Source organism: Neospora caninum, chromosome IX, assembly GCF_000208865.1.
Source record: "Neospora caninum Liverpool complete genome, chromosome IX".
In the NCBI taxonomy this organism is placed as follows: Eukaryota; Apicomplexa; class Conoidasida; order Eucoccidiorida; family Sarcocystidae; genus Neospora; species Neospora caninum.
In genome coordinates, this window is record NC_018390.1 from 3,634,451 (window position 1) to 3,753,625 (window position 119,175).

The following is a 119,175-nucleotide window of genomic DNA, read 5'->3' on the forward strand; positions in this document are numbered from 1 at the left end:
TGCTTCGGCACCCTGGCTTTGTCGCGTTTTTCTCAGCGTGCGAGTTTCCTCGCGATCGCCGTCATACCCGTTCTCTTCGGCAGTTCCGCCTGCGCTCCTCACAGCCTCCGCACCACCTCCGCCGCTCGCCGTCAGAGATGTGACTCTCGAGACGTGCGGCGCGAAGGCGGCGACCTGTGCGCGTCTGAGACTTCTGGCGGAGGAGGCAGAAACGCGAAACGACGGCGACAACGGCCGCGGGTCTAACGCCCCGGCGGAAGTGTTCGAAGCCCCAAAGTAAGAAACAGTCCAAAGTTTTCTCAAAGGCACGTGTCACGGATCCCCCAAAACCTACAGAAAACATATATATATATATATATATATATATATAGGTTGGAATATGCGGAGGCTTTTATTTCCACTTCAGCTGTGTCGATGGCACCGTCTCGCGCTTTAAGCAGCAGCGTGAAAGCGCACACTTAGATACAAGAGGGTCGCCTTAATTCATTCCCCGTGTGTCTGCATATATACATATATGCATCTATGTATATGTATGTAGACATGTAGGTCTACATAGATACAGATAGATGTAGATCGATCGAGATAGAATTACAGATCATTGTAGGTATATAGGTGTATGTAGATATACACACCTGTAGTTGCCGATGTTCAGACATAACGTGAGTGATCACTAAAACCCGCGCATGTGCACATCGCTTCGGACGGCTGCGTGCATACAGCTGGTGATGGCGATGAGTGCCGCTCCCTCTCTGGGGGTCTCCCGTTCTGCGGCTTGACAGGTCTTCACAGTTTTTTGCGTGTTTCCTGAAATCGAGAAGAAGCGATGATCCGAGGATGATTCGAATGATTGCGAGGATGCACACGTTTCGTTCCTGCGGCAGTAACTCGCCATCTCGAAATCCAGCGGATGCAGAGGGAGTCCAGGTTTTTCTTCTGGACTTTTTTACCACCGCCCCTGCCGCCCTCGTTTTTTTCGTCGCCTTCTCTTTCCGTTTCCCGCACTGTCCCTGTCTCCCCAAACCCTTCTGCGCATGCTCTCCGTCGTCTCTCATCTCCCTCGCGTTTTTCTGCTCACTGCCACGATGTCTTCCCGTTCAGCGTTCTTGCCTTCCCCTACGGCACCGCCGAATGGCTGATTCAGGAACAAGGGAAGAAAGAAGAGTTTCAAGTTCTCATCGAGACGCTCGAAACACGTGCACCTGTGCGTTTGAGGCGAAGGAAGCGAACGGAGACTGTTTTGGCGCGGGCGCGTTACGACTAGCGAACGAAGAGACACATGCGCGCCCACTGTCTCTGGTCTCTCGAGATTCGTCACCCCGCAGCGCGGCTCCTCGCCACCTGATTCCGCTTTTTCACTAGGCGCGTTCTTCGCTCCACAGAGGACTGCTGTCCGTCGCGTCTTCATGCTGACTCACAGAGAGGACAGCGAGACAGAAACAGCCACCCGTACTCGCGATATCTCACTGCATGCACATAAATATGTTTGTATGCTTTTAGGCCGCATATATATATATATATATATATATCTAAATATGTATTCGTTTGTGGAATACGTGTGGAGAGAGAGGGAGCGAGGGATGTCTCTTTGTGCGTGGCCTTTGGCCTGCAGGGTTCACAGCTGGATGAGGCGGCAAGAAAACTTCAAGAACTCATCATGCATTTGGTCCTTCCCGAGGAAATCGTTCTGCCTGTTGTCCACGGGTTTGGAGCTCGCTCGCGCCTCGTGGTCCGCTCCTCTGCGAATGTCGAGGATTTGAAAGGTAAATCGTAGTGTGTCCAATTTCTCTTCCCGTGATTCTGTCGCGCTTGTCTCTCTTTTTTCTCGCTTCGCTCTTTATTCTGATCTCCTCGGCTGACGTTGGTGTCCCTTCTCTGCTTCTTCGGTTTCCTCTCGCTTCCCACGTTTCTCGTTGTTCTCGATACGCACCTTTTGTCTTTGTTCTTTTGGGTTTTCTGTCTTTGGTTTTCGGTATTTTGTCCCGGCTTTTCTTTTTGTCTTTGATTTTTCCTCGTTTCGTGCCCGTTTTCTCTAGGCATGTCGGCGGCGGGGCTATATGAGTCCGTGGCGAACGTCTCAGTGGCCGATGTAGCCGCCTTCCAGTCGGCTGTCGTGACGGTCTGGGCGTCTCTCTACTCTCGCCGCGCAATCCTCGCGAGACGAGCTGCCGGCGTTCCTCAGGTGCGTCGCATTCTCTCCTCGTTAGCGCGTTTCTCTTCTCGCGGAAACGCATCTCGTGCATTCTGCATGGCTCCAAACTTCGCCTGCAGACAGGTGTCGTTTTCGCCTTGTCCCTCGTGCCCCGCGCTGGGCTGTCGGGCCTCATCCCACGTTCTCTCTTTCTCTTCTCCAGCCGAGTCCACCAGTGTCGACGACGTGGCCTTTGTTTCTGAGCGCAACAGCCAACGAGGCAGAAGCCAGCTTTTTTCAGTCGGAGGCGCCGCCGAAAATCGCCTCCATGTCGAAAGCTGAAAGCAAACGGTTTCGCAGTTTGTCGCTCTTCGGCCAGGCCTCCCTACGTTTTTCGAGCATGCAGAGCGCTTAGGATCTTACGGGAGATCCAAACGCGCACTGCGGCCACGTGATCGCTCACGCCGAAATCTTGTCGATAAACTGCAAAGAGTGGGGATGGCATCCAGGGGGAGAGAGGGGTGTTTTTGGAGGTCCAGAAGCTGAAAGTGGAGTGTGTCCTTGTTGTTGTTTCGACAGCACCACGCGTGCATGGCCGTTTTGATCCAGGAGTTAGTCAGCCCAGAACTGAGTTTCATTCTTCACACGGTCAATCCGCTGGAGAAGGACATGCATCACCTCTACGCCGAAATTGCGCCTGGCCTCGGAGAGACGGTCGCCGGAGCCGGCACGCGAGGGTCTCCCTATCGCATGCTCGTGGACAAAACGACAGGTGGGAACGCACGCCAAGCCGGAGGAAAAAAACACGAGGGAGTATCACAAAACGGCAACTGTTTCCTCGCGCGAATGAACGCCGCGGGAAGCTGACGACCTCTCCTGCCAGCACCGTTGAACTCTCACCTGCACTTTGATATCTGGAGACACATGCGTCGTTGTACACTTTCTTTTGCAGGCACATGCATGCATACGATACTCATATATATATATATATATATATATATGCGTGAGGTTTTATATGCATGCGTCACAAAATGGTCATACGTGCGTATGCGTGCTTTCTAGGTCAGAAGACGATATTACATGCATACTCTGCATCTCCAGGGACATCTGTATACCTATATCTGTATATGAATAAGTAGATGCAAATGCTTGTGGTTGTAAATGGGGAGTATGTGTCTCTGGTCACGTGCATCCTCACGGGTATATATATCTCTGAGCACGCCTTCACACATATATGCACATCTATGCCCATGGTACGGCGTGTGACGTGTGTGATTTAGAGGAGAAAGAGTGTCGGGTCTTTTGATCGTTTTTTGTCGTTGTCCCCCTTTTTTTTCCAGGCGAAGTGACGATGCTCTCCTTCTGTAACTATAGCACGTCCCTCGTCCCTGCGATGCCAAAGAACCGAAGCTTCACCACCCGTAAGGCCGGTTCGTTGTCCAAGATAGGCAGGGACATTCCCGTTGCCTCGTAACTCACCCGTGCCTCTATTTGAGTATCTGGCTTGGCGTCTTCTTGGCAGGAATGTCGTGGGGTTTTCTTTCCTGTGCATATCAATATTTTTCTCTCTACCCGCCTCGCGTTTTCTTCTCTCTATACGGAGACAAAACTCTGTGCGCAGATTTCTTTGTAGAAGACCTGTGTTTTGCACCCGTGTGTCTCCTTTTTCTGCCTACACGTGCGCGGTTCTTTCTGGCGAGACGCGTAACACTGCCGTGCTCTCGGACAGCTGTAGAAACCACTGTACCAATGGTGTGGGCGTGTGAACATCACTGTGTGCCGCCCTGGCAAAGTTCGCGCGGGCAAAAGGCAAACGCGATCTGAACAGGAACAGACACGCCTCTTCGTGCTCTCTCCTGCGTCCAGTGGCAACCGACCCAGGATGTGCCTGGGGCCTCTTCGACAAATCCGGGAAACTCCCGACGGCTGCCTGTCCAGCAGCAACCGCCCTTTTTCAGTTGCGCCGTTTTGGAGCAGACATCTTTCGTTCGTTTCCGCCGTGCCTTACAACCTCTTCACCGTGTGGTTTGTGTTGCGACTGCGCGTTTGCCTTTTCGTCTCTCTGTGCTCGCGTCTCCGTTCCCGCGGTTTGTGTTCCTTCCTTGCATGCGCGCGTGTCTGAGGGTCGTGTTTCCCCGCCTCTTCTTTCCTGGGACTTTCAGTGCGCGACGGGAAAGGCATGCACCAGGCGACTCCTCTCCTCACCCCCTCAAGCCTCGTCAAATCGCGCGTCATGGATTACACCCTGGAACCGATGACACAAGACCTCGGATACAGAGTCCACATTGCACACAGACTCGCTGGCATCGCTGTAACGCTTGAGGCCGAGCTCGACGGTCCACAGGTATGCAACGAGCAATCAAATCTCTTACAAGTATACTCAAACGTCTCTCTATAGGGAGAGATAGATGTCGGCGTTTGTAGGTGGATATATTACATATATACACAGATCGATAGATGGAGAGATACATAGCTATAGATACATAGAGCTCTAGGTAGATAGGGACCATGGAGGTCTCGTGTTGTATTCATCCTGGAAGAGGCGGTGCCGAGCTTCAAATCGGATTCCTAACAATGTAGGCAAAACCAAAGCCCACACGTCGACTTACATGCACGTGTTTCATATATATTTATATATATGTATATATATATATATATATGTGAATACGTTAATGTGCATATGTCTCTGAATCTGTTCGTGTCGATTCGTGTGCGTATTTGTTGTTTCGCTGCTGCCACGAGTGCATCCCTTTCAACATTTAAAAACGCGGTCCGTTCGTTGAGTGCACCAGGAGTGCTGTGGAGAATACGTTTTTCCGTTTTTCTTTGCTGTATTCCTTTTTGTGGGAAACGGCGAAAGTGCAGCCCCAGCCGTAACGGGTCGAGTCTTTGTGTTTTCCGCTGAAACGCATGCTGGTTACGAAGGACGTGTTGTGTTTGCATGCGCATGCAGGACGTGGAAGGCGTGATTTCAGGTGACGCAATCTGGGTTGTGCAGTCTCGGCCGCAACCTTCCTCTGACTAAAGGGTGAGGCTCGTGCAGTGAAGGAGAAACGACGGCCACATTCACACGACAGCGGGAAGTGCGTCCAGTTTCCCGCGCAGGAACATCGCTGACCCATTCCGCCAAATCGAAGGCAGAGGGTGGAGCTGCGCGTCGCGATCTAGACAGCTGTTTACTTGTATGGCCCATTCACGTGTGCGGCACTGCGAAGCTAGAGAACCCGCGCATGCTTATTACACGTAAACTTAAAATTTTCCACAGATTTGTGCATATCTAGAGGTGTGTATATACATCAAGAGATACATATTAATGTATATCCACACTGGTAGCCACGAAATGGGACGCGTTGTGTTAGTCATAACGCGAACGGACGTTTCTTTCCGGTCTCCGTTTCAAGGGTTACAGTTTCCGGTTGTTCTCGGCGGCATCCGCCTGCTGCCAGAAGAAGCCCGACTGTTTTTTTGTTCCTATCGTGACTTTCCTCTTCGACGCCAATCCCGAGCCCAGCCCCTCCCGCATGCACAAACATGGCACGCCGGTATCCGCACAGGCGTATCTCTCTTCGTAGACATCTAAATGCATAATACATATATATACACGTATTTATATGTATGTATATATATATATATATTGATACTCACGTACCACATCATCTCAAAGATGATTTATCAGACTATACATGTAGATAGGTGTCCACCTAGATACTTCCCTGTTGCCTTTGACACTTACGAACGGGGACTCTTCCAGTAGAGGAGAGAGCGAGGTCGCGTCGGAGTCGAGAAAAACGCCGGGTGTGTGCCTCTCTGTCCAGTCCTCTACTCGCGTCTCCGCTCCACGGGTTTCGTTTTCCGCAGTGAACCGTAACTCCCGAGCACCGGCAGTCCACGTTTTCTGTGGCGTTTCGGCGGCGGCAACTCAGAGCTGAGGCCTGTGCCTCTGTTGGCGGTTGCACGTCGGAAGAGAGCGCTGTCTATAGCAGATATGAGTTCCGCAGCTGCTTCCTCACCGCCTCTCTTTGTCTAGCCGCCCAAACACTGCGTGCATCTTGCCCCGCCAGTCAACTTGTTCGCGCCCCTCGGGAAAAGCACTCGCTCCTCGAATACCCCGTCCTGTTCGGACGGGGTTTTCAAACTCCCGCACCACCACCGATCATTTGCAACAAAAGCGGACGCGCGCACTGATGCTCTGTTTAGACAACTGAGCCTCTGCCGAGTACGAGAGGGCCGTAACGCGAGCTCATGTTGGGTTGCTGATCTGCCCGCCCCCTTGGTGGAAAGCCTGTCCTGGCACTGGCTCTCAAGGGACCACCGCTGCTCGCAAAGAGATCTTAAGCACGAAAACGCAGCTGAGGATTCTGAGAAGCTGCATGTTCATTCTCTCGGGCGCCATGTATACACATCTACGACTACAGGCTCGCCCCAAATCTGAGAGACCATCTAGCAGAGCCGCTTCGGACCGTCGACCATAATGCTTTCGCGGGTGTATTTGCTTCAATATGTGTACCCACAGACAAATCTCATCCCACTGTGACATCCGCGTGAGCGTCTTTCGTTTCCCCCACAACTTGTACGATTTCGGTGATAGGAACCAGGCACTCATTTCTGGTTCCTATCACCGACGGCAACACGCACGGCCCTGGCAGCCAGAACGGAAGTCGTCGCTCGTGCTCAGATGAAGTTTATCGTGGGCGGATTCGATGCCAAAAGAATAAATTTGCTGCCACTGTAACTTTTGCTTTTCGTGCACGATTTGCCGTCCCCTCTGCTGGCACTTCGAACCCCCCACCGCAGCATCCCAGTGCGGCTGCGTCTGCACTATGTCAGTGTTTCGAAACAGATGTTTCTCCGGTGTAAGACATTCGCACTCTCTCCGGTCATCAAGGAACTACTACGCGCACCGTGGATACGTGAGTCCTTCCCGTCGACCTTGATATACCTGGCCATTTCCTGTCGTTTCTTCGGATGCCCCCCTTCTGAGGCTCCCAAGCCGCACCCTTCTACACGCTCGAGTTCACCAAAACTCCTAAAACGTTATAGGCCCGTTTTCCAATTCAGGTGTCGGGAGCAATTCGACGGTCGTTTTCACCAGATCTTTGACAAACTTGTCCATAATTTCTTTGGTATATGCTGCAGTAGCAGTTACGCGGATGCGTGGGCGCATCAGTGGACACGCGGGGTGCATCGCCGCTGCAACAGCCCATCCTTTAGACAAGAGCGATCGCGTGACGCCGCACAAACGATATGGGTCGTTCGGGAACACGACGGGGATGACAGTTGTGCAATCCGCTCCTTCGACTTCGTACTTCCTGTCTGCCGGGTAGTCAGTTGGCCAGTTTCCATTCCCTGTTCTCAGGGCGCGCCGCAGATATAGCGCGTTTTCTTGCGCCTTCGCGATTCTCCACCTCTGTTTGCCTTGCATAAGCTCAAAAGCCTTTTTCGCGCCTCCAGCTGAGTAGGCCGTGAGCGGGGCGGAGAAGACGCTTCCTGGAGCATGAAATTCAAGGAATTCAATCAAATCTCTGTCTCCCGTGATGAAGCCGCCGATGCCGCCGATCGACTTGCTGAACGTCCCCGCAATAACGTCGACTGCCCCTGGCATATTGAAGTGCTCCTCGAGTCCGCGACCAGTTTTTCCGAGCACCCCGAGGCCGTGTGCCTCGTCGACCAGAATGCGGCAGTTGTACTGGTCGGCCAGGCGGCGCACGATCGGCAGGTCGGCGATGTCGCCGTCCATCGAGTACACCGACTCGATGATGATCCAGCAGTTCTGGTACTTTCTGCGCATGCTGCCGAGAATCTGTGCCAGGTGCTGCCAGTTGTTGTGGCGAAAAGTCACCTCTTTGGCTCCAGACAACTTCATCCCTACCCGCAAACTCGTGTGTAGTCGAGCATCACCAACAATGAGGTCGCCTTTCTTCGCCACTGCACAGATGCTACTCATCGTCGCCAAGAATCCAGTCGCACAAAGCAACGCATCTTCGCGGCCAAAGAAACGTCCAACAATTTGCTCTAGTTCACGAAGAATAGTGGTGTTTCCCCCGACCATCCGCGCTCCGTGGTTCCCTGTTGACCACAAACGCGCGGCTGCGAGTGCTGCCTCTTGGACCTGAAGACGAAAAACTCCCACAGCACACCAATGCGTTTCGTATTGATGAGCGGACCCGTCCATAAGCATGGAACAAACAAGGAAACCAATGTACGCCTTACGCAGATACTGTGGCAAGACACACACACACACACAAAACCACATGCAAACAGGAATGCGGTGCTGGTGGCACAGACCTCGCCCCCCTCCGTTCCAACACACTTACCAGAGGCTCTCGCATGAAGTCGAGGTAGCTGTAGGAGCTCATGGGGTAGGCACTGAGACCCTCGCAGGTGATGTATTGGTTTCTCACATCGCTGATTTGAAAGCCAAATGGCCAGAGCTCTTTTGACTTCATGTGGCGCTTGATGTCGAGGTAGGTCTGGACTTCCTTTTCTCCTTTGCGATTCTCGAGCCTTAGCAGGACTTTCTGCAGCTGGTAGAACATATGCCTGTGGCCCTCCGCAGTACGCTTTAGTTTCAGTGCTTGCCAGTAGAACCAACAGCGAATGTGTAGCTTCGAGAACCACTTGGCAAGCAGGTCCTTCAAAGTTCCTTCATGTGCCGCCGTTAAAATCTGTGCAAAAACTTGGCTCTTCCCTGACGCCTGTTTCGCTGCCTTTACGAGAGCGCCTTCCACGTCTTTCACTGCTACATAACTGGACACCCGAGGCACTGGGAGGAGCTCCATGACAATCCAGCTCCACCTGAGTGAACCGGAGCTCACGTCATCGGCAAAGAACGCCAAGAGAACACCCAGCAGAGACGCGGATAGAAAGGCACAATAAAAAAAGTCAACATTCTTCGTCCACTCGCCGTTTCGACTTCCCCCCAACCCCATGGGGTCACTGTCAAAGACAAAAACGCTTCCAAACATCGCGGCGTTCTGACACATATCAAATCTGTATTAAATGCCTTCTCGAACAGAAGATCTGTAGCTGCTCAAGATGGTGGCGAGAACAAGGTGTAACTAGAGGCTCATCCGACTGGGAAAAAACGGCTGATAAAGAGTAGAAGAGGCAACGGCTGAAAGCCCCTACGCGGAAACCAACGGACATATTCCTGTATTCCCTTCTAAAACCAGGTCGAAGACGATTCAGCTCCCTGTCGGAAATTTGCTGTTCGCCTCTCCCCCGCGTCCAAGAAGCTTCTTTGTAGTCCTCTTTCAAACTTCCCCACACAGAAGATGAACAACGGAGCGGACCTATGCGTTGTGTCACGGACTCACTGCATCAGCCTACCGTCCTGGGCAGGAACGACAGACCAAAAGAGGTCCGGTCGGGAGACCGTGCGTCTTCAAAAATGCGCTAAAAGACAAAGACCTCTACAAAAAGGATCGCCACGTTTCTAAACGTTTCTGGAAAGACGTCGTAGTGCTTTGTCTGTGAACCGGTTTGTTACGGTGCTGTAGAAACCAACACGGCAACACACACGCGGTGAGAAAAAAAAAAACCGTCTCACTCCAGTCTCTCGTGTACTGCTGCGGTTGCAAGGAACCACGATCTAGAAACATCTGCAGTCGATCCGCACCACACAAATTGTTGATTCTGTTTCTAATTCGAGAAATGCACGAGCCCGTTTGTAGCGCTTCATGTGAGAGCGACTTCAACGCTAATCAATCGACAGGACACACACCATTTTGCGTCGAGCGCGATTTTTCAGAAACGGAACCTCTCAAGTAAATAGGCAAGCTGCTCGAATCAACGGCGTTATTCGCTTAGGCCCCGTCTTTCCTCCCCCTGTGAACGTGCTCAGCAGTCGCTCATGTGTATACACACCCAAACTGGTTGCACAGTAAGAGTGCGAACCAGAAACCAAGTACCTGAACGGAGAACCAGTGGTGCGGTGGTCCTCGCTGACGGAGACCGGAGAAACACCAACAGTGTCAGCCAACGACCGTACGGGAGAGTTGGCGCAGCAGACCCCGCGCAGGGGCGGTTTTACCACGAGGTTTTCACTGGACCGGCAGCGACCCTGTTGTGACCGAAGTGGGTGCATCGCCCAGCCGTGCTTCGTCGCCGGTTGGTTGCTTTATTTCCCTTGTCGTGTTTTCACGGTTTAGACCGCAAAGTGCGTTCGCGATGGCAAGAATATGACACCAACGAGCAGCGGGCCATCTCCGGACAGCACATATTAAGTCGGTCGGAAAATCCTTTTCCGCAACAGCGTTCAGGTGTATATGGCCGACACAAGGAAGTTTCTCTTGTTTCGGTTGAGGCTGTGTACTCGCCCTGCCAGAACACCCCGTTATCCGTCCACTGGTTTTATGGACGGGCGCCCGACCATAAATGCGTACACACGTGACCCCTCCGTCAAAGAATTCCCGTGTCGCCTGGTGCTTTTCCACCTGAGTGTCGCTTCGGATGCCATGCCGGGGGAAAACTCTACAGTTGAGGTGCGTGTGTAGTAGGTCAAGAGACGCGTGAAGGTTCTGTCGACACGGTGCTTGTTTGTACTCGTGTGTTTTTCAAGAGCCGGTGATGCGGTGCGTGTAAGCCAGTCGGTGCTCTCGCCGCTGCAACTGTGTCTTGCTGTCGGTGTAGGGTCACCATGCGGAGGCCCCTGCGATTTCGTCTTGAAAAGAGATGCGCCGTTTATGTTAGTGCAAGTTTCGGTCTTTGGCGGCGGCGAAAAATGCACCCTCGCCTCCAAATGCATGCATACAATTATTTTCCGACGGAACGAAACAGGCGTGGAATCGAAAAAAGTCAAGCACGTTTTAGGGAGGGTTCTCCCCAACAACACTCACAAGAGGACACACGAGTGTCAGTCCACTTCTCCACTGGACAGGAAGAGTGGAGAGATGGGGATAACAAAACCAGGCGTTTCGGCCCCTGCAGCGCAGGAAACTGTCTTTGGACTATGAAGAAAACGTCTCACCCGGAACACCCGTTTACATCCTCGTCTCCTGTTTCACAGACACCTCCTGCCGAAACTAAAGACCGTACCATCCACAGTATATGTGTATATATACGTGAAGACACCTGGATGGATGCGTAATCACACAAGCGTATGTGCATCCCGTGCACATTTGCACGTGTACACATATACATTTATCTAGAGAACACGGACATCATCTAATGGGAGGTAGAAGCCTCGTCGCCGCCAGAAGAAGACAGTGCTGGTCTTCTCCCGCCAAATTTTTTCCTCCGGAAAAAATCCCGTTCTCCCCGTCGCTCTCTCCTGTGTGCAGTCCACCCCGGCTTCCTACACGCCAGCCTCCGCGTTTAAGACGCATGCAAAAGACGTCTGAAGACGTCTCCAGTGTGCAAAACTATACATAAATATATATGCACACCCCCCAAAGGACGCAGATGTGTTTTCCTGGGCTCATCGGAGTGTGTCAGTAGGCGGGCACTCGACAGTGGTTTCGACGAGGCTTTTCACGAATTCGTCCATCATTTTTTGGGTGTATGCCGCGGTGGCAGTGACGCGGATTCGGGGGCGGGCCAAGGGGCAAGCAGGGTAGGCTGCAGCCGCAACCATCCAACCGCGCTTGAGCATGGCCTGGGTGACGCGGAAAACGCGGTCGCCGTCGTTGGGGAAAACAACGGGGATGACTGTCGTGCACGCCATCCCCTCCAGCTCGTACTTTCGTTCTGCGGGGTAGTCTTTCGGCCACAGACCCATGCCGGTTTGCAGTGCGTGTCTGAGGTACTTTGCGTTCTCCTGGGCCTTCGCAATGCGCCAGCTCTGCTCGCCTTGCATAAGCTCAAAGGCCATCATGGCACCGCCTGCGGAGTAAGCAGTGAGCGGCGCGGAGAAGACGCTGCCGGGGGCGTGGAAGTCGAGAAACTCGACGAGGTCTTTGTCGCCGGTGATGTAGCCGCCGATGCCACCAATCGACTTGCTGAAGGTTCCGACAATCACATCCGCCGCGCCGGGCATATTGAAGTGCTCCTCGAGTCCGCGACCAGTTTTTCCGAGCACCCCGAGACCGTGTGCCTCGTCGAGGAGAATGCGGCAGTTGTACTGGTCGGCCAGGCGGCGCACGATCGGCAGATCGGCGATGTCGCCGTCCATCGAGTACACCGACTCGATGATGATCCAGCAGTTCTGGTACTTTCTGCGGTGCTTCGCCAGCGTCTGCTGCAGATGGTGCCAGTTGTTGTGGCGAAAAGTCAACTCCTTGGCGCCAGACAGCTTCATCCCGGACCGTAAGCTTGCGTGCACGCGGCTGTCGCCCACCAGCAAATCGCCCTCCTTCGCCACAGCGCAGATCGAACTCATCGTCGCCAGGAAGCCCGTCGCACACAACAGCGAGTCTTCGCGGCCGAAGAAACGGCCGACCATCTTCTCCAAGTCACGCAAAATGCGCATGTTCCCCCCCAACATTCGGGCTCCGTGATTCCCGGTCGACCACGTTCGGCCCGCCGCCAACGCAGCTTCTTGAACCTGCACCAGCAGACAGCGCGCACCACAAGACAAGAGCCAAAGTGAGACAGAGCGTCTTACAGCACAAGCAACAGGCCTCCTACACCCACATTTTTAGTCCCTTCTTCGTGTCGGCAGAGAGGTAAGCACTCGCACATACACAGGAGTGCAGACAGTTTCTCTATCCATCACAAACGTGCACCTACAACAACTACTACAAAAAGATATATACATACGTGTTTTAGATGTGAAGATTCAACGTTTTTGTGAATGGCTAGGCGGAACTCACGAGAGGCTCTCTGACGAAGTCGAGGTAGCTGTAGGAACTCATCGGGTAGGCGCGAACGCCTTCACAAACGATTTGTGTGTCTTTGACGTTGGAGACTTCGTAGGCAAAGGGCCAAAGGTCTTTGGATTTCATGTAACGTTTGGCGTCGTTGTAGGACTCCATTTCTGTCTCGTCGGGTCTGATTTCGAGGTTGAGCTGGACTTTCTGCATTTGGTAGAAGAATTGGCGCCGGCTCTTGGCGGTGTACTTGATCATCAACGCTCGCCAGTAGAACGCGAGGCGCTGTAAGGCGCGCTCCGACCACTTGGAAAGGAGAACCATGACGGTTCCATCGTGGAGGGCGGCGAGGAACTCCTCGAGGACGCGTTTGCTCCCCGCTTTGTGCTTGGCCGCCTTGGCGAGCGCGCTCTCGACGTCTTTGTAGACGACGTGGGAGGAGAAGGGAGTGATCGGCAGCAGCTGAGTGGCGATCCAGCTCCACCGGAGGGATCCCGAACTCACTTCGTCGTTGAAGAACGCCAGGAGGATTCCCAACACAGACGCGGAGAGGAATGCGCATTGAAAGAAGTCCAGATTAGAGGCCCATTCCACACCTGCGCCCAGAAACGGGGTTCCGCCCCGCGCAAAGTACGCTGCACTGGAAGCCATGTTCGACAGACTCGCGTCAGCCCGAACGGAAGGCAATCGGTGAAACCCAGAAGCGTGGCCACGAGAAGAAACGGGGCGTCCGGGATCTGGCGCTCCCAGCAAAAAAAGGCGACGCACGCTATCGCTGTTGTGGTGCCTTTCGTCCAGGCTGGGTCCAGGTGGGGTGTGTACGGACACCCCGCGGAGAGATGCAAAGACGATGCGGCGAGGCTTCCGGACTGTTAGAAATCCGCGAAGCGCGTGTGCGGCTCTGGTACGAGGCACTTTCCGAGGCGACTTGCCATGCGAATTAAACTAGTGGACCGGAAAAAGTGAGCGGACGCAGCCGGAATCCGCGCACGGTTGGTGTGCGGAGAACCCGGACGAGCACGAAAAATCAGACTGGAGAAACGGGAGTTGAGAAGGAGAAAAAAAGAAGGATGACGCCAACCACACGAAACGCAAAAACCGCGGGCACAGGCTGGAGAACAGATTACGGACACGCTGCGTTCGGCGAGCAGGTCACACAACACCAGGAAGGTTCGCACGAGGACAGAGGCATCGATGACACCAGACGCAACGAAATTTTCCCAGTTCAGGACAGTCGAAAACGAAACACTAAGACGAGGAGGAAGTCAGGTCAGCACGAAGCTGAGATCTCCTGCACACTGCTGTCGACGTGGAACTTTCCCGTGGCGATTAGGCACCGCGAACGTTGCGAGGTCGGACAAATGATGCGAACAATTTCTTAGTAGACGAATACGGAATCTGCACACGCATTTTGTGCATGTTGCTAGAAACAAGGATTTGTGTCCCACTCGCAATTCTTTGTCTCGAGCACGACGGGAATAATTCCTGGAGTGTGTATATACGTGGAGGCCGCAGGTCTCAGTCCGTTCTTCTCAGTTCAGAGAGAGAACACCAGGGGTACGAACGCATCTGCCTGGCAGTTTTGCGGTTTCTCAGCAACGGGGCGAAAAAGATGCGTGGTGACAACGGCAGAAAGTGTGCAAGCTTTTGAAAATTCCGGCGGGCAGCGGGGGGGAACAGTATCGAAGAAACGCCGGTGTCTTCAAGGGGACAGGCGATTTAAACTGCACAGACGCTTTTTCGGTCAGCGCGCACCGCGTTTCTGCGAGTTAAAAAAAAGGGACTGAAAGCTACAGGGGGAAGAATACGGAAAACATACTCACGGAAGTCACCCCGCAGAAACGTCCAAATGGCACCGCTTCGAAGATCCTGCGTTTTCGATGCAGTGTGTACGAAGTTGGCCTGGGTACAAACGTACAGATGTGTTGAAAAAGAAACTGTACAGAAAAATTAACTCAGAGCTTTCAGGGGGGTACACGTAGATGCCCACACGCAACCGCGCACAGCTGGACAGAAGATGACCACCGCTGTTTACAATGTCTGCCATCCGTTTGTGTGTCGCGAGATAGTAGACGTTCGTCAGGCGAGAGTTCCTCCGTCACGCGCTCGATCGCGCGCGAGAGGGTCTGTGTATACTACACAGTCTGTCGGAACGAGCAGGAAGAGGATGGTGAGGCAAGGGGAAAAGTAAGGCGCACATAATGGGGAGGTCTGGGCGTCTTTCTACAATCAGGAAGAGAAGTGGGAGTGACTCTTAGGACGTTTTGGCTGAAGGGAAATCACCGCTGCAACACGACACCTTCGATTGGCTGTGCGACCTGGAAGGGGAGGCTGTGCGCGTAGGGGAAAAGCTGGCGGGCAGCGGTGCGCTTGTGGGAAAATCGAGATTGAAGGTTTTAAGAAAAGGAGCGAATTCTTCGATTCGCGCGATTCTTGTACTCAAATGCGCAGGACACACCTGTTTCTGGGGATCTCCGCACAGAAACCGACAGCGATCTGGTCACCAGGCATTCTTTGCCCAGCAGCACCAGTCGCGGTGCACAGCAAGGAACTGTGTGGTCGGGTCTCTGGCCAGCGCATCTTTTAGAGCTCAAGGTAGAAAAAAGGGGGAAACCAGGTGGGCACAAGGATGTACCGCTTTTTATGCCCGTGAGGCCTTCGCGTGAGAGCTGCGGGAACACAGAAAGCTCCACGCCATTCACTCTACGGGGGTGTTAGTCACATAGCTCCGAAAAAGCAAGGGCCAGGCCACGAATCTTTCTGCAGCTTTGTCTGAATCCGCGCGAGGGCGTTAGGTTACAACGAAGCCAAATGCCACCAGCGAGAGGTGGAGAGAATCAAACGACCGGGTACGGTCCCTTTGGAGTTGTGGAAGTACACGGGGAGAGGGTGATGAGGCAGCGGTGGTCCAAACAACAAACGCGGGGGAACGTTTCCTTTTTTTGAGGCCAAGACACGAACGGGAAAAAAGATCGGATGCAGGAAGGGAGGAAACTAAAAGCAACAACACAGATTTACACAGGTATACCTGCGCATGCATATTTACACAGGTATACCTGCACTTGCAGAAGAATGTTTCCGTCGACCCACATGAACCGTTTCGTTTAGAGCGTGAGGACAAATGTCTACAGATGTCGGTACGAAGATAAGAACACAGGATCATATCAAGAGTGAGCCTGAAGACACGTGCGGATCTAGTTCCTGGAAGACAGGTGCGGAAAACGCGTTGACGAGAGGTTTTTTTTGGTTTAATCGACGAGGTTTAAACACGGTAGTTTGTTTCGAACAGGAAATGAGGGACCGAGAGACACACATCTTCCAAGGTTTGCAGAGATGAGGCACAGAAGGGAAAGGGTTTTCCCAACGGTAGGGAGAACAACTCGCAGGCGATACTTTTGTTTTGATCGGTAAGTCTGCGCATTCGTTTTGTCAGGTGTTTCGATGTGCATGATAACCCTCGGTTTCGGATGCTATTGTAAAGGCCAGGTTGTATGATGGAAGATCTGCATCCGATTTGACGGAAGTTCGGATTTCGCTGCTCTGCGCGTGACAGAGAGGATCTAGCGCGTGTCAGGGGGCGACTGCAACCCAGGACTCCTCCGCAGCGAAGATGATGTTTATGTCTCGCGTCTTTCCTGCGAGGGGACGGAGAACGAAAACGACTCTTTCACAGGACACATGAAAAGACCGAAAGAGTAGTGCGCACACGGAAAGAGAAAACCCCTTCGAGTTCTTGCCCCCCACAAGTGAAAAGAAAGGCCAACAGAATACAGAACAAAACGACTGTGCTGCCGATCGTTCACCCAGCACAAGCGACGCTCCTTCCAGCCGAGACTATGAGAGAAACCAGGACAGGCAGAGAAAGCAACTGAAAGGTAAGGGAGGTTCTTCGTTTCCTTGAAGATACACGAGGCTTCTAGCTGAGACTCGTGCGCCCCACGCCCACAATTCTCTCCCTCTGTCTCGGTCGACAGCTGTCTTATCTTATTTTCTACCTCGATTTCCGAAGAAGAATTCCACACGCATTCTAGTTAGAACTTCAGAAGACAAAATTATAGGAGGCAACGTAGGCGTGGGGCCTCACTGGAAGACTACACACTCGGGTTCCGCCGAGGAACGTTCAGCTCTCTGCTCTACCTCTCACCTTCTCCGGGCGAGCACAGAAGGGAAAAGCGTGGTTGCGTTCAGTTAGAGAGATGCAGTGGAGGCGATGGGTTGCTCATATTGCTCTGGAACGGAGTCTATCATGACGGCCTAGAGCTGCTGTTTTCCTTCTCGGTGTCGCCCGAGACCACCAGCCTCGGGAAAAACCCTGCGCACCACCGGAGCTTCTGGAAAAGAGACTTGCTGCTCGACCTATGGGCACAGAGAAAAACACACCTTCTGCGTGTGTCTTTTCCCTCCTCGGTCCTGGGGAGTCCCGTGCAAACTAGAAGCTCAGAGTCGCGCGGGATGTCTTGCTCATCCGAAAGAAAACAGCCCCTTGGGAAGACGATAAATCTGCTGACGAAAAGCATCGAGAGACAACACCGCAGCCTCAAGCTCGGAAACGTGACGGGAGCTCCTCAAAAATCTAGCTTTTGTCTGCTGTCGTCTCCCTAGACCCCTGTCCGTTTCGGTGTGTGCCCTACGCAAAACAGACGCAAAAGGCAGTTGGTACAAAATACACGTTGAGGCACATGGGGGAAAACAGGAAATGAGCGACACGCCACACCAGGAGCAGTGAAGATTCGAGTGTTTCGTTCGGCTCACCCCCTGCAGATCAGCGACCTAGTACACACAAGACGCGGCAAATGAAGAAAAGAAGTGGACCGCTCTCGATGTGAAAATACACAACCGGCTCGGGGAGGCAAATGTGAACAGGAAGGACTGGGCTCCGTCTTTGGTGACCTAACTATGACTGTGGCGATCGTCTGCATCTGTATCCTAGGTTCCGTACGTTGGGCGCCGGTTCCTGCATCAGTCTCCGTTTTTGAAAAACGAGCACCCGTCTACCTCTTCTCGTTTCCTTGTGGCTCTTTGCTGCCTTTTGAAGATTGACATAACGCTCTGTTGGACTCGATCGTCCTCTTGGAGACGTTCCCAGCCACGCATATGGGGCGGGATCCACCAGTCCCATGTAGTTCTAAACCACCTTCCGCATCATTTAAGATCGTCAAATAACACGACCACTGGACGTTAAATGGCATGACACTTGTCTAAACGCCGTGTCATCTGACGTTCTCAGGGATCATCGTATCGTGTGCAGATCTCTCCACATCCATATCCACACATAAACGGGGTTCCATCTCCTCGACGACTGCTGCCAGCTTCGTCATCTGGAGGATTCTAGCTTGCTAGGTCAACGCTAGAAAAGCGGACCTGCCTAAGTTGATAGCGCGGACACGGTGGGACCAACTCGACAAGGGAGGCGCCACCCCAACATGCATTCCTATCTCACTGCTGATAACTGGAGGAACGGGCATGTATATATATAAATATATATGTGTATATATGCGTACATATATACAATTAGATACGTAGGACATCAGTGCTCTTCGGTAAATTTAAGAAAACAAGTTACACCGGGTGCGCTTCCGTCTGTCTCCGGGAAGACCGCCTCCGGCTTTATGCGTGCTTACCTAAGCACACATCTGCTCTAAGAGTGGGAAAAGCAAAGCTGTCTTCTTGGCATCGGAAAGAAAAGTGTGTTTTCCGAGTGTGAATGGGAAGCAGACGGTGGTTCTGTTTAGAAAACGCAGTCGCTGCATCCGTGTGAGGAAACCCAACTTTCCAGAAAAGCTCTATTTCTGGCCAGCGACACTGACAAACGCTTCTTCATGCGCGGAGATACCCTAGAGCCTCCAATTCCCTGATCGATTAATTGATCGACATGCAACCTTATACGAGTTACTCATGATGCAAACGCATATGTAAATATGCATTTGTTTATTCCCATCAACACAAATATATGTGCAGATCCGTAGGCCTACGCGCAAGCACGAGCATGTGCAGGGTATAAAACCGTTGCCCATTTTGTCTCCAATTTCAAAGGCCGCAAAAAGCGTAACACTGTCGGAAACAGTCGAGTCTTTTGGCTCTACAGCCGCTCCATTCTTTTGGTAGATCTTCGTCCCCCCAAATCTACTAACGAGGGACGAGAACGAGTCGAAGAAACTGCCCTCCGTGCAGACCGTTTTCCTCGTTCCAGGTTTTTGTGCGAAAAATCCGTTCCTCTCTACTTTTCTTCGCCGTCTTCCTGCACGTTGTCTCTGTGTTATCCTCCCAGCCTCTCTCTTTTCTTTTTCCTTCACGTTCCCCGGCCTTTGTATCCTCGCTGTTCCCCGTTCGGCTCCTCTCTCGGGATACTTTTGCTGCTTTTCCCCCGCGCATGCACGTGAAAACTTTTCAGATCCACTCAGGCTGCAGCCATATCCTCTTCGCGTCACTTACAGAGACCTGCACCGACAAGAAAGCACAACACAAAGCAACATACAGCCCGTGACAACGCACACACAGATGTGTAGGCTTACACAGGGATACACAGGTACACGATTCTTTACACTGAGACACCGATGCACGGAGACCGCATTAGTTATAAGCTGTTGCTGGGGAGTGCGTACTACGAGTTGGACTGCTGATATAGATCGTCACTGCTGCACAGTTCTGCCTTGATGTCTTTCCGCGTGCGTCAGGGATGTGGAGACGTGAGCAAACCGTACCAAAACTTTGGCATCCCTGCGCATGCGCTCGTCGATCGTTGTGAAGGCGCCTCTCGCGCAACTCATCGACGACGACGTCTCCCGCTGAGGTTCGCTGCGCCGCTCGAATCGCCTCGTCGGACACAAGGCGCATACAACTAAATCCACTGCTCAGAACGGAGCAAATGACACAACAAAAAGACCGGCTGTACATACACACGAGCTGCCCCACATACACACGACCTGCCGAAAGTCAGAAATCTGTTCTCAACGAAGCTTCTCCACAAACGCTTTTATACAATTTCACTTGGTGAGCATACATATACCCGTAAATATATATATATATATATATATATATATCCATGCAAAGAGGGGGAGATAGATGAAGCGATAAAAATCGGTTTTGTTGCCAAACACGTATCTAAGAGAATAGATGATACACACACGTGTATTCCGTCACATGTGCATAACGTTATAGGTGTATGTAGACACAGGCTTCCGTAGGAACGAATTGTGCTTTTCTTCGCTCGGGATCCAGCTCGCCAGCACGGGCGACGAAATCTGGGGGAAAGGCGCCTTCTGAAGCCTTCCGGTTTCCTGTTGTTCGCTTACCGGGAAACGGTCCACTCGTTGCAGCGTCCATACAGAGGGGAAACGTGACGCGTGCTCTCGCCCGATTGCCATCCTCTCGCTCCACTGTGTGGACGCGAAAGAATTGCGTTCTCGTTGTCTTCAGTGCGTTCGGCCTTCCATCCAAATCGGGAGAAACGCCGGGGTCCGCAACAGACCCCGCGGTGTCTGTACATCTGGATTTGGAACACAGGCGTCCTGACTCACTGCACTGTTGCCTGCGCCGGCTAACTGCCGCCTTGCGCTCCCGAATCCACTGAAGACCGCCAGCGCGACGGTTGAAGGCAAGTTCCGCACCAGGAGCGAAGAGAGGCACGACGGCGGATGAAGCAGGAGAGATCGAGAACCTACGAGGCCGTTTGCGAATGTACGAGACCTTCCAGTCGTCACTTCCACTCGAATCGAGCCAAGATGTCCTTTTCCGCGAAGGACGTGGACTCCCGATACACTCGGAGGCCGAAGCACGCGCAGCACAGGAACCGAGAGAAGCAGTGCCCGTCTGACCTGGCGGGTTCCGCGAGATAGGCTGGGCATATCTGCGTTCTGGAGAGAAAGCGCCACGTGCTTCGTGTTTCTGTTTCAAAAGACATGTCGCCAAAGAGCTTCCTTCGCAGCGCTTCTCTCTGCCTCCGCATCGACTCCACAGTTCTACCACGCCGCCGCCAGGAAGTGTCCATCCGCCGGACCACGTTTCCGCGAGGCCTGGGCCAAAGCGGGCGCGGCTGCTGCGTTTGTCTTCGGGGTTAAAGCGACAAAATGGCGAAAGCGTATTCCTCGAGGTCCCTGCCAAAACGGCGCGAACGAGCAAAGACGGCGGCTGTCGGGGAAAAGGCGCAAAACTGTTCGCTTCACCTGAACCTCGCGTCCCCGTCGTCTTTGCTCTGTCCCTCGCCCCCTCGGATTTCCCGGCGCAGCTTGCAGTCTCGACGGCGTGCGACGCAGGGCGGCACGCGAGAGAAGGCGACGAACCGGCAGACGAGACGCGAACCTGGAAGCCTTCACTCTCCTCGTCGCTCACAGACTGCCCAGTTCTCGCGGTCACCTCAAGAGGCGTCGGTCCCCGAACACAGAGAACCAGTTCCAGATCTCGAGAGCTCTTTCGCGCTCCTGGACCTTCGCGTGCCCGAGATGCGTCCGCCGTCCTGGCCTCGCCCGACAACTCCCACAGACCGCCTCGTTTCCCTTCAAGGCCACGTCCAGCTGTTCTTCCCGACTGGAGACAGCAGACACCCCGAACTTGTGCGCCCAGCTGTGAGTTCGTCCGGGAATCCCCGGTATCGGCGTCTCCGCCTCTTTCACGTTCTGGCGCGGCCAAGCGTCGCGCGTGCGAAGCTTCAGCGACGCTCGCCCCTCCGCTCGCTTCGCCCAGAGAGAACAGATCGACCGTCGCTTCCAACCAGACAACCGCGCCCTTGCTGCACGAGAAGCGGAGGGGCCGGGGCACCAGACTCGCGAGAGCCTCGGCGACGAGCAGCCGTGACATGTCCGATCCAGCGAGGCCTGCGCCGAGCGCCAGCTTGCCGGAGGAGTCGTAGAACGGCGAGAAGACGCAACTCGACCGCAGAGACCGCCCTTCGCGAGGGGGAGGGTCGCGCCCCTCCACGGGAAGTAGCGCCGCGAGGCCAGTCGACGCAATCACGCTCTGGTGCATGTACGCCTCCAAGGCGATTTCCCAGTTCGGACACGCCAGAGACACGGCGAAGGGAAAGGAGAGCGAAGAGAGCGAGATGGCGAGAGAAGACGCCGCGCGCGTCTCGGTGGTGACTCGAGAATGCCCACTCGGAGCGCCGTGCGCTTCCCAGGCTCTCGGCAGACGCCCGGCGAGGCGACTGTCTCCCTGCAGACCTTCGGGGCACGTGAAGTCGCGGAGAAAGGAAGCGCGGGAGAGAAGACCCAGCAGACGCGAGTGCGGGAGGAGGTCGGGGGGGCTAATGAACAGGGACGGAGACGCCAGCAGAGCCGTCGCGGCAATCGCTTGGAGCCGACTCGACACCAGAACGTTGCGCCACACGCAGAAAGAGCGGGGGAGACTCGCAGCGAGAGAGGCCGGGGACGCGCCGGCCTTCCGAGCTCGGACATACATCCGCGCGAGAGAAGACAGCGACAAAGCACCCGTGCGAGAAACTGGAGCGAGAGCAGCTGAAGAGTCCTTTCTCTCTGATGGCAAGTGGGATGCGCGCCGCTGTTTGCTCCGGAAACGCGACAGCGCGAAAAACAAGAGACTGCGTTCGCGAAGAAAGGCCTCGCGACAGAGCATGCGGATGAGGCACGACCAGGCGGGAGGCCGGAGTTCCAGGGTCCGTGTGAGCGGTTCGGTTGCTGTCTCGCTCTCGTCGCCTCGGTTCAACAGACTTCTCCACGACGACTCGTCCTCCGCTCCCCACACACCGGGCTCTTCGCGTTCTCCATTCTCCGCCAACAGCCCGCCGAAGCTCGCCTCTCGCTCTCTTCTCTTTTGCTGGCCGCCGAGCAAGAAGGAAAAGCAGGCGGGGGAGAGAGATCTCTTCCTCGCCCTCGCGGCGTCGTCTTTTGAGGCCCAGGTGCTCGCCCGGATCGTTAGTTGGGCTCGAACGGGTGCGGCCGCCGAAGGGAGACAAAGTGACGCACCAGGCCTCCGTCGAACAGAAACCGCCAACTGCGACGACTCCCGCTTCACCGCGAGACTGCCTTCCTGACCATCATGGACACCAGAAGAGGCAGGGCGGGGAGACGAGAGGAAGGAGGGTGCCGGTGGCGACGGGCCAGCGAAAAGCGACTCCTTCCCGTTCGAGGTCGGCGCAGTCTTCGACGCAGACTTGCTCGCATTGAGAGAGGAGAAAGAAAAGAGAGAAAGGCGCGGACGCTTCGCCGCTGGCTTTCCCAAGACGGTGCCGTCCTGGATCGGACTGTCGGGCACTGTGGTGGCGCCGAGTCGTTTCCGAGCACTCTCTGCCTCTTCGTCGTGAGATTCGCCCTCCCTCTTTGCTCTCTGCGTCGCTCTCGCGCGACCTCGCTCTCTCTCCAGGACCGCCAGAACCAGCACATCGGAGAGAGACGTCGAAGGGAGAAGGGGGAGACGAGTCGGCCGATCGCAGTCAGTTTCGCGGTCGTCGCCGTCGCTTGGGCCACTCGCCGCTTTTGTCTTCGGGCAGGAAGCCTGGTTCTTGGCCTTCGCGTTCCAACTCTTCTCGCCGCTTCCAGGAGACCGCCCCGGACCCGCCCGTCCACCCTTCTTCCTGGTTGCCGCTCGTCTTTCCACGAAACGGAACAGCCGCTCCTCCTCGTCCTCGAAAGAGGCGAGAGAGAAGAGACTCTCCACAGGCCGCGAGGCAGCGAGAGCCCCCGAAGCGCTCTGAGAAGAGGCCTTGGGGCCTCGGACGAGCGGCGAAAACGGAAACGAATGCGGAAGCGCGAGGACCGGTCGCATGCTCCGCATCGCCTGTCGACACGTCCCTGCGCGACAAGGAATTTCACTGTGAAGAAGTCGCCACAGTTCGCTATTCAACAACGTGGGAACCGACGAGGACAAGTCCTGTTTCGTTGCTCCGCTCGCCCTCGCGCGTCTTGATAAGGTGCGGTCCAGGAGGGAGAACGCCGCAGCCGGCGGGCTTCCTGGGTCTTCCCTCTCCCCAAAAAGGCGCGAAAACGATCGTTTCTGCGTCGCGGGGCGTGGGAACCTTTTCTCCAGACGACGCGGCAAAAAGGCTTCGAGCCGGAGACCAAGCGGACCATCTTGAAGGCTGCATTTCTTCGTTTCTTCTCCAGATTCGACCGACATATCGGAGTCTCGCCTCTGAAGCGCTGGGGGGGGTGGGATTGGGGTGCCCGGATCTGCAGCCTGGCCGCGAATCTTGGCTCCGGCGTCAGCATCTCCGAGCACCAGGTTAGGAGAGCAGCCGGAGTCTAACCTTCTGCCTGGCTGCTGCGAAAGTGCGTCCCTTTCCGGTCTCTCTTCTTCGTCTTCTAGGTGGCTAAGGAGACAATCAGCTGCTGCCAGTTGGCGTTCGATGGAGTCCGTGGGCAACACATGCTGGAGGGCGAGAGAGAACTGGAGGGACGTTTCGGGCATGCTCAGCTGGACGTCGAGAGGAAGGACTCGGACCAGTCGATTGTCTTCTGCTTCTCTCTGTTTCTTGAGAAGAAGGCTTGGAGACAGAAATACCTTTCTCTCGGGACCAACATTCGCCTTCGTTCTCCCTCCCTCGTTTGTCGCGTCTCCTTGCTCTCCTTCCTCGGGACTGGTGCGCCTTCCTGCTGGCGAGGCGAGTGCAGAGTTTTGCGCTTCGTCCTGGCCTCTCTTCTGTCTGAGACCAAACAGGGTGTCTCTTCGCATAAGAGGCAGGAGACGGAGCTCCCACGCTCTCCGTCCCCAGTTGGTCGCGAGAGCGAGCTCTGTTCGTTTCCTCAGACTCGGTGGGGCAAGAATTCTGAAGACGTGGAGCATTTCTTCTTCTTTCTCTCTCTCCTCTTCCCGGGTCTTCTCTGTCAAGTTGCGGCGCGTCCCATCTCCGTCTCGCCCGCCCGTCTCCTCGCGCTGCGCAATCTTGTCCCAGAGACCATGGTACGCTGCAAAGACGACCTCGGCGACGCAAGCTGCGATTTCGTGCTCATCTTCGCGACTGTACGGACACCGGAGGAGGCCCTGGACTTCGACTTTGCGCCCGCGGGCATTCAGCGTTTGGCACAGTGGCAAGGTCCGCAGAAAGATCATTCTTGTCGACTTCTTCTTTGCATGCAGCAGAGGGAAAATCGCTCGACGAAAGGCTCCGTCTCGCAGGGGAATGGTGAGGGAGAGCGGGGGGAGAATGGCAGCCGCTGCAGCTTGGACGGTCTGCCTCTGGTCGGAGAGGTAGTCCCAAATGAGGAGTTGAACCGCCTGCGGAAACGCGTCGCTTCTGGGCTGGGACTTTCGCTCGCTTTCCGTCACGGCGCCGGCCTGCGTGTAGCTCTCCAGCAGACGAAGGAGAAGCACAAACGCTGCCTGCCGCACGCGAAAGTCGCTATCGTCAAGCGAGAGCAGCAGCCAACCCACAGGCAGCGGCAACTGGGAGATCTCCGCCTGAAGCTCCTGGCCTGCCACGGTGTGGCGGGCCCGATGTGCGCTCTCGCCCTCGCCAGCTAGCACCCCTGCGACCGCCAGGCGCAAAGAAGACGCCGAGACTCTGGTTGGCGAGGTCCCAAGAAGCTTCTGATACGCCGTCTTTGCCGCCAGGGTCGCCCTCTCGGTTGCCGCAGCCAGGTCGGTGTGGAGGAGAATCCGAAGACGAGCGAGCGGGCTCGAAGTCGTGGGAGGAAACGACGGCCGCTGCAGAGAGGCGAGCGCCATCTCTTGCGACATGTACGGCACCAGAGAGGTCAGAGCAGCAAGGGCCGCGAGGCGGCCAACGGTGGAGCCGTCCGCTGAGGAGACGAGACAGAGGAACGAATCGGCAGGCACGGCGAAGTCAGAGAGGACGGAAAGAACACGGGCACAACGTGCGAACGCCTGCGACAGGTCTGCGCCCTCATAGCCCCGAGCTGGAACCTGTGCGCTCCCTTTGCTTCTCGAGCCCCACTGGTGAGACGCTTTTTTTGAAGCGTCGCGGGAAAGGAGCGAACGCGGCGGCGGGCTCCTGGCTGCTCCGCCATGTGCAAAGCACCGGATCTGCGTGTAACGTCAGCCCGGGAGGCGTCCTCGACCAGACACAGCGAGGCGTTCTTACCTGTCATGTGCGCCAGAAGAACGAGACAGCATCGGACGACAGTGGAGGCGCCTTCGCACGCTTCTAATTCTGCCTCTGTCCAGCGCACACCGCCTGCTTCAACGACACCCGGAAAACTTCCTCGTCCGCAGCCACTTCCTTCGCGCTTCGGAAAACTCTTTCCCTGCTTCGCTTGGGCCGCGATCTCCTCCCTCGCCCGACTCGCCACATCGAGCACGACCGCCGGACTCTTTGCTGCCTCAGACGCCAGCCGTTTTCTGTTTCGTCTCCCCGACTTGTTTTGCGTGAGAAGCGCCGCGAGCGTCGCGGGACCTGTGCAGACAGCGCCCACTGCAGCGAGCTCCGCCACGAGAGATAAACACCGTGCAGCTGCACACCGATCCGCGACTTCGGCTGAGGTCAGTAAATCCCCCGCAATCAGATGAAGCAGGGAGACGCGGACACTCATGAAGAGGCAGTCCAAACCGGGAGGCGGAAGCGAACCGCCTGAGAAAGACACAGGGGACAGAGTCTGCATCCCGGAGGAACCCAGAGTGTCGGTTGAAGAGCGGCTAGCGCAGCGAGAAGGCGATGAAGCTGCTGAAAGAAATGCTCCACGTCCAAGCCACTGGAGAAGAGTCTTTTTTGAGTGACGGAGGAGAGCATTCAAAGCCTCTACACTTTGAAGTTGGTGAGCAGGTCTGTCGTCCAGGAGACTCGGCATCAGCTGCTGCATGAGGGCAACATGCGCAATGAGACGAGGAACGACCGGAACAGGTGCTTGGCCGCTCTCTGTCGCACCATCGGCGCCTCTACATTCTTCCCCCTCGTTGGTTCCGCCGTCTGCCATGTTCTCTTCAGACAGAGCTCCTTCTGCGCCGTTTTCCTCCTGCTGCCGGCCGGTCCCCAACAGGGTCCGGTGAGCTCGGATTCCAGCGTTCGGTGGAAAGGCCTCGCCCCTTGTGCCTCCAGTGGCGTGGGAAGGAGACGCTGAGCCGAGAGGTAAACGCGTGCCAGCGTCAATGAGGGTGCCATCGAGAGCGCTCTCATTGACGCCCGAGGTCAGGAAATAGACGAGGCCTCCCCCTGGCATTCGCGCATGCGACAGCGGATAGCCCGCCGAGCCAGGGGGAGCAGCAAACGCAGGGAGCGCCTGATGCACGCGGCCTCCAGAGGAGACACCGACGGAAGCAGTCCACCTCAACGAGCTGGCTGTCGCCGCCAATCCGGAGACGCCGGTGGCCAGGGAAAAACTGGGGGGAACAAAGGCCACGGGAGTAGCGACAAGTGAAGATGTGGAGGGAGTCAACTCCGAGGGGAAGACAAACCCAGTCGTAAGGCCCTCAGATTTACTTTTCTGCCCCAGAAGCGCGGCATCAAGATGCACGCCAGGCCACGTAGGGACAGCGCCCGGGACTGGCCCTCCACCCACCTGGGCAGGCGGGGGCAAAATGAGAGGACCAGGCTCATGAGGCACTGTCTTTCGCAGTTCACGGATATCGACATATTGGTGAGGACGGCGAGACAACAGGTCGGGGCGAGAGACAGTTTGTTTCTGTGCTCGGCCGGGTTCCGGCAACGAAAGGACCTTGATTCCGGACGCAGTTACCGAACCTCGAGTTCGGTTCCCGGTCGTTGGAAACGCACTCGCCTCAGAGTTGCCTGGCGCCGTGGCAGAACTGCCTCCGCGAGAAACACTTTCTCCCCGTGACGGCTGGCCCTGCGGAGACGCGTGACAACGAGCGGCAGAAGCGGGCGCGGCTACCTGCGGGACTGGGAGAATCTGGGGGAACCCTGGGCCTGGTGGAGCGCTAGAAGGCACCTGGTCGCGAGAAGACTCTGGAGGAGCGCCCGGTGCAGTGGACGAAGCAGACTGTGCCTCCTGCCCCGCCATATGTCTGAGTTTTATGAACCGCGCTGCACACGTCGTCGCGTCGTGACAAAACGCCTCGCCGCATCCAACTGGCACGCGTGCGTGACTTCAAAAAGTGGCCGCTATGCGAATGAAGAATTCAACAGAAACACACGAAAGCAAACCAGTCATCTCCAGGGCACGGACTCGCCGCTGGAGGGGCCAGGTCGCTCTGACATCTCAGTCCTTGGGTGCGACAGGCGGCGCGTAGAGGATGAGACAGATTCGCTGTTGTGAAAGCGGAGCGACCCACTCTCCCAATCAGCCTGCATCGCCGTCGGGTGTACCGACAGCCGCAGGGAGCGAACTGCGCGCGTTCTTCGCACCCCCCGCTACGGCTCGCTTCGGGCGGATTCTCTGTCCCGTCCGCTGGCCACCCTTCGGCTTGGAGTTTTGTGTGGTGAAGGCGGCCAGCAGAAAAAATATAGGGCATTACCGAAGTCGTCCAAGCGCTAGCTCGACGCACGAATTCCTCCGTCTGTTGCAACCGAACGGGTGAACTGACGAGACAACATGCAAAGCCCCGCCTTTTGGCAGGCACGAACGGCCTGGCACGAAACAAACGAGGACCGCTCTTGCGCTCTGTTCATCTTAGCGGGAAGCCACGTTGCAAGCACCCGATACAAGAGAAAGACTTTCGCAGCAATACATGTGAAATTGACTCTTTCCTCGGCCCCTCTCCACAGCAGAAGGCCCGGTTTCTTCGCACTCGTCTCGCGTTGATGATTGGAAGGTGTGACGTCCCAAATGGCGACGATACGGCCTCGACATCAACTGATTCAAATACAGCTCTTTGATAGGCAAAAGGTTCCCTGATGTATACCGTTCTGAGACGGCGTGGAGTCCGCAGAATGTGGATAGCAATACTAGACAAACCCTACCTCGTTTGAGTGCGGCCGCCTTAACGGGCTCGGCATTCAAACGGCCTTGTTCCCCGCTCTGTAGAATATTTTACTTGCGCCGATAGAAAACACTTTACATATATATATATATGGAAAGGGACAGTGGTTAGCTGCTACGAAGCGTGGAACAACAGCCTTTCCTGAGCCCAGGGGCTGTTGATGCATGCAGGAGCTGGCCGCATGCGAGGATGATCTGGGAATGAACTGGGTAACCATGGACTCGGTGACAACAGGGAACAACTTCTGTCGCTCCTTGGTACAAGGTACACCAACGGGAGCGATGGTGAGTGGCTCGGTGAATTTCGTCTCTTGTTGTAAGGCTGGTTCATCGACAAAACTTTTGGATGGGTCTCCATAGCATTGGGTCATCGGTAGATGCCGGTTTTTCAGCTTCGGCGAGTCCCCCAACGCTTCTAAATACTACGCCTGCGGAACCGACTCCATGCTACTGCCCCCACAAAAGGTACTTTTTCCCAGGATGCATCTGCGGCAGTTCGGGGTGAATTTGCTTTTTCCGTGCACACCATACTAATGGTATATGCGTGCGTATGGTGTAACAGCTGGGCGGCTACCGTTGACACCAGTAAAGTCACAGATACGCTCCGTAACAGCATCCGGAGCTCACGATTTGTGCCTCACGAATCTCAAGATTTCATATGGCATTGGATCCAAGTGTTGACGTGTTTGCCGCACATCCGAAAACGAGTCCTGAACTCTTGAGAGGAGAGGAAGGGCGCTGAAATGTGACCACAATTTACTGGCCGTTCCCCGTTAACGGGGCGAGCAGCAGCTTAACTTCGCAGGAGAGTCCAAGGCAGTCCCACTAGAAAAAAAAACCACCGGTCAGATACGAAAGAGACTGAACCTGCGGTTTTGTGTATACGGGATTCGAGCCAATCCGCTACTGTTGCCAGCTGGTGGGACGCTGGCCGATTGTATGTACGTCGTTGCAGCACGCCCTCCAGAGGGACGCTCCAGAGAGGGAGGTGGGAATTGCACTGAGTCCTATGAATTGGACTGATTGACCGTTCTATGCGGAGCCCATTATCAAAGGGGTATTGCCCATGAAGCGATTATGTGACCCAGAACATCACCTGCCCTCTCAGCAGCAGAAAGAAGAACCCCAACAGAGCCAAATCCACGCCAAGCAGTTGTTAGGTTTCATCCAATCAAGTAGAAGTAATGTGCATCGAACTAGCGTCACCTGAGACACGGAAAATAGTAAACCCCAACAGATGTCGTCGGTTTTGGTTTTAGTCGGAGCCCCGGTACTTGTGTGAATCAAGACAGCAAATTTTGCATACGCATCTCATCAAGCGGAGTCTTCTGCGGCGGTAGCGACGTTCGTTGGTGGCGATGCGATATGATGCCATCTCAGCTTTACTGTGAAATATGTATTGATGTGGGAAGTCGGCCTGTATATCACACAAGAATCATGCTGAAGCGTATGCGAGTAGAGCATACGCGGTTATATGACACCGGCGAGCTACCTTTTAGAAGCCCAGTGCAACGTCGGCACTTGCGTCGTTCATGTACCAGTTCGAGAAGCAGGGTCACTGTGCGACCTTATGACGGTACCCGTACGCGTGAGAAACGTCGGTCACGACCGAATGAGACTTGTGTTGATAGAATCTTTTCCACGCTCGACTAAGCCTCTTTTGACTCTTCGTTGCAGGACTCTGCTAGGAAGCACTGAGCCAAGTGAGCTGGTGAAGAGTGACTGGTGAAGGAAAAATCAAAACGTTTCGTTAGCTCATGCGACGACAATCTCGATAAAGAAAAACGTAACGAATATTTCTGTTCTTGTATTGCATAGCAGATTGAGATCCCAGCAGCCGATCGCACGATTGATGACATGCGTTCGCCCCTCCAACAGGTTTTCTTAACTGGGTCTAAGGCAAAGCTCTCAGCTAATCAAACAAAAACAAGCACATCATGGCATTATGAACGGGCATCGACTCCTATAACCGGTACGGAGTGGAGTGCCTATTGGAATCGACACTCTGTGGAGTCTTGGTCATTTGTTCTCTTGTGAATGACCTGTATTTCAAGTACTTGATCCAGTTGTTTAGGTCAACGGTATCTACACTCGTAATCTAGCAGCTTCTAAACTCCACACTCACTTACGACGAGTCCTGCAGACGCTACAAGATTACAATTTTTTGACAGTACGCGACTTATCTCCAAACTCCAGTATCCTCTTCTTCCACTGTACGCACCCACACGCCTTCCTGGTGTTCCAAAAGCAAACGTGAGTGACTCTGCCGTTTGCCAAACATGAAGAATAACTTACGAGAGTTCACAAGAGAATATAGGAGGGGATAGACATCATGTTAGTTCTTTGAATTGGCTCCCATCATTCCAATTCTGACTCGGTCAACCGGTAACACATATGCAGATCCTCCGTATGAAAATCTACGGTGCCAGGTCTCACCTGCCATAGTCTAGGCACAGTCTCTGTGGTTTGGAGCTCAGTTTTCTACAACGAATTCGTTTGGATGCTTTCGACAGCATGGTTGGCTCAAAAGCCTTGCGTTTCGAATCGGGCGCTACATGCAGTGTGGACGCAGGGCGAGGTTGTGCATGCACAGAGAAAAAGTGTCTGCCGTCGCGTTTGTTCTCAACTTCTCGTTCAAATCAACTAGCGATCTGAGTTGTGTGACTTGAGTATGTTATCAATTCAAACTATGTCTTGGGCAATCGCACATCTTCGTGTCGAACTTGTGTGGACGAACCAACTCCATAGTCTGACCGTTTTTTAACGGCGGCCGACAGTCATCGCGGAAGAACATAGTATCTGAAAACAGGATAAAAGCCATGAGCAAGGAATCTGCTCAGAAGACACCGCAACGTTGAGCAGCAATCTGACTAGACAGGGGATATGAAATTTGGATTATCTCCTGCATTGTCCTCAGTCACTAGAACAAGTTGACTTAGGCGTCAACCTATTCCTCGGATACAGTACTATCCTTTCAAGGTTTTCATTCAACAGAGGGAGCAACCCTGTTTTATCCACCCACAGGTTGAACACCTGGACCTGCTACTCTCGTCTGGTCGTTCTTCATGTGCCGTCGTGTCAAATACATCAAACTTTATCAGCCTGCTATAAAGGCCCGCACCTGTGGTGCACGTAACTCGCTGTAGCAGAGCAAAGTTTTGGTTAGAATCCAGGCTCCGATCGAATAGTTCGAATCTACAAAGAGTTGGTAACAAATAATGGAGGCGCCACCAGAATTTCTGGATGGCGACAACTTGATGGACAACGTCTGCTCGGCTACCCCTGATGTTGACGTTGCATTGCCGGAGAAAAGCGTCAGCATCGGTGAAGAAAGCACACAGGCGCCGTTACGGAGTCGAACGCTAGAGTGGATGTGGCCTCAGGGGAACGAGGAAGCGTCACCTGATCTTTCCACGTCAGAGACCGCTTATCTAGAAGAGACTGTTATGCCATCCCTACTTCCAGTACGTTTATGACGCTCTCCCAGACAAGTGCCGGAATACCCACGCATCTCTTCGTCCTCTTCAGCGGCTTCAACTGCACTGGTCCGTTGTTGTTGTAACGCTATGCCGAACAACTGTTTCTGACCTATGTTGGAAGCCCACAGCGAGAGAGAGAGAGAACGGTATACGAGCTGCTGCTCAGGTGATGTGAGCACGTTTTTAAAACACGGGTCACATGGCACAGAAAAAGCAACCCTTGCAAGCGAGCCTCCTTAGCACTTTGCATCTCTACACGGCGTGAGTAGACTCCACAACCAGCGGCGTGTGGCGACAATGAACGCATCAGAGTTACACTTGCACAGAGGCGTTCCATGCACGTCGCGAAAAGCAGGTTGTGCCTTCGCTTGTGTTGTCCTTCGGTTCATTTCAGGCTCTAGAGCAGGTAAGTCCTGTTCCAGCTTCTACTGCACACGAGGTGCTCAGGAGTTACTTACTCGACAACGACGTGCACCCAACGACGGGGGTGCACACGCTTTCTGTTCTACAGATTGGAGAAGCTGTCAATCGTGCTGGATGGTCGTATCTCTTCGGGGAAGGATTGCCAAGAAACATTGACTTGCGTTTTTTCTGTGCTTCGGGGACGCTGCAGCTTGTCGTGGACGCGTACAAGCAACACGTCCTGGTTCGTGCCGCCGCTAAGCAACGCTTGCTAGATGCACAAGTCGCAGCAGCTGCTGGAGAGCCTCCGGAAAAGCTTCAGCTCCCTCCAGCAAACGAGCCAGGAGACTGTCAAAGTGACGATGTCTCCAAGCAGGCTTCTTCCGAGCAAGAAGTCAGTCCGAAGACAGAGTTGCGAGGGGGGAACGGGGCATGAGCCGGATACCTGCACAGAACGGTTCAGAGACAAACTTGTCGTAAAGAGCAGAATATGCACATGGATGGAAATACACATATATATATATATATGAATATATATACGGAGGGGGAACGAGAAGCCCGCACCTTTTTCTTCTCGAGATGGTGCTCTGAACTATTGCCAGCTGCAATGTCTGCTCCTGGTGCAGAACGTATCACAGGCTAGCATTATGGGCGGAGTGGACTCTACAGCCATGCCATTCAATCCTCTCTTGAAACTTGCATCCTATCTGAAAACAAGAGTGGCAGCGTCAGCCCAGCGACATGAGGAGGAACTGTCCAGCAGCTACGACATCTGAAAGAGTACGTCTGTGGGACTCCCGGCCGTGGTGGCATGCGCAATATAAACGCGCTGCGAGGAAGAACCGGAGGGACCACCGATCCTTCGTCGAATTTTGCGGAAAACTTATAGTCGAGTGGCCCAGGTACTATGAAGAAGCTGTGAAAGACGAAAAAGGCAACAAATTGTTGCTGAGGTTTTGACAGGTGAACAGGTGCGCGTCACGAGGACTGCACGTATGGGGTTGCCGCGCGGTTTTGGGGGCCAGAGGCTTACCATGCGCCAGATGGGTCCACCTCGTCATACTGCGGCATTTTCGGATGCTGCTCAGAGTGAAAGAAACAAACATGTACGCCCACGTACATGTACATGCAGTGGGGAGAAAGAGAGATGCAGTGCCTAGATAGGTACGTAATGTATATGTGAGGGCCAGGTGGCAAAGTCTTCTTCAGACCGTCATCCCGCTTTCCATTGCGGATCTCCCGCTCTTTCGCTCCCTCGAGACACTGAAGAACTCACACTTGTTTGAAACTGGACAACGAACGAACGCTACCTCGGGCCCAAGCCGTTGCAAATGGGGACCGTGCACAACAGAACAGAAGCGGAGGCACATGACAGCTGGCATACGCTAAAGAATTTGAAAAGTGGACGCGACCTATGGTAAAAGCGGTCGTACCTTACTGGAAAGCCTGTGGAACAAATCCGCCTCTTTCCAGGCTTAAAGACCACGAGGGTGCACGCTTCTACTAAACAAATGATTCCACCAGCATTGAGCAGCTGCATTCTCTGTCAGTCAGAGGCGCCGCGTCGCGCCCCGTGTGAACCCTCTCGAGAAAAACAGTAGAACTTCTTTTTGCGGCTTTCCGCATCCGCTATCGCGGTGTTTCGCGCTACGTGAGGCCCAAGTGTGAATAAGGCCACGTTGTCTTTCCCTTATATGTCAAAGGTCGTCTCGTCACCCGAGCCGAGACCCCTTGAGGCGACTACGCCTTCTTTGCTTCTTAGATCAGCCAACCCTTCCTCTGTCTCGCCGCACACACTGCTGTTCGTAGATCACATCTCGTTGCGGCCAGGCAACACACTCCACATACTGTGGTGACTGCATGAGCGAAAAAGTGTTTCGACCTGCATGCGCCAACGCGAGTCTCGAGCTTTTCTGTGGAGTTGTGCGCGGCGCAGGGGAGAAACCCATCTTCTGAAATAACTTGAAGGGATAACGCTTACATTTCCCTTATCTTTGGGGCTTGTCGCGCAGCCCATTTTCGTAACCTTTCTTGTTACCAGGCTTCCGAACAAGACCCTGCATGCGCCGCGCCCTGAGATTGCACCAGGGGGACAACGTTTTTTGCGGCTTTCCGCATCCGCTATCGCGGTGTTTCGCGCTACGTGAGGCTCAAGTGTGAATAAGGCCACGTTGTCTTTCCCGTCACCTCCGGGCTTTTCGCTCCTCGACTTCTCTTTCGACCGGAAACACTACACTTTGGAATCTGCTGGCCGCTGGGACCGCCGTGGAATGCATCGTCGCCAACGAAAGTTCACTTTGGTGTCCTTTTGACGGCGTCGGGGTTTTCTGGAGCGATTTCTCCATTTTTGGGATTTTGCGTCCTCCTCCGTCCACGCAGGGATTCACAGACGTCGCCTCCTCAGGGGGTGATGGGGTTTTGTTCTTCCGGTCCCGCGCGCGTACGGCAGGGTGCCGTGTTTGGATCACAACACTCGTCCGGACCTCGTATCCTCTGGATGGCTTCACCTTTCTCGTCTGTCGCCTCCCCGTTTCCTTCTGGAGAACCCGCTTCATTGGGAAAGGCCCTCGCAGCACGCAGTCGGTACAGAAAGTGAACCGGAGCGACCCTTTGTTGAAAGAACGCCATCGACACACCTGCGCCTCTCTGGGGAAAAGAGAGGCACACAGGCACAGTTTTTTCTAACAACTAGAGAGTGGCTTGGCCCCATGGACTCGAGTGGTGACCCCACCAGCGCCTCTGGCGCATCTGACGCGTTGCCCAGTTCTACGGGCAAAACAAATCCGACGCGTGAGGACGAGCAAACGACTCCTCTTTGCTCCTCTTCAAAGAAGAGAACATCCAACAGTGTACCCCCGTCTTCGCCCTCTTCGTCTCCCCCCAGTTCCTCCTCGTCTTCCCTCTCTCCCTCTTCTCCTCCCTCTTCTCCTCCCTCTCCTCTTCCGTCTTCTCCTCCCGCGTCTTCTGCCTCCGCTTCTTCTTCCTCTTCGGTCTCGTCTGCTCCGCATGCGTCGTCTCTTCGCTCCTCGTCCGCTCGCCCGACTTCGGTGGCCTCGGCCTTGCCGCATCCAAGCCAGTTGAGCGTTCTGAGGGCTGAGGCAGTTTGTAAGCATTTGGTGAAGTCCCGGAAGGCGAAGCTTCGTGACAGGAAGACGGCACGGAAGAGTGCAAAGCGCTTTCCAAATGCAAACAAAGTCTGGGCAGATCTAAGCTTTGATTTAGATGACGACGGCACTCGATGCGACATCTGCGGAAACTACGACTCTCTTCCAGTAAGTCCGAAGACGCCTCCTCTCGCATCGAGAGGCGCTTCCAGCGCGAACACCCGACCCTGTTTTGCATGCGCGTCGTGCGGACCACCCAGCGAGTCCCCTGAATCGTCTCTGATGTTCTTTGCTCTGGGCTTCTTCGGCCCTCGGAACTGGCGTTGCTGCGTTGGAGAGAGGCGATGTCTCCAGAGAAAAAGTGAAGAGAATACGCGCAAACAGCCGGCGCGAACACTGCCCATATACTCGGAAGCGAGAGAAGGGAGACAAATAACCCGCAAGGATCCACGCGTTCGTTTTCGCCTGCAGGGACACGACGAGATCCTCTTGTGCGACGGTTGCGACGTGGCAGTCCATCAAACGTGCTATTACGTGGAAACTGTCCCGAAAGCAGACTGGTACTGCCAGTACTGCGAAGACAGAAACCAAGCGCAGGCGAATGTGACGAAACTCCGGCGACTCGCCAAGTCCTCTGGAAAGACCGACAAGCAAGTCGAAGGTGAGAGACCGGCCCACGATAGCTTGCACCCGAATACGGTTTCCCTCTTCAGTCAGCCTCTCACAAGACGACAGCGGAACTCGCAAAAGGATCACGGAACACACCTAACCATCTCACACACATATGAGCATATTTATACATACATACATTCATACATATATATATATATATATATACATACATACATACTTACATACATACATACATAGATATGGATATACCACAGTATGTTAGTCGCGTTTTAGGTCGCAGGTGTGCATTCATGAAAAGGCGGTGTGTTGTTTCGGTTTGAATTTTTTTGAATCATCGGGTAAAAAGCGACCCGCGCCGTGTGGCATCGGGTTTGGATGCTGGGTCTGCTGTTTCCATGTCAGCAACTTTTCGAACGGAACTGGATCGAATGGCCAGCGCGAAAGAGCCGTTTTGCGTCTTGCCGAAACGCTGCCCTCTATGTCCTCGGAGCTTCGGTGCCCACGTTCGTTGTGGCGAAGGTGAGAGAATGCAACTATCTTTCCCCGTCCTGGAGACGCGTTGCACTCTCTGTCGACTTCTTGCCTGGGTCCCCTGTCCAGGCCTTCCGCGTTTCCTTGATCTCTCCTTTATCTCTCAAACGTTCTCCATCCGTCATCTCTCTCTGTCTCCACCTCTCCTGTTTACGGCCCGTTTTCTCTCCGTTCTTTCTCTCCCCCTCGCTGCTCTCTCCTCTCTCTTCTGTTTCCTCCTTGTGCCCTCAAAAAGTCGATCCCGCTCTGGGCTTGTTTGTCCCTTCTCCATCCACCGCCTTCTTTTCCTCGCCGGCGCGTGTGTGTCTCTCCTCGGGCTTTCCAGATTTCCGCATGTGGGTGCACGTGAACTGCGCGGTCTGGGTCCCCGAGACGTGGATCGTCGGCGTCGACTACGCAGGAGGTCTCGAAGACATTCCCGCGTGGCGCTGCGAGACCATCTGCGACATTTGCGGAGTGGACGAAGGCGCCGTGATCAAATGCTCCGTCGGCAACTGCCCTGCCGCCTTCCACCCCATCTGCGCAATCATTGCTGGCTACGGCATGAATCTCACAGGTGGGTGAACATGCCCTAGCGCCTCTCGTGGCTATCCCTTTACTCGCGTCGCTCTCGACATTCTACGACAGATAAAGATGGATATGCATACGGACATACTTACAGATACATTTATACATATATGTATATATATATATATGCGTATTGCTGAGCCAACAAATATATCTATCTATCTATCTATCTATCTATCTATCTATCTATCTATCTATCTATATCTATCTATCTATCTATCTATCTATAGATATATATATGTCTACACGCCAGTGTCTGTGCTGATCTATCTGCCTATACACCTCGCTCGTTCGTGTTTTCGTTTCCAGGGCAGATTGACTACGAGAGGAAGAACGACACGACATTCCATGCCTTCTGTTTGCGCCATCGAGGCTACACCTTCCGAGAGTCCGTCGATGCGGAAGAACCCGTGGAGTACCTCTTTAAGCACCCAGATGCTGATCACCCCTTCCTTCGGGCGACGAATCTCGTCCGCCGAAATCGAGACATTATCTTTGTAAGCTGAGGAGGATTCGGTTCGGAGGGAGCCTGCGGCGTCTCTCGCGTGGAGATTGACAGAAAGATACGCAGACAAGGGGAAGAGGAGACACAGAGACACCGAAAAAAGCAAGGTAGACAGAGCAGCGATGAAGACGCAAGGAGAGCGGCAGACCGCAACAAGAACCTGATACACACAAACCGAGAGAGAAGAAGCGTGTGGCGGCAGGTTTCGTCGGGTTGGAACTGGTTCTAGAATGGAGGCGCCATGTCCCTTGCCTTTTCGGCTGTTTGTTTTCGCCCTCTGCTCTCCTCGCCAACATTGCATGGAAAAACAATGCGTTAATTCATATGGCGTCGAGCTGTGTGCTTTCTGAATGGATCCGACCGTTTCTCTGCACGGGGGAGACTCAGAGTGTCTTCAAACGCATGTCAAATCTACGCTCATGCATATCGTGTGCGACGAGTGTATGAACGAGATCGAAACTATATTCAAAAAAGTGTCAAAAAATAGATAAGAATGCCGCGAATTTAAACGGAAATGCAGGTCAAGATCCAGGGAATGCCTTCGAAACGGTTTCTCGGATTGCTTTTTTCGACTGGTCTTTTTCATCTGAAATTCAGTTTGCCAAGCAATGCCACGCAGAGAACTCGACGTGGGGCGTGCGCCTCGGCGCCTACCTGATTAAGGTAAGAGGAGGAACGAGAAGAGAAAGCAAATGAGAAAAGGAGATCCAGAGACAGGCAGAGAGCACCACGTTAGGTACAGTTGCCTCGCGCGGCCAGAAGGGGGGGGTGGATCAGCTACTTATATCTTACTGCCGGATTGGTTCAACGCGTATACTAAACCAACGGTTTAAATGACGACAGTTTCCAAGCAAGCATGAATACCGGTAGGATATTAAATGTCCATGCTGTTACTTGTATTTAGCAGTCCATCGGGGTGGTTTCCGCTTACTGAACTTCTCTCGTTGAATCGTCTGAGCCTGTACCGTGGCTTTTTGGCTCTGTCAATAGAAGAAAAACTGTACAGATGTTTCCAGATTCTACCGGGTCCATTTAAGTAGCACCCAGCCTGTTGAACAGCACTGTGAGGCTGCAATGGAACCGAAGAAAAGGAACAGATCAGCAGCCGTACATTTATGCCTGTACATATATATATATATATATTTACCAACGTTTGTGACTGTATGCATCTATCTGTCTAGGTAGAGACGTGCAAGAACATGTGAACACAGATCGCCGATTCCCGTGCCTCCAGATTTCATTGCCAGGGTTCTTTTCTTTCTTTGCCAGGAACTGAATGAAAATATCGTTGCGCTCCGAGCTCTCTGGAAGCGCATCGAAGACCTCAGTGCCCCTCGTTCACTACCCTGTTCTGCCTCCTCCAGTGTCCCTCCAGAAAGCAAAGCGGCCTCTGTTGTGTTGGGGAATCTTGGCGAAGAAGCGAATGCAGAGGGGGATGCCCAGATGCAGGATGGGTCTACGAAATGAGCTGTCGCCCCGTACGCTCACGGCGGAGAGTCATATATTTCATATTTTGAGGCGGCGAACGGGAATGCTCGAAAGAGACACACCAACGATGAAGCTGAGAAACGGGTGCTTCCGCTTTCCAGCTGACTCTATCTGCGTCGTACACACGTTTCTTGAAGAGCTTTGAGGCTCTGCAGCCGCGTCCTCCGTGCGCCTTCACTGCATTGGAAACAAACAGATCGACTGAGTAAACCTCAACACAACGCGTCAGAGAAAGAGACCGATATTTCTGCGGCACTGATCCGTTTGCGGACAAGACAAGGACCAACAAAATCGAGTAGCACTGGAGACCAGCAGAGAAGGCGGGGGAGACACGCCGGTTGGTACACGCGTCTACGCAAGCAGGACAGAGGCACAGGTTTTGCGAGCTTTGTCTCTTTTCGCTTTTCTTCACGAGCTCTGAAAAAGACAGAAGAAGCACCAGTCGGCTGCTGGAGCGTAAGCCTTTGCTTAGGAAGAATCTTGGAGAGGAGGCAGACCAGGATGGCGCTGATTTAGACGTGCTGATCTTTACAACCACGAAGACTAATAATTGAAAAGCGAGGAGGGCCGTTTATTTTCCTCTGTGTGCTTGGCAGCTCACAAGGACCACAGACAGAAACACGCATGCACGAGTTTACCGATTCACCGCAGTATCTGGAGATCTGCGAGTTTACGAGTGCCCATTTTTATGTCACTGGTGGTATCGAAAACCCGCCATGGCAATTCCGCGCGAGCTCCGGGAATGTTGCCGTGCACTTTAGCACCACAAAATGCGTGTGCGCTTGTAAATGCGTGGATCATCATGGTTTCCTCTCAGAAATCTGCGCGTCCGTGTAGACACTCGTGTTTTGACGTGTATGTTTCGACGCAGCTGCCTTTCTTGGAACACTGCCACAGGCACTGTAATATATATTAATACTGGAAGTTTCAGGCATTGCCCACCGGATGTTCATCTAACCACTCTGCGCGGTTTCACGAACATGCTTCGGGTCTGTCTCAAGAAATATTGTTCCTTCGAGACAAACGCAACGCAAGGGACGTATGTTTGTCATGCGTCCTTTCTCGCAGAAAAACTTTTTACGATCTTCGCAAAAAAAAAACGCGTCCACAAACAGAGAGACAGTCACGCAGGACAGCCGTTCGAGGCGACGACATATACTATAAATTTTATTGACATACATAGCTATATACGTACATGAGGACCGCTCAGATATGCATTGTCTTCTGGATCAAGGTGCTATTGCCACAGATAATAATGACATATATCTCTGTCCGTCCTCAAATACAGATACCCGCATATCTATGTATCTGCGAATCAAAGGATAGACATGCATCAGCACGGTTCTACTTTCTGTGAGACGCCTCTTTCTTTTCGCATCAGCCTTGTGAGTCCGATGTACCATTGCTATCTAATATGTAAATATATAAATGTGGGCATCTTTTCCCCTCTCTGTGCGTCTGTAAATATGTACAGTTGTATGTGTAGAACCGCGAAGAACCCGCCTCCTAGCCATTCTCCTCAAAGAAACAGCGGTGCTGCCACTGCCAGGACAACATATATGTTGAAGAACGTGGCGAAACTGTGGGCAGCGCCCCCGTAATCACGCGGCACGGCCTGATGCTCGCTATTCAAACGCAGCTCACTGAGACAGAAGCCTGTGCCTGAGGCTATTGTGCGAACGCACTTGACTCTTGTTGGATCCTCCGTTTTGTCTAGTATTTTCACGCCACGGTTTGCTGCCTCGGCAGCCTTGATTCACTTGAAAGCGGATCGTTTCTCTCTGGCAGAGAGAGTAATCGTTTGCGCGCTTACACACGCGGTAAGAAAGACAGGCAAGCTGGGGAGAGGCTCCACTTTTCGGGAGGTGCTTTTGGAGAAGGGGTTGAAAGGAAAGCCCAACAAAAGAAAAAATCCCGTTCCACCTTCTATGCACGTTCCGACGGAACCGATAAGTACACCAGCGACAGAAGAAGCGGAGGAGAAGAGAGACGCATACGACAAGAAGCAGACTACATGTATATGCATACACACATTTACGACGTTTATTAGTTGAGTATACATGCACCCACACCTATAGACAGACACACACAGATGGATATCTGTTCAGTCTTATATATAAATAGATATTGCGGCGCATACAATTCGGCGTCTTTCTCTTTCAGTATTTGCATATATATGCAAAGGTGAGAATAACGGTGTGTCTGCATATAGTGATATGCAAATACTTATGTATGCACATATTTGAGTTTGTGTAGAACTGGGTACCCAAAAAATTAATTGCGTCGTTTAAAACAGGTAAAGGGTTCTGCTGAGTTCAAGCTCGTGGACGGGAGGAGGACTTCCTCTGCTCGGATCTCGGGGGTGGAACGCCGAAAGTCTTCATCGCTGCGATGAAATTTGTTTTTTCATCAGCACTCGCTAGTTTGATCGGAATGCAGCTCTCGGATTTTAATAAGTGGACTCCAACAACACTGCAACAAAACCAAGCAGGGATCGGCAAACGTACGTTGAGAAAAAGAAGATGGAAGTTGGTAGCTTTCATCGTCGAGAATGCAGGGTGGTGTTTCCGACAAAAAGGAGTGGAGATCTGGTATTTAGCGATGACCGTGGGGAGGATCTTTCTTATCGACTTCTTTTCTTTAACTCTTCCCTCACATGACTTTAAAAAGCAACACATCTTTTCAACAGCCATATACCAAGATACTTTCAGCATTTGTTGTGCTTGTTGGGTACCGCGGAGGACTGGCAGAGACTGAAACGATCATCCGCCTATTCATCTCTGGAACTTCGTTCGCTCCTCTAACCTGGTCTCGTTCGATAGGTTCGCTTTCGTCTCTATGCGTTTCAGCTGCGTCGGAGTTGAGAGGAGATTTTTAATTCCGCTGAAACCTATGATTCGTGCTTTTTCCTGAATAAGAAACGATCAGCAGCACGGAAGGGAATTGTCGCGGGTGTTGCGAACGTGGAAGCCCTCCTGCACAAAACGGGGTTTTATACCATCTGCGTCCATACAACAGCCACAGCAATTTGAGTTCTTCACCAGACGCCACCCTGTGCATTCTCTTTCACCGGAAGGCACACCACAGCTCTACTCCAACACGTGTCCTTCGTCTTGCCAGTTTCTACACCAAGCGGAGAATAAAATTGTCAGAGAAGGCAGCAAGAAAGATCGGCGGCCCCTTCTTGTATCTCTTCTCTTCCTGAAAGCAAGCCGAATCTTTTCTCACCTCGCATTTGATGGTAATCTTTTGCTCCATGGTATCAATGAGCATTACGCATTCCAGGTCAGATCCATCCTACAGAAGACGAACAAGGGGGCGGGCAGGAGGAAACTGTGAACTGAAGAGGTACCTCTCCTCCAAGCAGCTGGTGCATCTTTAAACTTTTGGATTCACCGCTCACGGGTGGAGAAAAAGAAGGTTTGAATACATGGACAGCAGATGTGTCAGTAGATATATATATATATATATATATGTGCATGTATGTATCCGCTGGTTCGTGTTGCATTTCTATACCTATACATATGTACATGTGTAAAAATCGACCGGAGGACGAACGTCACATGGTGTTTTTCTTTTTCAGTACCAGTGTGTAGGCCCTCCTTTTACACAACGGTTTTGAGATGTTTACGGGTAATGCTGTTTCGAGGGGAATTCGATTCTCCATTCTTAATGCTGCACGATTCTCTCTATCCGCACCTGAAGAACAACTGCCATCTTCAACCCCGTCGCCGCCCGGACAAGGAAATCTTTGATGGCCGCGTCGCTGCCCTAAAGGAAACACACGGACGGCTTTTTAGGGTTCAGAATTGAGGAAAGGCGACTATTGTCTTCCAAGATGAAACCGCCAACGCGCCGCTTTTCGTTTTGAGAAGAGAAGGAATACGCCAAAAACGGAATGTCGTAGGTCTATACGACACGAGCGGATCCAACAGGGTAGCAGCTGAAAGGGCCGTCTCCTTCAGGGTTTTCGTCGATCAAGGGCTTTTGAGAGATTTCTTTTTCGGCTAGCTACGTCAATCCCCTTGAATATCGCGTTGTTGTACAGCTTTGCAGGGGGAAACGGGATGCGTGTCTGTGAAGCCGTTCCCCAGAAGCTCGTGAGCATTTTGAACTGCAGGAAATAAACCTGTTTTGGTGTGGATTCGTAATTTAACTGCATCGTGAGAGTGCTCGGCGGCGACTGCCTGTCTACGTTTTTTCTGCCCAGTGGACAGAAAGTGTGCTTATTGATGGATAAGGAAGGCGTTATTTTCAGGCGGAAATCTAGCAACTGAAGGGGCCTGAATGACCTACGTAATGGTGCATTCTGGTTTCAGGTGAAGAGAAAACAAACGAGAGGGAACAGTGAAGAGAAGCTAACTGATCACGGAAAGACTGGGGGGAACTCAGTGCGACCTCGTGTCCTGGACACACAACGTGACGAAACAGGTATGACCGAGGAAACGCAGGAAAACATTGCTTCCTAAAAGGGGACTAAACAAAGAGCCATCAAATTTCGTCGTCCAACAAACCTGCTTCTTGGTTTGTCTCTCCCGTTAAAGCACACATAGCCTACATTGGGATTTTCTCGTGAGGACTAATGGACTGCCTTTGCGTTTGTCCGTCATTGTAATGCGCACGCACACAAAGTTACATTTGGATGCGCTGATATATGTATACCTGACAGTATGTGTAATAATATGCATTGCCGTAAGCATATGCTCGGACTTGCTGTTTTCATGCGTTGACAGGGAAAACCTTTGTCGGAAAGGCAGTTCGACACTTAATATCAGGCCCATTTCAACGGCACACAAACGAAGAATTTCCACAAGAAACAACAGCAGGCTGGCAAACACGTGCGCAATAATTATACCTTTAGAGTTAGTCCTTCATTTGTAGCCCCCTTTTCCTTACCATGCAAACGCCATATACATATATATGCATATATGCATATATATTACCTACGCAAGTAGATGTTGGAGTACAAAAATATGTTGGTCTCCATATGCGCAATATGCAAATGCATGTATCGCTGTGTGCCACACAAAAGACGAAGGTTTCTTTGTGCATGTGCTCATGAATGCAAGCATGTACGGCTCCGCGAAGCGAAACAACACTCGGTTTCGTTAATGAGGGAATTTTTTTTGCGTTTGTTCTTAATTTGTCTTTTTGTAGGTTTCTGATTCGTTTTGGCTTTGTGCGTGTGTGGGCCTGACGGCACCGTCACCTACCGGCTCGAACTTCTCGACAGAGCAGCAAGCATTTCCCATCTTTGAAGCAGCCCGACAAAATACAACGTTCAGTTCAGTTCTCGGTATCCCCCCAAAAGTGAACGAAGATCCGCGCTGGGACCGACGGCCGAAGAGCAAAAGCGAGAGTTGAAGGGGGAAAGGAAACCAAAGTCTAAAAGCAAGGATGACACCAATCGGCAACTTGCTTGTCAACGATGGGGGTCAAGCACACTGTGTGAGGCGGGTGTATCGAAAACAACCAGGATCCTGCCTTCGGTTGTGTCTGTCAGCGGTAGCACACCCTGAGGGCTGGAGGACCGGAGAACGAAGGAAACGAGAGGGTGATTTGCTCACATGCGCGACGCTTTCGTCCTTCTTTGGGGAGCGAAAGAGGGAGGCACATACAAGCAGCACGATGTTGGTGGCGTTTCGAGGAGAAACAAGAAGTACTTCGCGAGGACCCCAAAGCGCTATCCGTGTGCCGCTGAAAAATGCACGCAACAGCTTTTGACATGCCCTCTCGGGACTTTCCCACGTTTCTAGATGTGCTCACGTCTTCTGCGTTTCCGTTTCACTCCTGGCATCGTTAGCCCGAGCTTGTGAGTCAAACCTCGTTTTTCTAGAGGACTGAGCTGCTGCTCGGCCCCACAACCCCGCAAGTCAGGCGGGGAGACCAACACAGACACAGCGTGATACAATGGAGAGCACACCGCGAATGGATTCTAACTGACATTACGCCGGAAAGAGAGACGTTTGTGGATTCCGTGAGTCTACAGCTCTCGCACGCAAAGCCATCGCTTTGGCTGTTTCCTCCTGAAAAACCGAGAAGCCCCCTGGATGAACAGGTGTGTAACCACGCCGAATGACGAAGACAGCCATAACACTCACCTTGGCGTCGATACTATGTAGGCTTCGGCAGAAAAAACAATGACGTGAATTGGGATGTCTCCGCAATCAGGCAAATAGAATAAAAATGCTCCCAGGGGATCTGTTCTTCAAAACCAAACAGAAAACGGTGGGCCTTTTACACTCCGGTACAGTGACAACGGAGAAGCGAAACAACACTGACGACCCTGCGCTAACTTCGAGGAACAGAAAACACGAAAACGTGTCAGTTTTCTTTAACGCGAAAGAACGTGAATAGGTGCGAGAGTATCGCTAAGCGTCCTTAAGAGACATTTCTTCCTCTTTGGCAGAAACCAGCTGCGCCTCCCGAACGAGCAAAGAGGTTAAATTCTTTGCTTTTATGAGATGGGGTTGCTTTCTGATGACTGAATTGCCAGGAGGGGGTGTATAGGCTACGTAGGATAAGACAAACTTGAAAACATACAAGACGTGAGAATGCGCATACTATTCTTGTGACTCTCGACGCCGCCACGAATCTCTAACTTGTGCACGCGTATAGAATTTCGGGGGTTTGGTAGTAAAACCCCATGTGCTGTACTTTTCTATACATACACATTTTTCCACAAAGCTAGTACTCGCCTTTATAGACAACGTGCTTTGAAAAGTACGGAGCAGTTAGTGTCTGGTTCGAAGGCAAACGATCATCACGATCGGTACAAAGATCAGCGTGTGCCACGGTGTATTTTTCGTACCATGCTTTCCCTGCCGTGTCCAAAAGAAGCATACTTGCATGTGTAAAGCCTTTCTCCGACATCTACACGAAACATACAGAAGGATAGCAGCTAGTCTAGGACACGTTGGATAAGGCTTTCTCTGACGTGTTTCGTTTCCGCATTCATATCCAGAGGCACGAGGGTTAGAGAGGTCGTTTGTCTTGTCGCGTTCAGCTTGAGATACGCGGTATATAGCAGCAGCTTGTTTTTTTGAGGTTTTTTAACATCTTCAGGGCACGTAAGGAAAGAGGGAAGGTGTACCTTTTCGCATCTGTTCATTTGTTTGTTGAACCCAAGAAATCCATCTACAAATTTTTGTTTGCTTTTGGTGTCAGACGCCAGAAATGGGGAATATCCTCGAGACTTGTTGCCAAGGCGACGATGAGCTTTCTGCGGCAATCATCGAACGTTTGAGCCACGGAGTGGAGATAACACGCCAAGCACTGCACGGCATGATCGACGCAGCGTGTGCGTTTTTTTCTCTCGTAGCCGGAAACACGGGACCCCAGGATGCCACAAAAAATATCGAGACAGGAACGCAGAAGGAAAAAGAAGGGACAGAAAGGGAGACCGAACAGGCAACATGACGAACCTTACAGGAGTGATTGAAATAAAAAGGGCACGAAAAAGGCGGGAGCGTGAGCAACGTTAGAAACCGTTTTCTTGTGTATGAGTGAATGAGCCGAGATTCGCAGGAAGACAGTTTCTGTAATGTGGCGTGCTTAGTCAGGTTTGCAATTTTCCACGAAAACAGGCGGCTGTTCAGTGGAAGAAGAACGGGGCGGCGTCTTGAACAACAAGCGAGACGCAAAAGTTAAAAACTTCATGCGTATTGTTTGCAGCCTTGTGCATTTGGTTTTCTGTTCCGGAATAGGCTCGCTTCTCTCTAGCACGCCGGCTCCTCTGCCACCAGCGGAAGGATGATTTTATTTTCCCTGATAACAGCGAGAATGCAGGATGCGCCGAAATGAATTGTGGAATACACACGTGAACAAGACACCTTCGGAAGCAAGGAATATCGAAGAGAAAACGAAAAACTCAAGAGAGCGAAAAAGAAACTAGACTATGCTTGCCCAGCTGAGCCGTGTGGAGGTGTCCCCATGGGGTATGTGGACCGTGTTGTTTTTTTTATACAGCAGCGCACGAACGCCTCTCGTGTTGTGCAAACGAATTTTTTCTGGTTCTGTCTTGTCGCGTTGCTCGTCTCATGTGGTGGGACCTTGGGTAACATTCGAAGCGACAGGTTTATCCTCTCGTGTTCCGACTCAGCCGTGTGAGGTCGTTCATGGCGATTCGATCCCATACTGGGAAGCTGTGGGCTGCAAGGACAGCCCAAAAAGAACTAAATGAGGTGTGCAAGAAAGAGACCGGCAAAGCGATTCACACACATTCACGAAGTTCTCTCATCGTCCGTCTGCTGATTCAGAATTGAGTTCTTGCAGCGATCGGGGCATCAACAGACGATTCTATCGATCCTCACAACACCGCTTGCCTACAGATTCCCCTCGTGATTCACTGTACTCGCGTACGCTAACGAGCACGAATTGACACTGCAATATCTACGCGCTGCTATATATTTGCAATACGAATCACGAATGTGTTCAGTCTGTTCGTACACACTTCCGGAATTCGCATTGCAGAACGCGGGCCCACCCAGAAACTCCGAGAACTTGCGCATTTCGTACGAGTAAAAAATTGTTCGGCACAAATATAGGGACTAAGATCACGTCGTGGTTCCACATTCTGGATTCTTGTTCCAGATACAGGAATACTTATGTTTGATCAATTCTGTGTTTGGACAACCTCGCGTGAGCAATAGCGACTTCTCCTTCAAGCGCAACGTCCCGTTCTGACGATACGTGACACACAACTGCCGACCGGGAGTGCCTCTCACACGGATCCCAACCAGTATTCACCTCTCTCTATATATAAATATATATTGATATGGATTCGTGTAGAGCGACAACGGGAAACAATGCACATATATATGCACAAGTAGAACACCTAGAAATTTGGCGGCATGTATACACGCAAGTAGGCATCTCGGCATGACACAGAGCTGCATATACAATGCCACGCATCTACAGGCATGGATGCACTCGGGGTAGCTAGATATGCCACGAGAGGGCGAGAGGCGTATCGCTATCGTTGGGTGACGTCTTGCACATTTCAGTGACACACGAGACAAACGTAAATATCTTTTCTTTGTCCAAGCTGAATCGTCGGTTTGGTCGCTTGTTGAGCCGAGCGGACCACCCAACCCCAGTCCAGCGGCCAGCAGCAACAAGACTGGCTCAGACTGCACCAACTGCGGCCTTTCACCCAAGATTGACCACAGACATACGCATGCATGCGGAGCCAGATCCACAGGCATACCTGAAGTCCGCAGCATTTGTAGTATCTGCAGATGCATGACCATGTATAAATCGCTACATACGTCGATGGGCGCAGAGACAACATAGTGTCTCTGCTTCCCTGAACTCGACGGAGGTGTCACATTCGACGCGAGCTCTCTGCGTTCACCTTCGCGCCTCTTCACGCACATGCATGCACAGCTGAGCTCCGTCTCCGTCTCTCGTTTCCCGACCTCTCAGGCGCTTGTTTCTTCATCTGTCAAGCCCAGATAATTGGCTGCGAGCATCAACTCCAAGGCAATGTCGCTTTCGACCTGGAATGCGCCGTTGTGCCCGCCTTCGCGGTTCCACTGTCTCCGGAAGTGGAGGTAATCGACCACCTTTTGCAGCACCCTATGTCGGATCGAAGGAAATCGGAGCTCTCGAGTTTTGCCCTCTTTGTAGAGCGCCGCACCGTCTCCCCCAGCGGCCAACATGCGCCGGAACATCGCACACTCTTCCGCGACCTCCCGCTCGACGGCAATCGGCGTGCCTTCACTCCCTATCAACTTCACAGTGCATGCAGCCTTCTCACTGCTACACTGAGGACGGCTCGCAGAGCACGAAGACAACTTTTCAGAGGAAGAAGAGGACGAAGAGGAGGAAGAGGACGATGAAGTAGAGGAGGAAGACGGAGAAGAAGGATTTCGGGCTGAGATCTCTCTTTTTTCTTGCGCGTGGCTAGTGTGGGGCGTGTCTGAAGATGCACTACCCCTCACTGTCTCACGATTCTCAGGAGAGCCGACGGATGGCCTTTGCTGCCCATTTTCCGCGGAACGTTCTGGATCAGCGGATCCGTCTGCGTGCGCCATCGTATCGTAAATAGAAAGGTGACTATTCTGAGACTTCTGTATCAGATGTGGAACGGAGCACTCCGCGGTTGCTCTTTCCCTTTAAACGCGTAAGTCCTTCCCATACACAGGACATATGATCCAACAGCGGAGACGTGTTCCTCCGCTGTGCTTCTGAGACGCTCTACACACACGACAATCACAAAGGCCTGCGAAAAAGAAACAAACGACTTCCTTCTTGCCTCAACAGCAAGCGACAGAGAACGCTGGAGGAAAACCTGACGGGGAAGATACCGCTTCGTTGCGATGAAGGAGGAGGGAAGACGTGAAGATGCAAACCTTGATCTCCTTACTTTCTACGTCGGTGGACATTCTCAAAAAGGTTGGCTATTTGACAAGGGGCGAGCACGCTTATGCTGTTGGGGTTGCTGCTCTGTTGATTCACGCCCTCGGCAACCAGTGAAAGAATTAAACGGCAGAGGAAAAAGGAAAGAGGAAAACGAAGAGGAAGAAAAGAAAAGAAAAGAAAAAAAGGAGGAGAGGTAAGGAAAACGTGTGCAGGCACAGACAGGTCGAGGAAAAGAAAGACAACTCGTTGTTTTTCAAGGCCGCTGGTCACGGAGCCCCGGAACTGTCCCCCAGGTTTTCTTCCAGTGACCTCAACAGACACAAAAAGACTGAAAAGTGAGAGTCTTCCACAGCAAAGGAGAAACGAGGTCACTTTTACGAAAATTTGGGAAAGGAAGTCGTAAAAAAAAACACAGCTGCCGAGCGCTTATCTCGTAAACAAGGCAGCGGCCGCAGATGCAGGGCCTTTTGAATAGAAGATCCCCGTCACTACGAAAAGTTGGAGGCTTGGGATCTCTGAGAGAGGATGAGGAGAAGAAACTTGACAAGAAGCAGTTTCCCAACGTGCCTTTACTTTACTTAGAGACAAAGAAGAGAGAGAATCGAAAAGAGAGCGGAAAGTCAGAAATGCATTCTTTTCACGCCGTTTCTGCATGTTGCGCACGACTTTTCCCTCCTCCCTTGCACACTAACCGCCAGGGTTGATTCAAGAAGATACATCGACAACTCCGGCCATAGTAAAGTACGAAGAAAGGCATTTTCTTTATGAGGTGCCCAATAAAGTGAAGCAAGAGCTACGGCAACATTAAATTCTGAGCAGGTGAGATGTCTGTAAAATCATTTCTTCGTCCAGAAGTCCACCACCACTTTTGATAGCTGCTTGGCCGGCAGAAGAGGTGTTCGCATGTTAGCCGAACCAGCGGTTCAATAGATTTTGAGCGTTATTCAGTGGCCTTGATCTTCTGGATCCGCACTGGTTTCTTCCTGAGTTTCCCAATGGAACCGCACGCCTTCGCTGCGCTCTTAAAATTTTCGTTCTGTCCGTTCACTCTTTTGCGCGACCAACCAAACTTCTCACGACGGAAATCGCAAGTCTGCCCGTTCCAGTGTGCAGTTCCTGCATGCGTGAACTCGAGTCGCCTCCCTCGGCTTCGAGGCGGAAAAGCCTTTCTTCACTTTTTGTGAAGAATTTCTTTGGTCACAAAACATCGCATTTCTGTGCAGAGTACGCCACGCGTAAAGGTCGCTTTATTCCCTGACGGTTGATTCGCGAAAACCGGCTGCGGGCTGACTCTGGCGCTGTTCCTTCTGCAAAATGAGTGACATCAAATATGAGCGCATTTTCTGCGCCGAACAAATCAATGTTCCTCCGGAGCTGCCTCCTTTGCTGAAAGAGTTCTCCAAGCAAGTGGGTTGTTGATTCACTGAATAATTTCCACTCCAAACTCAGGCTCCGGCGGAATAGCATCAAACAGCATGTGCATGCCATTGAAAAGGAGCGTACCTCGTCCGCCGACCATTGGCCTCTCAACGCGCAAATGTTTGGTTCCACAGTAGAGTGCTTTTGGAGGTTAAAATTCGAGTTTCACGCAACTTGTCACCTTTAAAAGGATCGAGGCGCATTACAGGGAAGAGCCGCTAGTGTCACAGAGTACCTACGTCACAGGTTTGATTGCAGTGCAGGCCCCTGCGAGCACTTCCTGCTGATACGATTTTGTGCACATTCGGTGCTCTCCTGAATCAAAAGTGTATAGGCAAACGTCTCTCAGATAGACCACTGGCGGAGAAGGCGCTGGAGCTGCTCAGCCGCTTGTGCACGAGACAGTGGCTCGAAAGCTTTTTCGCATGAGGACGCGTGAGCGGGAATGCGTTGCATCCTATTCAATTCTGATAAGAGCAACACGCTTCCGGACACTTCCAGCCAACAACAGAACGCAATTTGGTGGGGGCAGATACGGTGAGGTAGTGTTATCTCCATGCGAGAAAGAACCGACTGTATGGGAGTCTGTGTTGTGTAGCTCATTCGAGAGGATCCCACATGCGGTCTCACAGGTAAGCCTTTCCGTTTTCAAACACCCTTTTGCTTGAAACAGCCGAAAAAGGGGATAAACCAAAGAGGACACTCATACTTTGAGCGGCGCGCTGCCCAACGGTGAAAACGAAGCCGACGTGCCTGTCCCGAGGCAACGATCCAATTTGCAGCGCCAGAGATCCTTCCGCAAAACAAGAGACCGCCTTCACAACTGTGACAGTCTTGTACCGCTGACCAGCTGTTTCGATCCCATTTTGGTTGGGACACAAAAGTGCTTGCGTGTAAAACAGTCGGCCGGGTCCTTCACGTGCGAGAACAAAAGAGAACGCGTGTTGCGTGGGCGATGGAAAACGTTTTGCGAGCACAAATCCCTCTGGAACGACGGGCTAGAGAGGACCCACGAGCTCAAGTTGTGCAACGTCTCCATGCGGCGCAGATCGACTGGAGGCGGAACAAAAAATGTACGAGTGGTCATACGCTTTCTTCAAACGAAAGCTGGAAGAAGGTAAAACTCTTCTCAGGAGCGAATGACGGGTCACTGAAGTGAGAACTGCACTTCCGTCGCAGTCTAAAACACGTCCGTAGCGAAGCGGGGGCACGATATACTTGTAGAAGCTGTCTTTCCACTTCCAAAGCATATCTTGCCCTCCCTGCCTCTCAAACGCCAACTGCAGTATGTAGGTATATCTTCACAAAAGAGCAGAAAATGTGACTCGACATATACGGCCACAAGGATGTCAATGGTCATGTCTCAACAGTTTGTTACGCAGAGGAGACAATGACACGGAATAGGCTATACTTTAGACTGTGGTTCTGCTCGAGCCCCACGATGTAGCTTCGTTTCTGCCAGTATTACAGAGCATGTACTCACACTGCTATATATATATATATATATATATATATATATGCATGTTTGCTCGCATGCATTCATTAAAAAGTCATAAATATATATCCGCTAATACGTAATCCGTTTTCTTCGACGTGTCTGCGCCGACGACGCCTTTCTAAAAAAATACCTGCCGTTTGTCGCTTTCGGCTGGTCACGTCGTTCTGCTGGTCCCTGTTGGCAGGCAAACCCAATGTGCCAGTACCGCCTCAAGAGTTTCTGGAAAACTAGCGCATCCGGAAGTCCTTTCCTTTTTCGGTCCACTGCCCAAAGGTCTGTGTCTTAATACCTTTCCCGAGTCCGTGTTTGGATGTCCAACGGCGCGAGTAAAAGGCAGCCAAGGAGGTAGCGAACGTGTAGACAAAAACGCGATGGGTCGCTCAGACACCTGATTTATTCTGGAGCAACAGCACGACGGATGCGAAAACGAAACGGTTCCACGTCACGGTTTTTCTGGGATTGAGACGGCAGCGGGGAGAGAGCAAGGGGGCTGGGGGATAAACGCTCGCGCTGCAGTCCCTTGTGTCACCACCTGTTCCCTGCATTTGCCAGTTAGAGAAACCCCAGTCATACACTCAAACGTTTGTGTTCCTACCTATATATAAACATCTGGAAGTAGCTGCGTAGAGCTTCTTCGGCTTTTTTGGGCATTTTGGTTTCTTCTACGATAACTCACGACACGTGAATATTTTCGCGCATGCGTTGTGTGTATGTGACTGTCAAAGCGCGGAGGATTATTTGGGCCTGCAAGCATTCTGAGCGATACGGAGGCGCGGCTTCATACTGTAGAGACGGTTCTGAACTTCTGTGGAAAGGACTTGAAACTGCATACTGTTACGGAATGATAGACACGAGTTCAGTCGTCTCGATCAAGTGTCGCTTTGTGCCAATGACTCACGGGGAGGTACCTGTCACTCGTGACCAGTAGCATGTTTCCTCCAACAAGAGCTCCGGACCCGCAGAAATGCGATGACACACGGTGTGTTGTTGAAACCCCAAGAGAACGTCTACGGATGACTAGATGAGACGCCACGAAAACGCGCACCTGAAAGAAAAATTTCGGAAATTGTTTGGTCCCTTAGTTCCCCCAACTTCGTTTACTAGCTGAAAAGCACGTAGCTTCCCTTTACAGACACCACAACAGCTTATCCTCGCTTAGGGCAACTACACTCTCTCATATATAGAAGGACGAGAGAAAGAGGAAGAAAGAGGAAGAGCGGAAGACAGAGAGATATGGATAAAGACTGCCACTGGCAGCCGTACATATTTATAGACAGATGAACATATTCATCGAAATGAACACTGGAAAAAAATACAGAAAAAGTTGTGCAATTGCACCGGCACGGCAAACCGGTGCTCGATCTCCCTCCTGCGCCGTGGAAACTCCACGAAGCGCCGCTGCGCAACTGGACGAGGCCGAGTACTGCTGACGACCATAAAGGCGGGTGACTTCTTAACCAAGAAACGAAAACGGAAAAAGCTACAGTACCTCGTACCTTTTCACAGAGAACAGATGCCCATACGCACTGCAGCAACTTGAAGGAACACACCTTTTTAGAATACTGGGGCTGGTTTACCAGCATTTCAGACAGCAGAAAAAGCACCAGTCGTTGCAGATCCACATTTGTGACTCTATCTGATCGATACACTTGCGCGTGTATCTCCACAGATACGTTTCTACCACCGGTAGTCAAGAATTTCTGGAGTCTCGCAGGATCACGTGCTTCCACATGCTCCCGCAGTTGAGGAACTCTTGGCATCTTCTTTGCTGTACTCGGCCTTCATACGCGCCACTAAACGAGGATCTGGCATCAATTGCCTCCATTCCATGTCTCGCGGCCACGGGGCGTAATCCTGGTCAAAAACCCATCGGCACGTAACATACAGAAGCGACTTTGAGCTGCAACACATACCAATACGCTACTCTCCAGAGCACGCGAATTTGCTACAAAAAGATACATCAAAGTATACATGCATATATATATATATATATGATGCTAACAGATACATTTCCTCCGCTGTTGAGAGTTTAGGGCAAATTCTTTCTTCGCGAATATAAACAGCGGGGTTGTGTACGGGTAAGCGTGGTGGCCCAGATGATCGCGAACAAAAGTGGGGCGACTGGGGTAGTTGTTTGTTTGCGTGTGTTCTGAGCAAGAAAAACTGCTGGCCAGAGACGTCATGAAAGGAGGGGATCTCGACATCGTTCCTATCTGCCTTTGAACCTACCTTCATTTGCAGCGGGGGTTGTCGAAGCGCCAGCATCTGTTCCTCTTGTACTTTTTTGTATTCCTCCTTAGCCTTGGCGATGACGGACGGAGGAAACTTGAGAGTATCGCCTGATAACAAAAGGCACTACCGTATACATGTACCGCAAAATTCAAATGTGCCGAAGAGAGCTGGCCCACACAAAGCGCCTAAGTACGCGGAAGATAAGCACCAGTTGCCGGACGTTATGTTTGGGTTGACTCTGGCGTCGGAGAAAACAGAAAAAATCGATGCGTACGGCCAACGTCTTCTTAAGATTCTCGGTATGAGGTCGATATAGATGTTGAGATACGAAGACACTGCATGCAGAACTGGCTCTGGGGATCTCGTCTCACAGTGCAGAGTTTCATGCTACGAAAGCGGCACAGAATAAAAACAGAGCGGGAACGAACACGACGAAAAAGAATCATTTGCAAACGGCTCTGGTCCACGCGTCCTCAACCGACTACGAAAGGCGAGGCGACAAGAGACGTTCCTAGGTTCTCGAAACGCAGTGATTCCGCACGCATAAAAATGCATGACGATGGGGCCAAACCCTGTTGCTCAACTGCACTACGGATGCATCTATACACATTTATTTATAATGCAGGTATAGGCGTATACATGCACACACGTCATGATCGCTGTATATATTTATACCTTTATGCCTCTCTGTCTCTCTCTCTCTCTCTCTCTCTATATATATATATATATATGTATGTATGTATGTATGTATGTATGTATGTATGTATGTATGTATGTATGTATGTATGAATCTACGAGTCGGGCGGAAAGAACTGGCGGCGTTTAGCGGCAGTGTCAGCGCACCTGTACAGGACAGCTGTTCCTTCAGCACTTCCGATTCGGTGGCGGCAAGGACATCCTCGACTTCGCGTCTGGTGCGTTTGACACAGTGCGCCCAGAAGGCGCTACAGGAGACGGTGCAGTACGAGCTGCGAAGTTCCTTGACCATGATTTTTGACGCCCTGAAGACACGCAGTCGAGAGGAAAGCCACTGGACAGAGGCGCTGCACGACGGCCTCGCGACAAGTGCGTTTTCCGCCCCGTTGGGGGGACAGCGATGCCCCTTGCCACACACACGCACGCACACGCACGCACACGCACAGAACGCTCGTGAGCTATTGACCGTGAATGCCCAGGAACGGGTGTCCGTGGGTATATGCGTCATGCGCCCTCGAAACGCGTAGGGCTCGCGGAAGAAAGAACTTCACTTCCCCGTCGATCCGCACCGAAATATTTCTGTATCAAGAGTAAAACGGATGGATTTTCCGTGCGCGCATCTGAGGAAAGAAACCAGTAACCAGGCGGCCTCGCTGAGACGCGTGCATGCGGCTGGCATCTGACCTGCAGAATCGGAAGCTGAACAGTCCCGGTTCGAGCGCGAATTTCCCTTTGATCGGTTTGAATCTTGCCGAGGGGACCCGCGCCTTTGGACTCGGCTCGGGTTCCTTGGGCGGCACCTCTTTTTTCTTGAAAAAGATGCTGTACGGCTGCGGCGCAGTCGTGGCCTCTGTGTCGGGCGGCTTCTCCTGTTCGATCCACTTGACGACTGAGTTTTGGAACCCGAAAACGACCCCTAAATCAGTCAAGACCTGCGGAGATCGTCGCACCCACACGTGATAGCTTCGCTTTTCAGCAATAACCACGCGCGCGTCTCCGTGAGAAACAACACAGCCTTTTCCGAATGAAACGCCCTTGCAAGAGAGACCGTTTTCAACCGCCCCGCACTCGACCCCGAAACGTTCGCTCCTGTCGAAGACCAACCGCCGAGCCTCAAGACACACCAGAAAGGAGTTAGCAGCACGTTCTAAAGGGAGCGCGCCTTCGCTACGTGGTCTCGCGTCCTTCCCACATTTCCGCTTACCACCACTTCTCGCAGGCCGCACGCGACGTCCACGATCCTTCTTCCTTTCCAAACAGGATGGGTCACCACCGTGGGCTCGCAGACTGCCCGCAGTTTCGTCAACCGCCTGTACGGCGGCTTTGCCGCCGGCGCTGCACTCTTTGGTGCTGTCGGCTTTACTGCCTGCATCTTCAAAAAGGGATTCACCGCCGCGCCCCGGACGCCGGACCCCTGCGGCATGCGATTTCGAGCAAACGCGAAGACACACTGATGTGAACTCAAGTGCATCCAATACGTTCAAAACACACGCGCCGAAACACCTAAATGGCGACGTCGGCCCTTTGGTAGATGTGAAACTAAGGCAACGGAAGCTATTTAAAATATAGGGCGTGTTTCTTCCACGCGCGCACATACTCCTACATATATATATATATATATAATAGTATATGGAGAGAACCAGGCACATGTCACCATAAATAGGAATAACGCGTTTTCCTCGTTCGTTTTGTTACCTCGTAAGTGTTGTTCCTTCATTGCCCCCACCCCAAATATCGCCTTCCCTTGACTGCCATGCTGCTTGACACATTCTCGGCACACTCTGCTCCCTATAACCACAAATACATCTGTACACAAATACGCAAATTGTACATACAAATATATATACGAATGCGAACGTATATGCTCTATACAGGTAACTGTCTATATATACATATATATAACGGTATATGCGCCGTCTGCATGTGCGAATACGTGTGTTTTGTGCCGTATGCGTGCAGAGTCGTGTTCCATGTTTCTTCCAAAACGTAATTTCGTACCACTCCTGCGGCAGCAGTTTGTCCACCGGCACTGGCGGAAGGATCTGTAAGCAGGTGAACTCCCCAGGTGTACACGCAGCCTTTCGCAGGGGAGACGCAGACCACGACGAAATCGGGTCCCGTTGCGACTTTTTCCACGACCAACGGTAAACTGGGTCTCTTTGGAAGAGGGATAAAAATGGGCAAATCTCTAACCGACTTTCTCTCTGTGCCTATCCCGAGCTGTCCGAGGTCGTTTCGGCCCCAACCGTAGACGCCAGTGGCTCTGTTGGACATAACGATGTTGAAGCCAAAACCGCAGGAAACCTGGACGCAAGGAGAAAGAAAAATCGAAAGGCGAACCGGATGACAAGCCTTTGCCATACCAGCGCACATGAGTTAGGAGACACACACAGGGGCGCGGAAGGCAATTAGGAAAAGGAAAGTTGGAACCAGCTAGCGGAACCGCTCAGGAGTGGGGACTGGTCGTTTCTTAGGCGTTGAGAAAGTGGACAAACCGACACAAGCCGTACATAATGTGCGAATACACAAATATGTGGATATGCAGATATAGATATGTCTTTGTCTCCGACGGTGTGCCAGAGATATGCCTCTATTTGGCGCGAAAAGGCCGCAGCTGGAGGGGTTGCAGTGCACGCAGAAAAAAACAACGTCGCTCCTACAGCAAATGCGCAGATGACCTTCCAGTCACTTTCAATGAATGTGCGGAGTGTGGTGCATGCAATCACCTGCATCCTGATGTCTTATCTGGTGCAGAAGCGGTAGGACGGACTCACCATTTTCGCAGATGCATCGTTGGGAAGAGGAACGCGACAGGGTGTATAAAAGTTGCTGTCGGGGGGAATTGTGTCCAGCGCTACAAAGGCTCCAGAGCCGAAAACGACGCACTGACCGTCCGCCGCAACAATAGCTGTATGGCGAGGTCCTACGCACCCACTGAACACAAACAAGACGGAAAGAGAGGGCACCCTAACATTCAAACTGGGACAGCATCCACATATGCGTTGGACAGGTTCAACGACCTATGTACCTATAAATCTATCGATCAATCTACATACATCTGTATACATGCGTATACAGGAATGGCATGCACGGGAAACGATCTACGTATTCCGAAGCCTCAGACGGGGCGGCAGACTTTAATGCGGCACGCCCAGAACATGAAGCGGAATGTGAATCGTCCGCGCCGATTTCTGCACAGACATGCACGCCTTTGGCTTCCAATTGACAGAGTGAAGAAGGCGCGAGGCAGGCCTTTTTCAGCGAATGGCACGTCGAGGAAGCTGCGAGTGGGCCGGAAGAGGCGTCCACGAGAGTCTTCAAAAGCCTGGAAAAACGGGACTTCCTGGTCGAACTCACTTCACAGCCATCACACCTTGCTCTTTCAGAGACTGAATAAGTTGAGGCTCCGAGACCGTGGTGATTCTGTGGCCCAAACCACACTGGCCGACGCTGTTGTCACCCCAGGAGAAGACGAGGCCGTCCCCGACAAATGCGACGCAGTGGTCGAGACCGGTGCCGATCCAGGTAACTTGGTACGAGTAGTCAATCTCGTGCGAAAGCAGATGAATGAGGTGGCCTAGAGACGAAACAGTCAAACTCGAAAGACGGGCCGACAGCGTGAACGCAACAAAAGGGAATCTCCGCGAGCTCTACTTCTCCATCGCAGAAAACAGATCGCGATGAGGATAAAAGCACACAAAGGGCGTCGGCAGGCCGTCCCGGTGTCCGTACACCGCGTGAACCTCCGGCACATGACAAGACGTATAAGAGAAATAATTGTGACCCCAGTGCAGAGGGCATCTGTCCCCATGTGTCGGCTAGGAAGTGGAGTTGCGAAAACCAGACTCGACTGCGGGGGCGTGGGCATCTCCCAATATATGCATGCAAAATTCGCATTTCTCGACGGGGGCACATGCATCTGTCAAGCAGCTACGGTGGACACGTCCCGCGTACTGTCCTCGAACTCGGCCGTCAACGTGGCAGGCAAAACGGAAGAAACAGATCCGTTCTCTACATTAACGTATATATATATATATATATATATATGAGTGGAAAAGTAACTCTGCATGTTTCATTGGTTGTCGAGATCTGCTCCTGTAAGTGCTCATCGAAAGCACCGGATGCTGTGGCTTGGCAGCCTCACAGAGGTTGCGTTTACGAATCACCTCCAAACGTGCAGAAGTCGCGTTCACGAAAGCAGGTTTGCTCACGTCGACACACACACACACACACACACGCCTCTACAGTCGTGCCACCGGTAGACGCAGTTCCCGGCGGATGACGCGGGGTTGAGAGAAATGTGCGAGGAAGGCTGACCTGTTTTCTTGTCTTTGTACCGCCGAAATTGCCGGTCTATGAATTTCAGAGGGCCGACGCAAACCATCCCGTCCGTCTCCATGTGTGTGTCCAGAGTGCCGAGCTGTCCTCGGTCGTTCCATCCCCAGGCGTACACTGTGGGCCGGAAAATCGCAAATTCTTCGTACATGCCGGTGCTTCTGGAGGCGACCTTCTGGCCAAAGTCTTGTTTCTCCACGCGCACGCGCTGGTGAAGAAGCACGAGGGAGTGCTGTCCTCCAATCTCGATCTGCTCCAGCTGCGGAGATGCGGCGGGCCCCGCGACACACACACGCCGCTCAGGCGATAAAGGGTGCACAAGAAATAAAGAAAAGGAAGCAGCGCGCGGGGAGGGGAAGCATCCGAGCGCAGGAATACACTCAAAGGAACGGCAAAACACGGCGAAGGATGCAGGAAAAAGACAGAGACCCGAATAAGGTAGAGCTGCTTGGAGGTGGGTGACACGCGATTGACTGGTGCATAGTGGCTTCGCGGACAGGAAAGCCTTTCGACGGACACACACAAATGTCGCATCTTTGGGAAATGAATGCGAGAGTGAGAACAGGAGACACGCCCTTCGCGCAGAGCCGAACCGAGAACGAGGGAAGGAACAGATACGCTGTTTCCACATCTTTTTACCAAACGGTCCACGGTATGGAGTTTATACTCTACGCATTAAACAATCGGAAGTAAAAAATCGCCTCCGAGAGAATAGTCTAGGCGTTAGGAAACCGTCCACGTACGTTCAACGCTGCGCCTTTCTCCACAGCCGTCTGCACTTCCTTGAACTGCGTCGATTCATTCTGGATTTGCTCCACCAGGCGCAGAAGTGGAGCCGCCCAGGTTTGCGGGTAGATGTTACGGATATCTTGGACGGCCTGCGAAGGAAAGAAAAACACACGAGCGTACCGCGTGGCAAGCCCAGAACCCTTAAATCTCTCCGACGCCTTCGGCCAGAAGACGATCGCGCATGGAAGGCAGCGCATAGATACACTAGATGCACGTGAAAGCCCCCATTCTTGACGGGAGTCTCCAGGAGCCCACGGACGCACCCGCACATGCACGCCGCAAAACGTCCCATAGAGTATGCGGAGCTAGTGCCCCCTTTGAGGTCCCCTGTATAAAGAGCGCATCGTATACGGTAAAACACAGATACACACTGATGCGAGCGTGCACACATGCATATGAGCCTATATATATATATATATATATATATATATATATAGGTAGACAGAAATACGTGAACGCCCCTGACTGAATACATACGCATGTTGAGGGAAGAAAAGCGTGTGTTTCTGTTTACCTGGAAATCGAGGAGGCTCAGGAAACGCCTCCCCGATCGCTGCGTGAGGACGTCGAAGAACCCTTGCGAAGCCAACAGAGGCCCGCGAAGCAGAGCGGCGGAAGTCCGTTCGCGTCTCGCCAGAAACGGTAGGCTCCCCTGAGAAAAAAAAGGCGAAAAGCCCGAAAAGAAGGGAAACCACTGAGGACCGCGCCACTCTTCTCCGTCGTCGTCGCGCCTCTCTTTTCCAGAGGGCGACGAGGGAGATGACGAAGCGAGGAAGTGAGCGCAGCAAAAAACCAGACAACCCCAGGTGTCGGTACCCATCAACTCGCTAGACGTGCGAAACAACCGACAAAGAAGCGAAATCTAACCTCGATGGTTCAAGATCGCGTTTGACAGGCAGAGCCACAGAAGATGCGCGTTTACCTTTGGAAGCTTCGGCGCAGGAGGTAGGGCGTGCTGAATCGGAGACTCCAGCAGCATTTTTCGCGTGCGCCACCATCGCTGAATGTAGACGACTGCTTTTCTGGCCTTGAGGAATTCCGACTGGAGACAACAAAGGAGAGAAAAAGCGAGTTCCCGGTGCATCGTGAGGGCCACGCATGAAGACACGTCTGAGACGGGAATACGGAAGCGAAGGGAAAGGTAGCACCGGTGGGAAAGAAGAGCACATGGGCGGTCACACCGAAGATTCCACGGAGGTAAAAACAACAGGATACGGAGCGACGGACGCACAGAGACTTCGACGTGTACAGGCACTCAACGCCGGGCAACGCCCGGAATGGGAATGCACCGACCTTCAGGCCCACACTTAGAAGCATCAAAGCTTACTCTTCTCAGCTGAGTGAGCGCGGCTGCTTGACAATACAGGGCTGCGTTGCGGAGCGTGATGTACTGCTGCCGAATGTAAGCCATGCGGATCATGCTCTGGATCGTCACGACTGCCTCTTCATTTTTCATCCTGAAAACAGCAAACCCACATGTGCTGGCCTCGCGAAACGTGAATCCACGTAAATTAGGACAATCTGTACACAGCGCCACGCGAGTATCGGCGCGTGGCACCCCCAACTGCAAGCGGGGACGGGATCCGAACCTGCCTTGACCCCTTGAGAAGACGCATGCACCGAAGAGAGAAACCCACTCACACACGAACTCTATTCTATGTACATGTCGACTGGCACAGACATCGGTTTTCCAGAACGCACTTGAGGGCCTCGCATGAACGCAGCCACGCACCCATGATATATATATATATATATATATATATATATATGGATGAACACGGGTGTGAAGCCATACACATGCTTACACATGCGTATATGCCAACGTATGCGCGCATAGATGGAGACATAGGTGCGTTTGAAGACCGTCTCGGAGCTTTCATCGAAATAGCACGTACTTGAGCATGTCCCTGACAACCGTCGTGCGTTTGTAGATCGGTGTGTAATTTAGTTGCACACGTAAGCCGTAAAGCTTGGACCCTTTGCGGCGAATCGAGAGAAGTGCAAGCGTCAGCCCGCGAATGCGCTGGTACCGGCGCTGGTAAATCCACCTACAGGGTAGACAGGCCAGAGAGGCGCAGAAGCCCAAAAGGCAACAAACGTGGGAGTGATAAAAAACTGGGCCGAAACCCGCGACCAAGACGCGCGTTTAACGTTCATCGGCTGCGGTCGATTCGGCAAAGATTCCTATTGCTCTGGTCTTTCCGGAAGGGAAAACCGAGAGGGAAAAGGAAGCGCGACGAGAATCCGTCTTCTGTTCCACAGTATCGATCTGGAACCGAGAGGTGGATACGCCTGGCGACTCCGGGAGGCATAGTTTTTGCCGGTGTCCAACGGCTCGTCATATTTTCCTCTTCTCTGGAGAACTGAAAACACAAACCTCATCCCCCCGCTGCGTTTCGCCGATTCAGGATTTCGGCCGCGAAGCGGCGTTGCATGCATGCGTTAATACACGAGGCACACGAGGCTCCGGATCTGGGAACAAGGGGTCGGAGCGAATTGGCTGCCATGCGCGGGTTGCGCCCGCTACGTCTCTCTTTAAGGGCTATCGCCCGTGGGAAGGGAAGCGGGCTGTCTCACCTCCGAACTTGGGCTTGAATCTTTGTCGCCGCCTTGCGCGGGATGACATCGAATTCGACTCTGCTCAGCAGCACTTCCTGGGCTCTATAGCGACGCCAGGCATTCTGGAGAGATCAAGAGAGAAAAGGTAATACCGCAATTGCAAAGCATGCAAGTGCATGTGCACTCCCTGCTGAGAGTGAACACCTGATGGACATATTGAGCCGATTCATGTTCCCGTGTCAGCGGCAAACAGGCACAGAGCACATGCATCCGAAAGCGTGAACAGGGGCTGAGACTCCTGTGAATACACCGTACACCACCAAAGAAACCCTATATCTGCATTTTGTTAGAGAAGGCTTGGCGCTCGATGGCGACAACAGGTCAACAGCTCGCCCCGTGTGAAAGTGGGTGAACCTACGTGCGAGACCCCGCAGGAGATTAAAATGTGTCAAGGAGTGTATGTGCATACACCTCCATACCAGTCCGCTTCTCGACGCCCATAAATGTATATATATACATAAATATAGTACATATATGCATATATATGATATATATATATATATATGCGTATATATATATATATATATATATTGGAGTCCGGCGTGCCCGGCATGTGGGGTTCTCTGCGATTTCCGTTGCCAGGTCAAAGCATGAACACAGACGCAGTCGCACATCCACATCCAGGCATCCTTATGGCACACACGAATACAGTATATATGTGAATGTTACGTAGTTAGCTTTAAACGTGCGGCTTGGAAGTTCCGCTTACCTGAACAATCTGCGACGCCAACGTAACCAGGAGCTCCTGCCGCATCGCGCCGGCGAGCTTCCGCGCAAGGATGCCCCTCCACCACGCCTGAATGAAGGTAGTCGCGGCCCACCTCAAGCAGTAGACTTCCTTTTCGCGGTATCTGAACGCATGGAATCGAAAGCGGAGTGGACTCCACCATGAAACGCACAAACGGTGCAGGCGCGAACGTCCCTTTCGCCTTCTCTGCCTCTCGTCCGAGGCTCACCCCCCTTCAATGATATATCTATCTACATCTATCTATATCTATCTATATATCTATCTATATATCTATCTACATCTATCTATATCTATCTATATCTATCTATATATCTATCTATATATCTATCTACATCTATCTACATCAATCTATATCTATCTATATCTGTCTATATCTATCTACATCTACCTATATCTATCTATGTATATCTCTATCTATCTCTATCTATCTATGTATATCTCTATCTATCTATATCTCTATCTGCATCTGTCTATATCTATCTACATCAATCTATATCTATCTATATCTATCTACATCAATCTATATCTATCTATATCTATCTACATCAACCTATATCTATCTATATCTATCTATATCTATACATATGTATAGATAGATAGATAGATAGATAGATAGATAGATAGATAGATAGATAGATAGATGTAGAGGTATGCGTGTGTGTGACGCACCTGGTTTCCATGTTTCGGACTTGCTCCTCTGTGAGATTCGCGTCTCCGAATTTATTGACGTGCATGCCGACGACGACGATGCCGGTGAGGAGATTGACGATCGCCCGTATCTCTTTCCGCTGCGTGCACGCAATGACCCGTCGCGCCTGGCTCTGCATGCGCACAGCTAGCCAATGCATTTCCGTTCGGAAGAGGCGCGCCCGGAAAGTCGGCCAAGCCTGCCGAAGCGTCGCCACAGCTGGCAGGACCCGCCGCAGATACGCCGAGCGTCTGAGAGGCAACGGACGGGGAATCACGGAGAGATCGTTTCTGGCCGAGAAACGAGGGAGCCGAGACCGAGAAACCAAACAAAGGGAGAAGTGCAAAGGAGGGCAAAACGTGAACCTACACACGTATATGTGCACACAAGGGTAAACGGAAAGGTCCAGAAATCAAGCGGTGTGCACCACCTGTTAATGTACAGATACACGTGCGTCCATAATGTATGTATATATACAGATATATGTATATATATATATATATATATATATATATGGCATACTGCGTCGGCATATTGCTGGATGGGCAGAGAGATAACTATTTGACAGAAGCCGAGGACTGGTAAAGAGAAACAGAGGGCGCGACAGAGAAAGCGCGAGAAAGGAGAGGGACATGACTGTGTCTCTCATCCGCGCGGATATCGCGTAGGAGAGAGTGGAGACAAGCAAAGCTCTCCACCGTCCACTTACTGCATTTCGAGAATGAGGAACGTGCGCTTCCGGAAAAAGACAAGAGAGCGGCCGAGCTGGTAGTCCGAAGTGGGAAACTTGAGAGTCTGAACGCACACACGATCGCGTCGATACGAAACGCGATTTCTCCTCCGCCTTGTTCTCGCTCAGGCGTTTCTTCTCTCCCGGAGGAAACTCCAGAGAAAAGAAAAAAGATTGGGAAAGCCAAGGCTCCGCGTTTTACCTGAAGAAGATAGACCACTGCCTCCTTCGGTTTGCGCGAACCGAGGAGCTCCTGGATCGAATTGTGAGAGTAGAAGACGGGTACGACGAGTATCGCATAGAGTCGAAGAAACTCGACGAACGTCAGGCGGACGGTCATTCCTTGGTGTTGGAACTTGCAGTAATTCTGCAGACGGAAAACAGGAAACATCGAGAAGGCAGACAACTGAATTTATACGTAAACACATCTCAACCAGCCTGGGTACGCATTCGAACATGCCTACACAACCACACACATGTACATATACATATATATCCATATATATATATATATATATATATATGTACGCCTCCGTGTGCATGCATCGACACGACCCTCTGCATCAGAATATGAAGAGCAGGAAACGGAAGACGCGGAGAAAGGCCAGGGGAAGAATGCGAAGACCAGTGGCACAGGGGCTCAGCGCGCGACGGGCTAAATTGAGAGAGTCGGCGGAGCCGCGACAGGGAGACGTGAAGAACGAATTGGCGCGTAGGAGGAGACCGGAGCAGAGAGAGAACAGCGCGTGTCCTTTGAAGCGCGAGAGATGTACGGAATCTGTGTGTTTGTGGAGAAATGATCCACACATGATCTTTCTGCATTTTTATTTTGTGCGGGAAAACGGCGTCCGCCGCGACCTTACGAGGACTTGGAGGTCTCCGAGTTGGCCCCAGACATGGGCGTAGTCGAAGAGTGCGCTTTTCTCGTCTTCGCCGGCGCGAAGCGGCTTGCGGTGTTCAGACTCTTCCAAGAGAGTCACGATGGAAATGTCCTTTCCCGAGGCGAGTTTCGGGTCCAAGTCGAAGTCGGTCGTCGTCGGCTCGAGCGTGTAGATCTCCATGAATCCAGGCACTTGCACGGCTTTTTGTCGCCAATAGAGCGCAGCGCCTCTTCGCCCCTTCCTTTGCGGCTCATCTTCGTTGTAGTCGCCGTCAGCCGCCGAAGAAACCGTCGAGGACGTCGACAGCGCCTGCGCGATCTTGTTGGCCCCTCGCCTGCTTCCACTCGACGTCGTCCGCGAGTTCAGCGACCGCTGCGAGTCGTCGCCGCTGCTGTCGGACCCGCCTCCGGCGTTCTCGCGCCGGCCTGCGTCCTGGGGCGCAAACGTGTCCCGGAGCTTCTTCACCGGATCAAACGTTCGCGAGCGCGTGAATGACGACACCCGCGCCCACGTGTCGTCAGTCACAGTCGCGTCGTTGTTCGCAAGGGCGACTGACGGAACCTCGGCGCGAACCGAGTTCACAGACGCAATGAAATGGCTCTCTGGAGGATCCTGAAGGCAAACAGTACGAGAAAAAGAGACGAGAAAGAGGATGTCTCCTGTCGACATCCACCGCATCACCATGCGAGGCGACCGATTCACAGGCACCCACGCACACACACACACACATGCACACTCGTGTAGGCAGAGGGCAGAGGACGAGATGGCCGCTCTGATTTCTAACTGTGGATATCCATGTTTGCAACTGTGTACCTCATATCCACTGGGGAACCTCACACTGACAGCTGGAAAAGGCCTCTGGAGGCAGTGGGTAAGACTGCTTTCCGCGCCGCATCGGTCCGCGCCTGCACAGTCCGAAAAAAGGGTTTGTGGGCCGATGGCGGTCGACGGGTTTTTTTATCCACAGCTTTCCTCGGGCACCTTTCCCTTCACGCACGCGTACCGGCGAATCGGAGAGAAGCACTGAGTTCATGAGTTGCTGGAACTGCGTCACAACGTCCGTTCGCAAGAGGGTAGGAGACAGGTCCTCGACCCCGTCTTCGGCCCCCACGAGGCGTTGCAACAGAGGCAGCCTCGTCCTCAAGAGAATGTTCTTCAGGCCTGGAAAAGAAAGGAAGCCACCGCAGGAGGAAGAAGACGTTTCCTGGAGTTCGCCAGAAAGTTTCGAATTCCGCAAGCTCGCGCCACGACACTCGACACGACGCATGGTGGTCACGAAGAAACAGAGTCTCCGTTTCGGGCTCAGCCAGTGTGCCCATCCCTGGAAACCCCGAAGGCGGCTCCACAGGGTATTTGGCTCCAGTGCAGGCACAGTGAGAAGCAAAGAGGCAAGTGGTTGACTGAGAGAAATAGACATCCTCGCGTGACACCAAAACTCCGGCTGGAAGGCAATGACCCCGCGGGAAGTGATGGCCCTTGAACGCGGCCGCACACACTTCCCAGACGGCGTTACAGCAAAAAGGGATATTCAGCTCCAACGACGACCCGGCTGACTCCAACATCGGACCGCATACCCATCCAGATTGGCAAGGAACCGCATGCAACGATATACACGGGTTGAGACATCTTCATCGCCGGGGTCCGACGCCTCGTCTCTGTTCATGGTGCACGAAAGGGAGACGGCGAGGGACCTGGGGCGCCAGAGGAGCTGCTCGAAGCGCGTGCCCGAGGGAGAGTGAATCCGGTCTTTCCACGTTTGCGACTCTCGCGCGGAGAAGGCAAAACGCGCAGCCGCGACGGCGAGACCGAGGCGACGCCGCTTGTGGTGCTGTCTCTCTCGCCTTACCTGGTGAAAGAGTGTAAGCCGACGCATTGACAGAGACGAAGTCGCGAGCGTCGTATCGCACCTGTCCGGTAGAGTGGCGCACGACGAACTGCCCCAGGACTGCAGAGGAAAAGAGAGAGAGAAGATCGAGGAAATGGAAAAGGCAAGGAACACGCACCCCCCTCTCACCACTCGGTGCGGCTGGGCTGTAGTCCCGTCACTCGAGTAGTTTCCGTCTCTGTCCCCGGCTCCGTCGCATTTCGTGCTGGGTTCTCCTCTGTCGAACGAGGGAAATTCTCATGATGAGCCTCGCGCATGTGCAGCTGCGATGGGAGACCACGTTCTGTCTGCGTGTATCACCATCTACGCGAATCCTCTCCCCTAGTCTCCGCGCCTTCTTCCGTGATGTGAGACGGCTCGCCACTTTTCAAAAGCTTGCCTTCCTCCTCTCACGCTGGACCATCTTCCCTGGTTCTCGACATGTCTACTCTGGGCGCGTCACTTACTTGGATCCTTCTTGTGGTAGGTTGCGACATCAAGACCCGCCGCGTGTGGCCTGCCGTAGGAGGTTCTCCTCCGCAAGAAAACCAATTCCTGGCGTTCCTGTCCCTTCGCGTCCTTTCCACCTCGCGTGGCGTTCTCCTCCGCACGTTTGGCCTTCGCTTTCGCCGATTCGTAGCCAGGAAGAGTCTGAGTAAAAGCCACACACGCGGGAGAACAAAGCGCAGGGCTGGCGGATGACAACACCTCTGAGGTTGTCGCGGCTTCGCCAAAAAGCCCACAAGAGGGACAAACAGTGTCTCTCCACGTTGGCGAATCCACGCCCTGGCTTCGAGGCATCGGACTGCGGAAAGATCCACATCTTCCCCTTTCAGCGTGGGGTCGATCGCCTTGATAACACAGGGACGAAGACAAACTGTGGGTGCATGTGCGGGCAATGCATGCTTGCGTGACACTAGTTGTGTGCACGCATAGACCTACGCCAGGGGCGTGAATACACACGCAAAATGCATGCATTGACGCACAAATATATGGACACGGACCGTCGGTGGCTTCTGCGCGGCCAACGAGCACAACAGAAACACCTTTAGACTATTCCGCGGCTGGCAAGCCTCGCAGAAATGAGTCTTGTTTGGGTCGCGTGCATCTCGCAGCTTGTGCATCCGTTGAGTGGCGTGCCCCGCCCGACAAGTTCGTCTTTTTTCCCATCGTGTAACGAAGAGGGACGCGTTTCGGAGCATCCAGATGGCAGCGCTTTGCTCTGTCCCTCTGTGCGGCCACAGCTTCGGGAAAGATGAGGCCCGTGGATGTGCGGGATCGGCACGGTAGAGCCTTCACACCTCCTCGCTGGCCTGCGACACACGACTGTCCTTTGCAAGTGTTTCGCTGTCCCAGCTGTCTGAAAACGTGCACGGTTTGTTGCTCCCCCCGTCCCTCCCCGCTGCGCGTCCCTGCCGGTCTTACGAAGAAGATGTCTTCAGGCGGGGATAGTCCGAGGACGTCCGCCACCACTTGCTGCGCCGCGTTCCCCGCTGCGAGAGAAGAAACAGTCACGAACTCGCCCGCGAACAGTTGATGCAGCCCGCGCAGCTGATCGAAGATCCCTTTCTGACCCCCGATAATCTCCAAGACTTTTCGGGGGGTTCGGTACTTCACGTCAGGGCTCTCCACGCCTTCTCGCGCGTACAGCGCCTCTTCTGAAAAAAGGAATGAAGGAAACGCACCAGAGCCGGCGGCAAATGAAGCAGACCAAGGGGAGGCCCGTTTTTCAGCGGGAAACAGAGACAGCGGAACTCCCGCAGCTCAGGGAAAACAGAGAACAGATTTTTCCGTCGGAGACCTTCAGAAAAGGGAGGCGAAAAGCCGCGGTTGCCTACTGACAGCGAGAGACGCTTGCAGACTTGTACAAATACCAAAATACGTGTGTATCTCGCTCGAACATGGGCACACATAGGCACACTCCCACTGTCGAAAAGACTCCGCACTGCGTCGCCTGGCGAGATGTTTCAGATGAGTTCACACGCTCTGCCCAGCCGTTCTGCACTTTTCGAGGGAGCAAAGCGTCACTTGCATAGTCGCTTTCGCTTCCTTTTCCAGAATGTGTCGTACCGATGGTAAAGCCCCAAGAAACAAAGAGATTCAGAAAGCACTCATCCACGTAGTTCCGCATAAGCTGCAACAGCGACCAAGAGGGGTGGAGCCGGCGCAGATCCAGTCCTGTCGAGGCCATCAAGACGATGCTCCTGAGGCAAAACACGAAGAATCGGGAAGGGAGAAACAATACGGTACACGGACACCAACAAGGGAACGAAAGTGTGCTAAAGAGCGCCGCAGAGACATCTGGTGGATACCCCTTTTTGGAATGCAAAGTGCACCTCTCCACATACCGATATATTTATACATATATTTATATATATATATATATATATATATATGCATACGTATATGGGTATGATTGCCTATGTGCAGGTTGACGTGTCGAGGTTCTTAACGATTTGCCTGACTGGGAAGTGGCGTCGGGCGACTCTCGCTGATTCCCTCGAAGCGTGTGAGCAGGACATCTTCTCGGACGTGGAGAGACTCGTCGTTTTCAAAAGGCGCGAGGAAGGGCCACTCACGTCCTGCGCCCGGAGTCCGCGTATCGACACCGCAGCGCCTCGTTGATTCTTCCCAGAAGCCACCATCGAAGCCGAACGAACAACTTTAGAGACAGCGTCCGAACCTGCCACACGTGCTCCGTTTGGTAGAGAGTTTTCAGCGCGTTTGAGGGGAGATCCAGAATCGTCTCCAGCTGGCATGCACAGGAAAAACCGGACAGAGGTAGGCGAACGAAAACGAAATGCATATGCACGCACATGACATGTGCGCACCAAAATGCATACAGATCCGGCCGAATGCAAGTTGAAAAATGGGCTTTCAGCAGAGAAGCGAAAGGCAAACTGGACATGCTCGTGAACACACGCAGTCACAGCATGAAGTTGTAGATGCGCGTACGTAAAGACAGCTTCGAATATGGATATACGCACAAAAGACACACATGTATCCATGAGGAAGTAGGGAGCAGAAAATATGTGTGGGAAGACAGAGGCGCAGAGTGTTTTGATCGGCTCCCATGCGAAGCATGTCTGGGCGCTGGCGACACGGTCGCTTGTTCTCCGCATGTAGGGTTTCTGTTCGCCGTAGGCTGAGATACCTGGAGGCGCTGGACTGCGCAAGATGCAGTAGCAATCTCTGCTCTGCGGCGCCCCCAGAGAGAGCTTTTCTCGATGAAAACGGTTCGCTGAACTGTGCCCCGAAACCATGCAACTCCTCGCCCTTTCATCAACAATTAGGGGAATCGAAAACAGAGAATGTGCGTTGCGTTCCATTTTTGCTGCGTACGAAAGCCACCCCTGAGATTTCGAGCCTACCAGCTCCACAGCATCTCGCCCGGCGAGAAGCCGTTTCTTTCTCAGCAGTGGCGATCGCGGAACACTCTCCATTCTTATCTCGTCGATCCGCGCGTGTTCTATTGCGTCTGAGAAAAACAAAACCAAGCGAGTTTGCGTTGTTTCTCTCTTTCGGCTGCACACGATTCGGCATCTACGTGACACCACGTATCGCTGTTCAAAGGATAAGGCGAATGTGCCTCCATGGATCGAGATATATCCGCATATATACACATTTGTATATGCACGTGTGCATGGCTCAATGTGTGCAGTTTCGCATCATCTGCATGCAAATCAGGTGTATTGGTCTCGTCATTTAAGTTCTTTCGCGGCAAATCCGACAACGGCGAAGCATCACTGGACTCTTATCAGAAGGCGCCTTCTCGTAGGGGATTTCTTTGCTGCGTTTCGGACGTTTTCCCCCGGTTTTTGTCAGCTTTTTCTGTGCTGGAGCCTACCCGCGACGAGGGCCGCACTGACGAGGCGCGTGAACTCTCCGACCTCTGTTTCGGCCAAGCCGATCTTTCGCAGATCCTGAAAGAACTGGAGACAGGCAGCCCACTGGACTTCCTCGAAAGGGAGAACGGGTTGCGGCGGCAGCTGCTTCAGCAGAAACGAGGCGTCGATCGGGAGGAGACCAGTCTGAGACAAGATTGGGTGACTCGGCTGATGGTAGACGCCGTAGAGAATCGCGTAGCAGACGTTCGCTACAGGAAGAGGGTAGTACGTTCGCCGCGCTTCGTACGAAATCAACTCCCTTGGTGCGCGGAACATCGAAACGCAGAGCGCACAGAAGCATGGTTCCAGAGCGGGTACGAAGACGAACCGGACGGTGAACGGGAGCCCAAGACGACGCGCACACAGAAGAAACCAAACGTGTTATGCCTGTATGAAAAAAAGAACTTGACCACCAACACATACGTATATATATACATATATATATATATATGTGTATATATATATATATATTTGTGTGTATATATATACGTATACATATGTATGTATATGCGGGGCCAGAACCGGCCGTGTGCACTGCCTCTCCAAGGACCGAGCGTGAAACTCCCGCCATCCTACACGCCTTCTTCTGCGACTCCCGCTGGAGCTCTCGAAGAAAAGAGCGACTTACACGTTCTCTTCCAGCGCTGTGTTGGGAACGAAGGACATGCCGATGAGGCAGTTGTCAGCGTTGAATTCGGCGCGCACCAAATCCAAGCACCGCTCACTGACACCACCGTCTTCTGTCGTGATTGAAAGTGCCTGGCGAAGGCGATCCACTGTATCGAGAACTTCCTTACGCTCATTTTGCGTGTCCACCGTCTGAAAGCAAGCATTGTAACGACGGAACGCCATGAGCCGGGAAGACGCAAATTCTGCAGTCAGTTCTCTGATAGGCGCGGATGGTAGAAAAGAGCCCGGTTCTCGTTGTCGCTGAAGCGCACGTGGACGCAGGTCAACTTATTTTGAGGTAGACGACAGACACAGAAAGAGACGTGAGGAACGGGACGAAACGCAGGTGGAGAAAGAGGCGCAGTTAGCAAGGGAGATCCTTACGCAGAACGGCACTTATACACACGAGAGCATATATATATATATATATATATATATATATATATATATATAAATGTATGTGTATACGGGTATATGACCATTAGGGAGATTTGACATAGACAGCACGGGGGAAATTACTGGAGATTCCTGTGTGTCGGAGGAAAGACTGTGCCGTTCGGAGAAAGCAGAATCCTCGAGGGCGGATATAATATTTGCAGTGGCTCGGCACGCGCAGGCGAACGAGAGAGGAGACGAAAGCGGATCCACACAGAAGGCCTGAGACGTTTTTCCGTGTGAAAGGCAATGACAGATGCCAGTGTCACCTTGCCCCCGTTGCATGTACGATTACGTGTTGCTTTTTCTGCTCGCAGCTGTCTCGCGTTTGTGCAACCTCGGTCTACGCTTAGGGCGCTCCGGCCTTCCCGCGTCGTGGTTGTCATACCGAGTACGCAGATTCTGGGAGTTTCCCATCCTTGTCGGTTGGCGCGAAGCGAGGTGCGAAGGTGTAGATGTATCTGAAGAGTTCCTTCTGGATGTTATCCTGGGCTGCGTCCAGCTCCCCGAAAGTGAGGATGAACTGGTTGCGCCGTTTGAGCCAGACGTTCTCGAGTGCCCGCCGAGCCATCAGAAAAGGGTGCGGCTGAAGGTCTTGAATCGCTCCGGCGTAGTACTTCCACCTGGTTTCCTCGCTGAATTCCGCGTCCAAAATACGTTCTCGGTTCGTTGGCGGAAACACAGATATCAACAAGTTCCCACATTTCGTGAAGTACTCACGGTGGTAGAATCGTCCCCGGAGTGTATCGACGACAGCGGCCGGCGTACCCGCGGAAAGGTACAGCAGATCCCCTATTTTGTTCTCGAGGTCTTGCAGACTGAGAATAACCCGCAACGAAAGAAGAGAGACACACAAAGCGCAGCAGCACTCTTGTCTGCAGACGTTTCACGCGAAGAAGCCCGAGGAAAATGAGTGAAGGGCGGCACCAGCACCGCATCATTCTGTCGAGAGCTGCACGGATGCAGCGACGTGTACGTACACCTGAATCGACGTGAAATGTGGAGTGCGACGAGGGGGTTCTGCTTCGCAAAAACGCAGTTGCTGGGTCTCTCGACAGTCGAGAGACGCCCATCCGTCTCTGAGGGATATTCTGGAACCGCGACTTTCGATCAGAAACCCCGGTGTTTCCTCTCCGAGCTGTTCCACCGGCCTCCGCACCCTATTCTGGGCTGCACACGCCTTCACTGCAGAGCTGCTCACCCGCCAGAGACCAGACACCCTGCGGGGATCACTTCCTGTCGAGCGTCCACGAAAAGATCCGGATCGGCCTGGGGATCCGGTTTGTAGCCCAGATGGTCCTGGAGTCGGTCGACGCCGTCTTCCGCAGCGACGTCGCGGAGTCGGCTGTCTGTGTCTGTGATTTGAATGAGAACGCGGCCGAGGAAGTTTGAGTCGATGACTTGCGCGGACCGATGTCGCCCCTCTGGCTGAGCAGCTGCCAGCATCGCGCGCGTGACGGCCATCGAAGCCTTCAGCTTTCTGCGGCCCTCTGCTCCAAACACCGTTCCGTCCCAACGTTTCACTCTGCGGTCGGCGGCACTGCGGTCTCGAGGCCACTGCTCAGCATTTTCTCCTGAAAGAAAGCCCCCTTCGACTGGCGTTCGAAGAATGACGCGGCCTCCGCACCGCAGGAAAGAGGTGGAACGCATCAACAGCGACTCGTCCACCTGGTCTAAAAACGAGGCTCTGACGTCGGACATGTGGGTATGGCCTTCGTCGTCGGAGACGGCCGTATCCGATCCTGCGCCCGACGAAGCTGAGGAGTCATCTGCGCTGCCTGCGGACGTGAAACGGAAAAGCTCGAAAAAGGCGTCAACTTCGAGAAGGAGAGGTCAAATGGGAATGGGGACAGAGGAACACAAGAGAGACCTAAACAAGTTGGGATGTGATTCCCGCTGCCCTACGACCGATGGGAATACGCAGATACGGGGACAGCGAGAGTGACGTTTGTTCTTCAATCCGGAAGCAAACAGATCAGCATGTTCGTCCAAGTGAAGCTAGCCGTTTCTGGCATCCGACTGCAATTCGGTCACTCTGTAGAGCACAACGTTCTGTCTTCTGAACTCGCGATTCAGCCCACCACGCCATACAGGCCCCTCGTCACGGAGGTACACCCTATCGCCCAATGCGCTGTAGCCAAGACCAGCGCATTCCCGATCTCGAACGATCCCCGCAGAAGGCCTCACATCGACACCGTCCGTATTTGTATAGAGTGTTCTGTGCATTTGCAAGCAAGCATCGCCGAATGGAGGTCCGTACGTGGCTATATGTGTGGATGAGGGGAGAGACGTGCAAAAAGTGTTGAGGCAGAAAATGGACGGACGTGATGGTTGCAGAAGGTTGAAAACCTTACCGGATGGTGAGGTTGGCGTTCCACCGCTTTCTAGCTCCGGCCCGAAGCTGACGAGGCGTTTGGTCTTCAGTGCGGTCTTGTTCAGTGTCTGGGGCTCACCTGGACAAAATAGGACACAACGCGAAGCGCGAAACTACCGAGAAGAACGTGGAGGCGGGTGCTTTGGCGCCTGCCTTGCATCGCGTCATCCCTCTTTTCCTCTTCTCGACGGCACACGTCCCCATGAGGTGTTCTGAAAAGGGCGAGCAGATCCCTCCCGACGAAGGCGAGGGGAGTGCAGGACTGTAGCAGTCAGGCTGAGGCTACTTAGAAGAAGCACGACTGGAGGCGAAGAAGAACTAGGGGAGCATGCACCGCAGAAGGTTTACGCAGAGACCGCAAGTGCTCTTGTCGCTCACGAAAGCGGACGTTTGCCGGCGTGTCTCCGATGCTCAACCTTTCGGCCGGAACCGAAGAGGGATTTTCTCGCTCTTCCCTTTTTCCGCCGGCGCGGCCTCCAATGAGAATCTTCTTGGCTCGGCTCCTTGCTACCTCCAGTTGCTGTCGCTGCTGAAAATCGGCGAGCTCAATGTAGTAGGCGGACGAGTCCTCCGGGGTAGGGGCAAACCCTACGCGTCGTTCCCCGCCATAGAGAACGTCCATCAGAGTCGAGCCGCCCCTTGCGCGTGCTGCGGCGTCACGCTTCGGGGGGAGATTCTTCGGAGACGGCGCCTGCGTCGGCGCTCCGGTCAAGTCCCCTCTTCCGGTTGCGGCCAAACCTTTCGTTACAAGGGGATTTTTCTTGGTCAGGAAGGAAGCCGGTTTAGATGCCTGAGTAGCGACGGATTCGAGAGGGTGCGTGCTGAGACTGACGGCAGAGCTTGCCGAGAGAGGCCGATAGAACGATGCATCGCTTCTCGGAGGCCCCGTCCCTGATGAAGCTTTACCACTGGTGTCAAGCTCGCCAGAAAGACGGCCCATACGTGTGGCCGAAAGTGACGAAAGGGCGTCGTGGGCGAAAGCAGAACGAAATAGACGGACAGGCGCAGGGGAGTCATCCTGCTCAGGGAAATGTTCCGGGGAGGCGGCAGACGGCGAACCCGATTCACGGAGACGAACGGAGGCAGAGAGGCCAGATGAACGACGGACTTCAGGGTACCGCAGAGCTGGTGTGGCATAGACAGAGCGAGACGAAGAGCGAGAAACGCCTGAAGGCTCCGACGGCCCAGGGCGCCTGTGCCTCCCTTTTCCTGGTTCCTGCATGATTGGAAATGGGGAGGTGTTGGAGGCAGGCGTTTCGACTCTCGAAAAGACGACGAAGTGAACAAGTCGAGAAGGGAGCAAACAATGAAGAACGCTACTAGCGCGGTTTTGCCAGTGTCACTTTCTTGGCGCAGTGGACGCTTGAGACACACGGCTGAGTCTGCAGACGCCGATGTTGACCGATCCAGGAGAAAAACTACTATAGCAAGCGCTTCCTCGGCCTTTACACGGAAGAGGAAACATGAACACACCCAAACAACGCCTGAGGTTCAGTCTCAGTTGGCTATTGAGCGGAAACACTCCGAGAGAAACGGATTAAATAGCAGCCAGCGGGCTAACTCGATCGGGGTCAGCAGAAGGTAGCCACAACCCCTCGCCTTTACTGCGACTTGGCCTTGAACCAAAAAAAGGCGTGTGTCTGGAGAAGCAGAAACGGAACGAAAAGAAGGGATGCAAGTTCTGGTAACGAAAAGCTTGACAGCCACAAACTCAGTTCCTCGTGACAGCGACACCGCCAGCTCTCTCTCAAAGCCGGCGAGAGTGTGTCTCAAGACACCCCTAAAGGCTTCGTTGCTCCTTCTTGGTGCAGCTATGGCATCTGTGCCTCGCCATTTTCTGTACAAGTTTGCGAAAAAATTATATGAACGCAATGAAGAACAAGCCAGCCTTGTGCGAGCTCCTAAAAGAGGCTTTCTCCTTGGAACGGTCTCTTGGCTGTGTCTCGACGTGCCGCATGCGCCGAGAGCTACGAGACCCCAGGAGGGAGGCACTTTCGGCTGAAAGGCTTCTGTGAAGGTTTTTGGAAATGGCGAACGCTACAATTCATCGCGAATTTTTTTCAAAAGTGTGCCCACGAGAAAGGTATCCACTCTAGTTGATTTTGTATGCACACCTCTCTTTTTTCAGGCGCTGTGGTTCTACTTCCACGATCCGACTGCCGATTGCAACAGTGGCGGTGAGTAGGCAGCCTTTAGTCATGTGGGCGTCTTTGAGCAAGATTTGTGAGCAGTTTGCCGGTAAAAGAAAGGATGAATGAACAGCACGCTGAAATGAACAGCAATGTACAACTAACGTCTTTCGAGTCGAGGCAGGGGAATAGAGTTCCTTCCACAGAGCTGATGATCCAGCAGCCGTGGCCCTACGCGAGGCGTTGCTCTCGAATGAAGGTATCCGGTAGCCCCAGTGCCCAATCCCAGAGTTCTGGTCACACGTTTTCTCTTTGGGAACCTGGCACAACTGATAAACTGCGTACAATTTGGAAAACTGAAAGGTCAATGAGGACACGATTCGATCGTTCGCGACTGCAAGGGAATATTTCAAGGCCTACAGGGATTCTTTTCGCCGAGCTTTGCCCAGTGGGCGCGGGGCACCGTACTTCATGTGAACATCCACCACGAAGGATGAGCGTCCATCTCTTTAGGGCAGAAAACACGAGGCCTGTCTACAAGTTGATGCACGTGCAAACGTTTCAGATCCATCTTTGTACAGTTATGTTTCGTAAAAGAAAAAGGGCCCTGAAGCTTGACAGCCACAGTTGGAAGGTGAGTCGCGGCCGTTCACTGTCGTTGGGTGAAGTTCACGTCGATGTAAATATCTCCACGGCGTGGAGTTCATGAACCCGGCTATGTCCCGTCTGCATACTCAGGGCCAACAGGAGACTGTAAAAGAGTGTCGCTTGTCAACTTTTTTTTGACGTAGGCAACCTATCTTCAAACTCGTGGTGTTGAGCCGGGAGACTCACTGCTTCACCGGAATCAGGGATCCTAAACACGAATTCTTGACCACATTTCTAATTCGGCTATCGTTCCTCAGGCCTGCGTTCATGGACAGTTGAGATTAGCACATAAATCCCTCGTGGAAAAGCTTGCGGTGTTTGAAACGCAGCGATTTGTACCCAACCTGCTGAGTCCATTGGAGAACAGGCTGCGGGTTGGAGGCTGCAGGCCTGGTGGGGGTGCCTGAAACGCGAATGCCAGAGTCCGTCGTGTGAGAATGCTCAGCTTACTGGACAGCAATCGAGGTGGAAAATCACACAGCTGCGTTACGAGTTTCGATTGTGCGCGCCGGGAAGAGAGCCAGGCGCTAAATAGAGAGTATCACATGATTCTGGGCCACGATGTACGGCACGCAATGCCAAGCTTTGCCGTTCTGTGCTGTTCCCTCCACGCTGCCGTTCCCCGGAAGCGACGGAACCGTGGCAGGAAAAACCACTGACGAGCAGCTTTGTCCAACTCAGTTCGCTGGAGTCACCCAGCAACCGTTAGTGCCTACTCAATACACTGTAAGGTTCACATTCCGAGAATGTTTTTCGGCACGGGGTGTGCGCAACGGAACGAGAGAACCAATCTCAGCACTGCAGGTACTTGGCGACGAAGGCGCTTGTTTGTCTTCGGACAGAGACGGCGCTTTCGTGCTATCCAATGGTAATGAATGATCCGAGCGGTCGGTCATCCGCCGTCAGCAAGTTACGATTTCTCTGATATACCGCTATTTTAGGAAAAGCAAAGACAGCGCCGCAACAGCCGATCCCCCATGGCTGAGGCTTGACCATTGATGAAGCATGCTTTGGTTAGTTTTGGGTTCTCGTTTAAAAACGAAGGATTGCATCCCTTCCCGACAAGACACAACACTTTGCGCGTTTTGTTGCGGAACTGGGAGACGTGAACCTCGTCCGGTGTCCCTCCTCCCCCCGTATGTGTCTGTGCCGTGTGCGTCCAGCTCAGCGCGCTTGTTGCACTTTCTCTTGAGACTGCTGAGCATACGTCCTCATTCGGCCTATTCTGTTTCGCTTGTGACGAATATTTCCCCCTCTCCCTTTCACCAAGCAGCGCTGAATAAAACTCACTCGGCGGGGCGCAAATGGGATTGACCCTATTGCGCTAAATCGAGCAGCTCTCGTGATTTGCCCGTGTCTGGTGTACAGCTGTTTCGAATGCTTGTTGAGCGGTGAGACCTCGACACTTTTGTTTGCGTTGACGCATTCCTTCCAGAGAGGCAAGCGAATGAGGGGAAATGGAGACATCATTCCTGTCTCCTTGTCATTCTCAATTGGGGGCCGTCCGCGCTTTGCCATTCCCCGGTCTCACTTTGACCGGCAGTAACCAGCGACACTGTGCGCCGTTGCCTTCTCCCGATCCGCAGATTTATTGAGTGTTGATTTGCTTCGAAATAAACCAGAAAAGAGTCACCTTGCTTCCCAAAACCGTTCATTTGTCTTGTCCTTTTTTTGCCTACTCATGGGCATGTTTCGGTGAAATCCCTTTTATTTTGTTGGCGCAGGTGTACCGCTGGGTACCTTTTGAAGCTGGCTAAACGGAAGTCTCAAAAGAGCGTATCAATCTCTCCTTTTGGGTCCTTTACTCTTTTGTAACGTCTCCAAGTAGCCGATTTGTATGGATGCAGATGGATGACGCGAACTGCAGTATATATTCGCGAGACATGGAAAGCAAATATGTGGTGGAACCCAGCAGAAGCCCCCTCTGAAAGCAGGGAAAGATCCAGTATACCGTTCTACTGATTCCTGCTTCTGTGTTTTCTCGTAGCGGCAGAAAAGCGGCAGCGAACCTTTGTTCGCTGCGCTTCCTGCTGTCCAGCAAAGAACAGTTGACCCCGAGAAATATGCGGGCCGTTCTATCGTCCTTGCCTCCACATTATCCCCATCGGAGTCGTGAGCTTGCCACTCCCTCTCACGTTCCCGCGTCTCGTGTTTCTGGCGAGGCAATTCAGGATGGAGGAAGAGAAAGAAGCGTTTCAAAATAGGGCCGGATCTGCGGCGACGCAGTCGGACAGCGGGTGCTCTGCCTCTTCACACGCGGGAGCGAATGCAGCGGGGACGCCGATGGCGGCAGAAAATTCCACGCCGTCTCTACAACCTTTGCAAAAACGGAAGTTGGAGAAGCTTCACGTTTTACCAATTGGCCATAAGGCAGCTGACCGTGAAGTGTTTGCCGTTCTAAAGAAGATGATGGCCGACGACGTTCTACTGCAGCAGTATTTGGCCTTTGAAGTGCCAGTAAGAGGGACGGAATCTCCAGGGGAACTGGAGATGGAAGAACCCTCCAGAGCGGAGACTTCGACGGGTAATGAGGCGAACACTTTGTCCTCATGCACGTATATCGTCGTAGATTGCTGTCCACGGTCGGGATACGTTGGCACAGACACGCTGGTTTTTCTTGCCGGGAAACCCCTACAGCCGCTTCGTCGAGTTCAGCTGCTTGCGCTCGTGCATCCGAATTCGTCGTATGCACACCGCGCCGGTATCCATACGTATCAGCAACTCTTCGAGCAAGCGCCGTCGTTTCCGTCTCTGGACCGCCAAGAGCCTTATGTCGAAGACTCTGCCGCTGTATATACACTTTCGTCCGTGAATCTGCCTTCCACGGTAGCTTCAACACGGTCCGGTCACCTTTTGTCGCCTTTCACACCTGCGTTTCTTACCGGCCGTCAAGCGGGCCCCGATGAGGAGTTTCCATTTGGTTTTACGGACATCATTGAAGACCTCGAGAGCGCCAGCAGTAACACCAGCACAAGCGACGATGAAACCGGAGGTCTCGGAGCGGCCCCGCCAGGTGCTCGTTTCCGAGGTCCAGACGACTGTGGGCGGCGCGGCTTCTCGCTGCAGGGGCCGACCGTCCCACGTCTTGCTTCGCGCGGAGACGTCACGGAGGTTGGAGAAGGCGACTCCAGCGACTGTTCCGGAGTGACCACAAACGGTCGTCCGGAAAGTTTCGAAAGCCAGCAGTCTGCTGCAAGCTCGAGCACCCGAGCCACGGAAGGGCGGCGTGGGAGTCGAGGCAGCGGGGACAGTCGGAGAGGGCCCGAGATCCGTGGCTTCTCTGCCGGGTGTTCTTCCGCGGAAGCCCCTCCGAGCCAGAACGGAGAGGACCGTCCCTGTCCAGCAGGCTCAAACACCGAGGAACAAACCAGACAGTCCGTTCCTGTTGTCGCCTCCGAGGGCGACACCAGTCTTAGCAGGCGTGCATCTGCTGCTGAACGGCGTCGTCTCCAGCGCCGGCGGCTCCAGCATTCGCAATTTTTTGAGGCAGAGCCGTCGGCGGGAAACCGCAGACGGGGCCGGCTGCCTGGCACGATTCGCGTTCGACTTAGAGAACGGATGTCGGCGGTCCATGCTGGAGGACTTGGAAGCGGTGTTTGTCGCTCGGGGAAGAGGCTTGACAGACTGGATCCCGAGACTCTTTTTCGCGAATTTGTCGGGCCATATCTTAGTTCGCGCATGTATGGCCGCCGCGGTCGCACGAGGTCGACAATTGTTTTGTATCCTGGGAAGAAACTTGTTGTTGGAGACCTCACCTTCGTTGTGTGGGCAACAGATCCGCGAAACAGCCCCGGATTCGTGGATGAGAACACGGTGAGCTCACAGGCGCAGGGTCGAGAAATCTTGCGTGGCCCGACAAGTGGGCCAGGACCGCTCGCGCGGGGGGTATCCAGGGCCTTCCGGAACCGGTGATTGCCAAAACACGAAACCACGCGCGAATTCCACGCACTGCGTGGGGTGTCATGTCTGGTGTTCCGCTGCGACATGTCTTGAACAGTCAATCTACATTTCTTTGGACCCATACGGCGAATTCAAGCGCGTCCACTTCGTGCCGTTCTCCGACACACTCCCGACAACGTATCGTTTCGACTTTTATGACGACTACCTGAAACCGTTTCTTCTGGAAAACACGTGGAGAAACTTTACTCGTGGGGACGTTTATTCCTACAGGTAAGCGTAGAACTGTCAAGTCGTTGGCGGAAGGTTGCGCCGATCCCGCACTACTGACACATTCGGCTTTTGTGTGTGTAGCTTCCGCGAGAGCGCGTAGACCGACGCCTCATCCCGGCCTCAAGCAGATCCGAGGAATCGTCTTTTTTTCCGAGGGGCGTGGTTGCGTTACACGCAAATGGTGTGTTGGCATCGCATGTCGTAGCGCAATGTTCCCTGTTTTCGGAGAGTGCTCTGAAGTGTGAGTTCGCGCTCCCGCCCTTGTTTCCTTTCTTTGCAGGGGCGTTGAGTTCAAGCTCATTGCGACGGAGCCGGTGTCCTCTACGATCGCTCGAGTCGGGCCGGAGACAACCGTTTACTATCAAGGTGGGAGATTCGCAAACACAGACCTGCACCATTCGGAGAGTCTGCCACGTACTTTGCATCTTTGAGATGGAAAAGAACGTCGGACAGCTCTTTAGCGGGGCCGAGTCCAAGATGCGAGAAGGTCGAATGCATTGTCCAGTCGGTCACTGATCACTGCAGACAGCGACGGAGCTTTTCAGTCCGTCCAGTCAGCGACAGTGATGTGCGTCTCTTCGCGTGATCTTGTGGATGGCACCTTTAACTCTGCATGATTCGCATATATCCGGCCTGGTCCGGCATTTGCTCTAGCTGTGAAAGAGAAGCAGAAAGAGAAGGACAGGGCTGATGTCTGGAGAACGAGAAACGTATGTGGGGGAGAGAACGGCTTGGTAAAGCACAACGCAGTGAGTTGGTTTGGAGACATAACGATGGAGATCCTCTTGCAGAGGACTTTCGGGTGGGCCACCAAGGTTTCTAATCGAACTTCGTACGTCGGCCCACGTGTCCGTGACTGTGATAGTTCTTGGGCAAGTTCTCCTCATTCGCCACCGGCATTTTGTGTTCACACTCTCATTTTCAGCGGAAGGGGCGCTCTACCATCTAAACGGGATGGGACAGGCTCCGGTCTTGGACATGGTGCAGTGGGTCGCTCATTCTTTCTGCGCTTTTCGTAGGGACAGTGGAGCCTACCATTATGGACCTGTTACCGCCGGACATCCTCCACCGCATTCGACGGCTTCCCGTGCGTTTGCAGCCGTTCGCTGTAGTTTCTGCAGCTCAGGTACGCATCCGACACGAAACCAAGCCCGCTCTATGCGTGAACCAGAAACGTCGCGTGAGCTTCTGTGGGTCGTTTGGACCGGCCTAGGCCACGAGTCAGCGGCATGTCTGCTCGTTAAAAAAAAACTCAGAGTAGTGTCAACTCTTACACACACCGACGATGCTGGATGATCGTCCCCAAACGTTTGTTGTGGCGCCTCGTCTGGTGAATGGCATGCACGTGCGAAGCAGGTCAAATGTGTGGCGAACTGTTGTAGTCCAGTAGCTGTCTTGCCGATGGATCTCTCTCTCGCTGCATGCCTTTCCGTCTCTGTGCGGTTGCTGGCAAGTCTGGTTTTCGAGAAGTGGTGTCTGTACGAGGGTGGCATGGCCAGAATTGTGCGAGGAGTCGATGGCAAGCATGCAGACGGGATGGTGAAGGGCTGAGAAGTCCTGGCGTCTGCAGGCGTCAAAAAATGTTCGCAATTCAAGTGGAACGCAATCTCTCATGGCACCGCTCAGAGAAGTTCATTTTGAAGCGGAGTTTGTGGTGTCTTCTTTGCGTGATGGCGATGTTGTAGGCTTTGGATCCTCAAGTTCTGATGCGCGTAATCCCCGCAGCATCGATTCGTGGGCCTCGCCAAGGAATCAACGAGCAGATGGTGGAAGTCCTTCGCGACCGACTTGTCCACCCTTTCTCATTTGTCGCTTACCTCCGCGCATTTCGAGATTTGTGTGAGCGGAAACTGCCTTCGGAGGCTAAACGAGAAGAAAGCCAACAACGCCACCCCGATGTTCCGGCAGATTCACCGAAGCGCCAAGATGGAATGGACAGCAGAATGCAGGACAATGGTCCACAGGAGTCTTCTGCTGGAGTTACCAATATCAGCGAACAGCCATCTGAGGCAGAGAAGAGAGAAGTTGAACAAACGGAGGACAAGGCATCCTCGGTTCCCTGGGGGATGGTGCACCCCACTGCCTTCTTTGATGCAGCTTCGTTTGTTTGTGAGACTGGGCATGAAGGCGGGCCGAGCGAGGAACGGCGGACGCCAGGAGAGGAGAAGAATCCAGAAAAGAGTAGTCGCCAGGCCGCAGGAGTGACGGGCGACGAAGGGAAGGCCGGAGCAACTGTGAGTCCAAACGAAGGCGCCGCTGGAGGAAAACCCTCTCCGAGTCTATGCGAGGATGAATTTGAGAGACCAAGCTGTACCGTATGTACACTGACTCTCGAGGAAGGCGATTTGAGCATCGTTCTACCGTGTGGTCATGTTTTCCACTGGCAGTGTGCACATGCGTGGCTTCGGTGTAACAGCACGTGCCCGAATTGTCGGGCCGATATAAATGTGCTTCTGAAGCGTGATAACGGGGAAGGAAGTGAGAGCGGAGTTGCCTCGCGATTGCGAAGGAGTACAAGGGAACGTCTTCAAAGCGACCGCCAGGGTACAGACTGGCACCGCAGAAGTACAGTCGGTGAACAGGAAAACAGACCAGGAGGTCTTGGGGACGCATTTCGTAGCTGGTTCGGTAGCATTCTCTCGTGATCCTAGCACCGGGGACGACATAAGTTTTTCGGTTGTCCTTGTATCGAGATCGAGAAACGAATTTGTGTGGGCTCCCCCCCCATTCGTGGCAGCAATTCGTCACTCTGTCGAGGGTTTTCGGGTGAATCCCTTCTGTACGGACGGGAGCAGCCGTGCACGCTTGTGGAAACGACACCAACCAACAACGAAGAAGTCCAGGATTACTGTGAGGAAAAAACGTATAATCAAGATGTTTTTTCAAATGATCGTGCCTTCGCGGCGCTGGGGTGTCGGTCTTTGGCCGCGCCAATGTAACCGCCAGACTCCCAAGTTATAGGGGAGAGACATCAAGCGCAACAGGACACTCGTGTCCGGTTGTAGATTCACTTGTGGACAAACACGGACCTCAGGTTTTCCTTTCGAGTGAACTGTCGAAGTAACCTCGATTGCTACAGGGACACTACAAGGTTGAAGTTCTCCACTTCTATAGTAGTAGTAGTTTCCCCATCCTCGCTCAGAAAGTCTTCCCGTTAATGCATCACAACTCCATCTCGATATGCGCAGTTGCATAGTTGCAAAATAAGAACTGGTAAACGAGAGACCGTTGCGCGCCTGCTGTACGTCGTTTCTGAATCCCTCGGAAGCTGCCAAAACCGGCAATGTTGGATGTATATTCTTGTATTCAGTACACACGGCATCGCCAATGCAATTCCGAGGCCTCCCGATGACGTAAATTCTGGAAAACGGAGTCTTTTCATACTCCAGGTAGGAGGGGACCATTTCGATCTAGACACTAACCCCACCAAGATAATGTAGAGTTACCGGTTTCTGATGAACGTGCTGCGGCATATTAATCCGTGTGGTTATATAACTACACGGGTGTATGATTCGGAGTCGGAGGCCGGGACAAAACAGGAAGTACGCAGTCTGCTTCGCCTTTAGACATAATAATATGGTTCTTTGTTCTTCTATTATCTGGATTGTTACTGCCATTATCTGAAGTGTTGTTTTGTTGGTTTTTTCCGACGTCACGACGTTCTTCACTGCATAAGCTCCTTTCTCATGCAACAATGACCACGCTTCCCTTCTTCAAGGAAACCGGACCAGCACGATTGCGGTTCGAGCTCTCCGGCTCCCCTAGATAATGCAATTGTTCTGCCAACCCCCGTCCTCGTCCCGCCAATCCCCTCGTGGGTTGGCGGCGTCGAAACTATCTCTTTGCCAGCTCAACCACGTGAACGGCACGCAAATCTGCAGCGAGTCCTCATCCCTATTGCGAAAGACAGTGGAGGGAGCTTGAATCTCAGTGTATAAAGTAACTCGTCCATTTTAAATTCCGACGAAACCACGGTACAATGCTTTAGCACAGGCGATATTTTCCTCTTTAAAGCGAGCCTGTTCAGCTGGATTCTTATTCTTGCACAATAAACAATATCTGAAACGAATCGTCTTCGTTCGTCTCTAATCACTCGATAATATACTTAGTAAGAACCTGTTTTCTTCTGAACGTCCGAGCGGGCTCCAATATCACTTGTTCGCAATCGCCCACAAAGTGTGCGGGTGTTTGAGCAGCTTGGCTAGCTGGAGATGCTCAAGTCACTGGCTGAGGATGGTACCTCTCCGAACAACAGTTGCGAGAGGTTGTGTAGGGGAGCTTGCGTCCGGTTCCACGAACGGTACACCGGAACCAGTGCCGGCCGTGAGGGGCGAATAGAGGAGACCTACGCACCAAACCTCTATCGGAACTTGCCTGGATAGGGAACCCGTGGATCGAGCACACCGCGATGTCTCGAGGGACCGGATCGGTAGGTAAAAGGAGTTTAGCGTAACTGCGGCGGCTTCTAGAATGTCCAGCAGATAAACCGTCATCACGCTGAGAAAGCTGAAGCGTTATCCAAATGGTAACTTTCGCTAAATACATTTGTGTGTGGATGCTGCAGCGGTTGGAGACCTTATAACTTCGTACTGGTTGCTGGCTTTTGGCGGGCACATACCAAATTCGCCCTCTGCACTGCTCAGACGCAGTATTTTGCTGTTATTCGCCATGGTGAATACAGTTAGCAGGAGAAAGAAGATTTCAATGATTGGTTCTGGTATGATCGGAGGAACGATGGGTTACCTATGCGCCCTTCGAGAGTTGGCTGACGTTGTTCTGTTCGACGTCGTAAAAGGTACGAATATCGTTTGAAAACATTTTGCTGCGACAGGGTTGGAACGTTAGTCACACATATCTGCTTGGCAATTTCATTCGTGCTGTGGACACAACTTCAGACGGTGTGCGGACCTCTCCTTGTGTATCGGTTGGTCTCCGTTGCACGTCGTGCGCGGAGCGGCGGCATGTGTCTCCCCTTTAAGGCAATGACGACCAACCTGCCTAGGATTGTGTTGAAATACTCCTTTCCGCAAATCATGGATAGGGGACGTGGGCTGCTCCCGTTTATGGGAGTGCCGGTGACCTTTTGTACCAAAGCTGTACCAAGAATATGTTAGTAGGCAGCATACCAGTATTTCCTGTTTTGGCCTTGCTCGCAGCCTGCTGTAGGTCTGCATCAATGCCCGAAATTGCGGTGGGAGAGAGGAACGAGTCGGGCTGTGAGATACAGCGCTTGAACCGCTGGATATCTATTTTTGCCATGACACTGTGCGCATAGGTGTGTCGTGGCGACTGCCTGGGGTAGCGCCAGCCCTGATGCAAGGAAGGTCGCGGTAGTAAAGAAAACTGCCAGGTACTGAGCGTATGGTGCAAAGTAAAGTGCCTGAAGCCTTGCGGCGGTGTGTGGTGCGTGTCACAGGCATGCCAGAGGGGAAAGCGTTGGATGATTCGCAGGCGACCAGCATTGCAGACACGAACGTGAGCGTGACGAGCACGAACACGTACGACAAGATCGCAGGATCGGATGTAGTGATTGTAACAGCAGGGCTGACGAAGGTACCGGGAAAAGCTGACAAGGAGTGGAGCAGAAATGACCTCCTACCTTTCAATGCAAAGATCATTCGCGAAGTAGCGGCGGGAGTGAAGAAGTACTGCCCAAACGCTTTTATAATCGTAGTTACAAACCCGCTAGACTGCATGGTAAAATGCTTCTATGAAGCGAGTGGAGTACCCAAAAATATGGTGTGTGGAATGGCCAATGTGTTAGATTCAGCACGGTTCAGGCGCTTCATTGCAGATGAGCTGCATATTTCACCTCGAGACATCCAAGCTACCGTTATCGGCACACATGGCGATCATATGTTGCCTCTCGCTCGCTATGTAACAGTCAACGGCTTTCCTATACGAGAATTTATTAAGAAAGGAAGAATGTCAGAGGCGAAATTGGCAGAGATCGTAGAGCGTACAAAGAACGCGGGTGGGGAGATTGTGAGACTTTTGGGACAGGGGTCGGCTTATTATGCTCCATCCCTATCTGCTATAGCAATGGCCCAGGCATTCCTGAAAGACGAGAAGAGAGTGCTCCCGTGCAGTGTATATTGCGAGGGTGAGTATGGGCTTCGCGATATGTTCATCGGTTTGCCGGCTGTAATCGGCGGCGGAGGAATTGAGCAGGTTATCGAGCTCGAGCTCACGCCCCAGGAACGTGAGTTTTTCCAGAAGTCAGTCGAGGACGTGCAGAAGTTAAATAAGGGCCTAGCAGCCCTGGGTTGAACACTAACGCAGGTGCATGACACCGCAGGTGCACATGGAGGGAGAGCGATTCCGAGCGTGCGCGTTCACATTCTGCATGGAGCAAGTTTAAAGACCACCAGACACACGAACACGAGCCGACCCTCACAGACATCACCACGCTGTGCTGTGTTGCTGGGAATGTGCATTTCATGTTGTAAAAACATGTGGCCCCTGTGGTTGATGTGGCGAAAGCTCTTCACGCCAAAAAGCAACATCAAGCAAGTTCGAGTGACGCCTTCAAGATACCGTGACGGTTCGAACATCGCTACGGCGAACGGAATGGCTGAAGGGATTTTATGTACCTGGCTGAAGAGCAGAAACCGCGTACCCGTGGGAAGCGAAAGGGTGCTATGCGCAGTTGTAGGGTGTGTTATCAATCGAAGGGCGGCATAGCTTTGGGCTGTGATCATGGCGTGTATTCAGTTGCGTTCTTTTTGTATTTGCGACGGTGATGATCGTCTTTCGTCAGAATGGTGACAGTTTGGTGCTTTGAGTCGGTTAATATATGCATGTTGGGCGGGTCGGTCGTTACAAATGCACATCGAACGAGACATGAAGGAGCGGAGGTATCTGATCAAAAACAAAACACGCTAACGCTAGCATCGGTTAACCGCTTCTGGGGACATCGATTAAGAAATGGTGCGGGTGGTTAAGCTACCATCTGTGGTTTCAGTTCTGTGTCGTCGCGGTCACGCGTATGCCGACCACGCGTTTATTCGGTAGGATCTGGCCTCGCAGAGAGGCGAGTGTAGCCAGTAAAAGACGCTTATCCAAGCAGGTTTTGCACTGGAAGCGTCATGGAAGTGCAGCAACACGCTGAGGAACGACACTCTTTGCGTCAGAACACGGGTAGATCGATGTGGCGTCGGCAGTAGGTTTTCCTACGCAGTGACAGTTTTCTTCCCAATTCCGTTACGTGGTCGACTTTTACTTGCAAGAGCACCCACAAAGGATACAGGGGATCACGAGAATCATTACTGGGGATGGAAAACGTGATTGTAACGGACGAGGAATGGAAGGCCTGATGTACGTCTCCAGGCGATGCAGTGTCGATTTCCGTAGAACACGGAATCACGAGAGGTTGTTGTAGCAAGTTCTAACACAACGAGAATTCCATGCACCCTTTGTTTGGTTTCTTCGGTGGCGGAGCGCGATCCAGCAAAAATTTCTGAGAGGAACGCGAGCGCGGAAGCCGGGAGCTCCTACCTGCTGATTACGGCTTGCTGTGCGCCCGCGGAAATGAAGCCCACGGGGAATCTTTCGTCTACAGGAATATACGCTGACAAAGATACGACGAGTAAACGTGACAGAAGGGATTTCGTTAGAAAGAGAAGAAATCTCTCGTGCCCCACGCACAGCGCGGCGTCCTGTTCTTTATTTACCAGGCACCGTGCAGCCGTCACAGTCTGATGTTTCGAGAGTTGTGTCCTTCATTTCACAAGAAGCCTCAGCGGGAAGAGAGACGCACGGACCTGAACAGCAGAGCAGGGTTGTCTGATGTCTCATCCACCGACGCAGACGAGCACGTGAAGATCGTCTCGGCGGAGTCAAGGGCACCAGCTCTCCGATTCTTACCACAGCCAGCTGTCCCTCAGGCCCCACTGTTCGTCGACTTTTCCCTGCGAAAAAGGACTGGCCCATTTTCAGTGGCTCAAAAAGTGCAAGGGTGATAAAGAGGTAGCACGGTTTCCATTTAATCTAGCATAATCGTGCTCTCCATCAAATCGGTGTATATGTCTGAGGAGTTTGGGTTCAACGCCAGTCACAACTAGCGGCACAGCCTCGGACGCTCAAGCGGGCCACCAGGGAAGTTTGCTGCTTGTCTGAAGGAGCGCCTTCGGATCGCGTTTCAGTCTAAAAAACAACGCCACAAGCTTTCAGCCCTAGACCCGACTGGCATATAGTTTGCAGTTGCAGAGACTGCAACTCCTCAGCTGTACTTTTTCCACGTACCGAACCCCCATGCAGCGCCTGCCAGCAGGAACGCTCGACACGATTCTCTGCCAGGGGTTCTGTCTGGGCGAGTTGCACGGCGCTTCTTTTCTTTGCAGCTGAGGAACGCCTGCACCCTTTGAATAGAAGGGCCAGAGACGAAACAAACACGAAACCTGGTTTCACTGGGAAATGCCTTCGACTTCCCCTGATTTTCCTCTTAAAAACGCTGCACCAGGGTTTGGGATCACCGCCGGCTGCGCTGCAGCGATGGCAAAGCCGCCTTCAAGAGTCGGATATGTCTGAGGTGACTGTGTGAAGGCAGGAAGTTGCCGGCACGCGAGCGGTGCGCGCCAGAGGCGATCGTTCTCCGGAGTTCTCGATTTTTGTTGGGCGTGGCGTGGTCCTGTGTCTGAACTTGGAATTTTTCTCTTCATGTTTGTGTGATCGTTCGCTGCATGCTTAAACTGCCGACTGTTTCAGATCTGTCCACACACAAGACGTTCAAGGTACCGTGGAAACGGAACGTTCGTCCCCACGGCTAGCCCTTCCGCGGATATAGCGCCTTGGACATTTGACTGGACGCCCACAAGAATTACAGCCGGCGCCCGAGGCAAAGTAACCTTTCCTTTTCTCTTTTTCTGCGACCGCTATTCTACAGAATAGCTCTTCCCCTCGCTTCCACTTTGTCTCGTGCGGCCGTCAACGGACCTCAAAATCTCGACCGCTCACAAGACACAAAGGGGGGCGCTAGTTTTTGTCTTGCACTTGTGGCCCCCGGGCAGAATCGTTCGCCCCCGGTGTTTTTCTCTCTCTTTTCAGAGGAGCTGACCGGAATCAAGTTCCCTGGCGGCGCCTGCAGGCATTCCTTTGCCAGCTCGTCCGCACTGCTTCACAGTGTCTCGTCGGGCCGTCAAACAGGCGCTACCCCGTTCCTCGGGAGCGCCGCTGAGCGACTTGAGGCTATAACTTGGCTTTCCTTGGAATTTGAGTCGGATTTTTGCTGGCAGAAAAGACCGACCGGCTCACCTTCGCCGCAATTCGTTCCTCGAGAGAAAAGGAAAACCTGGACGGCTTATGCACTGTCCGTTGGGTTTTGTGCCCCCAGTGCCCGTGGTTGTTTGATGTGCCTACTTTATCGAGTCCATCATTTGTCTGTGGTAGGCACTCGAGTTTCGTTTCGGCATTTTTTTACCGACAATATGCATCCTGATCTACACCATTTCCAGCGCGCGGTTCAGCTGCGCCAAGAGGAGGACCCAGCCACGTTCTGTCCTGTCTCGGTGCGCCAGTATGCATCTTTGGTAGCGCCATCCTATGCATCGACCCGCCTCCCCCAACGTGTCAGTGCGTCGCGTTCTTTCACTTCGAGTGTACAGCCGTCCCCTCTCCAGGCAGGGGCAATTCCGTGTTCCGTTCTCCGTCCCGTTGTCCCTTGGAGCGCAACGACGACTTTAGGACCACTTGTGAGTCTCGACTCGAAAGCAGCTCTTACACCTTCTTCTGTTCAAGTGGGAGAACCCTGCCGCGCGTCTCTTCGGGAGGGCGAAGAAAGGGGGAGTCTGGTTGCCCGGGCGCACACAGCGACTTGCAGCTCCAGCGAAGTTGGCCGCAGAGGCGGAGCACCCGCAGCGGCTCTTCCGTCAAATGGGGACTCCTCGTTTGCAGCTGCTGCTCGGACAGGAGGAACAGTGGTGTATTGGAGACGGGACGTACATCCCGAACGGCGTCCACAATCACCCAGTCCTAGCGCACCTCGTGCCTCGTCATCATCTCCGGGGCTCCGCGTTCGGGACAAGTATGGCTCTGTGCATGCGTCGACGGCGATTCCGGGGTTATCCTCTTCAGTGGGGTACTTCAGAGAGCCCATGCAGACGAGAAGAGGAGTTCCCGACAATGCCCGACTCGTCTCGGCCCCTCGTCAAAATCAGGCAGATCCCTTGGGGGCATTCCGCCACGAGGCGCCTTCTTCCCCGCCTCTTCATGAAACTCTCGTCCCTCTCTGTACTGCTCGATATCGCCCCGCGGTGGCTCTTCCCTACAGCAGCCAAGATGGAAGTCACATGGACCGCCCCGGCTCCGTTTCCCTGCGACTGGCGGCAACCGCCACTCCACGCCTGCGTCATGGTCCGTTGCCCGCGAACGCTGGAGCTGTTACGCGAGTTACTGGAACAGCAAACGGCGGGAGAGGAGTCCTCCCAGTTTCTGGGCCTGCGACGTTCTCAGGCGGAGGACCGACGCGTCTTGTGTTCCACACAGAAGGGACAGACAGTCATCCACCAGTGTGTTCGACCGGCAGCACACTTACCCTCCCGCCCCGGGCCGATGGAGGCGACAGAGATGCAATGGAGATGCTTGCGCGGCAAGATCCACCGCATCGGGTGGTAGGAGGAAGCGACGGCCAGCTGGCGAAAAGCATCGTTTCTTCTCTTCCGCCTTCAGATTCAGAGGATACGCGTCCCGCGTTACACTTCCAGTGTACACAGTTTGTTGGCCCTCCACCAACTGGCGGAGGCGGGAGAGCCGTTCAAGCAGGCTCCACAGGCCTCAAGGACTGTGCATGGACATCCGTTACGGGTTCCGCCTGCCTGTCTCATGACCCAAGCGACCGTCCAGTTCCATTCACGAATCGCCTTTTTCCACAACAACGGGAGGGGGAGGCTGCTTCGCATGACGCGATTGGCGATTCACGGTTTCCTTCAGGTTCCTTGACTCGACCTGGCGCGTCTGATGGTTCTCCATGTCTTCCCCTCTCGTCCGTCGATAAGCAGTCGCCCTTGCGGCAGAACACCGGATTCGAAACTGCAGCGCCTGCGGCAGCCGACGATGAGGAGAGGGTAGAAGGAAGTCAGAAGCAAGAGCTTTCAACTCGAGCGCCGTCCGCACCCTTGGCGAAAGGAGACCCGTGTGAACCGCCCGCTCGGGGAAGCCTCGAGCCTTCCCATAGGCAGACGGCTCGTGATGCTGCAAACACGAGAGGTTCGGGTGTACATACACGGGACGCGCGCGTCTCGAGGAAAGAGCGAGAGGTAGGAACGGTCCAGCGGAACGGCAATGTCTGTCGCGGAGCAGGCGCCAGCGTTCTTGGGTCTGCCGTCGAGCACCGGACCGAGAAACCGACACGGGGACTTCGTGAGGCAAAGCGAGTGGCAGCAGGCACAGGTGCGCAGGACATCCACAATCCCCCAAATGGAGCAGAAGCAGAAAGAAGGACCGGCAGACGAAGGGCGGGATTGAAGTGCTCTCTGTCCTCTGCCTCCCGAGTTAGGACGGGGTCACTCGCGCGTAGCGGGGCTTTAACGTTTCGGCAATCTGAGGAAGTTGGAAAGCGAAGTATGGGCCAGTACACGTTGGGGGAAACAATCGGAGAAGGCACATTTGGAAAAGTTAAACTTGGAATTCACGTAGCAACACAAGAACAAGTTGCCATAAAAATTTTGGAAAAAAGCCGAATCAAGGAGGCCGACGATGTCGAGAGGGTCGTTCGCGAAATTCATATTCTCAAGACCGTCAGACACCCTCATATTGTTCGCCTGCTCGAGGTGAGGCTTCGCACGTGGCAATGAGAAGACTAGGAGACTGAAAAACAAACCGTTCAAACAAAAGCGATTATGGTTTGCCGTCTTTCTCCTCTTGAAGAGACTTCTTTCCCTTTTTTTTTCTCTTGGCAGGTGTCGCCTGCTACTCTGTGCTCGCTCGCTCGCGCGATTTTCAGTTTCGTTTCGGGTGTGCCCGTTGATCTTTTGTTTTTCTCAGCATCTCGTTTGTGCTTTTCTCCGTCCGTTTTTGTTTTCCATTTTCATCCTGTTCTCGTCTCGCCCCTGTCCTTTCGGCAGATCATCGAGACTCAGCAGCACCTCTACTTGATTATGGAGTACGCCTCCGGGGGCGAGTTGTACGACTATATTGTCAACCGGCAGTGTGTTGAGGAGAAGGAGGCGTGCAAGTTCTTTCGGCAGATCCTCTCCGGCGTCGAAGAAATGCACGCGCTGCGAATATGTCACAGGTTAGTGGCGAATCGTTCGGTTCCCGTTTTCCCAAAAGGAAGATGCTCATCAACGTGAATACTTTCTTGTGCTCTTCTGTTCCTTGGCTTACCGTCAGTTGTGTGCTGCCGGCTTCCCTCCAGTGTGTGTACCTATATATGTTTACACGTAGGGGCTTCGGTGGAGGTAGGCGTACAAGGGATAGAGGGATAAAGGTGCCCATACACCGTGTATTCGTGGAAGTTGCGGCGAATCTATGCCTATCATTCTATCTGTGAATATCTTTGTATTGTCCCAGTCTATACACAGGGAGAGGCATACGTAAAAGCATACTCGCTCAGGAAGTCAAGAGCGCTTGGCTCTCGGCAACGGTCGGCGCTTCGACTTAGGAAGGGGAAACCGAAGCACTGTAGCCGTGCCTACGCGTGCACATGCATTTGCGTCAAACTTCCTTCCGGAGTCAGCATTCCACTCTGCACCCTTTGCCTGTGTTCTTCAGAGACTTAAAGCCAGAAAATATTCTTCTGGATGCCGATTTGAACATCAAAATCGTCGACTTTGGTCTATCAAATACGTACACTTGTCGCTCCAATCTGAAGACGGCGTGTGGTTCCCCTTCCTATGCGGCCCCAGAGATGATCGAGGGAAAAGCCTACGAGCCTCTGGCCGTCGATATCTGGAGTTGCGGGTGAGGCGCAAGAAGGCAAACAGTTCTCAGCCTCACAAAAGAGCGAGTGTGTTGCCGTTCCCATGAGGTGTTTATGTTTTCTTTCCACCCTCGAGTTTCTTCATGACCACACGTCGGCAAAGAGCGCGCCCGTGGAGAGTGCCTAGGCCTTTATTGCACTCCTCGTTTTTTATCTTTCCTGGTCTTTCCGCGCTTTCCAAGGCAAACGGCAAACTGAATCCACACCGGCCTCCTCGCGTCTGAAGTTTCGTCTGTAGCGGCTCTCGCTCTCGCCGAACAATGGCTTCACGCCCCGGACCCCCACTTCTCTTCCGTTTCTTGCTGGTTTTTCATCCCTTATGTGTTTCGCTCCGACTCCCTCTTTCACCTGTAGTTCCCTGGCGACTCTCTCCTCTTGTTCGCCTGATCCTTAAGTCAAGGGAGTGTCGCTGAAAAACCTGGATCGCCGTGCTCTTCTCGCTCCTCTCATGTCCCTGCGTCTGATTTGACACGAACGTCTGTCTTTTCCTCCCCCAGTTGTCTATCCAGTAGCCAGCAACACGAGGCATACTGCCGAACCCCCGGGTGTTCCTGTCCCCCCGTTTCTGTGTTTTGTCTCGAAGCGTCATTCTTTTCGCCCTCCTCGCTGGCTACCTTCCCTTCGAGGACGCCTCAACTGACGGCCTTTATCGGAAAATCATCAAGGGAGAGTTTGAGTGCCCGGAGTGGATCTCGAAACCCGCAGAGGATCTTCTTCGGGGTTTGCTAGACACAGACCCAAAAAGGCGACTGGTGCCTGAGCGCATCAAGCGGCATCCTTGGTGAGCGATCAGGTTGCGAATAGAGAAATAGGAAATCGAGGAGGGCAGAGGAGGAGACCAGCCGACCCTGACAAAATGAAGCAGGCGCGTCGGGCTCAATCCTTTGTATATGTACACTCGCGACGAACCTGTCTGCCGAGCTTTGCCTTTTGGATATGCATCTCTCTCTGCGCGCGTAGCTCTCTTTTCACACGCTGTTCCAAGTACAACGATCTGTCTGTCCACCTACAACGGTCACGACAGTCTGGTGTATCTCATCATTCACTCTTCCGTGTTTGACCTCAGGAGCTGCCTTGGATCTCGCGACTTTCCGCCTTTCCTTTTGAGCTCTCCCAACATTCTATTCCTCCCGTCTCCCTCTTGGGCCTTCTTGCCACTGCATTTGTTTCTTCGCTGACTCGTCTCTCTGTGTTCTCCACTGCCGCGCAAAGCAACAATTGGACTGGAGCGAACTTATGGCGCTGCAGGAATCGAGGGAACAGCCATGGACGCCTTCGCCCATGCCGATATGCCGCTCGGTCTCGCGCTCTGACCGATGACCGACTGTTCTGTTGCGAAATGCCTGCTTTCTTAGGTACAACCTCGTGAAGGAAACAACGGGCGTCGTCTCTCTCAGTCGCGCGGGCTCTTCTTCTCTGCCTCCCTCGTTCACATCTTGCGCAAAGTCTGAGACAGAGAACACTCGCACTGAAGGGCGAGAGTCGCGGGCTTTGGCGCGTTCTGCTTTCCTGCCTTTTGGCTGTGGGATCCCACTTTGTAGCAGCTGCGCCCAGTGGGCTGATGGCGACAATCCCGAGGCAGTAAGACAAGAGAGAATAGGTTCTTCCTACTACTGAGGGAGCAGCGTTTTCTCGGGGCAGTGGCCACACCACCTCCCCGTGACGCAGCGCCGTCTAGTTTCTCCAGCGAACAAACACACGTTTCTGTTCCATCATCTGCGTTTACGTCGCTCTCTATGTGCACTTCCTCCGTCCTCGAGGTAGCCGCTTTCTTGGATAGGCGACAGCTGTCTCCTTTTGCTCTCGGTTTTTTGCCTGCTCGTTTGTAACTTGCTTTCCCTTTTCTCTGAACACGTTTTCCACCTGCTGATCACATTCATTCGTCAGTGTACCTTTTCCCTCCTTTATTCTCCCCGCCCCTTTTCGTCTGCGGGTCTCTTCCTTGTCTGCTTTTTTTCTTTTGCATTCTCCCGTCTCCGTGAATCCCTTCTCCGTTCGTTTTTGCACTTCGCGCTACGCTTTCCCGGTCTGTCCTTGCTGTGTCGGTTCGGCGCCCCCCCTACGTCTTTTTTGTTGTTTCCCCTGGCACTTGCCTGTCGTCTTCTCTCTGTGTTTGGTGTGCGTCTGCCTCACTGTTTTTCGTGCTTGCTTTGTCCTCTCCACGTTTTCCATTTTCCTTCGCAGCCGCCGTCCACGTGCATCCTCAGCCAGATGGCGTGCTTGGGACTTGATACCGCGAAGGCGGTCGAAGCTCTTCAGAAGGGAGAACTGACCACCCTGACTGCCGCGTATGTTTTTTCGAATTTTTTCTCTTCTTCCAGGCTGCCCTCTGGCCGCCGAATCCTGTGGGGGAGCCTCTTTTGAACAAACACGCAAAAGCGCCCTTTGCTTACCTGATACTGCATTCGTTCAGTCCCAAGGCGCCGCACAGGCACTTTGAGTTTCTGGGGGACGGCCGGGCTCGATCGGGAGTATACAACGCTCCTCGTGTGTCATTTGTTGCCTACGGGCTGTAGAGGGCTTTCCGCTGTTAACCGTGGTTTCCAAGACGCACACACTCCTATTCCAGTATTTGTCTCTCTCATGCACCTGTCTCCGCAGCTACTTCCTCCTCCTCGCCAAGATGAACAGACGAACAGGGCGTGTTCGACTGGAGGCGCCCCTGCAACACGAAGCCGGGGACAAACCAGAAGCCGCAGTATCTGCTCCCTCTCCAGAAGGCCTCCCTCGCTGCCGAGTGTCTCCCCAACCTCCTCTCGCCAAGGGCCACGATGCTACACTTGCGTCTGCAGATCCTTCCGGTACTTCCCCCACTTCCGCGCTACACACTGTTCGCGTTTGTTGCGCTCCGCTAAGTTTTTCTTCTCCACCCTCTGGTGTAGAGTACACTTTGGAGGAGACGTTGCCGGTGTCTTTGGAAGTTTCAGGCGTGTATACGCCTGCACAAGGAGATCCCCATTCGCAAACTTCGACGGAGACGCCTGCCATTTCGGTTCTAAATCGCCCCACAGGCACCGCTCCTCTTCGTCAGGCGCAAGAACCCGCCTTGACGGACCAGCGCCTGCCGTCGGCGCTTGCCTCTTCGTGCGCCCTGCCGTACGCTTCTGTCTCCGGCAACTCCTCTGAAGGTTCAAGCAGCCGCCCCGGCCCAGGAATGGAGGCTGGAGAAACTTCACGAGAGGACACATTGCCCGTTGAGTACGGCCGTTTGTACACCGATCCTTGTGACGGTTTCTCTCACTTTGGCCAGGTGGACGAGCGCTGGAGAACAGCGGCGCGCAGAGGAAAGGACGAAGACGTGGATCGGGTTCAATACAGGGAACGCCCAGAACCCGAGCGTCATTTCTCTGGAGAAGATGCGAGGCGCTTTCGTTCTCAAGACGCCCGCATGGACGACGCTCGTCTCTCAGCGAAAATGGTTGATCTGTCGGGCGGTGACCGAGAGAAGATTAGCGTGAGATCCGATGCGGAGGCCACGAGTCACCGAGCTCAGGCAGGGAAAGGCGGGGAGTCTGCTCTGTTGGAGATTCGTCAGCAAAGCAATACATCGAACAGCACTGTTGACTCTTTTTCCTCTTTTAACTTTCACGCCCTGTACAAGAGCAGTCCGTCTCCGCAGGCGACAGGCGCGGCCCCTCGTGCGAGTTCGTCTTCCCACCGTCCCGCCGCTGCGGGCAAGAACGCTGGAAAAGCCCGATCCGCGCGAGGTGGCGAATCCGCGGTCCCCGGCCCCTCCATCTTTTCGTCTTTCGCGTCGCCCTATCCGAGCACAGGCCTGACCGCTGCGAGGGCTGCATCTCTCCTTTCCGACCGGGCGCGCGTCCCCCCTGGACGACCCGCGCATTTGGGGCCGCCGACAGCGATGGTCAACCGCGCGCGGATGCACCGAATTCGTCAGCAGCAGAAAGGCGCTCTGCGCTTGCCTTTGTCGAGTCGAGGCTCTGAGACGTATCGACCGTCTGCAACCAGTCGCCCACGGCCCGCTGGGCTCGCGGGCCGCACGCCGGTGGAGGCAGCGCGCGGCCGGGGCTCCTTGCTTCTGCCCAGCTCCGGGGGAAGCTTGCCTTCTGCGCGCCTGCCAGGAGCCGGGGCTGTGGGACGAGCGCTTTTAACAGCAGAAGGCTGTCGCCTGCTAAACAGCGCGAGAGGTTCGCGGACTGAACGTGGAGAAGGTGGGGCCTTCCGGTTGATGGACTGGGCAGCGCGAAGCGGAGACCACTCCGACCTGCGCACTAGGGACTGTCCTGTCTCGACAGAAAGCCGGGCGACTTGGGCAGAGAAGAGAGACGGAGACACAACGCAGCGGGAAGCGAGGACTCCGGCGACGTGCCGGGGTTCTTCGCTTGGGCCAGCCCCCGCTCATACCGACGTTTCGCTCCCATCTGAACGCCCTGCGGAGGCGCCGCCGAGGTGCGGCCTCAGCCCCCCGATTCTGCCGTTTTCGCTTCCAGACGGGGGTGTCTCGGCCCCCGCGCGGGCTGCGCGCGAAGAACAGCTCGCCGAAATCCGGCGAAGCCTCTTAGCCACGGCGCGAGGCGTCACGCGAAAAAGGATCGGCGAGGCAGAAATTGCCGCAGAAGCAACTGGAAGAAGGACGGCGCGAAAGCCGGCGGCAGGAAAGCTGGTGGAACCAGGATCGTGTGGAGGTAACGAGGACGGTCGAACGGGGAGCCGTAGGAAAGAGAAGACCGCAGGGGCGCAACTGAGTGCAAAAGCAAGTAAGAGCCGCGTCCAGACATGTATTCGGAATACGTGAACCTTCGAACGAACAGGACTTGCGCACGTCGCGAAGCCCCCTGGCCATATATACGCAAGCTTGTTGTGTAACCACTGTAGCACTTCCGAAAATTCCAAAGGGCGTATATGTACAACTGTGTGCCCATACACCCGGTGCTTACCATCACGCACTCAGAAAACATGTTGAGCACCTTACCGTTGCTGTGTGTTTCTCCTCTCCTTTCCTTGTTCCTTTAGGTCGCCCTCTGACTCATCGGGTCTTGACTATGCGGTCTCTATCGGCACGACGGGAGACCGGAACATTTATCCGCTCGTCTCTTCCTCGCCATCAAAAGCTTCCTGGAGAGACGCCGCTGTCTTCTTTGATCCGAGCCGCTCCCACCTCTTCTAGGAATCGAGGAAGCGTCACTGCGCGCCCTTGTGTCGGCAGTTCCGTGCAACGGGCATCTCCACAGACCTTGCCGCTCTTGCGGGAAGGTTTCGGTTCGGCTCGTTCAGCTCGGAATCCCCCTCTCAGACCGCTTCCCGACCCGTGTACACTTTCCAAAGGAGGTGCGTGCACCGCACGGTCGGTTCGGAGAGAGACTCAGCCGCTCGCGTTTCCTCCTGTTCAGTGGGGTAACAGGAGCCGAGGAACGAGAACGCTTGAAGGAGCAGGACGCGCAGAAGAAACCGCAGGAAGAGGTAAGATGCACGTGCCTTTTGTCCAGATCGAACGGACCAAGGACGACACGGGGGGAGCGGATGCCGCAGGAGATGAGAGGAGAGGAGCTTGCCTCGAGGAATTGCCCAGAGAAATGGACTCTAGAGAGATACAGGAAGTAGCGAAGCAGGAACCTTAGAATTGCATTGCACACGAACATGGGACACCTCCTCGTCAGAACCTTTAGGAGAGAACGAAAGGCACGCAGTTGAGGCAGACTTCGGGACGTTAGCGGTCAAGGTTCTCAGAGTGTAGCAACCACCGAATATGTGCTTCAGCAGCTCCAGTTATCTTTTCAGTAGACCGTTATAGAACGCAGCTCGCTTCGCAGTATTACTCTTCGCGCCTTATCCCACAACTGGGGCTCGCTTCTGGCGACTCATGTCCTTCTTCTTCTCTGTAGCGTTTTTCGCTTTCGTGAGTCTCAATCGCTTTGCTGCCTCTCGCTTCGTAGCATTGTGACCAGACTGACCTTGTCAGCCTTCTCCTTCCGCGTGATGACTGCCCCACTCTGCCCAAACATCCCGGCGTTGCCTTGCCCAAGACAGCACTGTGTTTGGACACCATGCTCCAGAATCAAGCTCAGGCCTTCCACCCTCCCGCTGCTTCTTCCCATTCTGTGACGTGTGTTCCAGCTTGACAGGAGATGCGAAAGTGGCTTTAACTCTGGCTCCACCGATCCCCTACCTTACAGTGGAGCGGCGAAGGCGAAGTCGGACATAAGTTCGAGTACACACACAGCTGGCGGGGGTGCCTCGCACCGCGCCTGCGACGACGAAGGGGATGGGACCGCGTGCGCCGCCTCTGTTGGTCGCTCATCGGAGTGTTCGACTCTCACTCCGGAGAACAAAGTGGATTGAGGCGGCCTTTGTGACCTGGAAAAGTGGGGATTTCCTGTTCCTTTTTTTCTCAGCAAGGGAATGTTATGGCACGCACATGGGGGGACGGAAGGAGGGAAGCAACTGCCTATCTTGGCTAACGAGACATGTCGGGGGCGCTGGAGTAACAAGAAACTGTGCTACCATTAATACAGATGGCTTTGAATGCGGCTGACACTTCGGTTTCGTAAAGTTAGGGCATCAGTCCAGCGGCGAGCAGAAGTGGAGCTCAGCCTAGCATGGTCATCGGGGGCTGGCGACGTGGACGTAACGGAACCCCAAACACACACACGATGCTCTACGCCCTTTGCGACACAGCTAGTTCCATCATTTTTTCACGTGCTTTTCCAGATAGTCAGCAAGCTCGCTTCTACCCAGAAATGTGCTGAAATCTGTCGCACAACCGAACCTCTCTCAGCTTTTGTCTGACACGTGCTCTCAAAGTCCGTAATTCGGCAACTCAATGGCATCACTCGTCACACACGAACGCAGCTGTCTTTCCTGAGGCGGGAATACATTTTCTCTCTAGAAAATCCGATACAGTTTGACACTTAGACATTAGCTTTTATGAACGACCTTTCATCTGACGCACTATCTCCACACCGCCCCTGTGTCATCGAGCAGTCACGGTCTTTGATCTTGATTGAAAACTCCCGATCTGTCGGAGTGACACACACCTGGAGGAGGCCGTGACAACCACCCTGTACGCGGTGCTAATCAGAGATGCACCACGCTCCCGTCCACGTTTTCGACATGCGTATTTATCGGTGAAAAGATGAAAACTATTCGTGTTTTCGTATCCAGATGCTGCTACAGGGGCGCGTGGCTCTCCTTGAAAATCGAAAGGTGGCAAGCTACTGGTACGCGTTCCATTCTTTTGTAAAAACCAAATACGAAGAGGCAAGAAGAGTCACGGGGCATTTCCGCAGCCCTCCGTCACCACGACTTTGTTTCCTTTTCTCCGGTTGAACGGCCTGTGGAGATTTTGAGGTGGTAAGATATCCTCTGGTGTTAAAAAAGAGTCCTGCTTTCTGTGATGCGTAGACTGTGGCAGCACGTGATGAGGCACAGTTGGTATCGACAAAACCGTACGTTACCTAAAAGCACTGCTGCCAGGTCGTGTGTCTGATGTGGTTAAAGGATAAGCTACGCGACCAGATACCGCTTCCCAACCATCATTGCGGCAGACTCACCACCACTCGATCAGGTCTAGAGAGCGCACTGTCGTTATATAAATGAAAGCGGCTTCTGTGAGAAAGCGGGCAGTGACATACATCTTTGCTGGGGGAAACTCTCATTCCTCGAGAGACTTCCGTCATCTGTTCCGTCAACGGCGGCACAAACCTGAAGCATCGCATGGGTAAGAGCGACCTCACCGTAGAGTAAGACAACTTTTCTAATGGAATGTAGGACATAAAGAAGGATTTATCTTAGTTCATGTCGCCGCCACTATCAAGGATGCCTCAGTTGCAAGATGTTGTCGCGGTAAAAGCGGATATCTAGCTCCCCGAACGCACGGCTTTCCTCTTGAGGAGAAGTGTCTGGCATTCCATCGCAAACCATTGAGATTGCGAAGTTATGGTTTTGGGCTCGGGAGTGTGTCCAATAACTAGCTGAGTGCTTGTACGAGAATTATATCATTGCATTACCAATTAAGGTGTGTAGCATTGCCCGTGCTCCTTAACATCCATTTTGTGCGATGAGACATCAGTAGTGTGACCGTGTATGTGGCCGGAGAACTTTTCAGCAGGGGACTATTCATTTCTCTGGCAAGAATGATGTGGAAGACGTCACTTGTAGAGGCGGCCAGTGACCGGAGAGGCTTACGCGATGATAGACGAGGTAGTGGCTTATGTCTTTGCCAAAACTCCTGGGCATCCCCTAACGCGGTCCAAACGTGAGGAAGAACATAGGAACTACGGCGAAGACAATCTCCAGAACTCTCGTCCGCCCACTGGCGACCTCTCTGGATGAAGTAGCAAATCCAGAGGAGCCCACTCCTCCTGAAACACACTTCATACGGGTGATCGATGCATTGTCAGAATCCCCAAACCGCTTCGAGTCAGACTAGTGTTCACATGCTTCTTTATGATTAAAACCCATTAATTGGTTTTCCACCAAAAGCAAATTCTCTCCACGTTCCAGGGCTGCATCTCTATGAGAATGGCAAAGAGTTTTCTGCAGATGAAAGTCGAGGCTCGAGCGAACCTAGCCGGCAGCGAACCTCACAAGCACAGACATCTCTTTCGAGCTGCCGTTTGCAAGGCTCTCAAACTTCGAAAGAACGAGAGTCTTTGTTGGCGAACTGGTCCCTAATGCAGTACAAGAGCGTGCACGCACTGACATGCTAGCCGTGGCATCGTGTCCACGGCTTTTTCTCTGCAGAAAACCGTGGAGGAAACTGTTTGCCGTTTCAGCTCTTCATTTGATTTTTGGTTGTGGGTGCCGTATACCTTTAAAGTATACACCGCACATCTGTCTGCTCACCGAACCTTTCCATTTCTTCGTAGTTCACGTGAGTTCCGTCTAAGAAAAGCCACCGCAGGTAAATTGGTGCCCACTGAATGGAGAAACGCCTGACAGGTCGGGACTACATACTATACTTGAGGCAGGCAATTTCGATTGCATTCTTGCAGCAACTGCATGGGAAAGTGATTGCTGGCCTACCGACTGGTGGTGCGAATCCCCAGATCGAGTTTCCTAGACATGCAAAAAGGGCTACTAGGATACTACTTGATTCAGTGATCAAGATCTAAACGCGCAGATTAGTAGTTCTCTCTCCCTGTCGCCATTTCATACGTGGCATCATCGCACGTCCTGGCCCATTGCGACAAACGCAAAATCAAAGGCGACGACAAGATATTCTTACTTGCTCACATGGTATTTCAATCTCATCGGTAACGAAAGTTGCTGCTTGTTCGTTAGATGGTTCACGAAAGGTAAATGCTCAATCGATCAATCGAATTTTGCGGTGTTTGTGTGCGGCGCGGGCTGACGGCAGGGCTGCTTCTACATCTGCATGCCCGTTCACATATAGGAAACGGCAAAGGTACTTTCTGAGTGTCGTTTTCGACCAAAAGACGAGAGAGCCTTGACAATGAGATGTATCTTTACTGTCGTACATGATTCGGTATTGGCCTGTGGTCTTTCAAATACGAAGAACAGCTGATGGCGCATCAGCCTCTGGCTGCGAGTGCCGTGTAAGTCGCCAAGTTCGGTCGCTTTTCGAAAACCGCAGTTGCCGGTGTTCGAATTGCTTTTCTCCTGTCTGGGCACAAAACGCCCTAGCTCCCAGATGTTTCAAGTGTCTTTGTCCTGTCATCATAATGGTCGAATTAGAGCAGATAGCAGTAACTGCTCTCTGTGGCTAGTGAAACTTGGCATGCCCAATGTCTCGCCTTGCTTGTACTCAACATGATAGCTGGTCAGGGATGATTTCTATATCGGCAGTAAGCAACCTTCTTTAGAACGGTTGGCTTCACATTCGAATGTTCCCCGGAATGCACAGTGCCCTCACGGGCGTAAGTTCACGTTCACTGTTTGCGCAGTTTCCTGTTGCCACATTTGTCGAACTGCGGAACTGTTTTCAGTGTCATGGCGGGCTTATCCAGGGATAGAACACGATCCTAAACGCTCTCCTTCTTGGCTGCTGCCAGAGAATCCAGCTATCGCACCCAGCAGCGGATCCAACTATTTTCGCTGCAATTTCCTCGTGTCAAGCGGCTCGCGGGGAGCGCCCCCTCACCTGCGCCACAGAAAACCTCTTGGGGGTGTCTCTCAACAGAGCCTCGTCATCATTGGAACAATGGGGCTTTCAGGTCGGTATTCGCTTGCCGGAATGCTGCGTTCTTCCAGGCTGACCTTGGACAGCACGTGGAAGAACACCCTTGTCCGATCCTTTTTTTCCGAAGAGCAACTCGATGAACTTGGACTTCCAGAAGAAGAAATTGCAGACTACATGATTAAACACATTGTACCGTTTGTTAAGTCACATCTCGTTGAAGCAATAAAGGTTCGAAATGAAAGCTTCGACCAATTTGTCGCAGACAGGCTTGCTGAGCAAGGGATTGTCGCGAGAGAACAGCAAGAGAAGATCAAGAAAGTCATGCAAGCCATGGCTGCAGCAAAGGTGCAGATCACCGACCAAGTGCGTTGAGGGGAAAAACAGTCGAAAACATAGATAAACATGCGTCCACGCTTTCAAGACGGAAGGCACGAACGCCCTAGGGGATTCTAAATAGGCGGGCCCCGGCAGCAGCCATAGAAGCTGCTGTCGCTTCATGGCGATCTGCCAGGGGCTCGCCAATAGCACACTCACAGTGAGCAGGTGTTCAGAACGTGTATAACGCTTACACGCCTTAGCCACTCCCTTGTTCTGTGGCGTTTCTAGAGGCCAGATGTGATTTTCACAACGGTTTGATTTCCGAGAATACTGTTGCGGTAGTGACGAAAAACCATCTGGCTGCTCGTTCTCCGCGAGTTCCTGAGAGTTCTGTGGAGAATTTGAATTCGTGTGCCATCACACCAGGATCACAAGGGGAACTGAAAGCGAGTGGACTACTTGTGGGAGGATGTGCGTGTGGTGTAAATCGTAGAGCAGATAGAATTGGTCTATTCAGCATCACCGGCCGTTGCCTCCATCCCTCACAAAGAGTGGCTTTCGTGATGTAACGAACTCGCGGTCCGGTATTCCTCTCGGCCAGAAGAGCTTGTGCGAGTGCGTCATGTGTTGTAGTGCCCCCTGGTACTTCGGTTTCCAAGGTTGTAAACAGGCCCATTCGTTGTCGAATACAGGGTTCACAGGTGTAGATTCGAAAGCTACCTGGCTTTTTATATTTTCTGCCGGATGCTTTCATTTCATGGTCTTCTGAGGAATGCGGACAGCGTTCTACGGTTGTATTCGTTAACGGTAGTTGTCGAATGATCAAGAAGACTCTGTAGGCGCTACAATTCCACACGGCAGTAACGGTCACGCCGGAAAGAACGTATGGTCTCTGAAGCTTCTTAGAGAAGAGACGGAACATTGTGGAGGGTAGTACTCACAGCGAATCGGTTTCGTTCAATTTTCCCATGGTCCCACGGCTGTGTACCTTTTACGCTAGTCTGCTCGAGGCTAGAAAGACATGCGGTGCAGTACACGGCGAGACCCAGAAAACGCTGGGTAAAGAGTGGCACAGAAACGAACAACACCGGTTTGTGCACTGTTTCTTGAGTACCATGTTTTTTTGCTGCCTGCTCAGACAGATACCTTGGAAGAACAGCAAAACAAAATAGCTGAACTCACCCGGAAACTGGAGGCGGCCACGCTATATTTAGAAGAGAGAGCAGCAAACCTCGAGAAGCAAGTAATCGAGAAGGAGGCTTGGAAACTGGAACAGGTGTGCTGCCACGATACGAATTTGGTGACAATGCACCACTCTGTGCGTCCAAAAGGTCGTCCAATACTCGCTTGGGAAGCCATTTGCTTTGTCCTGTTCCGATTTGGAGTCCTTCGGGACCTATGGCAGACACTTGCACCCCTATCGAGGGGTAAATTGGGAATGGTCTCAGGAGAAAGTTCGTAAGAACTCCCTTGTTTAGATACCGTGCACTCCCTTCGAGGTCTTTTTGTGTAGTTGTCCTACGCGTGGGTCGGGGGAAGTGTGTAGATCCTGGCTAGCAAAGAGGGCGTTCTTTCCGACTTGCAGTGGAAGTTTCCACTCGGGCACTGCCGTCAATAATGTGAAAACATGAGGGCTAAAACTTCGATTGCTGCCTTTTTCGGGACAGCGCGTCGCTGGTAAATTCAGGGACTTGAATCTGAAGCTCGTCATACCGGCTGCGATACGGTTCACTTTTTGCAGAGATCTGGTTCCTGTTGACTGGTATTGAACTCAGGAGTTGAAAGCTGAGGCGAAATTTCCAAAGTATGCGGTAGATGCCCTAAGAGACCTCGAAGAGGAGGTTGGCATGCCACCGAACAATGGAGAGGATGAGGAGAAAGAAGAGTCGTCCTCACAAACCCCCTCGGCGACTACGGCAACGGCAAAAGCTGACGAATGCTCCCCGACCTCGAAGGAGATGGAAAGAATTCTAAAAGACGGCATGGCGGAGATCCAAGATTTGTTGAGACAACTCTTGGCCAAAGTGAGCCTAGAACACGTTCCACAATAATTCCGAGCTGTCTGTTGGGCCGTTTTCGTTTGGATTAGTACGGTCTTTCGCGTTTCGGGGACCGCGTCCAAGTGAGTGGAGCATCTTTCCGAATCCAAGGATCATGATGCCATGTCCAGTTCACGTGCAAGTGCGATCGCGTCTCTGTCTCTTAACCGTTGGTCTCAGACTACGCGAGAACCAGGAAACGAATCGCTGCATCAGGTACGTGTCAGGAAAGGGGTGTGTAGAGGACTCCGAAACAGACCCACCACTGATGTTGCATTAACCCATCAATAGTTGCCCGTACTGTCACCCTGAGTCGCTCGGGAGAACCAACGAATTGTTTTGACAAGCGGGTAATCAAGAGCGACTCCATCAACCAATGGAGTGCCGGTGAGGCACACACAGAGCGGCCAGATGGACATTAAGTGGGTACGCATACCCTGCGCCAAGACCGCCGACATTCCCTGGCATGATTGACCAAGGATCACTAATTTCTTTTGAACGGCAGATGTCACGGCAGCCGTAGCTCTACCAACAGAAGCGTTCTCTCTGCGACCTCTGAGATGAAGAATCTTGCAACGCTGCCCCGTACTCGAAACTCGCACTTTCACACTCGCGCGAAACGGTAAATAGGACCCGTTTCAAAACCTGAGGCGAGTGCCATGCGGAGAAAGTGTGTGGGTCTTTCGGCAGTCGCAGGTTCGTCACCCTGTATCTCGCATGTCTCTCTCCACAATTCGTCTACGGCCAACGCGTGCACTGCTGCAAAAGCGCACTCCTTCGACCTCTTTTTCATTTTCCTTTATGAAACTGAAACTGGAAATTGCCTGTGGCTGTCAGGCAAAACAGAGCCTTTGTGAGATTGCCGCAGTGGATCGAGTTCCGGCAACTCTGCAGACTCAGGTAAGACCTGCCTTTTCCAGAAGAGCAGCTGCCTTGTGGCCGTCCTGGCAGAGACGGCAGATATCCGTTTCGGGAACTTGTTCGGTGTTTTTTTATAGTCACTCTTCGTCCTTTCCGTGAATTCGGATAGTCTGCTGGCCCCAGCCGCGCGGGCATGGTCACACGTTACGACGTAAACTACGGTACATGAGTTGCCGAACTACCAACGAAAGCTTGTTTCCGTAGGGCGCAGCCATGGCCTCTCTGCTACATATCTGACATAAATTTCGGTCTTGTCTGTGACTTCTCTTCACAGCCCTCTGAACTGCCAGGCAGCCCCGTCAAAAACGTCGTGGACGCAGCTACGGAGACTGACGACTCTCGGATAAATCCTTCACTACGCCGCCCTTTTTCTCGCACTCGTCCACCCCAGGTTCTTCCTCGCGGGCCGATGCCTGCCTCCTTCGTAGTGCCTCCTTCTTTGCCGCCCCCGCCTCCCTCATCCCCCGGAGAAAGTTTTGGATTTCCCAGGTCCCAGTTCCCTCCGTTTCCTGTTGCTCGCGTGGTGTACGGTCAGTTCCAGGACGTAGCGGTGAATTCTCCTGGCGTGAGAGCCAACGTGCCTCTTCACGATGGCGCCTCCTTGCCCTCTCCCAGCATCCGACAAAATTCCCATTCTCCCAACTCTCCACCCGCGGGCTCGTTCGCCTATAGTCCCCTTCCAGTCCAAGTCGGCAAGGACTTCCCACGCGGAGGGTTTCCCGCCGACAGCTTAGGCAGATCGTCTGTGGCTGCTTCCTATCCGAGTTCGTTTCTTCCTCCTGCTGCGCTTCCTTTTCCTCCGGATCGTCCGCCAGGGTTTCGCCCGTACCCTCTGGGTTTGATCCCTTCTTCGTCTCCGGGTCCCCCAGATCAACCAGGTTTGCCTTCCTCGCCAAATTGTGGTCTTTCTCGTCCGTGGCGCCCCGCAACTTTCTTCCCTATGCAAATGCGTCCGGGGACTTCTCGCGGGGTCTGGAGTCCACAGCCGCTTCTCCAGGCGAGCGGTGAGCCCTCAACGCATCTCCGATCGTCGCCAGAACGTACGCCCTCCGCAGCAGTCGGTGTCGGTCCGCCTTCTCCTGGCAGACCACAGAATGGAGTCGCATCGCAGCAAGGCGCTGTGGACCCGAGCACCGGACCGTTTGCTCCTACTGTAAAGCCACCATCCTTCCTGCCCGTGGCGCGGCCGCTTCCCCTTGGCCGACGCCTTCCCTCGCCTCCCACGTCTTGTGCAACTTACACATCCTTCCCCCAACTTGGAGGCTTCCCTCCCTTCCCTCTCTCCGGCCTGTCTGCCGCTCCGCCTTTCGGGCACCGCCTACCTGTCTCGCCTGACGCCCAGCCGACTACCCCCGTCCAGCCTCAGTCCCGTGAGAGTCCGGGCGAGCCCGAGCCGAGCGCTTTGGGACAACCACCCGAAGCGTCTGACGGAGGCGGAATGTCACAGACTACAGAGGATAGGGCGAACGCGTGTCTGTATGCTGGCGGCGGCTCTGGGGCGGATGAGGCTTCTAGTGCCAGCTTCCAGAGAGAGGAGGGAGGAGCCGAGGCCTCACGATCCACCGAGGAAGGCGGTGACCAAGCGAAGGGGCAAAAGAAGACAGAAACGAATCCTTCCGTCCAGCGGCCACCGCCAGGGGCCCCGGAGTCGCTCGGAACTGTATCGGGCTCTGACGAATCTGGTGAGGGCCCTGTATCTTCTATAGAAACGCACACTGCAAGGTCCTCACAGCATCCGAAGCGCACCGCGTACCTTGCGTTCCAAGAAGCGTGTCAAGCTTTAGAGGCGTCTTCAGTTCCTGCGGGTTCTGTGTTTCCTTTCTTCGTAGAGTCTGCCGCCGCAGCAAGGGATAGTATGCCTTCTCCCGCCGTCTCGCCCAGACCGGAAAAGGAGCGCACGGCGTCCAACAGCGTGGCGGTGCCTGCCGCAGAGACAGAAGACGGTTGTGGGGAAAGGCGACCAGGACCGGATTCAGTTCAAACTGTGCCACCGCAAACAAAGGCCTTGCTGTTCGATCACTCGCCCCAAACTGGACCTAACATAACACCGGAGGCGGCCGTCGTCTTGCCATCGGATCCGCCTTTTCCGTCCTCGGACTGTATCTGTAGACGTCCCGAGGGCGAAGGCATGCCGCTTCAGTCCCCAGACACAAACGCTGCGGAGTCCCCTGTGGCGCCTTCCCAACGTGACGCCGGTGAGGTTGAACAGGCGCAAGAAACCGCGTGCGAAGTGGAGTCGGAAGACGTTCCACAGTGGTGCCATGGTTATGCTTCTGCTTTTGGACCGCTTCCTGCCACGGCCCCGCCCCTCGCTGGCAGTTGGAAGCCAGGAGGCGAACAGTCTCTGGATCGCGCTGAGGATCGCGCAAGCGAGTTGAAGGGCGGAGCAGAAGAGACAGATTCCGGCGCAGGGTGTACCCCGATGCAGGAGGAAGGTCCCAAATCTCGAGAGAGCCGACTGATCAGAATGACGCAGATCTCTGTCAGTCGAGGTCGCGATCCGATGGCTTCTCTCTACCCAACCGGCATATCACTGGAAACTGCTCTCCAAATGCGAGCCCCGCGTGCTGCTGCGGCGGGGTATGAAAAATATTGTCTCTCTTTTCTGCCGGAGTTCGACACCTCGGATAATATTTCGCGCGCCTGGCCGCCTCTTTCTCCCCTCAACCAACCTTCAGAACCTCTGAGCTGTTCGTTTGCTCCGTCCCATACTTGCCTCGGCTCTCCTTTTCGCGCGCCTGCTAGCTCCAGCCAGCCGTGTGGTTACGACGCATCAATGGAAAATCCCGCCTCGCCAATCCCCCGAACCGCAAGTGAGGGCCAAGGGTTCCTCACGCCCGTGACGGCCGGGGCAGATGCTTTCGCCTTTACAGATTGTTCGGGACATCCTCGTCTTCGCCCGTTGTTTCCGTACGAACAGTTGTATTGGGCAGGAGTCACAGACGGTATATCGGACGCGTGGAGAAGCAGTACTCCGGCTGAGACAGGCTCGCCCTCGGCTCTTCCCCTCCGAGAGGACTGTGATGGCCAGGTGTCTCCGTCTCCCTCAGGGCCCTCCTACAATCAACAGGAGAGTTACTTTGAGAGTTTTCCGCAGTCCGCGAGTCGGGTCAATGAAGTGGTACGCTTGGGACCTGGGGAGGCTTTTTGGCGTCCACAGCTTCCGGATTTTCGTGCTTTCGACAACGCAATAAAGAGTCCTTCCCACCCTTCACCCCTGCAAAAGCCCGTCACACGAGTCCCCCTCCACTGCGTTGGAAGCGGAGCCCCGAAACGCCGCTGCGCGTGCCCGGCAGATCTTGCAAGTCGACAACCCTCGGCTGCGCCTCTGGAGAGAGGCAACTCGACCTGCTCGAACAGAGAGTCTCCGCAGCGCCCTGTACCGCCGGATGAGGGGACCGTCAGTCCCCCCCACGCCACGACGGCGGTTGAAGAGCCCAACGAAGAAGAGACACTGGTCGCCGCCACCGACGCGAGCGGCCGAACCCCAAGAATCACAGATGAAACTCGAGACCGAGGTGAATGCGCAGAGTGGGGCAACCACAGCTTGGCTCCAACAGAAAACGAGCTGGGCGAGGATGGACCCCGCGTCGATTGCTCTTGCCCACTGAAGAAGCCGACGGGCCGAGGAATTTGCGGAGATCATCAGAGCGTCGATAGCCGTAAAAACAGCCCCTGCGGGTGTCCCGGTCGGCGCTCTGCGGCAAGTTCTCCGGATCTGGCTTTCTGCAGTCGCCGTCCCTTCTCTCCCAGACACGAGCCGGAGGTGTGCACCCGTTCGTGCCGGAACGAACGGAACAGGAGAGAAGCGTGTGATCCTTGCGGGGGCGGAACATCGACTGCATGCTCTCTAAACCGTCGGCCCTCTTTCGGTCGGCTCCAAGCGATTCCCCTTGTCCGCTGTCACTCTCCGCAAGCCCGATACCAAGTTGCCAAACTCGGAGTTGGCGGGTACCCCGTGTACCCCTCTGAGGAGGATCTCGTCGACATGTACCAATTTGCGTCCACAGACACCGCGCCGCCCGACCACGGTGGTGCTGAGGGGTCCGAGCGTTCCTGCCCCACCGAGACACTTCCTCTTTTCTCGGGCGGGATGACACGGTCCGCCACAGACCTCGGGTTCTCTGGAGACGGAACGCGACTCTCGAACAGCTCGAGACGCACCTCCCCCAGACCTGCGCTCGCGGGGAGTCCGAGCAGCTCCAGTCGCGGAAGTGGATCTCAAACCAGCAGGGAGGATGGAGCTGTGGGGAGGAGACTGAAACAACCCGTGCCTTACATTCCCATAAGAGGCTCTAAGATCGGTCAGTCAAGAAGAACGCCCCTCGAAAGAGAGACGCTGTCGTCCTTGGCTGCGAGGAATCGGCGGCTTGAAAACCAGGTAAGCGACTGTCTCTTTTACAAAGCGAGTGTTGTCTCCACATTCAGTGCCGTTTGGGTCGAGAAGCTGCAGCTAGAAATATCGTGTCACAAGGCTCTGTGCGAAGACACGATCTACAACCAGCGGCGCTAAGAAAGAGGAGAGCCCGTGACACAGTACGATCCACGTCCTGAAGCACAGAGCCTGCGAGCGAGTGCAGCCTCCGTTGGGAAAAACGGGTCAAGTTCTGACCAATCACGCTACTGCAGAACACATGGTTTGGGTGCGACGCCCTGCAAAGTGTCGCCGCGCGCGCCTACGCAATCCTGGACGCACGCATACCGCCAACGTAATTCGGTTGCTTTCTCGAAAATGGCAGCCTCCTGTTTCGCGCAAATCATCGCGGTCTCCTGGCGGGCCCCAGCCGGTTTGCGCTGGGCAGAAAACGCAAGCGCGCTTGCCTGCCACGTGGAAGGCTGCGGAGCGTTTTTAGTTCGGTTCTGTTCTCGGAGAGTTACTGGGTGGGGGCGAGACTGTGTGCGTTTACAGCACCTTCGAGATTCCCAGCATTCAGGCGAGGCATGCACAGTCTGTCTGCGAGATTGCGTGAGAACTCTTGGGATTCTTTCATCACAGTATTTATAGCTCGCTGGTTTACACGTTTACACTACGCGGTGGACTTTTTCGCGCTGTGCACTCTCAGGTTTTCGGTCTTTCCTGCGCTCTCATGGAGGCACACGAACAGCTGGTGAAGATCAAAGACAGCGGGAAAAGCCCGCAAGGCAGCGCAGCGACTGGCAGTCCGTATAATCGGAAGACGGCGCAGAAAAAAGGCCTCGGTGGAAAACAACTTCCTTGATAACGGCGCAAGAACCTTGCGAGCGTTGTACCCGTGAAACACTGCATCGGGTTTAATACACACGTTTCGGTATATTCTTCGGGTTTCGCGCCGAGCTACAGATTGACGAAAAAAAGCGGAAAAATTGAGAAGGCGAGAGGAGACGGAAAAGGCTTTGCCTATGTATATGCATGGAGTTTTCGAGCTCCCTTGGCAGATGTAAGACTCCAGTCTGCATCTGCTGTACACGAGGAGTTGCAAAAACTGACACTGCGCGGTAGGGACAAACTTCGACGGCTTTGAAAAGGGAACACGGATCTCCAGATGCTTTTCGTCCTTGGGGTAACGGCAAAAGTAGCCGGAATTTTCTCTCCCTTCAGCGTACAACGTGTTCGCACGCACAGCATCCGGCATCTCGCCCCCATTTCCCCATCAGAGACACACGAACATCACGGGAGCAGTGATGCCGTGACAGTCTTTTGTTCCCCTCCCTTGCAAGTCCTAACTTGTCCCGTTCACAATTTGGCACTGCTGAAGAAAAGGCAGCACGCACTGGAGTGCGTACTCCATACTTTCTACAGAACGCCCGCCAGTGAGCGTCACGTTCCCCGTAGAGAAAAGCTGAAGCGTCACAATCTCCTCCTTGCCTTTTGCATCCTGTGGACTCTGTGCGGACGACGATCCCGTCTGGGCCGCCCACGCACTGCCAGTCGCCGCCTTCTCTTTCCCGGAATCCTGAGAGAGAATGCATACCCGAAAACAAAGGAGACGCCGCCAGAGATCCACGATTCGTCCTTCCTTTCACAACCTACTACGAAAAGCGTAACTAAAATCAATGAGGCATCGCCAACTTGACGGCGTGGTGAGCGCCACACAGCAGCGGCCACCCGCGCGTAAGGCGGGAAAGTGTGCTGGCGGCGGGTGCTCTGTTCGCCGAGCCGGATCCTCTTGAGATTTTTACAGCATCGAGAAAAAACCAGACATGACCCTCAGAGGGCGTTGTCTCTTGCCGCGTCGTGGAAGCTGACACGCGGGCAAACCCAGAGTCGCTAGGCTAGAAGTTGAAACGGCCCAGCGGCGGGAAACGCCGTTTCACACTGCTGCCGCGTATTCGAGCTTACACTGCTTTTGTCGACCGCTTTTGGAATTGAAATTTTGACACGCGCGCCGGGAAAACGTTCCGGCTCATAGTCCACGTGTAGCCCCCTCAGCGCCGCGAGCGAGTGCAGAGAAATTGGGCTAGCAAAGGCGTAGCTACCAAGGATGTTTGACACTCGAAAACGAGTCATCGACACTTTGTATTTTGTTAGAGGATGACGCTGGAGCCTCCTTGCGATCTTCTTCATCGTTCGCCGGAGCTCTTCCACGGAATTTGCTCCGGTCCCCATCATCTTTCCGTTGCTGGAGATGCGGCAACAAATAGCAAGCACAAACGGAGCTAAACGTCGGAATTCATGGCCTCGGTAGAAAGGAGCCAACGCAGCCACAAAGGACACGCTCCCAATGAGCAGGCATGTGCAGAGATGGCAAGGCGGTCGCAGAGAAGCCCAACCGCAGAAGGCGAGCCGCTGTCTGCTCACAAACCAAATAAGGTTTTCACTTCGAAGGAGTATTCTGTAGTCTGCCTGCTCTGATCAAAACCCTTTACGCGCGCACAGCCGGTAAGCCACTCCGGGTTCTGGTTAAGGAAGATCTCGGTATTTCGGCGTAGCCAGCGGCTCGAGCTCGCCGAGGTCCACACGGGCGAGTTCGCAGCTCCACCGCACTCAAATTGACAAAGAACACGCAAGTTCAGAGAAGAATCGAGCGTGTGGTGTAAGCTGCACTCCACGGCTAGAGAGGGGGGCACTGCCGGATCCTCTGATTCGCACCTGAGTGGGAATCGTGACTCGCTTCCTACCTGAAGATGTTGATGGAAGCAATGCAGTTTGTTCGACACCGGACATCCACACGGACGCTGTGAAATTCCTCAGGATTATACACGGAGTTTCCAAGCGCCCGGCACGCAACGTCCAGATCTATGTCGCAGTTCAGCTGGCAGAAAGCCATGACGTTATGGACAAAGAGAACCCCTACTTCGCCTTCATCTTCTTGCTCGAGCGGCACAGACGCCCCTTCATCAACGAGACCTTCTCCCTCGGCAATTAATTCTGCGTTCTCTTCATCGAGCTCTTCCGACCACCCGCCCAGCCCCGTGGGCGCAGGTGCGCGCACAAACGGTGCAACCCCTCGATACTGTTGAGCGGCCGCCATGGAAGGCAACTTTACGAGAGTACACCGCAGAGATGCACGCCAGTGCGGAGACTCGGAAGGGAAATGGAGTATAACGTCTTTTCGCAATCAGTCTCAAAGAAGCAATGGCATGATAGCAGTTCAGGGCGAGGATGCACGAATCGGTTTATCGGGCCGTGCCACAGGTCCTGGGCAAGCTCGCGGAAGCTGGCTTTCAGACCGACAACATCACTTGCTCGGATGCCCAAGAGATACAGAAAATGTGTCGCATGAAACGACACGCCACACAGGAATAGGCGGAAACTTACAAGGCAACTCGTAACTGGGATATGCAAAAGGAAGGAAAGAAAGTGACACCGGACGAGTCTCACACGGCGATACGAGGTGTACATACCCTCTGGCTCCACAGATGATATCAGAGCCAGTTAGCCATGTTGTGGACATAAAAGTGCGCCAGAAGGCCCCCTTACTGAAGCCCTTCTTCGTGAGCCCAATTTCTGGCAGCTGATGAAAAGAGGCGACACAGGCGAAAAGCCTGCACTCGATAAAATCAATGTACACGCATGTGGCGACGCACCGCGTTGCCCGCGTGCGGGTGCAACACGGAATCGCCTCAAAACAAATCTTCTTTCGCGTTGCTTCCACGTATAGCATGAAAAATAGAATTGGATGGCAATTCCAAATTCGTTTGTTCAGCTGGATAAGTACACGCCGGAACCGAACTTTGTCGAATCCCCTGATGTGTGTCAGCTAAACTAGCACATGCGCATGCAGGCAACCATTCACCGCGGAGATGGCTCAAAAAATGTTTTTGTCCGACTTCTTGAAAGGACACAGTTTGCTGTCCAGGCCACATGTTTCTCTAATTTCAGAGGAGGGACAGCAAAACCTGAGACCTCACTTCGCAGATGTTAGCATCGTCTGTTCCCGCCTCACGAGACACCCGTGCGGCCTATTTTTACTATCCGCGGAGACACGCGAGAAGGCGCGGAGAGGTAAAGACAGAGGAGCAGGCAGCATAGCTGCCGAGGAATACCACAGACTTCCTTATTTTGTTTTGGCTCCGGATGGGCGTTGTTTCAGCAATGGGGTTCAATTCCCGTTCGTGTGATTTATGTGCACACACCGAACTGACGGTGTTGAACTCCAGCTCCAGCGGCATTATCAGCGCTGCGCTAGCAATTCGTTTTCGCGTGTGTTGAGAGAAGCTTGCGGAGGAACGATACCCACTGCCAAGCTGTCGAAACGGGTGTTGTCCTTTCAAGGGTTTTTCGGGCTTCTTCACGAAACACTCTGGCGGCTACTCCCTTGGCACTGGCCCAAGCACCGCTGCCCGACATTTCGGCTGCGAAACGCGTACTCGCTCTGTGTGGCAAAGACTTCGCCATCGAATTGGGTTGTCACGCATCTTCGCGTGACGGTCGTGGGTACGTTCGCGGGGTTTGCAACTATGATTGCCATAGATAACGATCCAAATACGGCAGCCGAAGAGCTGCTGGCTTAAAAAAAAGCATAGAACGGGCGGTTTGGTCACTTTTCGTACGCAGAATCCTAAAAAAAGCTGAAGGATTTTTTCTAGACGTCTCCTGGCGCGTTGCCTCGGCACACTGGGGGTGTCGATGGTCACCCAGTTCTAGAGGCACGAGTCAGTGGTATTCAGAGTCTTTGAAGCCCCTTACTCGGACCCATTTACACAGGGAAGAGGAAGGAGGATAAGCACATCTCTTTCAAAACTGTTACTTCCATCTTACCAATTAAACGGGCCTCACACACTGTGAGTGATGCTGATTCTGTTCTTTACTCGATATGCAAACCACAGCAAAGAGCAGATACGAAGCCCAGGTACCAGCAAAGTCGTGCCGCCTCACATTCGTCGTAGACCCATTCTTCTGAATGTGTTTGATCAGCGTCCATCCACACAATGGAGAGCAATTGACCATCTCGGTTTCGTTATTTCGAATGAAATCGTTTTGGACATCATCTTGCACCGTCGTTTGAGTGTAAAGAAGTGGTTGTTGAGTAGTGATACATCTTTCCACAGGGTAAACACTCAGCTGAAAGGTAGCCTGTTGATGTTTCCTCACAGCGCTTGCCACGAACACCCTCTCTGAACGCCCTGGCTGGGACACTCCTGTCATTCTAAGCACCCTGAAGGATTCCTGCACACGTCCGCGTACAAGGGTTTGTGCCGGGGCACGTTTCTGCTTCATAGTTCCTTTCTAGAGCGCGGAGCGATCGCGGAAGCATCCGAGGCTTTTGAATAACCTATTCGGGAGAGACCCGCGCGAGCTTGGCGATCTTCACCTCCGCGAAAGATTTGGTATCCTGCCGCTGCTCTACACGAGACCGAGTGGGATCTGTTGCAGCGATCAGACGTTTGGGTTCACGGGTAGCGCTACGCGCTTGAACATATGAATGTGATGCTCACTTTCCCTGGAAGCGTCTTAGCACTCGAACGAAACCGGAAGTGAATGGTAGCGGTCCAGGTTTCCAAAGAGGGATATGAATTCTCCGACTCAGAAAAAGGTCTAGCGCAATAACTTCGTTGGCCATGCTTATGTGTGGAAGGCCATCGAGACGTGAGCGTACCCGTTCTCCCCAGCTCGCAAGCTTTCTTCACCAGTCGCCTCAGCTGTCAACTGCGAGAGAGGCACAACTATGCAAAGCAAACATGAGAAATCTGTTTCTTCGTGCTGACGCTTCCGCTGGCGTCATGCAACTTTTCTTACAATCCTCTCGAGACCAGAAAGATTCCTCTTGTTTTGAGTTGAAGGCTACGCTCTCCCGATCCTATTCGACCCCTCCTACTGCGCAAAGCAGGTATTTCAAAAAGTTGGCCTCTTTTCACGTCCTGTAGACATATTTCCTCCTTTGCACAGAGCGCGTATAGCGGGAACCCTCTCGTT

At 53.2% G+C, this 119,175-nt stretch overlaps 12 protein-coding genes across 12 annotated transcripts in view; 6 read left to right on the forward strand and 6 right to left on the reverse strand.

Annotated features, from left to right (window-relative positions):
* NCLIV_042830 (phosphoenolpyruvate synthase, related) overlaps nt 1-5,153 on the forward strand; it is a gene marked incomplete at both ends in the record, with an annotated part of 14,894 nt that extends 9,741 nt beyond the window's left edge. Inside the window, 8 exons of the mRNA XM_003881200.1 lie at nt 37-276; nt 1,099-1,201; nt 1,610-1,760; nt 2,034-2,179; nt 2,708-2,900; nt 3,469-3,549; nt 4,291-4,472; nt 5,082-5,153. Coding sequence (XP_003881249.1) covers nt 37-276; nt 1,099-1,201; nt 1,610-1,760; nt 2,034-2,179; nt 2,708-2,900; nt 3,469-3,549; nt 4,291-4,472; nt 5,082-5,153 — 1,168 coding nt within the window. The remainder of the gene's footprint in view (nt 1-36; nt 277-1,098; nt 1,202-1,609; nt 1,761-2,033; nt 2,180-2,707; nt 2,901-3,468; nt 3,550-4,290; nt 4,473-5,081) is intronic.
* A 2,001-nt stretch (nt 5,154-7,154) lies between these two features.
* NCLIV_042840 (hypothetical protein) lies at nt 7,155-9,093 on the reverse strand (the record flags this gene model as incomplete). The annotated part of the gene is made up of 2 exons (XM_003881201.1): nt 7,155-8,345; nt 8,443-9,093. The coding sequence occupies 2 exons, from the start codon at nt 9,091-9,093 to the stop codon at nt 7,155-7,157; spliced, it is 1,842 nt and encodes a 613-aa protein (XP_003881250.1).
* Nucleotides 9,094-11,546: 2,453 nt separating this feature from the next.
* Nucleotides 11,547-13,527, reverse strand: NCLIV_042850 (pyridoxal phosphate-dependent acyltransferase, related; the record flags this gene model as incomplete). The annotated part of the gene is made up of 2 exons (XM_003881202.1): nt 11,547-12,611; nt 12,880-13,527. 2 exons carry the CDS (start codon nt 13,525-13,527, stop codon nt 11,547-11,549), a joined length of 1,713 nt encoding a protein of 570 aa, XP_003881251.1.
* A 5,736-nt stretch (nt 13,528-19,263) lies between these two features.
* Nucleotides 19,264-27,740, reverse strand: NCLIV_042860 (conserved hypothetical protein; the record flags this gene model as incomplete). The annotated part of the gene is made up of 4 exons (XM_003881203.1): nt 19,264-19,314; nt 19,578-19,723; nt 20,394-25,565; nt 25,868-27,740. 4 exons carry the CDS (start codon nt 27,738-27,740, stop codon nt 19,264-19,266), a joined length of 7,242 nt encoding a protein of 2,413 aa, XP_003881252.1.
* Nucleotides 27,741-31,876: 4,136 nt separating this feature from the next.
* On the forward strand, nt 31,877-39,346 carry NCLIV_042870 (hypothetical protein; the record flags this gene model as incomplete). The annotated part of the gene is made up of 9 exons (XM_003881204.1): nt 31,877-32,122; nt 32,532-32,543; nt 32,751-32,933; nt 36,115-36,304; nt 36,679-36,795; nt 37,133-37,363; nt 37,684-37,871; nt 38,477-38,542; nt 39,149-39,346. 9 exons carry the CDS (start codon nt 31,877-31,879, stop codon nt 39,344-39,346), a joined length of 1,431 nt encoding a protein of 476 aa, XP_003881253.1.
* A 9,443-nt stretch (nt 39,347-48,789) lies between these two features.
* On the reverse strand, nt 48,790-49,404 carry NCLIV_042880 (putative elongin c; the record flags this gene model as incomplete). Its single annotated transcript, XM_003881205.1, has 1 exon — nt 48,790-49,404. The coding sequence occupies one exon, from the start codon at nt 49,402-49,404 to the stop codon at nt 48,790-48,792; it is 615 nt and encodes a 204-aa protein (XP_003881254.1).
* Nucleotides 49,405-54,365: 4,961 nt separating this feature from the next.
* NCLIV_042890 (hypothetical protein) lies at nt 54,366-76,536 on the reverse strand (the record flags this gene model as incomplete). The annotated part of the gene is made up of 33 exons (XM_003881206.1): nt 54,366-54,503; nt 54,879-54,988; nt 55,725-55,882; nt 56,262-56,509; nt 56,782-56,991; nt 57,576-57,881; nt 58,352-58,511; nt 58,935-59,154; nt 59,895-60,171; nt 60,656-60,790; nt 61,216-61,353; nt 61,624-61,743; nt 62,029-62,158; nt 62,597-62,749; nt 63,279-63,382; nt 64,030-64,171; nt 64,738-65,007; nt 65,466-65,551; nt 65,689-65,853; nt 66,350-66,979; nt 67,371-67,528; nt 68,214-68,312; nt 68,699-68,882; nt 69,657-69,889; nt 70,302-70,435; nt 70,811-70,983; nt 71,603-71,709; nt 72,079-72,377; nt 72,747-72,937; nt 73,611-74,040; nt 74,424-75,000; nt 75,577-75,675; nt 75,975-76,536. 33 exons carry the CDS (start codon nt 76,534-76,536, stop codon nt 54,366-54,368), a joined length of 7,146 nt encoding a protein of 2,381 aa, XP_003881255.1.
* A 4,009-nt stretch (nt 76,537-80,545) lies between these two features.
* NCLIV_042900 (hypothetical protein) lies at nt 80,546-85,188 on the forward strand (the record flags this gene model as incomplete). Its single annotated transcript, XM_003881207.1, has 5 exons — nt 80,546-82,186; nt 82,371-82,543; nt 82,824-82,909; nt 83,563-83,669; nt 84,229-85,188. The coding sequence occupies 5 exons, from the start codon at nt 80,546-80,548 to the stop codon at nt 85,186-85,188; spliced, it is 2,967 nt and encodes a 988-aa protein (XP_003881256.1).
* Nucleotides 85,189-87,211: 2,023 nt separating this feature from the next.
* NCLIV_042910 (malate dehydrogenase, related) lies at nt 87,212-88,813 on the forward strand (the record flags this gene model as incomplete). Its single annotated transcript, XM_003881208.1, has 2 exons — nt 87,212-87,338; nt 87,960-88,813. 2 exons carry the CDS (start codon nt 87,212-87,214, stop codon nt 88,811-88,813), a joined length of 981 nt encoding a protein of 326 aa, XP_003881257.1.
* Nucleotides 88,814-91,968: 3,155 nt separating this feature from the next.
* NCLIV_042920 (putative CAM kinase, SNF1 family) lies at nt 91,969-101,539 on the forward strand (the record flags this gene model as incomplete). The annotated part of the gene is made up of 9 exons (XM_003881209.1): nt 91,969-94,308; nt 94,603-94,772; nt 95,252-95,440; nt 96,043-96,240; nt 96,815-97,040; nt 97,644-97,747; nt 98,061-100,177; nt 100,822-100,880; nt 101,354-101,539. The coding sequence occupies 9 exons, from the start codon at nt 91,969-91,971 to the stop codon at nt 101,537-101,539; spliced, it is 5,589 nt and encodes a 1,862-aa protein (XP_003881258.1).
* Nucleotides 101,540-105,582: 4,043 nt separating this feature from the next.
* NCLIV_042930 (proteophosphoglycan 5, related) lies at nt 105,583-113,352 on the forward strand (the record flags this gene model as incomplete). Its single annotated transcript, XM_003881210.1, has 5 exons — nt 105,583-105,924; nt 107,018-107,155; nt 107,655-107,903; nt 108,756-108,818; nt 109,114-113,352. The coding sequence occupies 5 exons, from the start codon at nt 105,583-105,585 to the stop codon at nt 113,350-113,352; spliced, it is 5,031 nt and encodes a 1,676-aa protein (XP_003881259.1).
* A 1,186-nt stretch (nt 113,353-114,538) lies between these two features.
* Nucleotides 114,539-116,290, reverse strand: NCLIV_042940 (putative TATA-box binding protein; the record flags this gene model as incomplete). Its single annotated transcript, XM_003881211.1, has 3 exons — nt 114,539-114,772; nt 115,159-115,438; nt 115,938-116,290. 3 exons carry the CDS (start codon nt 116,288-116,290, stop codon nt 114,539-114,541), a joined length of 867 nt encoding a protein of 288 aa, XP_003881260.1.
* Nucleotides 116,291-119,175: the final 2,885 nt, after the last annotated feature.